This window comes from Lemur catta, chromosome 13, assembly GCF_020740605.2.
Source record: "Lemur catta isolate mLemCat1 chromosome 13, mLemCat1.pri, whole genome shotgun sequence".
Lineage (NCBI taxonomy): Eukaryota > Metazoa > Chordata > Mammalia > Primates > Lemuridae > Lemur > Lemur catta.
The window spans coordinates 61,934,170-62,077,919 of NC_059140.1; the positions used below are offsets into that span (position 1 = coordinate 61,934,170).

General features: G+C 40.4%; 3 protein-coding genes, 2 long non-coding RNA genes and 2 other non-coding genes across 16 annotated transcripts in view; 3 read left to right on the forward strand and 4 right to left on the reverse strand.

Moving 5' to 3' along the window:
- Positions 1-9,760: 9,760 nt before the first annotated feature.
- Positions 9,761-13,495, reverse strand: LOC123649267. Its single transcript, XR_006738951.1, has 2 exons — positions 11,863-13,495; positions 9,761-10,003 (listed from the first exon to the last, which is right to left on the reverse strand). It is a non-coding gene; the product is annotated as an uncharacterized LOC123649267 (long non-coding RNA).
- A 2,136-nt stretch (positions 13,496-15,631) lies between these two features.
- Positions 15,632-15,760, reverse strand: LOC123649568. The gene has a single exon (XR_006739068.1). It is a non-coding gene; the product is annotated as a small nucleolar RNA SNORA31 (small nucleolar RNA).
- A 755-nt stretch (positions 15,761-16,515) lies between these two features.
- On the reverse strand, positions 16,516-20,459 carry TPT1 (tumor protein, translationally-controlled 1). Its single transcript, XM_045567248.1, has 6 exons — positions 20,152-20,459; positions 19,840-19,913; positions 19,113-19,303; positions 18,628-18,733; positions 17,678-17,794; positions 16,516-16,734 (listed from the first exon to the last, which is right to left on the reverse strand). Exons 1-6 carry the CDS (start codon positions 20,177-20,179, stop codon positions 16,732-16,734), a joined length of 519 nt encoding a protein of 172 aa, XP_045423204.1. The 5' UTR covers positions 20,180-20,459; the 3' UTR covers positions 16,516-16,731.
- Positions 16,802-16,931, reverse strand: LOC123649567. The gene has a single exon (XR_006739067.1). It is a non-coding gene; the product is annotated as a small nucleolar RNA SNORA31 (small nucleolar RNA).
- A 3,125-nt stretch (positions 20,460-23,584) lies between the features above and the next one.
- Positions 23,585-45,046, forward strand: LOC123649269. Of its 3 annotated transcripts, none has more exons than XR_006738953.1 (5): positions 23,585-24,019; positions 31,236-31,492; positions 33,418-33,533; positions 33,943-34,041; positions 45,009-45,046. It is a non-coding gene; the product is annotated as an uncharacterized LOC123649269 (long non-coding RNA). The 3 variants fall into 3 exon arrangements; XR_006738952.1 differs by lacking the exon at positions 45,009-45,046 and adding an exon at positions 44,007-44,072; XR_006738954.1 differs by lacking the exon at positions 45,009-45,046 and adding an exon at positions 39,326-39,363.
- A 44-nt stretch (positions 45,047-45,090) lies between these two features.
- On the forward strand, positions 45,091-83,678 carry SLC25A30 (solute carrier family 25 member 30). Of its 8 annotated transcripts, none has more exons than XM_045567253.1 (11): positions 45,091-45,132; positions 71,910-72,074; positions 72,338-72,459; positions 73,718-73,865; positions 75,503-75,597; positions 76,532-76,617; positions 78,309-78,404; positions 79,152-79,276; positions 80,666-80,804; positions 81,711-81,791; positions 82,722-83,678. In XM_045567253.1, the coding sequence occupies exons 3-11, from the start codon at positions 72,396-72,398 to the stop codon at positions 82,761-82,763; spliced, it is 876 nt and encodes a 291-aa protein (XP_045423209.1). In that variant the 5' UTR covers positions 45,091-45,132; positions 71,910-72,074; positions 72,338-72,395; the 3' UTR covers positions 82,764-83,678. The 8 variants fall into 8 exon arrangements, with proteins under 8 accessions (XP_045423209.1, XP_045423212.1, XP_045423205.1 ...); XM_045567249.1 differs by lacking the exon at positions 45,091-45,132 and adding an exon at positions 64,769-65,298; XM_045567252.1 differs by lacking the exon at positions 45,091-45,132 and adding an exon at positions 64,769-65,250.
- A 10,658-nt stretch (positions 83,679-94,336) lies between these two features.
- The window catches only part of COG3 (component of oligomeric golgi complex 3), a 59,620-nt gene continuing 10,206 nt past the window's right edge, over positions 94,337-143,750 (forward strand). The window contains exons 1-19 of the mRNA XM_045567257.1: positions 94,337-94,647; positions 101,498-101,644; positions 103,705-103,766; positions 104,842-105,007; positions 105,672-105,746; positions 107,189-107,281; positions 107,975-108,100; positions 109,657-109,737; positions 113,990-114,033; positions 114,488-114,614; positions 115,223-115,314; positions 116,421-116,560; positions 118,275-118,435; positions 125,792-125,897; positions 130,144-130,268; positions 132,924-133,013; positions 135,738-135,858; positions 138,301-138,389; positions 138,499-138,633. Of these exons, the coding sequence (XP_045423213.1) occupies positions 94,474-94,647; positions 101,498-101,644; positions 103,705-103,766; positions 104,842-105,007; positions 105,672-105,746; positions 107,189-107,281; positions 107,975-108,100; positions 109,657-109,737; positions 113,990-114,033; positions 114,488-114,614; positions 115,223-115,314; positions 116,421-116,560; positions 118,275-118,435; positions 125,792-125,897; positions 130,144-130,268; positions 132,924-133,013; positions 135,738-135,858; positions 138,301-138,389; positions 138,499-138,633 (2,154 nt within the window). The 5' untranslated portion in view covers positions 94,337-94,473. The remainder of the gene's footprint in view (positions 94,648-101,497; positions 101,645-103,704; positions 103,767-104,841; positions 105,008-105,671; positions 105,747-107,188; positions 107,282-107,974; positions 108,101-109,656; positions 109,738-113,989; positions 114,034-114,487; positions 114,615-115,222; positions 115,315-116,420; positions 116,561-118,274; positions 118,436-125,791; positions 125,898-130,143; positions 130,269-132,923; positions 133,014-135,737; positions 135,859-138,300; positions 138,390-138,498; positions 138,634-143,750) is intronic.

Sequence of the window (143,750 nt, forward strand, 5' to 3'; positions counted from 1 at the left end):
CCAAGTTTGGGCACTTCCCCAGACTACACCTGTACCAATGTCTGCCTAATTCTCCCGGCTCTGAAGGAAACCTGGCTGCACCGAAAAGCTGCTCTTTATGGTTGTTTTCTCCTGGTTTTTGTTTGCTTGTTTGTTTTGTGTTTTTTCTCTTTTTCCTTTGCCTGAACCGCTCCCAGTATAGACATAGTGCCGCTTTAATACCTCGCAGAGCCACCGCCCCCTCCGGGCGACACCTCCCGCCCTGCGCGCGGGGACAGCGAGGGCCGGGCCCAGGGCTCGCGCTGCGGGACCGCAAATCGTCTTCAGCTCGTTTTCGTTTTCCCAGGCCCCAGCGAGCGGCCGTCCGGCTTCTGACAGCTGCGACTGCGGTGGCCCCCATTCCGTCACCAGGAAATGCTCCTTGTCAGAATGCCCGGAAAGCAGGGAGGGGGAGGAGGATATGGACAAAGCTGATGAGTTGCTTTTTTTTCTTTTTTTTTTTTTTTTTAATTTGGATGCATTCGAGTACATTCTGTTAGGAAGTTAGAAAATGCAGTGGAGGAAAGACTAGGAAAATGGAGGCGCCTTCCAGCCGCAAGTCTCGAACCCGGAGGCCGCGGTGCGGGCGAGCCGAGCCGGCAGCCCTGGCGGTGCGGGCGGCGGGCAGGCGAGGGAGCGGGCGGCGCAGGGCGGGTCCTGGCGGCGAGCGCGGACGCCCGCGGGGGAGACAAAGGCCGGGGTCTCTGGCCACAGCACTTGGAGGGGCACCCGGCCCTCAGACAGAAAACTGCAGATGTGCCTCTGAACAGTGATTCTTGGAGTTCTCTCCAGGGGATCCACACGCTGATCCAAGCCTCAAGTCACCCCCAAAAGCCTGTGTGTGTTCATTGTATGTTTCCCAGGAGATGTGACCCTACACCAACAACAAACAAACAAAACAAAACAAGCGATCCTCCTGAGTAGCTGGGATTACAGCACACCAACCCTGCCCAAATCCTGGGAGAATTGTCATAGTGGGTGTTGCGAGAATTTGTCAGTGATTCCTATGCCAGCATGGCTAGTACTAACTTAATCATACATGCAAATGACTGCGAACCATGTAAATAGATCCTACTAAACACAAACTGAATGCACCGCAACTCAGCTTCCCTTTAGTTGGATTCCAAAAATGCCTGTAGCAACTTCAGTGCCACTGGATCAGAGAGGAGAGTGACAGAGAGGAAATCAAAGTAGAAAGGCATAGCAAGTCTTGACTGATTACAGATACAGTATCTTACTTTTGCAAATTTTACAAAAACATTTGGGCTTTGGAAGGAGCCCATGCAAGAGAAGATTCCTAGCTTTTCTGGAAAAATCAGAAGACCTGGCAACGTTGGGCCCTCACCCGGCTCGGGACCGCAGTCCCCGGAGCTGGGTGGGGAGCATGTGCTCTCCTGGGCGCCAGTCTCTCCCCTGCCTGCCTCCCTGAGCTGCACGGCCTGTTGGCACCCGGGGCAACTGGAGTTTGCAGCCCTGCAGCCCGTCAAACCTGAGTGTGGGATGCTTAACTCTGGCCAAAGGCCAGGCTTTAGCGGTGGCTTTAAATGAAGGTTGTCCAGCCGTGACTGAGAGTAAAGTAGACGGAATAGAGTAACCCAAATAGTTAAGCTGCCAAAAACGTTCGTCTTAATTTGAGCTGGAGAAAACCCAGAATACGCCATTAAAATTTAACACAAGGTGCAGGGTATATAGAAAGAGCGGTTGAATCAAAGCTCTCAGGTGTGCACCAAGGGTGGGGTGAGTGCGGCCAGGTGGAGGATGGATGAGGGGCATTCCAGGAGGTGAAATGGCACCAGCAGAAGGGGACAGGTGGGCAAATTGAAGGGTGTGTTGGAGTCTGCCTGGGGCTCTCGGTGGGCAGGGGGGCGGTGGTGAAGCTGGAGGGGGTGGGCTGTGGAAGGCAGGCATTTCACTTAAGCCATTGGGAACCATCACAGACCAAAATGTTAACGGTTAATCATTTGTTAATATATTAACCTGCTGGGGGTGCTAACATTTTTAGAAAGGCCCTTTGGAGCCCAGAAGACTTGGCCCAGAGGCAGTCTTTTTTATTGTTTTTAATTTTTATTTTTCTAATTATGGAAAATTTCAGTAATATAATGAACCCCTGTGTCTCCATTCTCCTGCTGCAGTGATTATCGACTCAGAGCCAATCTAATTTCATCTGTCTCACCATTCACTTCTCCTTTCTATATTGTTTTAAAACAAATCTCAAGACATAATCGTCTCTAAAAGATTCAGACTCTAAAAAATTAATACCCATCAATGTCATAATTTCTTTTACATTCATTTTAATCAGGACCCAAATAAGGTCCATACGTTGTGATTGGTTGATCTTTTAAGTCTCTTAGTCTATCATTTGCTTCTATTTTAATTTGTTTGTTAAAAACAAAAAAAAAAGCAGCTTGTTTGTTTTTTAGAATTCCCTGGAGTCAGGACTTCGGCTATGGCATCACTGTCATGTAGTTGCTCTGTCCCTATTGTTACTGTAATTTGATATTTGGATGCCAATTAGTCTTAGCATTGATCTTTTTCACAAGGCCATTTCATAGGTAGTGGTGTGTTCTTCCAACAGGAAGTACGTAATGAATACCTAGTTGTCTCTCTTTTTGTGATATTGCCAATTGTTGATACTCAGTACCTAGATAGGAATGGATATGTAATGATGGAATTTTAGGCATGCAAACAGGTCAACGGGGGCGCTATTTTGGGGTACAGAGAACCGGGATATCTTGGCACCCTTTTAGTAACAGCTCACATCACATAAGACAAGTTCATAGTCTTTTTTCATATACACTTGGCCCAACAGAGCTATTGTAACCATCTTTAGCTTTCGTCTCTGCAAGTAAATACCCATTTCCTTTTCTCAAACATCCTATATGCTGACCCTTTCCAAACTTGAGAAATTAAGGTGGGTAAGAAGAACAGTGGGAAACAGAGTTGGAAAAGAGGGTTTGGAGTTATACATACACCTATCATACAGCACACCCATGCTACTCCTAGGTATTTACCCAAGAGAAATGAAATATATGTCCATTCAAAGATTTAATACACAAATGTTCATAGCAATTTTATTCACAAAAGCTAGAAACATCAACAGGATTCAACTGGAATACTACACTGCAATGTAAAGGAAAAAATTGTCTGGGTACTGTGGCTCACACCTGTAATCCCAACACTTTGGGAAACTGAGGCAGAAGGACCACTTGAGACCAGTTCGAGGCCAGCCTGAGCAACATAGTGAGACCCCATCTCTAATAAAAAAAAAAATTAGCCAGTCATGATGGTGCACTCCTATAGTCCTAGCTACTAGAAAGGCTAAGGCAGGAGGATCACTTGAGCCCAGGAGTTCAAGGTTACAGTGAGCTATGATCGTGCTGCTGCACTGCATCCCAGGCAACAGAGTGAGATCCTGTCTCTAAAAAATTTTTAAAAATTTAAAAATAAATAAATAGATGTAGTTTATTGCATATAAATTATACTCGATAATGTGGATTTTTGAAAAGTTTATTTGGGGCACATTGTGGAAGTTTTTGAAAGTCAAGCCAAAGTTTTGCAAATTTTTGAATAGGGGCAGGTGGCAAAATGATTGGATTGCAAGGTTCAGAATTCAAACTAGGTAAAGTTCAGGCCAGTACTGATTAAAGCATACTTAATTCTATACATGGCCCACTCTGGGGCAGAGATTCAGAATAAACATTTAGAAACTTTTAGGGCAAGTTGACAGAATAATTTTGTTTATTGAATCTAAAAATGAAATCTAATCTAATAATTAAAACAAAGTTTGGAACTGTATTTTGTATGTTTTTTTTCCTAACTTACATTTTTAGTATTAATAATTCATGTTTATTGCATTTTATCAAAGTTACCAGTTCAGAACAGACTGGAAATGTAAAGAAAACCAGTTCTTTACCACAGGTAGTTTAGAAAGCACTGTACTGGAGTCAGAATAATGCAAGGCAAGATTTTTCTCTTATAGTTTAGGTTAGATTATTGGGAAAGAGAGAGAGTGTGCATGCATGCTAATTAAAAGTTGGCTGTTAAGAAACTTGTAGTTTGCCCAAGGAGTGGAAATGTGGAAGGAGAGTCAGCAGCTAGGGTAAGTGCATTTAAAATGGCAATTTCATGACATCACTATTGATTTCGGACTCCCGCAGCGCCCCCAGAACCTGGTGCTATATTCAGATTAAAGTCTAGGTTGCTATTAAATAAATGAATAACAAAATAATGGGGGTAGAATTAAAGCTTTCTTTTTTTTTATGCTAACCTGCTGCTACAACCTGGTAGGATAGCACTTTCAGATTTTTTAAGGAGTTATTTATACACAAGGGAAATGTTTTAAAGAAATCTAAGTAAGAAAAGGAAAGTCTAATATTACAGGACACTGCAGAGAAATGTCACTGTGTAATAACTCCCATATGGGGTGGGTAACAGGATTCGGGCTTTGTGCCTAACAATGCATCATGTTGTTCTATAATAACACACAGCCTCCTTCTGTGCCTTGCTGCCTTGCACAACAATACATGAGGTGTATGTGCAGGGCAGAATGCACCGGTGCCTATGGTAACAGTGCAGAAAGCACCAAGGAATAGGAATGTAGACATATTCTCAAGGCAAAAATGCAATCAGTAAGAAAATTGTCTTTTTAATGTGGGGAACAGATTACCTTCTCCAGGACTGGTAATTTTATGATTCAAGTCTCCCAGTTTGCCTAGGTCCAGGCTCACGACTCTATGGATGCATGCAAAGAAGCTCTTTTGAGATTCTGACCCATGTTATGTGCTATAAATTATGTAAGAGTGTGTTTCAATCTACAAAACATGGTCTAAATATGAGGAAGGTATTCTGATTTTCCTTTCCAGAAGCTTCCATGTGTACTTTTTTTGCAACACTCCCCAGTATAACCTGCAGACCCTCACACATAGCCACACACTAACAAGGTGATGTCTTCCTGTTCAATTCATGAAATAGAAGCAGAGAGGTATTGACATGTGCTGCATCATCCGTTAGCCTTCTGATGCCTTGTACATAGACTGGCTTGATGGTGGCACTGATACCTGTATGATGCCACATAGACTGGCTTCCATGCTGGCACTGATACTTGTATGATGCCAGATATGCTGAATTTTACCCATGAGAAGTTGATCGGGGAGACCTGACATCTGACTAACACTAAATCCAGAAAGTGAGAACTGTAAAGATGGAAGGAAAATACCAGAAAAAAAATTTTTTTTCAAGAATATTTCCAAGAAACGAAAAACATGTTTCCAAACTGAAATGACTGACCAAGTTTCTATCACAGGAAATTTAAAAGACACATACCAAGGCACAACATTATGAAATTTTAGGACATCAGAAACAAAGAGAAGATCCTAAAAGCTTCCAGAGAGGGCAAAAAGCAAGTCATATGCAAAGAATTGACAATTAGAATAACATCAGACTTCTCAACAGCAACACTGGAAGCTGGAAGACAATGGAGCAAGGCGCTCAAAAATCTGACAGATGAGTGTTCCTAATCTAGAATTCCATATTTGGCCACTAATCAATAATTGTAAGGAGACAATAAGGATATGTTATACAAGAAAAATCTTAAAAAAAAAATGGTAACCTCTCAATAAGCCATTAGAGAGATGCTTCACTAAGATGGAAAGAGAGAATATGGGATTAAGGTGAGCGGTGAAGGGGCCTCCCAGGGCGAGGGGGAGAGAAGTCTCCGGATGAGCGCAGGGCAGCAGGTGTGGACGCCAGTGCAGACTGGAGCAGGATGGCAGAGGGCTCCATGATGGAGCCCCCAGAGAAAATAAAAAGCAGATCTAACAGATTCCTGAAGCACTTCAAGATTTGAGAGGAAATGGACATTTCTTGCCTCAGGCTCAGGGGATCATTCAGTGATGAGTACATAGAAAACCAGGAAGTAGAAAAAATGAGAGCTATTAACTCTAGCAAAAATTAAAAACTAGTTCAAAGTTAAAAATTGTACTACATGGCTCAAACGGAAAAGTTACACAGTAATATCATAATTATTAATTTAAATTCTGAGATAACTATATTGGGAGCTGGGGACGGAGAAGTGACAGGGGAGAGAAGAAATGGGGGTTGGAGCAGCAAGAAAGCTCAATCCTCATAGAGAAAGTCCAAAGACAATACTAAACGCTGAAGCTCTGTAATTGAAACGTCAAGAAATAATAGTTGAAACTTATTTAGAAACAAGGAGTAAAAGAAGAGGAAATAGTAAATGAGCAGAAAGTGGTAACTCCAGAGAGTAGAAAAAGCCTGGGAGGAATGGGGTGGGGCAAGGGACTGCTGTTTTTTGCTACAATCATGAAATCTGACTATTTAAGCTACGTTATGAATTTTTTTAAAAGAAGTATATGTAGCACCTTGTCTCTCATCATTCTTTTAATCCTATGACAAACATGTATTGAGTGAGCACTGTATTAGTAAAGGTTGAGCAGAGAAACAGAACCAATATATGAAGAGATTTAGTATGAAGAATTGGCTCACATAGTCATGGAAGACAAGAAGTGCCATGATCTGTTACCTGGAAGCTGGAGACCCAGAAAAGCTGGTGGTGGAATTCAGTCCGAGTCCAAAGGCCTGAGAACCCAGGGTCTGGGTGCAAATCCCAGACCAAGTGCAGAAGACCAATGTCTCGGCTCAAGCAGGCAGGCAGGAAGCAATAGGGGTGCTTTCCTCTTTCCTCTACCTTTTTGTTCTACTGATTCAAACGCCGACCTCATCTGGAAACACTCTCACAGACACATCCAGAAATAGCATTGAATCTGGGCACCCTATGGTGCAGTCAAGTTGACACATAAAATTAACCATCACAAACACCTACTACTAAGTGCCAGGAACTGTTCTAAACACTGAGGACATAGCAGTGAGCAAATCAAAACAGAGCCAACCCAGCTCTTTTTGAGTGTGCATGGGGTTGAGGTAGAGATAGATGATAAGTAAAATACATAGCATGTTAGATATAATAAGTGTCATAGAGAAAAATAAAGCAAATAAGAAGAGGGCACACCATGGTGCAAGTGTACATTTAGATGTGGTATCAATAGCCTCTTGCTATAGATAGATGATATCTGAGCAGAGACTTATAGGTGGTCAGAGAGTGAGCCACGTGGCTATCTAGGAAGAGCATTTGAGCAGAGGAACACCAATGCAAAGGCTGCGAAGTGGAAGCATGCCTGGTTAGGGTTGCCAGGTAAAATACAGGATGCCCAATTAACTTTAAATTTCTGATAAATGGCTGGGCGTGGTGGCTCATGCCTGTAATCCCAGCACTTTGGGAGGCTGAGGCAGGATTGCTTGAGCCCTTCTGCCTCAGCCTCCCAAGTATCTGGGACTACAGGCATGTGCCACCATGCCCGGCTAATTTTTTCTATATATATTTTTAGTTGTCAAGCTAATTTCTTTCTATTTTTAGTAGAGACAGGGTCTCGCTGTTGCTCAGGCTGGTCTCAAACTCCTGACCTCGAGTGATCCTCCTGCCTTGGCCTCCCAGAGTGCTAGGATTACAGGCGTGAGCCACCTCGCCTAGCCTTCAAACATATTCTTGATATATTTCTTCAGGGCTACACATATTAAAACAGGCGTCCTGTATTTTGCACTGATTCACAGTAGAGGCCAGTATTCTAAGAATTGCTCATAGTAAAGGCACTCTTATGACAGCCTCTACTTACTGAAACAACCACAAGGTAAATATTGGTATCTGTTTTCTAGATGAAGATATTGAGGCTTAGAGAGGTTAAGATGCAGCAGTTCTCACAGCTAGTAAATGGTGGGGCTTTTATTAGGACTCAGATTTCTAATATCACCACTGCACAGTACTCATTCCACATGCCTTCTCCCAGAAATTGAAATAATGACTTTTTTATTATAAGTCTGCCAGATTAATACAAAGGGTACCATCTTTCATTTGTTTTAGCAGATCTAAAATGGAATTTCAAAAAAACAAAAAGGAATTAGGAAGGAAAATATCTACAGCACAAATGAGATGCTGAAACATCTGGTATGCAAAGTGAGGAAAAGGTGTCACAGTGTAAGTTCCTGTGTGTGAGTCCAAAATCCAGCTGTACCAGTGTATGTGTGGGGCAGGCTCAGTTTCAGCAACAATCAGGAAGAAAGACAGGAACTTTATCTGGCAGAAATTCAATGAGTCACGTGGGTGATATTATTACTCCAAAAAAGCAAATGTAAGTGAGGGCTGCATTAAAATATCGTTGCATTAATATAGTACGTGGAAAATGAGGCCAAGCGACACCTGGAGAGCTGCAGGGCATTCAGGGCACCTTGGTCAAGAGGGATGAAGTCAAGGGTCCTGAGCATTGGGTAGGAGCTTTAGTTGACTTGTAAGACTCCTTTCCACTCTGCTGTATGTAATTTTGCTTTAGCAAGAGGACAGTAACTACAAGCCAGCCATGTTGGCTGTTTTCCATTCAGTTATCTAATGAGCTCATTTCCTTTCCAATGGTTCCAGTTTACAATAGCAGTTCCTTAACCCCCAGTAGGCAGCCAAAATCCCAGAGGGGCTTTTTTTCCTTTTTCTTTTTTGTTGACAGTGTCAAAAAACAGAAGGGCTTTTAAAATGTTGGATATTCTGATTCACTAGGTGTGGTGTGGGGCTTGGCACTTTTAAAAATGGAGTTAATTCAAAAATTGTAAAAGTTTCTTCTATAATATTTATCTTAAAAAAATTGTGGAAAGTACACAGTGAAAAGTCTCCCTTCTAGACTGTCTCTAGTTTCTTTTTTTTTTTAGAATGAGCCTGTGATGTTTCTAGTTTCCTTCTCTCTGTACCCTTCTAGAGACAGTCAATGCATAGGTTAGCAAATCAGTTCTTTTTTGTTTAAACATACTACTCTGCACCTTGCTTTTTCGCAGAAAAATATACCTTCATGAATATATTTTTCATCATTGCGTTGCAGTAAAGAGTTCTTCATTCTCATGATTCCACATTTCAACGTACAGATTATTTCAATCTATGTACTACTATAATTTATTCAAACAGCCCTCTGTTGATAAACACTTATCTCCAATCTTTTGCTATCACAAACAATACTTTAAAGGATAAATTTCTGCACACATCAATTCATTTGCAGGGTTGATATCTGTAGAACAGATTCCCAGAAATGGAAGAGCTGTGTCAACAGTTATATGCATTGGTGACAAGTTGTATCTGGTAGTACTTGTTTCTCTGCAGCCTCTGCAACAGAGGGGTAGCAAAATGTTTTCTCTGCCAATTTAATAGGTGAGAAATGGTATCAAAGTGCAATGTTAACTTGTATCTCTTGTACTATAAGTAAGGCTGAGTTATCTTTTCATATATTTAACAACCATTTTAGTTCCTTTTCTGTGAACTCTGGTTATACCCCTTGCCCATTTTTCTATAGGTTGCTGGTCTTTTTCTTATTGATTTGTAGTGTCAAGAGACAATTATCTATGAATCTCTCAAGTTCCTGCATGGCCAGGGCCTTCTGAGCAAAGGACATATTTGAATAACAAACAGCCTTGGAAGCTCGTGTATCCCTCCAAAGAGATTTGGAGATGTAAGAGAGGTCTCAAGGTAAAGAACCTAGAGTTATCTTCCTCCTTCCCACCAGAGACTTGTTTACATTCCAGAGTAATGCTCCTGCGTGGGCAGATGCGCTAGTAGTGTTACCAAACCCACAAGGGGGTGGGTGGCTTGAGTCCGATTGCTTGCTGCACAGAAAGCTAATTACTGAGACAAGGAGGATTGCCAGGGAAGGAAGGTAATTTATTACAGATGACATTACCAAGGAGACAGGAGAAATGCATTAAATCCGTCTCCCCAACCAATGGAGGGCAGGGATTTTTATAAGGAGTTCATGAAGGTGGCTATGTGTGTCGGGGCAGGTTGTGTTGAAAGCAACATGTGCAGGAGGTCTAATTCAGAAGTCACAGGTTGGTGATGGATGGTGAATCTTGGCATTGTTATCCTGCAAAGAGTCTGCTGTTTCTAGGAGACAACTCAAAAGGTAAAAGGGTTAGTTAAACAGAAAGATTGTAATGTTCTGGTCATTGACTGCTACAGGCCTGGGAACGCAAAGCATGAGAAAGCTACAGGGAAAGCATATATTGTGGGAGGGTGTCATTTTGTGTTTGTTCGCGGAGCAGATTACAGCAGCTGTACAACAGCTCAAAGTCTCCTGATTTGGGGTTTTCTCTCCTGTGATACTCCCACTGCATGTGCAGTAGCATCTAGTCCTCACGAGGTCACCCTTGGGGGACTGGGTGTGGGGAACCAATGCAAGATGTTGCTCTGACTGGTGTTTTTGCTGTAATCAACCATCTATATGTTAGACCTAGAGGTCTTGTGTCTTCCATTAGAACATGCATGTGAAATTGTGATAAGCTAACTTGTTAGCTTGCAAATAGGGTAAAATCTCAGACTCTTTAGTTTCTGATTTGACCTGTAGAAACTCCTCTATAATGCAGATTGCAAAAAATTCCACCTGTATTTTTAAAAATCATACCAGGTAACTCTGAAGTATGGTCGGAGAGGAGACAAGGATGCCACATCCTTCAAGATTCAGCAAAATGCTACATCTCCCACTGTGTAGTCTCACCTTTGACATACCTTTGGAGTTCAAGGTAGGATAAAAAAAATCTGCCATGCAGTAGCCAATGCAAAGAGCATTACAATTGACTTTAGACACTAAGGAGAGCTGACCATTTACAGACATTAAGTGCTTTGAAAAATAATCATTTTACAGTTAAGGAGGAAGAGAAGAAGCATTTTGCATTACTCCGAGATTTGGGACCTTAACCTTTAACTCCATTAGTGACTACCAGGACTAATGGCTTGTGTGGAGAGCACTTCAGATAGAAGATACTGCTGTTCTTCAGACCAAAACATTCCTGTCTACCTGATTATCCACTTTATCCAAATTTAGTGACTGTATTTGGAAAAAAACAGGAGCAATCCAGGGAGAAATGTGGCCCAAAGGATTTCAGGGACCAGTGAATACTCATTATTTCGTCAGCAAATACTTACTGAATGCCTGCTATGCTATATGTTGGCATAAGAAGGAAGACTGGCAAACCCTATGCTTCCTTTCAGGAATAATAATGACAAAAAGACAAGGAATTCAGTGATTTCAGTGAAGGAGAAGAGGGCTCTCCTCATTCCTGTGTGAGGGTGGGTAGGATGGCTGGAGGAATCTGTAAACTCTTCCAAGACAAGAGGAAGTGAAACAGTCTTGAAGGATGGTAGAAATGAACAAGAAGGGCTTTTCAGGAGAGCAAAGAGCTCGCAAAGGTTCAAGACCATGGCATCTGCGTTTCACCTGGCAGTGAGGGTGGATGAGAGGGAGGGGCAGGTAAGGCTGAACAAGAGGCAAGTGCCCAGTTATGAAGGGCTTTGTATAGAATTCTATTATGGCTGTGCACGGTGGGTGGCTCACGCCTGTGATCCTAGCACTCTGAGAGGCCGGGGCGGGTGGATCTCTTGAGCTCAGCAGTTTAAGACCAGCCTGAGCAAGAGTGAGAGCCAGTCTCTACTAAAAATAGAAAAAATTAGCTGGGTGTGGTATAGCACATCTGTAGTCCCAGCTACTCGGGAGGCTGAGGCAGGAGGATCACTTGAGCCCAGGAGTTTGAGGTTGCTGTGAGCTAGGCTGATGCCATGGCACTCTAGCCCGGGCAAGAGTGAGACTCTGCCTCAAAAAAAAAAAAAAAAAAAAAAAAAAAAAAAATCAAAAAAACCCCAAAATATTCAGCAAAATTATTAGACTATTGATAGGGGAAACTAACCAGTAGCTGGAAGTTTTGCACAACTCACACACACCATTTACATAGATAGGGGTTAGTAAATACCTTAGAAAAATAAGCCTCCGTGTTGTACTTGGGATGCTAACGATGGTGTTCAGGACATGCTACTCCAAAATATGGTACCTTGGCATTTGAGAAAACAGCAGAAGCAGGAATTTTATTTTTCCTCACTCTTCTCCCCTGAAGCAGGTCATAAGACTCTCATTGGAGGGGCACCTCCATGTACCCAGAGGAAAGAAATATCCTCATCTTTGAGGACACAGGGACACAGAGAAGAACATTAACACGTTAACAAACAGACCTTGCTAAGTTTATCTAGTTTACCATTAGATCATACCCCCTCTGTCCAATCAAACTTCTGCATGTCTGTTCTTCATCGAACATAAGCATAAAAATGCATCTCTTTGGGTCTTCATTTCCTTATGAAGGCCCCTGTGTCACATAAAACTTATATTAAACAAAGTTTTTTGTACGCTTTTCTTTTGTTGTCTTTTGTTATAGGGATCTAAAACAAAATGGGTAAGGAAAACAATCTTTCCTCCCCTACACTAAAACCTCTGCTGTTCTCACTCACACCCAGTCCTCCTCCCCTCTTGTCTATGGAGCAGAGCAAGACAGGTTGCACATTACTTAACCAAATTCTAGCTCAGTCACTTTTACTTTTAATAGATGGCAGCAGTTGGTATTATTGTCATGCTATGGCAGTCACCAAGGGTTCTGACACCCAGCCTGTGTTCCAGCTGACAAAATCTGTCCCTGTGGACACCCCTCAAGCTAATATGATGGCAGGATGGGGTGCCAGGAACATCATAGGAAGATTATAGTGCCTCCATGGGATTTGAGTTTACTTAACTTCCAATTCTATACTCGCCATCTGTTGATACACATTATTGCACCTCAGTAACGTAGTCAAAAGAAGTATTTGTTTTTTTTTTAAATTGCATGTGTGGTAATTTTCCCCTTTAACTCCCCAGTTTTTTCCCCCAGGTTGAATATTAGCTTGGGTATTTGATGTACGTGACAAATTGGTAGTTCTTAAGAAAAACTCCCAAATTAATGTACTCAAGGAAAAGGAAATTGCATGTATAGTTCTGTTTTGAATAGACACCCAGAAAATACCAACTTTCTCTGTGATTTGCCAAATTTCTACCAACTGCTCAGGGAATGATAGAATAATTTTATAGCCCTACGCTTTAGATGCCTCCATGTGCAAGCTGCATTTTTTTAAGAGATGGGGTCTTGCTCTGTTGTCCAGTCTGGAGTGCAGTGGCACATTCATAGCTCACTGCAACCTCCAATTTGTGGGCTCAAGGCAGATCCTCCTACTTCAGCCTCGCAAAGTGCAGGGGTTACAGGCTTGGGCCACCTCGCCCGGCCCCACAAGCTGCATTTGATAATAAACTAAGACTTATCTGCTGTCTTTACCTATAAGGAAAATCTCCAAGTACATGACTAGACTTCTAGTATCTACATGAATGTTAGAAACTCAGACTGAATGATGTCTAGTAACTCTACTGTGCTATTATTAAAAATAGTAGGCCAAGAACAGTGGCTCTCACTTGTAATCCCAGCACTACGGGAGGCTGCAGCTGGAGGGTCGCTTGTGTCCAGGAGTTCAGGACCAGTCTGGGCAAAAAAGCAAAACCTCATCTCTACAAAGAACAAAAATATTAGCCGGGACTATGCACCAGTAGTCTCAACTGTTTGGGAGGCTGAGGTGGGAGGATCACTTGAGCCCAGGAGTTTGAGGCCGCAGTGAGCTGTGATCACACCACTGTACTCCAGCCTGGGCAACAGAGCAGAACCCCATGTCTAAATAAACAAAACAAAAAACAACTGTACTTTAACTCTTGACTAATAATTGTGGTTTTGGCATATCCACTCCCAAGTGAGTCACCTGATGTCTCAATTTTCCTTTCTCTCTAACTTGTGACTCACACTCCCTGTTCTACTTCTAAGCTCAGAAAAGATCGAAATGCGTGTATAAACAAATGGAGAAGTAAAGGATATCATCAGAGGGAGAAAGTAATTGAGGGAAACATTATTGAACAAGTTAATTACTCTGGAAACAATCTTGCCCTAGGTTTGTATTTGACATTTTTCTCATTAAATTGCATTGACTCCTGCTAAAACCACATGCACTCCAGAGGTTCTCACAGCCCAGAGTATGGAGAGATCTAAATGCCAATTTCCAGGCTCAATTATATGAAATTATGTTTAACAGTAGAAATCCACAATCTACAGGCTCTCACAAAATAAACTGGAATGTTCTGGTAGTCAAAAACATGCCCTGGCTGGGTGCTGTGGCTTCAGAGTGTAACCCCAGCAATTTAGGAGGCTGAGGCAGGATTGCTTGAGGCTGGGAGTTCAAGACTAGCCTGGGCAACACAGCAAGATCCCATCTCTACAAAGCACAAAAAAATTAGCCAGGCATGGTTGCACATGCCTTTTTAGTGCCAGCTATTCTGGAAGCTGAGGCAGGAGGATTGCTTGAGCCCAGGAGTTCAAGGCTGCAGTGAGCTATGATGATGCCACTGCACCCCAGCCTGGGCAACAGAGTGTTACCCAGTCTTTATTTTTAAAAAAAAGTTCCCATAGTTTTGAACTGCTGACATGCACAGGGGTCTGATGTATCATTGCTGCATTGACTAAATGGATGGACTTTGGAGCAATTCGATGGGATAAAATAAACCAACAGTATTATTATAACCTTTAACTTCTCTGCAAACTCCATGATCATAGAATATAGCCTGGGCAGGGCGAGGTGGCTCACACTTGTAATCCTAGCACTCTGGGCAGCCGAGGTGGGAGGATCGTTTGAGCTCAGGAGTTTGGGACCAGCCTGAGCAGGAGCAAGACCCTGTATTTACTGAAAAAATAGAAAAAAATTACCCGAGCTACTACAAACAGAAAAAAAATTAGCCTGGCGTGGTGGCGCACGCCTATAGTCCCAGCTACTTGGGAGGCTGAGGCAGGATCGCTTGAGCCCAGGAGTTTGAGGTTGCTGTGAGCTAGGCTGACCCCACAGCACTCTAGCCAGGGTGACAGCAGGACTCTGCCTCAAAAAAAAAAAAAAGAAAGAAAGAAAAAGAACATTGCAGGGAAGTAGGGACTCTAGTGTAGATCTGAAAATTTTCAAAATTAGTTGGGGCAGGACAGGCCCGGTCCCACTAGCACCCCTCCCCCATCCCTCACACTGCTATTTTTATCTGCCCTTTCAGACCTTGGAGGCTAGCTAGCCCCCACCTGGATTTCAGCTTGGATGTTACCTCAAGACCCTCTCCCACTTATCAGGTTACCCTGGTTTCCACAGCACTGACCACTGCCTGAGAATTCACGTTAGCATGTTTCAGAGGGCAAGTGGCCTCCTAGATCAGAGACTGGCTCTTCTTCCGTTTTTTTTTTAAAGACTAGTCAAGTGCAGTACTTCCTACATTTTAAAGTCAGCAATCAAGGCTTACAACTGTCAAGTTTACAGTTTCCAACACCTATTTGAATTTGCTTTCTCCAATCACCAGGGGGCACTAATAACCCGATTAGTTATCTGCCTCAGGCTTTGTACATTATGGACTTTCAAGTCACCAGGGCAAAGTCCAGATTGCTAAATCACTGGACTCACATGTCCAACTGGACCCAAAAGTCACTGGCTTTTCATTAGTTTTAACCTTTAAGCTTTTACAAGGGTAACTAACCAGGTGGGGGTGGCAAGGGACATTTCCCAACACTTCCACAGAAACTCAAATTTTAGGTTTTTTGGGGGTAAACAGGTTTTTCAGTATTTACAAGCCTATTCCTGTAAAAACTCCCATTTTTTCCCTGTATTCCTCAATTCAATCTTGGCTGCCACAATCAGGCAGACAGAAAGCGCGAGGAAATTTTTCTTGCATCTTTAATGGAAACCTTAGCAGCAGACAGTACTGCTCCAGGTCTGTCAGAGATGCATTTTCATGTTCAGATACTCAGTCCTTTCAGATACATTAATGTTATTTTTCCCTCTGCCCACCAACTTTTATACATTCCATAAAGGTGAGGCAGGCGAAGTTCATGAAAGGGCAGCATGGCTATTTTAGGACTTGGAGGTCCTACTGCCTGTCACACTCAACTCTTGCTGCAGTGACAGCCATAGTCAGTCAATAAATGAATGAGCATGACAGCATTCCAATAAAACTGGACAAAGATTCAAATCTCACATCCCACAACGCATTCTCCCCCAGCCCCCAACCATTTAAAAATGCAACCACCACAGAGTTGTACAAAACAGGTGGCAGACAGGCCAGTTTGCCAATCCCCGTTCTAGTTACCAGGGAGTTTGACATTCATTCCAGGAGACTTGGTTCTACTTCATTAATGTTAAATAAGCTCACACAATACTTTGCTTCCAACTGAATTAGTCTCTTTTTATTCTCGTGGTAATCTCTTCCAGAGTTACTACTTCCATTGGAGGTGATGAGATGTGTTAAGGCTCCACTTCAAGTGTTGGCACTATGAGCATGGTCTTTCCCTTTACTGCAACTCAGAATTAAAACTTTTGATTCCTTTTTATATTCCAGTCCCAGAAGTAGTTTCCACTGTAGAGTTTATCTGATGACAGTCTTATGCTTTCTAGTAGTGGCCTACAACCAGGCTCTAGCTTCTCCAGGAACACTATAGGATGGATTTAGTTTAAACATGTATTAAACTAAAAGGCATTCTCTCAAATGAGTTTAAATGCATTTTATTTTTAGACAACCTACATGACATGGTTTTTTTTTTCCTTAAAAACAATGCCTCCACTCCAAATAAATCACGGTGAAAATAAATGAAGAGCTCAAGATGACATCAGTCCCATTTGTTTTAAGTCCTGGTGTTGTGTGGGTGACAAGCAGCAGCCAGTTATGATGACAGGTGATAGATCCAAAGTAATTGCCAAATTTGTTACTGTAAAAACAAAGAAGACTGTATTAACATTTTCCCCCATCAGAGCACTCAACATTTTTTAGGCTACAGATGTATTCCACAATTCAATCTGGGCCGCCACAAAGACAGACAGAAAGCGCAGGGATTTTTTTCTTTCGCATCCTAGTGCAAACCGAAAGAACAACAGCAAATTGTTCAAGGTCTATCAGTGGATGCAGAACATCTTACCAAATGAGAGGTTGCGTATCTTTCCAGGTAAGTCTCAGTTGAGACAAGTGCCACCAACACTATATTTCACCAACAAAAAAACCTCAGATATCGTCTGAATAACCCCCCCTTGGCAAGTTATCTCATACTCTTCTCATTTTTATTTATTGTTGCCTCTAGTCTTGTTCAGTATGGCCTTAAGTTTATCTAGTTCCTAATTTATACAGAAACCTATGAAAACTAAAACTAGGATAATGAATGCTTTCTTTTCTGTACAGCACCAGTGGCTCCTTGCATAATAGACAGTTATTAGTTATCTAATTCTACTGAAGCCATTTGCATATTGGTTTAGCTATTATTTTCTAAAAACTAGTAATGTCCTGAGGCTTTTAATGATCAGCTGCCAATTATCCTTAAACCAAAGTGTAAATCCTTTTGATACTCATGCAAGTGTGGCAAAACACAAATATGAAAAGTGAAAGTCAGGCTACATATATGGGGAAAATCAACAGTGCTGTCTCTGATCTCCAGTTCGGTCTTTAAATTGTGCCTTAAAATGCTATTATACTCAGTTTTCTATAAATAATCAAGATTCTAAGCCTTTTTGTACTATAAGAATCTTCTGCACATGGAAACAAAAATAAGATCTATGTTTAAAAGGAAAGCTGTAGAATACATTTTAACTATCCCAGTGGCACGAAAACAGTGAGAACTGCACCTAAAATATCTCCATTTCAACCCACTTCCTCATACTTACACATTTTTCCATTTCTAAACCATCCTTAAAGAAAATCATATATGGGGTCACACCATCCTCACGGTAGTCCAGTAGAGCAACCATGCCATCTGGATTCATGTTTTCACCAATAAAGAACTTGGGAAGCAAACAAATACCCAAAATTAGACTATTATATATAAATGTGTCATACCAAAACTACACAACAAAGAATGTTTCGGAACACTACAAAAATCAAGAGAATTTCCACAACTAAAAGCTCTAATGCCTAAGAGAAATGCTCACTCATCACAAACATCTCTTCACCTGATTAAGGTACCAACAATGACCAAAATGAACAGTACAGAGCAATCCAAGAACACTTTAGGCTTTCTGAAAACTTTTACTCCTTTTCTTTTAACCCCCCAGATATGACTCCAAACCCTAAAAGCCTGCTTATGTAGTCAAGCACAGGGAACAGAAGGCTGACAATATGACAGAAAGAACAGCATATACAGGGAAGTATCTTATGGCCAGGGGATGTGTGAAAGCTAGAAAATGAAAGAGCCAGGTTGTATTGTTTTTAAATCAAATCTCAGAAGTAGTCACTGAAGTTTTCCAAAAATAGGACTAGGAAGCTAAGATATATCAGAAAACAACACCAGGAGCAATGAGACACACTGGAATTGTAAACAGAAAATTGAAGAACACTTAGGAGATTAAGGAGCAATCCAAGAAAGGAAGAACTGAGAAATGTCATCTGGGAAGCAAGTAGAAATGAAATTTTTGAAATAGAAGACAGGTTCTGGAAACACTTGTGAACAGGGAAGGCTACTTTCTACATCTGGAATCTTAGTGTAGAAATGAAGCTAATAAGTACTTAAACAGCTCAAAGCCACAATTAAAAACCTAAAGATTAATGAAGCAACTAACCTTTTGCTCTTGCAATTAAAACTGTACAATCTTTATGTCCAAATACTTAAGGTATTTACCTGGTAGTTTTTGAAATTAGCAAGGATGTGTTTGATTTGTTCTGCAGCCCCTGTCATAAAAGGTTTTACTCTTTCTGGTCTCTGTTCTTCAAGTTTGCCTTTGATTCTAAAACACATTTTATTAATAAGTTAATATTGAGTTGAGCAAAATCGATTTTTTCAGTTAAGTAAAAAACCCAAACTAAAACGAAACAAAGAAACTCTACAACACTGAAAAGCACAACTAGCTGTTAAAAAATTACTAGTTCACAGAGGGGATCTTTAAAAGAATTATTTACAATTCCAAATTTCATGTTAACTATTTTCTAAGTACTATTCCATTCTTAAAAGTTAAAACCATACTGTATGCTCACAACCTTGTCTGTGGCTCAACAATAAAAAAGTTTCACAAGGATGTCTAACTGCCAAAACAAACTCAAAAGTTAGCCAATCCCTAAATCCTTAAGATCCTAGACATCAGCTGGGAGTTGTCAATGATTACTTACGACTTCATGTAATCTTTGATGTACTTCTTGTAGGCTTCTTTTGTGAAACTGGTTTCCTGCAAATGGTGGTTCATGACGATATCAACACCAGTTACTACTGTGCTTTCGGTACCTTCGCCCTCAGGGCCTTCAGCGGAAGCATTTCCACCAATGAGCGAGTCATCAATGTTACCCTCTGTCCTACTGACCATCTGCATTAAAAAAAAGCTGGTTACAAAAACAAAAAAACAAACCCAAAACACCTATACCAGCAGTTCATGCACCTATCACTCTCTCAACAAGCGTTGTAAGTTCTTATTGAAAACCGGAAAGGCACCATATGGGGAAAAGATTTGTGACTCACGGATTTCCTGAAAAGGCTTACCTCAACAAGAACTAATTGTTGATCCGTACCAAAATGGGGTCATTTACAAGCAAGTAAAAGTTTTTTTTCCAGTTGTGGGGTCCCCGATGGCACGGGTCGATAAGTGGCACGGCCAATGCTTAAGGGCTTGGTGCTCCCTAACACACGTCCTGGACAGCCCCGAGAGGGGGATGGGCGCCGAGGTGGCGGACCTATTTTCAGGCTCAGCTCCGCCTCCACTTTTCTAGAAAAACCCGAGCCCGGAAAGAGTCTCCTCCGCCAGGAGGTGGCGGAAAGGATTGCACAACCTCAGGCGGGGGAGCGGCGGAAACCCGAGCCTGCCCGGCCTCTCGCTTCCCCCACGCGCATGCCCGGCCGACTCACCTTCCCCTCCACCTCCAGGCACAGGCCGTCCGCGATCTCTCGGATCTTGTAAATGTCGGAGAACATCTCATCGTCTGTTCGGGAGACACAGACGCGACAATGAGAGCGCGCCCGAGGCCAGGAGCTGGGGCCGCCGTTTCCCGCGCTGGCTGGAGGCTCGCGGCCTCCGCCCCTCCCTGGGCGCTCGGGACCCGGCGCGTGCCCCGGGCACCGACCCTCCCCGAGCTCGCGGACAGGCCGCCAGCGTCCCCAGCCCCCGCCGCCCCTCAGTCCCCTGCGTGCGGCAACTGGGACAGTGCAGTCAGGACTCACGGCTGATGAGGTCCCGGTAGATGATCATGATGGTGGCTGGCGGGAGACGACGGCGGCGCTAGCTTAGCAGGAGCCCGGAGCTGGGAGCGAGCGCGGTGGAGCCGGAGCGGCGCTCGGGGGGAGGGGGGAGCGGGCGGAAAAGGCCGACTCAGCCGCTCCCCAACCTCATATAGAGGGCACGTCCCTCGACGTCATCGCCGGCTGCGCCTCCGGAAGCGCCGCAAGCGGTGACGTGTCACGCTGAGCCGCGCGGGGGCGGGACCGCGCGGGGGCGGGGCGAGGGGAGGAGAGCATCCGGGGATTCGGCGCGGAGGCCGCGTGCTGTGGCCGGCTGGACGCGCGGGGAAAGGGGAGGCGCGCGCCGGGGACTGGAGTGAGGGGCTCGCGGGGCGCTCCCCGCCCTAGGTTGACGAGAGTCGGCGAAGTGGAGTCTGTTGGGCCCTGCACCTCCCTACCCCGCGAGGCCGCCGGGAGCCGTGTGGGCCTGGCTGGTTCCGGGATGTACGCTCTTCAAGCGGCCGCCCCACCCCTCGTCCAGCTTAAGCTACAGCCCCTTTCTGGGAGTCGACATGACAGCAGATGCAGGGGGACTTTGCGGTCAGGGAGGGTTGGGCGCCTGAGAGCTGAGGGAGACCGGGGGGCTGTCCACGAGGATGAGGGCAGGGGACTGGGCTCTGTCTAGCTTCTCTGACCTCCGAGGGCATCGGGGAGCTTTTCAGCATTTGCCCCGGGGCTGCCCCAGCTAGAGTTTTCGAGCGCCTTTGCCGGGGCACAGCGGAGTCCGGCCGGTGGCACCCAAGTCGGCCTGCTCGGCCTCTGGGGAATAATCGTGGGGGGCGCAGCGGGACTTGGGAGGAGGGAAGGTGTCATGCGAGTTCGCACAGCTTTCCCATCTCTTTCAATTTAGTCCCGGATTTGGAAGCGTGTGGTATTTCTGTGTCCGACAGCTAGAGCTCTTTCCTTTTCTGTTTTGTATTTGGTCTTGCATTATGTCCTTTGTTTAAAAAAAGAGGTATGTTGTCGCTTTAAGATGAAGTTGAAATTTTATCCCTGGTGCTGAAAGGTTAAGCAAACAAACAAAAATTAGGGAGCGTCCCATCTGCCCCAAGTGTTATTTCAGGGACTTTAAACCCAATTACTAGGCATTTTAAAAAACAAGACAGAAACCTTCCCTTTTAGTCACATCTTAGTGTGAAATCTGAGAGCTTGTTCCATTCTACAAATATTTTGTGCTCCCTTAGAACTGGGATTTGCACAGAAGTTCCAATTGTGAACGAGTTAGATCCATTCCTATCCTAGGAGGCCCAGGAGGGAGGATTGCTTGAGGCCAGGAGTTTGAGACCAGCCTGGGCAACATAGCGACCTGTCTCAACACTAACAACAACAAAAATGAGCCTTGTGAGGCCGAGGTAACCTGTAATCCCAGCTACTGGGGAGGCTGAGGTAGGAGGATCACTTGAGCCCAGGAGTTAGTTTGAGCTATGATCATGCCCCGTGCACTCTAGCCCGGGCAACAGAGTGACACTCTGTCTCAAAAAAAAAAAAAAAATACTGTTCATTCTAGTAAATCAAGTCATCAGGCGATTATAATACATCAATAATCTTTCTTTCTTTTTTTTTTTTGAGACAGTCTCACTCTGTTGCCTGGGCTAGAGTGCGGTGGCGTCAGCCTAGCTCACAGCAACCTCAAACTCCAGCGTTCAAGCGATCCTCCTGCCTGAGCCTCCCAAGTAGCTGGGACTATAGGCATGTGCGACGAAGCCCTGCTAATTTTTCCTATTTTTAGTAGAAAAGAGGTCTCGATCTTGCTCAGGCTGGTCTCAAACTCCTGAGCTCAAGCAATCCTCCCACCTCGGCCTCCCAGAGAGCTAGGATTACAGGCGTGAGCCACCATGCCCGGCCCATTAACAGTCTTTCATAAATCCAATAACAAACTATTCAGAGTAAGAGAGCAACCCCTGTGAAACCGCAGGGCACAGAATAGTGATTGGCATGATAGAGAAATCAAAATGGAAGAGCCAAGAAATGGGTCCCTCTTGGGAAGATGGGCTTTTGGACTGTACTGAGCACTCCGGAAGACACTGGGTAACTGGATGAAGCTAAAAGTGAGTGAAGATCTGAAACCAAATGGACATCTAAAGATAATCAATGAAGGCTCTCTGAAGCCTCTTGAATGGCTGGGCATGGCAGCTCATGCCTGTAATCCTAGCACTCTGGGAGGCAGAGCCGGGAGGATCGCTTGAGCTCAGGAGTTGGAGGCCAGCCTGAGCAAGAGTGAGACTGGGTCTCTACTAAAAGTAGAAAAAAATTAGCTGGTGTGGCACGTGCCTGTAATCCCAGCTACTTGGGAGGCTGAGGCAGGAGAATTGCTTGAGCCCAGGAGTTTGAGGTTGCTGTGAACTAGGCTGACACCATGGCACTCTTGCCTGGGTAACAGTGAGATTCTGTCTCAAAAATAAAAGAAAAAGGAATCTTGGCTTTTTCTGTTAGTAGTCCTGTGACCTTGGGAAATTCAGCCTCCCTGAACCTAAGTAAAAAATGGAGTGTTTGTGAGTTAAATGAGATAACAAGAAAATGCCTAGCATTAGGTGATCAATAAATATTGGTTGAATTTAGACCCATAATTCTCTCCAAGTTTTATTACTTTTCAAAATATTCCTGAAACTGTTCTAACTCTCTCATCATGTTATTTGGAAGTATTTTGTGGAATGTAGTTGGTATATGTTGTATTAATATTAGAGGTGTTCTGTTTAATCACAACAGTAATCTAATAGTGGATCACTGCAAGACTTCAGCTTGTGTCCTATGAGATTTACATCTCAAATTAATACTTTTTCTTTTTCCTTTCTTTCTTTCTTTTTTTATTAGCTGTCTCTGACCAAGGAAGATCAGATTCATATTGATAGCTCATGACAATACAGTGACTGGATATCCTAAAATAGCATCTTAGGAAAAATCTGATTTTGAATTTTGGTATACTTTGTAAACTCCATACTATGGTCTAGAAAATCTGTGCTGTCTCTTGAAAATATCTTAGAACACTAGGAATGCAATTGGTTAAGGGAAAATTAGTCACTAATTGCAAGTCACTGACAAAATGTTAAGGGTTTGGCCTTTAAGCTGAGCAGATTTTATTTTGGGATTATTCAAACTTTTTTTTTTTTCTTTGAGACAGTCTCACTCTGTTGCCCAGGCTAGAGTGCTGTGGAGTCAGCCTAGCTCACAGCAACCTCAAACTCCTGGGCTTAAGCGATCCTACTGCCTCAACCTCCTGAGTAGTTGGGACTACAGGCATGTGCCACCATGCCCGGCTAATTTTTTCTATATATTTTTAGTTGTCCAGCTAATTTCTTTCTATTTTTAGTAGAGACGAGGTCTCGGTCTTGCTCAGGCTGGTCTCGAACTCCTGAGCTCAAACGATCCACCCACCTCGGCCTCCTGGAGTGATAGGATTACAGGCGTGAGCCACCGTGCCCGGCCTATTTAAACATTTTTTGATAACATTTTATTCCTTACAATGATTTAAGCAGTGATTTTTAACAAAATCTCTAAGGTTTTCCTAAATTTTATAACTAACATGATTTGATATCTCTTACAATTAAAGAGATCTCAAAGAGAATGTTTTCTACAAGACCTTGTATGAGAAGAGCACCTTAGGAGGGCTCATCATTTTATCAGTTGGGGACTGACTACAATGGCTTAAACACATGAGGGTTTATTGTCTCATATAAAGGAAATTCAGTTCTATGTAGTCCAGACTGATATGGCGGCTCCATGCACATCAGAGACCCAGGCTCTTCCTTTCTTCTCCACCATCCATATGGTAGACGACGATGCTGGAACTCCAGCCATCGCATCCATCTTGCAGGTGAGGAGAAGAGGGGAGGGAAAAAAGGGGTGCATTGTGTTGTGTATCTCCCTTTTAAGGAACTCTTCAGATAATGTGGAAGCATGTAGTTGCAATAGAGTTACAAGAAAGGCAGCAAACTAGTGTAAATAAAATCAGAATGTTATTATTAAGGAAATATGTAGGCAGCTGGTAGTCCCTGCTGTAACCACAGTGCAAAGGGTCTGGTTCTCAGCTTGGAGGTGATCACTTGCTCACTGGGTTCAGGTTCAGGGAAACATTTGTGTTTACCAAACTCATAAGAACTTGATTTGCAAACCAGAATACCATTTACCTTTGATGAGAAATTCTTAGCTGGTTAGCTACAGTGTAGAAAGTAGTCAAGTTACTGAAAATGTAGTTGGGTTAATAAGGAATTACGCAGAGAGGGTTGGAATGCAGTATATGATTGTGACAGAAGGTGGTTAGGAATGAACCAGCCAAGCTGTACTATTCTGGGTGTGTGGTACGAACCTTTTCATTTTGAGATATGTTAATGAATTCTTACTGTTCTTTCTTTCTAGACTCTTCGTGTACCCTTAACAAACCATTACTTAGGTTATAAGTTTCCTTCATGTAGAGCAGAACTGTCCAAAAGAACTTTCTGCGATGTTGAAAATGTTCCATAGCTGCTCTGTCCAGTATAGTAACCACTAGCCACATGTGGCTGTTACAGCACTTGATCTGTGGCTAGTGTGACTAAGGAATTGAATGTTTACTTTAATTTCTAATTAATTTACATTTAAATGCCCATGGCTAGTAGCTGTAGTAGACAGTGTGTCTCTATAGCATAAACTCTATGAGGTTGAAGACTTTGTTTTGCTAATTGCCATACTTCAGCAACTAGAATAACAACTGACTCAATTGTTCTTGAATGAATAAATAAAACTTTCTTTACTTAATTAGATTAAGTGCAATCCCACCTTGATTAATTAATTAGATTTAGCATGTGTCCAAGACCCAATATCACACTGCTTTTTAAACTGAGGGATAGAAAAATAAATAAATTAATAAATAAATTGAGGGCTGTCTATTGCAGGCTCTGAAAATAAAAGATCTAGGCTGCACGGTGGCTCACGCCTGTAATCCTAGCACTCTGGGAGGCCGAGCCGGGTGGATCATTTGAGCTCAGGAGTTTGAGACCAGCCTGAGCAAGAGTGAGACCTTGTCTCTACTAAATTAGAAAGAAATTATATGGACAACTAAAAATATATACAGAAAAAACCGGGCATGGTGGCACATGCCTGTAGTCCTAGCTACTCGGGAGACTGAGGCAGGAGGATCACTTGAGCCCAGGAGTTTGAGGTTGCTGTGAGCTAGACTGACGCCATGGTACTCTAGCCTGGGCAACAGAGTGAGATTCTGTCTCAAAAAAAAAAAAAAACTATATAAATGAACAAATAAATATTAGAGCTATTTATATACTTATTTATTCTCCCTTCCAGATTACTAACTTGTTGATGGGCTTGCTCCTCTTCTATGTGACCTCTCCATCCCTGGTACATTCTGCCCAACTGCCTACTTCTTTCCATAACAGTTATGAAATTTAGCTCATAGTAGGATTTCAGTGCAATTTTAGAATATCAAAGAAAATTTAGAATTCTGAAATAAAGATCCTGGAGATAATTACATTTTGTTATGAGGACAAAGCAAGGTACAGAGCAGTATAGGTTGTATCAGTATCCATTTTAGGAAAGAAGTGTATATTTGTATATGTATAAAAATGTTTCAGAAGTTTCAAAATTAGTAGTAGTAGTTACTATGAGAATTGTGATTGGTGTTAATGTGGAGAAATGGGTTAGAAAGATTTTTAATTTTATGACTAGTGATACTCTTTTGAATCTTAACATGTATATGTGTTACCTTTATAATTAAATAAAAATATTATAGTGGAGTGCTTTCCTGACTTTGGGATTTTATGCACCAATAATATTTCCTAGAAATTTGAGTCCTGATAGGAGTTTGCCAATTTTTCTTTTGCCAACAAAGCCCATTAAATCTATAACCACAACTGTGGTCTACTATTGACATTTCATGAATGAAAGGACATGCTTTATAAATAATGTATAATCCTTTAAATTGAATATTAAGAAATTTAGTTCTGTGAAAATTTCATTGCATTGTCATTATTTTTCTCACTTTTTGCTTTGAATTTTTTTTTTTTTTTTTAAGAATCTTGCTCTGTCACCCTGGGTAGAGTGCAATGGTGTCATCGTAGCTCAGTGGTCCCCAACCTTTTTGGCACCCGGGACCAGTTTCATGGAAGACAATTTTTCCACAGATGGGGGTGCCGGCAGGGGGGTATGCTTACGGGATGATTCAAATGCATTACAATTTTTGTGCTGTCAAACTTCTCTGCTAATGATAATCTGTATTTGCAGCCACTCCCCAGTGGTAGCATCCCCGCCTCAGGTAGTCAGGCATTAGATTCTCATAAGGAGCTTGCAACCTAGATCCCTCGCATGCGCAGTTTACAGTAGGGCTCGTGCTCCTATGAGAATCTAATGCTGCCACTGATCTGACGGGGGTGGAATATATGCGATGATGCGAGTAATGGGGAGCGGCTGTAAACATAGATGAAGCTTTGCCTGCTTGCCCAGATTCCTAACAGGCCCAGGGGGTTGGGGACCACAGTCGTAGCTCACTGCAACCTAAAACTCCTGGGCTCAAGCAATCCTCCTACCTCTGCCTCCTGAGTAGCTGGGACTACAGGTGAGCACCACCCTGACCTATTAGAAGGAAACTGTTCAAACAGTCAGGTCTTTGCAGGGTGAGCAACTGTCAGGGAGCTGAGGGGAGAAAGCAATTGCTGAAAATACCTCACGTAGCTCTTTTCTCTCCCGGTGACAAATAAGATACTGTCCATAGAAATAAAAGGCATACTTGGTTCAAGTTATCACCTTCTCCACAGGCCATCTGTGACAACCATGTTTAAAATTGCAATCCCTGGCCCCCTCTTGGAAATAAATCCCTGTTCTTCTTTTTTCCCCAATTTCCTTTATAGCACTTATCATTAACGAGCAGAGTATTTCTTTCTTTCTTTTTTTTTTTTTGAGACAGAGTGTCGCTTTGTTGCCCAGGCTAGAGTGAGTGCCGTGGCATCAGCCTAGCTCACAGCAACCTCAAACTCCTGGGCTTAAGCGATCCTCCTGCCTCAGCCTCCTGAGTAGCTGGGACTACAGGCATGCACCACCATGCCCGGCTAATTTTTTCTATATATATTTTAGTTGGCCAGATAATTTCTTTCTATTTTTAGTAGAGATGGGGTCTCGCTCTTGCTCAGGCTGGTCTCGAACTCCTGACCTCGAGCAATCCACCCGCCTCGGCCTCCCAGAGTGCTAGGGTTACAGGCGTGAGCCACCGTGCCTGGCCTTCTTTTACTTACTTTATTTTCTGTCTCCCCTCAAGACAACGTAAATGCCATGGAGGTGGAGATTGCCTTTTTTGCTCACAGATGTATCCATAGTGCCTGGAACCATGCCTAATGGACAGTCAGTAAATAATTGTTAAATGAATGAACTTCAGACCAAGGCTAGTAATAGTAACCGCTATTGGCCTAACAGCATGTTCCAGCGCAGCAGCCCTCTAAGGTTGTCATGCTTGTGTAATGAGATTTATGACCTGCGACTTAATTTTTTGCAGTGCCGTTGACTGAAAAATAAAGGTGAGAGAACAGCTGCTAGTGGCCAGAAGATGCCGTTTGGATAAATTAACCTAGACAAGGGCTCTTCTCTTGGAGCAAAAAAAGTGCTCTAAGACATATTGTCAAGTCAAAAAGCAAGTTGTAGAACAGCACAGCATGTACAGCGTCCCTCCATTTAACACACAGACACACATAATAAAAACCAACGTATTGCTACATATATATGTATATATTTTCAAAGGCAAGCAGGAGAGTCTATTACTAGAAGGCTACGCAGCAGGCTGGTAACAGTGGCTCCCCCTGGGAGCAGCGGGGCTGGGGTAGAGTGAGGGGTCAAGGGGAACTACAGCCCTAACTGTGGTGCTTGGATACTTACCACAATGATGTTTCACATTTAATTTCTCAAACATTATTCTTCTCATAGATACCAAACATAATAATGCAAATAAAGTATGGAGAAGTATTTATATTATATATAAACAGTTTATAAGGAAATGCACTAAAGAAATAAGAAGGATATATACCTGAGAAGAGCTAAGTGAGGTTCATGTCTAAATTGCATGGTGAGGCTTTCTGATCACTTAATAAGCTCATGGTGTGTGTGTGTGTGTGTGTGTGTGTGTGTGAACTAGCTCAATTTTGATCCAAAAAATTGACCCATAAATTATTTTGCTAAAAATGGCAGCAAGTACTTATTAGAGAGTAGTAAAGAGGAGATGGGAGAATGCTTGCCAACACTCTGAAGGAGGAAGATAATGTATCTTTTACTTTCCTCGTTTTCAAGTGAAGAGCACACTGGAGTGGGAATTAGAGATAACAGAATTTGGAAAGTGTATTCATTTCTTTTCATTATGCTTTGCCTTGCTTGAAAAATTGTTAGTAGCAGCCTTTAGAGTTCTGGGTAGCACAATCTCCTTCAAAAATTAAGGAGGCAATTGGTGCAAAATGAAAACAAGTAAGACCATAAGACGAAGCCAGGGGTAGGGATGATACAAAACTGGGTGTTATCAAGTGCTAACATTCGTTAGAGGGGGGCTCCAAATTTGGTTGGGAGCTTTAGCAACCCAAGCAAAGGGGGGAGGGGATATAAGTAGTTATAAGATTCACCATCATTTTTGGAAAAAAATTATTTTCAAAAAAACCTTTTTTTAGTGTCCAGTGGAACACACAAAGTGTTGCATTTCTCCCATGGGCCCTCATTATGTGATTTAGTCTCAACAAAACCACTAAAGTAAATTTAGTAATGAGCTTCATAGGGCTTGTTTCTTATAACTTCCTTTAATGTAGGCCTAACTTGCAAATTTAATTCAGTAAAAATAATTTTATTAGTAGGACAGACCAAAGGGGTCCTGCCTCACAGCTTTCTTAGGTCTGGACTGATCCAAAGTTACAATTATTTTGTTGGCTGGGCACAGTGGCTCATGCCTATAATCCTAGCACTTTGGGAGGGCCAAGTGAGAGGATCGCTTGAGCTCAGGAGTTCGAGACCAGTCTGAGCAAGAGCAAGACTCCGTCTCTACAAAAAGTAGAAAAATTGCACCTGTAGTCCCAGGTGAGGCAGGAGGATCACTTGAGCCCAGGAGTTGGAGGCTGCAGTGAGCTATGATCATACCACTGCACTCACACCAGGGTAACAGAGCAAGTATCTGTCTCCAAAAAAAAAAAAAATTTATGATCTGGAATGAACAGAATATTCTTTCAGCAATCTACTGCAAGTATCCTGTCCGTACCACCGATTGCTGGTGGGGCAGAGAAGGTTGGCACATACCCTCTGAGGAAATCCAAAACCCTCTCCAAGATCTCTACTAATGTTTATATTTTCATAGTCACTGATGACATGTGGGAAGGAAGAGAGTGGATTACATCACAGCAACTTCAGATTGAACTCTGGGTGCCCCTGTTCTGGGTGTCATCAGTCCCTCTGTGACTTCTTACAGTCTGCCAGCTCTGACCAGCTTACCGGCTGTTCTCTCTCTCTCCTTCTTTCTCAGCTCTACTCCCCATCTTCCCCATTAGTAGGGAAAAACAAAGACAAATTCCTCTTGTTTTCTCATACAGAGGCAGTATAACCAGCTCTTTTTTCTGCCTTCAAGGCTTCTTTTATTACAAAGTGATGTATTAAAATCTTTTCCTATAGGCAGTTTTTTCTCAAAAGGAAATTTTTTCTACTAGCACCAGAGCTTTAGATAAGAATTGAGTAGTATTAATTTTTTATTAATTCATTCAGGAATTACATATGCTGCACTCACTGTGTGTCAGGCTCATGTACAACACGAACAGGACAGAGTCCTTGCCCTGAAGGAAGAGTGGAAGAGATGTGAGATTGAACATGGAAATTACAGCATAGTGTGACAAGCCATATGCTAGGGGAAGATCAGAGTGCTGCTGACAGCACCTAACCCAGACAAAAGTCGGTCAAAACATCAGTTCATTTCTTTAAAGAATGTTAAGGCTGGGCGAGGTGGCTCATGCCTATAATCCCAGCACTTTGGGAGGCTGAGGCAGGAGGATCGCTTGAGGCCAGGAGCTGGAGACCATCCTGAGCAATATAGTGAGACCCTGTCACTACAAAATGTAAATAAATTAGCCAGGCATGGTTGGCACATGCTTGTAGTCCCAGCTACTCAGGAGGCTGAGGTGAGAGGACCACTTTAGCCCAGGAGTTGGAGGCTGTGGTGAGCTATGATCAGACCACTGTACTCCAACCTAGACAACAGTGAGACCCTGTCTCTAAGTTAAAAAAAAAAAAAAAACTAGTACTACAGGCATGCATCACCATGCCTGGCTAATTATTTTAAAATTTTTTGTAGAGGCAAGGTCTTGCTATGTTGTCCAGACTGGTCTTAAACTCCTGGCCTCAAGTGCTGGGATTACAAGTGGGAGCCACCATGCCTGGCCTGTGTTGTTTTATTGAACAATGTATATACAGAAAAGAGCTCATATCATTTGAAAGGTGCTTCTGAAAACTAATTTGCAGTGCAACAAACCCCGAGAAGCCTTAAGTTCTGTGCATTTTCATACCTTTCTCCCTTTAAGTTGCCAATACTATTTACTCTTTCAATAGGATGGTTTTCCAGAACATTGTGTCTACAGTTTATGGCAGAATAATACTTCATAATCCCAAAAAGCAGAAGACCAATTTGTCACAGCTAAGAGACATCCATCATTTTCTTACAAGGCATTTGTTTGACTACGAGAGAAGTTTCGAGAGGCTTAAAACACTTTCTGGCCAAGGAGCTCAAATGTCCATACCAATATTCTCAGGGAATAAAAATTACCACTTCCTTTCCCAGTAGCCTTCTTAGGCTTTAGGAATCAAGGATGGTAGATACAGCAAATCCCATTAGGTGAATCTAGAATCTCAGAGTTAATAGGATCAGGAAATTTAAAGGAACATTAGTTTTCATTCCCATTAGGTAAATGAAAAGTTGGGTGATTTATGCTTTGTAGGAATATTGGACACCATAGCTCAAAGATCATTATTATGATAGGCCTGACGTAGGTACAATTTTATTTACACTGCTGTCACTCTGCCCTCTCCTTCCTCTCCTCTAGTTCTTCTCAGACTGGGCCATCTTGGATCCATTCACTGGGATCAGACTCAGGAGCCCCCAGCGGTGACTGTCCCTGGGCCCTGTGTGGAGGACAGCCTGTGGGTGGTGCTGCTAAGTCCCTCCCAGACCAGGGGACTTGTGGAATAGTCACCACAGTCTCTCCTCCAGTCAAGGACAAGCAAGCCATGAGTAAGGTCTCATTTCATCTCGTGGGTAATTAAAGAGTGGAGAGGCCTGCAGTTCCAGTTCTACATGTTGGTATGCATTCTTTAATTCTGACAACCTAAATATTAACAAGTATTGGGCATTTCCCTAAAGTAGACTCTTAAGGGTAGAAGGGACTTTTAATTTTTTTTTAAGTTTTAAAAATTAAAGTACAATATACATACAGAAAAGTGCATGTATTTTAAGTATACAACCCAGTAATGTTTTACAAACTGAACTCACGCAGCACCCAGATCTCCGAACAGATTATCACAAGCATCCCAGAAACCCCCTCTTTGCTCCTGCATGGACTTTTGAGAAGTTATTTCATGTGTTCGTCTGCCTTTAAGTAAGCCCATAGCTAAATCCACCTACATAGTTGGGCAGCTACTCTCCATTTTTGTTTTATTTATTTATTTCTATAAACACAGACCCACACAATTAACTTCAAGCAAATGCATAAAGGTTATGTGCTTTTGTGTGGTAGCAAAGAATTTCATTTCTTCTTTTGTGTGGCTCTCCCCTTCCCCTCTTCTCGTGCCTCCATGTGTACTAATCTCACTGCCCGGCAAACACCCTCGTAATCACATCCCAGGACATGCAATAGCCGGGTTTTGAGCCACCCAGAAGCTGCCTCATGTGATTACCCTCAAGCATTTATGTTGCTTTTCTGTATGACCCTTACCTTGGGTAACCCAATAATACATGTGAGACAGTGTCTTTTAACAAAGGGTTCTAATTAATAAATTAAGACGAAAGAAATGATAGAATGAGAATATCACCATTTTGTAGCTCACAATGAATTAATTCTATCGTATCTGAACCCCTCCTTTTCTTTTAAGTAATCACTCCTCTCGTGCTTTCCAGTGAATACCCGTTGGTCATTTTGGAGCTTTCCTATTCTTTCTCAGGTCTTAGACACCCCATTGTCACCCTCTGTGTTTTCCTGCTCTGATGCTAATCCCATGTGGCCTGGTGCCTTTTAGGGGTTTGCTTTTATCTGCTTGTATTTTGGTTGTCATGGAAATATCTTATTTCCTAATTTTGTTGTAAGTATCTGTAGGTTTTTGGTATAGCTGTGCTGTCTATTTTTATTTGGGGATTCAGTAAGATTAAAAACCAACTCCATCCCTGCCTACTGCCATCGATTCCTAGAATCCTTCTTATGGACTTACACACACACGCACACACACCCCAGTTTGGCCACTCATTAAGGAGTATATCAAACAAACATTTTTTCTGCTCATTGGTTTATGGGACTCATCATTTTAATTTCTCAGAGATCTCATTTAGTTTTTTCTACCACTGATACCTATACCATACCCTATTATCAAAATGCCCTGACTTGGAGCTCCAAGCCCCTAACTCAAGTCGCCAGGGGCAATCTGCAGAGATTCTCTGCTTTGGTGTGTTGTTGAGTGTTTGGGTCCTTAGGGCTGGGTGAGCAGTGCTTAACCTGGGCGCTTTAAAAACATGGTACATGGCCTGAATTAGTGGCCAAGGGTGACCATTTCTTGGTCCAAGCACAGTCCTATGATAGCTCGGTTAGAAATGACTGACGTTCAATGCAGTGAGCCCAGTGAGACACAGCTGTGAAATATAGAGTCCCTTCATTGTTCTTGATTTTTTGGAATCCTATACCACTTTGAGAATCTGATAAAAGATATAGACCTTCTTCCCCAGAAAAATGCATATTTCCACAAAATTTTGCATACAATATTGTTTATAGACTATCTGATACTCATCCATGAATTCTAGGTTAAGAATTCCTGCACTAACACATTTGCCAAAAGCACATATCTTATGAGAATGATGGGTTGTTCACAATAGAGAGGAAGGAAGGTGACCATCTCCTGGGCTATCACAGGTCTACTGGAGTTTAAAGTCAGAGCTCCAAGTCATGTTGTAGCAGAGATTCGCGTGCCCCTCTGGGAGGCCACGCTAACAACTGTGGGTACACAGGCTTGATTTCATTCCAGGCTCTGGACCACGGCGGGAGCAGAACACTCTGTGTGTTACACTGTGAAGCAGCCACATATTTTTGACTGATGAACAGATGGACATATCCTACTTCTCCTCTTACTTCCCCTGCCTGGTACGTTTCAGATTCAGTTCTTAAAATGAACGAAGACAGACTTTAGATTTTATTAATACTTACAGTCTTAAGGTTCTTGGCCCTGCCAGGAATTGACAATTTTATACTCATTCACTGTAAGCCTGGGAATTCTTTTTTTGTTTTTAATGGTGAACAGATATATATTTAGAATTAGCCAGCTGGACTCAGTTTAGATGATCCGAATTTTATTGGCAACATCCAAAGCATTGTAATCAGGAGCCAGACAAACATAAGCCTTTTTTCCCCATCAAGCCTGATGAGGGTGTGGACCTTGGCCACATCAATGTCATGGAGCTTCTTCATAGCCTGTTTGATCTGGTGCGTGCTGACTTTGACATCCACAGTGGATACTACAGTGTGGTGTTGTCTTCTGTCTTCTTCATGGCAGATGCAGTGGTCAAGGGCAGCTTGATGGCACAGTGGCCAAGCTTGTTTCTGAGGAGATTTGGACTGCCCCTGGACCCGCAGTGTCTTGGGCCACTGGAAGGTGAGTGACGTGCCCATCTTCTTTTTGGGGGGCCATGGATGCCTTTCAGCACTGCCTTCTTGGCCTTCAAAGCCTTTGCTTTGGCTCTGGCTTTGGGAGGGGCAGAACTTCCTTCTTCACCTTTGGCACCATCTTGTGAAAAGTGTCCGGGCTGGGAGTTCTTGAAGCTAGGCATTTTATGTACATTCTTAAATATGACATTTCAGTCAAAGCCTTGGTCATATGACCAATATTTCCCATTATATCCTGCTTATTAAGAGAGAGCAGATTTTTATTGAACTTATGTAAATGAAAATAAGAATGCTCACAGTGTCTGAATTTTGGAGAAATCAAGTAGGGACAAAAAGCAAATGCTTCCCTCTTGGTTCACAAAAGTATACTTTACCAAATTGTTTTAAACTATACGTAGCTTATGAGAGAAAAATTCCTTAAATCTGGAAAATAAAACATTTAAGAGCCAACAATGTTTGAAATAAAAGTCCTAAAAACATTATCTTCATCAATTAGTTAATTTCATGTAATAGAATTAATTTTTGTTTTGCCTGATCTTGATTCATAGTTTTATGAAGCCATCAGTTTCTTTATCAGAGTTCTGGAAATTTTTATTTTGTTCATTGATTTTAAAGTTATCAGAAATCTGTATTCAAGAGTACTTCTTAGAGTCTTTTCCATGAAAAGGAATTTTGGACTATAGATGATTGCAAATGTTTTTAGAGAAGAATTCAAAGCAATAACTGTGGATGACAAAAACTTAGAATAACCATGGTTAAAATCTGATGAAAGTTCCCAACTGACGAAGAATCTAGTTATTTCTATTACCTGTAGCATTTAAGATACCCACCAGAATCACGGCTGACAGCATCACATCAGGACTATCAGACTTTTATAAATTTTATATAATCTTTAGAATACTCACAGTAATACTATATCCATACAAACACAACTTTAGAAAAGATTTAACATAATCAAAATTATGACTGATATATTACATTTTTATGAATTTGTTTAATTTTTGGAACATTTTTATCAATCATATACCCATAAATATAACTGAAAGAAGATCTAGTATTACTTATCATTTGACAATGCCTCCCATACAATTTACCCAATAAATCTAAACATTGAATGGCTCTACAAGATGAGAAATACATTCTTTGACCCAAGTGGAAAATCTAAAAGTTAATTTTAGGCCAAAAAGACTTAGTTTAAGATTTTGATCTGGGCAGACCTGCCAAATATTTCAAAAGGTCCAAAACATTTGATCAAATGCCTTTCTTATAATTTTATTCTCATCAAAAATACAATTTATGGGCCAGGCATGGTGACTCACACCTTTAATCCCAGCACTTTGGGAGGCTGAGGCGGGAGGATAGCTTGAGGCCAGGAGCTAGAGACCAGTCTGGGCAACATAGTGAGACCCTGTCTCTACAATAAATTTTTTAAATTAGTCAGGTGTGATGGCACACACCTGTAGTCCCAGCTACTTGGGAGGCTGAGGCAGGAGAATCACTTGAGCCCAGGAGTTTGAGGTTACAGTGAGCTATGATTGCTCCACTGCCCTCCAGCCTGGGTGACAGAGTGACACCCTGTCTCTAAAACAAACAAACAAACAAACAAAAAAACCCATATCTTACTTTTGGGGGGCACATTTTATATATAGAAATACATATATATTATTAGAATTTTTAATTTTCGGTAACCTTAAATTTAAGTGAAAACTTAGGAAGCAAGAAATCTTGGATTGTCTGCCACATATCAATATTTTATAGATACGAACCATTTTATAATTTTTAGAAACATGTTTCCCTATAATATAATTTTAAAAGTTTCTTTGGAAATGATCCAGACATTTAATGAGTATCTTCATTTAATTTAACATAACTTTCAGATTTCAAATTACATGAAAGTTCATTTATAGACTTTTACCCTATTTACATTTACCTAATTTATTTATTTTTAATAGTTCACCTAGATTACTTATGAAAACTGAGATTTTAGACAAAGCTAGTTATCATTTGAAGTTATTTTCTTATTAACTATTTTTATAGTTTGTGAATATCAGGTGTTCACCTAAATAAGGACCTTAAAGTTAAACATATGGATATTTTGCTGACAACTCAGAAGATACAGATGTTTTCATTAAATCAATAGTATTAAATTAGTCTTACTTGTCAAAAAGTTACCCGAACAGGCTGGGAACAGTGGTTCATAACTGTAATCTCAGCACTTTGGGGAGCTGGGAGGTGGGAGGATCGCTTGAAGGTAAGAGTTTGAGACCAGCCTAGGCAACATAGTGAGACCCTTGTCTCTACAAAAAATAGAAAAATTAGCTAAGTCCCAGCTACTCGGGAGGCTGAGGCAGGAGGATTGCTTGAGCCCATGAATTCGAGGTTATAGTGAGCTATGATTGGGCCACTGCACTCCAGACTGGGCGACAGAGCGAGATCCTGCCTCTAAAAAAATAAAAATAAATAAAAATAAGTAGATGAGTGAGATTAACATTTAAAAAAACAATATATAACAATACATGTACATGTGCATAAACACATCTAAACATCTAAACACATACCACACAAAGATCTTACAGCTTTCCTTTTAGAATTTTAGTCATGAGGTATTAATACAAACTCACCACTTTATAAAAGACAGTTGTGTCCAAATCATATTTCAGACAAAATTGGAACCTGTTCCCACGGCTAAACTTTATTTGCCCTGATAAGTAATCTAATTAAGGCTGTGGACCAAAATTTTGGGTAGTTTCTGTGGCAGTTTGATTTTAAAAAGCTTCTTTCACCTTTTTTTTTGCAGTTTCAAATTAATTTGGGGTTAAAATTTTTAATGTTTACATTTTGGCTAGGATTGGCTGGATTTTATAAGGCAAACAAAATCTCCAAGCAGTCTCGAATTAGTAAGAAATCTATCTTTTGTTTGCTGGTCTGGTTTGCTTGATTAGCAAATGTGGGTGGGGAAGAATTTTAGCAATCTCTCTCTCTTTTTTTTTTCCCCTCAGCTTTTTCCTTTTGGTCTCTGTGTGGCAGAAAAAGCAATATTTTTATGCTGGACAAAGATACCTTATATTATTGCTCTGAGGAATAATTTTTGATCTGCGAGCCTAATTCTTATAAATACTTACCTAGTTCTTTTCTTTAAGATTATTCATTTTTCAATTAAGTGTTTTATCATTGTATGCAATTGTTAGGAAAACCTAAATTTATATTTCTAAAAGTTATCTAGATTGATGGTTGCCATGGAACTATTTGGAACTATTATGATTTGTAAGGCCATTAATTTGAAAGTGCTTTAAGACTTCTTTTTTTTTTTTTTTTTTTTTTGCTATGGAGTCTCGCTGTCACCTGGGCTAGGGCGCCCCGGTGTCAGCCTAGCTCACAGCAGCCTCAACCTCCTGGCTGAAGTGATTCTCCTGCCTCAGCCTCCTGAGTAGAATAGCTGGGACTACAGGCGCATGCCACGACAGCCAGCTAATTTTTCTATTTTTAGTAGAAACGAGGTCTCACTCTTGCTCAGGCTGGTCTTGAACTCCTGACCTCAAGTCATCCTCCCGCCTCAGCCTCCCAGAGTGCTAGGATTACAGGCATGAGCCTCCTCACCCGGCCTTCTTTTTTTTTTTTTAATCTTGACTGGAATGCCATAAACTAAGTTTTATCTCAACATTAGTAGAAAAGTCAGCAGATTCAAAGTAGGCAGAAAAAAAGAGAGATAGAGAACTTGGAAGACTCTCCATGTTAACTCTATAGTTGCAGGTTTTTTGAATAATGACCATTCGAGCTCTGAATTTTCCTTGATGTGATTTTGCCCAGCAGTTTAAAATTGTGCACAAGAATGGGCCATAATGTGTAGCTGGCTGGAGTCCCAGAAAACCTGGCATGCCTTAATGCTTGAAAATCCCATTCCACTTCTTATTAATCTCTTGAGAGCAAAGAAAATCCTATAAAGCCTGTCAGGGAAAGTCAGGAATTTAGAAAGGTGTTTTAAGATGATGGCAGCTGTCCTAGTGGCTTTTAATTGGCCAAACTATGTCCACTATCTGGAACGTTTCTTTTTGCTCTCGGAAGATTCGCAGAAACAAGCAAGGGAAAAGAGTCAAACCAAATCAAAAGAAACAGAGATAAGACTGTTCACAAAAATTGTAACCTGGGCATACAGATCAAACAAAATATTAAGCTAGGCATGCAAAGCAGGTTTTCTCTTTTTTTCTTTTTTGACCAATGGGGGTGTTGTGTCCTTCCTGTTGTCAGGCGGAGTTGGGGGTTTCCAGCTTATACGGTTAGGCCCAGATGTGTTGTGGGGTCCAAAGCCCATGGGGGGCTGGGTGGGAACTGTAATGTACGATGTGTCCCGTGCTGCTTCTGTTAGGTTTCCTGTGATAGCTGTGGTTGCCCTTACCTCGTTACCGTCACAGCATGTTCTCTGCTCAGCATCCCATTAGTTTACCTTCTTGCTTTCGTATTTTCTCTGTTCATGTCTCACTTCTCTTACGCTAACACTTGGTGACACTTGTAGTTACCCTTATCTCGCAGTGTGTTTTCTTACTCAGCATCCTGTTTGTTTACACGGCCCTTTTCGTACTTCGTCTGCTCCTGTCTCCCTTTTCTACCTACCCTAACAACCTCACTTGAGTCAGGTTTCCATCCTTCCTGTCCCCACCCCAGTCAGCAAAGGCTAGTGCCTGGGGTAAGTGGAGGGCAAAGGTGCACCTGGCCACCAGCAGCAGGGGACTTTCTGCAGGTGGCATGCCCTCCCCACCCGCGCCAGTCGCCCAGGGCGGGATTCTCTCCCAGGGCACCGAGCCGCCAAGCTGAGCTCCAGCCCCCGGTCCCCACTGATGAGGCCCTTGTCTGAGCAGCCAGCTGCCCACGTCCAGGGCATTTCTACGTGGGCACTTCCTGGCTTCAAAAGGAGGAGCGGTTGAGCTTCAAGTCAGTGACAAGTTACCAGAAGGCAAAGTAGGCACTAACCCTTTTCAGGTTGATATTAGGAATAACTAAGAGCGGTGGCCTTGGTTTATGAGGATGTAGCACTTCCTCTGCCATGTTCTGGGGTCTGCTCATGCTGCCGGCACACAGGGATCCCTGGACCCCCTGAGCCCTCGGACCCCCCTTCTGTTTCCTCTCCCTAGCTCGGCCTGTGTAAAGACCTCTAATATGTTCACTTAGTGGGCTGCAGGGGCAGGGGGTGTGTTTGTCAGTGGTCTGCTCTTTCTCTCTGAAAACTTTTAGGGATTTCTCTTTGTCTTTGATTTTTTTTTTTTTTTTTTTTGATACAGAGTCTTGCTTTGTCACCCTGGCTGGAGTGCAGTGGCTGGGTCATAGCTCTCTGCAGCCTCGAACTCCTGAGCTCAAGTGATCCTCCTGCCTCAGCCTCCTAAGTCGATGGGACTACAGGCTCACATCAGCATGCCTGGCTAATTTTTCTATTTTTTTTGTAGAGACAGGATCTCATTATGTTTCCCAGGCTGCTCTAAAACTCCTGGCCCCAAGTGATCCTTCTCCCTCAGCCTCCCAAAGTGCTGGGATTACAGGCATGAGCTGCTCTGCCTGGTTATCTTTGATATTCTTGAATTCACAATAATGTGCACAGGTGTCAGTTTGGCCTCATCTCTGCCCTTTGGACTCTAGGAGTCCTCTCTAGGAATCTGAGGTTTTTCATCTCTCTTTAATTCTGGGAAATTAATCTCCACTCTGTCTTCAAATATCACCTTCTCTCCATGTTTTTCCCTTCATTCTGACTCCTATTACCTGGTCATCAACACTTCTATCTCAGTCCTCTGTGATTCTTACCTTTCTTTTACATTTTTAATGTTTTTATCTTTTCCTTCCTTTCTGTAAGAATTTCTCTAATTGATCTTTCACTTTCACTAATTCTTTTGTTGGTTGTATTAATTTATTCTGTTTATTCTCTTCTGTATGTCAATATTGCATTTTTCATCCTAATCTTTCCACATGATTCTTCTGTAAGGTGTCTTGCTTTTGTGGCGCGGCCGTGGTGGTGGTGGTTGGGGGTGGGAGACGGTTGAGCAGGTAAGGGAGGGTGGATACACCTAGGGTGGAAAGTCCCAGGCACCAAGACCTCTCACCCTAGACCCAAGCTCAGGGCTTTGCCTTTGAGGCAGAGCACTGAGAGCTTTCAGGGGCAGGGAGGAAGGGCATCCCTTGGATTATCATTCTCCAGAATTGAGCTTGGAGCTGAGGGAATGAACCCCTGAGTCTGGTCCAGCCCTCCTGTTTTCTCAGCTCCTCACTCACTTGGGGCTCTTGCCCTGCACTGATGCTCCTCTTGAACCTACAGTCTACTGTGTCTGACTCACCTCAGGTGAGAAGGCGAAGCATCAGTTATCTCCAGCAACAGCAGGACTGGACTCCTGTCTGAATTTCTCCTTCCCTGGCCACCCTCTCCCCACCCTGTACCCACTCACTCCAGACAGCCTCCGGCCTCCGCAGTGACTCCACATCCTCGGGGGATGTTGGAGAGGAGGCCAGGAGTCCTGAGCTGATACGTTGTGGACAGAGGAATGGCAAGCAGAATCTCCCATTCCAGGGGACAAATTCACAGTTGGCTTTTATAATCCTAGTTATTTTCTGTTTGTTTGCTAAATCTTTAATATTGTAAGTGTGGTTCGTTCACCAGTAATGGCAGCATCACCTTGTTAGACAGGCAGCATCTCCTGCCCCCGCACACCTCCCAAATCAGAAGCTGCACTTTAACAAGATCCCCGGGTGACTCATATGCTCATTAAAGTTGGAGAAGTCCAATTCTACAACAAAATTTACTTTTATAATTAGGAAAATGATAGTTTTTTAAAAAATGGTAGACCTTCCCCAGTGACTAAGCTACCTGTATTTCTGGCCTGTCAGGCTAGAAGCCGGGGACCTTTCTGCACAGAGTTGTGCCTCCCTGTTGCCGCACACTAGAGTGATGACTCACATTTCCTTTCTTACCATGGAGACCGCATCCCTTTACACATTGGTGGCAGCAATTCTCAAGCATCCACACGGGATGTGAAAGAAAAAAATTTAAACCAGCATATTAATTGATGATGACATTTTCATTATCATGGGATTATGGCAGAGAAATGATTGCTGAGATCCTAATGCATTCTGAGGGGAAGTAACAGGGTAGAAGAAGAAATGAGTAAAATCAGGGCAGTGGCAATGAGAGATTAAAAAAAGAAAACCACCACAGGAAATGACAATGAGAACATGACTAATAATGCCTGAGCCCCACCTGCCCATCCTCACAGTGCAATCCCTCTCTCAAAGGTTTGTGGGCATCTGCACCTGCGCTGACTCACCTGTCCACTCATCCGTGTGTCCCTAGAGTTAAAGGGAAAGTGCTGAGACATCCCTTTCTATTTCTGGGTGTGCCTAGCATAGAGTAGTAGACTTAGACAGGCATGTGGCCCCCCTGTACGCTAGCCTAGACTTCTGATACTGGAACTCTATGAGCCTGGGCCAATTCCTCCCACGTGTAAGAAAATAGGAATGAGATGTCTCTTTCTTTTTCAGGACACAATATGAGCACAGTCCTAGGCTGCTTTTGTCTTGTGATTCTTTCCTTCCTTATTGGCTCTCCTCAGGCACTAGCACTCTCTCCTTCTCTCTCTCTCTCTCTCTCCTTCTCTTCCTAGATCCAATCTCCAAATGTTGGAGTTCCTTGGAACTCCTTGGTCCTTGGAACTCTTCTCTGTTTACATGTTCTCCTAGACAGCATCACCCATGTCTATGACTTAAATAGCACCCATAATGCTAAAAGTAATGCATTTCCATTTCTAGCCTAGATGTCTCTGAATTTCACAATAACATGAATGAAGAGTTCACATTCATACTCCTTAAGTTTGAGATGGTGAGGATTTATCCAACATCTCCCTTGGTTTTTCACTTACATGTATCACTGGCATCTCACAGAACTGTGTACAAAGATGAATTCTCCTCCCTGTCCTAAACTTGCTCCTGCTGCATCTCAGAGGACGGCCCCGCCAGAACCCAGTCTCCTGTGCAAGTGCCATCTCTGACAGCCTCCTGTCCCACTCCTCCTCTGCTAACCTGTCACCAGTCCTGTCCTGTTTTCAGTCCTACTCTCTCCCATCTCGATTGCTACCACCCTCACCGCAGACACCATCACCTGTTGCCTGGACAGCTGCACCTGCCTTCCGTCCTGTCCTTCTACTCTTGCCCCCTAGAATCTGTTATCCATCTGGCACCATCTTGGTAAAACATAAGGAGCAGGCAGCGCCCCTGCTTAAAAGCTTACAAAGATCTCATTGTACTTAGAGTAAAACTCAAGCTCTTAGCAACGCCTAGAAGGCAGTAGTGAGAGGAGTGGACGGAGGGACAAAGGGACAAGTATGAGCCTGGCTGTTGACCTAGACTGCCTGGGTTTAAGTCCTAGTTTTGCTACCTGCTATCTACAGACCTTTGGGCAAGCACTTAATCTCGCTGTGTCTCAGTGTTCTCATTTATAAAATTCAAAGAATGAGACCATCATGGACTTCTCAAGACGGCGGTGGGAATATGGGCGCCTCCTTAGCCCCACCTCAGTCCACGCCTCCCCACTCAGGAGCCCCAGTGTGGGAGGACTCAGGAAGCCCCGGGGAACCCCTGCTCTGCACCGGTGCCTCAGGTTTAGATCTCAAGTCGGCTCCAGAGAGAGGCCATCCTTGACCACCCTGCCTAAATAGAGCTCTCAAACCCTGGGTCTTTCCCTTTAGAGCGCTGGCACCCGATTGTAAGCAGATATTTATCTGTTTAATAGCCGTCTCCACCGCTGGACTATAAACTTCAGGAGGGGAGAATTTTTTGTTTTGGTTCATTGCTAGAAGAGTGTTTGGTATTTACTAGGCATTCGATAAATACTTGTTGAAAACAAATGAATGCGTATATGAAGGAGTATAAACTCCTAGGGAAGCAACCCTCTACCTAGTGGTGCCCAAAGCCACTGAATAAACCACGTTTGTACCCACCTTTTAAAATTCCCAAAGCGTTTTGGTAGTATATACTGTTTTAATCAGAAGCAAATTCCTAATTCATTTGTTCATGCATTAGTAGAATTTGATCACCGTGCATTTTCTCGGTCTGTGGGTACTTAGTACTCGCCTCCACGTCCTGGTGGGGAGCTGCGTTCCGCTTACGGGGTTGGGGTGCGCGGCGGGACGCCCCTGCACTTCCCTGCGGAGGGAGCAGTTCGCAGCTGCAGTTTCACCGAATTTCCGGCAGAGGGCGCTGCCGAGACGCTGCTGCCGGCGGGGCCGGGCGGGGGGCCGGGCGGGGGGCCGGGGCCGGGGAGGGGAGTAGAATGACGCTGTCAATGACGGTAGTGCGGAGTGTTAGCACATTCCCGGGACGCTTTCCAACGCTAGGTGGCTTCATAGCCCGGTGAAATACAGTGGTTTCCAGGTTCCCGCTGAGTGTCATCGGAACCAGGAGAGCTTTCGAAAAAGACAGATTTCTGGCCGCATCCCCAAAGATTCTGGTTCCGTAGGAACTGGGCAGGCCCTGGACCCTCTTTTGAAGACATTCCCCGCTGATTTTGATCCAGAGGTTTGGGGGCCAATTGGTGGCAACTCCCCAAGGCCCGCACGGGGGAGCCGGGGAGCCGAGGGAGTGAGGAGGAGACAAACCTGTTTTCTGCTTCCAACCCTGTAATGTACCTTTTTACCTGCGTGGCCTTTCTGTGCACTTCCCACCCCCTTGTAAAATGGAGTTAATAAAGGTGGAGCTATAATGCCTACCTTGTAAAGTTACTTTGAGGATGAAAGGACATCTGGGTGTAAAGCTAATAGGTTCAAAGCTAGTCTCTGCTCTGAATCAAAGGCAGGGAAGGGGATCTGGGACCTCTGGGGGGTCTCCCGGTCCAATCCAGTCATTTGGGAACTGCAAACGATATTTAGTTCTGAAACTCGGGGCTATCTCTGCCTCTGCCTGTCTTGAGTTCATTTGTTTTTTCTGTAGGAGGCAGGCAAGAACAGGAGGAGATGCAGGAGGTTTCTAATTAGAAGAGCATCTAGTGAACCCACCATGTTTCTCAAATGGGGAAACAGTTCAGAGAGGTTGAGAGACTCACCCTAGGTCACACAGCTGGCTAGCACAAAGCTGTGGGCCAGTGATCTCACCAGCACACGCTGTTGCTTTGGAAAGGCTTGGTGGTGAATCTCTTTGGGCCTTGTTTTTGTCCTCTAGAGGAAGAGAAGGGTGGCCGTCTTGAAAAAATCAGTGATTCATGCACTCTCATTTTGGAGTCATTATTACTGCTATTGGGGCTCAGAAACTGATACCCCAAAATATGATGCTTTAACGTGCTGAGCTGAAGAAGAAGCCTCAAGATCTCTCTGACACCCTCCCCACCCCCACCCCGCCGCCACTCCTGTCTCTCAATCCTCTCTCCCAAGCACAGGATGAAGTTGTTCTCTGACATTCCCCTATCTGCCTAAAGTCCAGGCCCACCAATGAAGAAGAAAATTACCTCTGGTTTCTTCCCTGAGTTTTCATTAACTCAACTCACATAGCAGAAAGAAAGACTGAAGTCTATCGACACAACTAGACAGACTTTTATGACAAACTATTGTCTGAAGGCCCAACAGTCTTTATCCCAGGCCATTGTTTGTTCTTCAAGCGCGTTGAATTCCCCTAAAAATCATCTATTATCTCTTTAAAATCATCTACACTTTCCCACCTCCCTTTCTCCTAAGATGAAGTGGTATGTAACAATCTGTACCTCACTGCAGGTAATCACTCTGTGATTTCCCTCCATTCATGTTAATAAATTTGTATCCCTTTCTTTTGTTAATCTGTCTTTTGTGAGTTTATTTTTCAGTGAATCTTTAGAGGGTTAAGGGGAAGTTTTCCTTTGGCCCTTACACTGCCTTATTCAACAGATCAGACTTGTAATGAAAGAGAAATGATGGTAGCAGTAATAATTGATGCCATTCTTTTTTTTTTTCTTTTTTTACATAGGGTCTTGCTCTGTTGCTGGGCTAGAGTGCAGTAGTGACATCATATCATAGCTCACTACAACCTCAAACTCCTGGGTTCAAGCAATCCTTGTGCCTCAGCCTCCTGAGTAGCTGGGACTATTAAGGTTGGTGCAAAGTAATTGCGGTTTTGGACTGTGAGTTTTAAGTCATTATAACTAGGCTCAAACACATCTTTATTAATCAAAATAGGAACCATTACAATAAACACACTTTTGCCAATGAGAAATAAATTTGTTTATTCCTGTAGTGTAAAAATCCATGCTTCAGGATTCCACGAACTCTTGGAAAGCATTTTCTGCATCCTGTTGATTGTGGAAGCGTTTTCCTTGCAAAAAGTTGTTGAGATGCTTGAAGAAGTGGTAGTCAGTTGGCGAGAGGTCAGGTGAATATGGCGGATGAGGCAAAACTTCATAGCCCAATTCATTCAACTTTTGAAGCGTTGGTTGTGTGATGTGCAGTCAGGCGTTATCATGGAGAAGAATCGGGCTCTTTCTGTTGATAAATGCCAGCTGCAGGTGTTGCCATTTTTGGTGCAGCGCATCGATTTGCTGGCCCGCCAAATTCTGACTGGCAGATTCATAGGGTATTCCCTCCTCCCCAGGTGTGGAGCAGGACTAAGATGGGGGCAACGGAACCCACTTTTGTCCCTAGGAGACTGGAATCCCTCACTATCTACCTAATAAGTCTACCAGGGAAGTCCCCATATGACTGATTCTACCTTGATCTTTCTACTCAACTGTCAACCAGCACTTGGTGCACCAGCTGCAAAAGAACACAGAGGACTCTCTAGCCCACTGGACAAGCCACATGGGTACCATAAAGTCCAGAAAGTGACCTAGAACCCACATGCCCAGTAAGACTCAGGTCATGCAGCTCCCTAGATGTCCAATCAAAGTGGTTCTATGGTGATGTTTGAACCACAGAGAAGTCCCTATCCGGACACCATAAAACAAGACACAGACCATAAACAACCCCTCTTTTTGTGCCTTTCCTTTTGCTCTCCTTTTGCCGAGACAGTGGGTCCTGTCATCATCTGTGCCATATGTATCATGTTCTATAAACCTGTATCTTGCTCTTGCTCTATAATCCTATGTTTCTCTCCTCCATAAACCTCATTTTCATGCTTTCCTAACTTTGGTGCATCTGGTCATTCTTCGGCCACGAGCACACTAAGAACCAACATTTTAGACTGAAACCTGACAGACTCACTAAGAACTGGACCTTCAGAGCCACCCTTGGTAGGGGCTGCTGGAAGCATCTTCTGCAGATTAGTGTGCCCTGCAGTGACCTCAAACCACAAGACCCACTGACACTGCAAACATTCACTCTCTGCACTGCTGTTGGGGTTGTGGAGAAACGCAGCTGGGAGTTGTGTATGCTATTTCACATTTTAGTCCACACATTTTATGGAGGCTTAGCACGGGCAGGCCTGGTGTTGGGTGATGGAGATGCACATGTGAGCAAATGCGGCCCTGCCCAAAGGAGCCCACATTTCTGCACAGTGGGGCCGGGGTGACGCAGGTCCACACAACTGCAGTGCACAGAGATAGCAAAGCGGTGAGATACGGGATAATAGAGGGTCCCTCTGAAGCTTATCCCAACAATACAGTGACCAGTTACCATCCATAATCCCTACACATTTTCTGCTGTCAAGCCTGTGGAGTGTTACCGAAGAAATCTGGGCACACTAAAATAATTTTAAACCAAGAGGGCATAGGATGATATTAGGGTGTAAAATGCCACACGAGCCCCTGGCTGCCTGCCTCGTCCCCCATCACTCCAGTTCTAGCCACACTGGCCTCCTTGCAGCTCCCCAAACAACCCATGCACACTGGCCTCCGGACAATCCTGTTTCCTGGTGCCCACGCCTCGATTCTTACATGTATTGTTCCCTCTGTTCTTATCCCAGAGGTGTGCAAGCTTATGCTCTCATTTCATGCAGTTTCCTCTCAGACATGCCTTTCCCTGGCCAGCCCAGCCAACATGGTCCCACCCCTGTCATTCTCCTTTTCTTTACCCTGCTTTACTTTTCTTTATAACTTGTCTTACCTGATGTTATTTACTTGTATGTTTGTTCATTATCCTTCTTCTAAGTAGAGTGTAAAGTCCAAGAGGGAAAGGACTTTGATTTGTTTGTTGTTTGGATGTTTGGCCCCTCTAACTCTGCATTGTTAGAGGTGGGGCTTGGCGGGAGGTGTTTTGGTCATGGGGGCGGACCCCTCATGAATGGCTTGGTACCATTATCATGAAAGTGAGTGAGTTCTCACTCTATTAGTTCCCTCAAGAGCTGGTTGTTAAAAAGAGCCTGGCACCTCCCCTCCTTGCCTCTTCTCTTGCCATGTCATCTCTGCACATACGAGCTCCCCTTCACCTTCCACTATGAGTGGAAGCAGCCTGAGAATTTCACCAGATGCCCAATCGTCCAGCCAGTAGAATCGTGAGCCAAATAAACCCTTTTTCTTTGTAAACTATCCAGTCTTAGGTATTCCTTTCAAGCACCACAAATGGACTAAGACACTGGCATCACAATAAAATTAATGAATGCATATTGACCAAATGAAAGAACAAGCACATCATCTGTCTGGAAGAATATATATGTTTTTTACAACACAACCAAATCAATGCCTTACAACTAGGCTATTATTAACAATTTGTTCCTGTTCTACATATTTAAATTGGTTTAAATCAAGAATAAGATTTTATGAGAATAAAGCATTGAGGAAATGAGACCCAGACAATTGGGTAATCTGCTGGTATGCCTTCAGTTTCTTTCTAGGTGCCAAGTGAATTTCCTGTAAGTCACAAAATCAGGTCATAAAGGAGATTAAGTACGATATCAATTGAGTGTATGCAGCTCTGATTTCTATAATAATTAGAAGCCATAGAAAGTTATTGCTTCAGAGCCGTCTGGGGCCAGCCAGCACAAAGGGAAGGAGAAATTGGGTAAAATAAACAGCTTAGCCAGATAAAATCAGGGCATCTGACATCCAAATTGAGCAAATTCTCTAGGTAATTGCCAAGTCACTATTTCATGTTGGGATGACCAGGGACAATTGAACCCTCAAAAGCTTCATTTGTTTAAACAATGAGAAGATAGGATAGAATGTTTGTCCAATTAATATGAATTATGTTGTGAGCCTTTCATTTTTACATAAGGACCTGATACCGTGGTAGAAACTTATTGCTGAGAACTCTTTGAAAGGTGACTGGTTTGTCACACTTGGGGGTGAATGTATGGGTATGAAAGGTCTGTATGGGCTATGGGGGGCTGAATAATGGCCCGCAAAGATGTCCCTGTCCTAATTCCTGGAACCTGTGCATGTTAACTGGTGAAGTGAAAGACACTTTGCAGATGAGGTTAAGGATCTTTTTTTTTTTTTTTTTTGAGACAGCATCTCGCTCTGTTGCCCTGGCTAGAGTGCCGTGCGTGGCGTCAGCCTAGCTCACAGCAACCTCAAACTCCTGGGCTCAAGCGATCCTTCTGCCTTACCTCTAGAGTTGCTGGGACTACAGGCATGCGCCAGCATGCCCAGCTAATTTTTTCTATATATATTTTTAGCTGTCCAGCTAATTTCTTTCTATTTTTAGTAGACACGGGGTCTCGCTCTTGCTCAGGCTGGTCTCAAACTCCTGAGCTCAAACAATCTGCCCACCTCAGCCTCCCAGAGCGCTAGGATTACAAGTATGAGTCACCTCGCCCGGCCCAGACTCTCATTTTTCAAAGACCTTTCACTCGGATGTGGAGGTAGGTTAGGTAATCCAGGCAGGCCCAAGGCAATAGGCCAGTGGGTACAGGGCTTATAGCAGGGCAGGCCAGAGATGATGGGGCCTGATGGAGGGACGCATGGGAGGGGACACATGATGGAAGCAGAGCCATTGAGGAGAGGGATGCACCTGCAGAGATGGTGCTGGAGCTCTGACTTGGACATGAGGAACAGGATCAAAAGGAAGATGATGGGTTGAGGAAAGGGCTTTTGTGCTCAGCAGTAAAGGAAAAGAAGTAAAGAGGAAGGTATTCAAAGAAGTGCCAGAAGTCCATACTGGGCTGGGATGACCAAAAGATGCCATTCTTGTTCAGCTTAATTCCAGGCCTAATTCCAGAATTTTGTTATCCTGAATCACCCATGAAAAGGAATGGGAGTAATTAACACCATCGCCAGCCTTCAAAGTCTACTCTTCCGTGCTCTCGGTGCTGCCAGGCACCGTCCAGGTTCAGTGTGTGTTGAGTGGTTCTAATGGGCCTGCTGCCCCTTGAACGGACAGGTTGGGGCAGGGCTGGAGCAGGGGCCTGATGCCACCGCTTCTTGCTTTGTAAACTGGCCGATGTGATCTAGCTCCAGAAACTTCCTCAGATCAAACAATCTCATGAGAGTCTGATACATAAAAATTCAGAATATCATTTTATTTATGTTCAGGGAAAAATATGGAATAGATGGGAAATTTGTATTCACTGCTCAGAGCATTCTTTCCCAATAAACAAAGTTACACGGGATGTTGAATGATCATCAGGGCTCTTGATAAAGCCATCTCCTGAGCCTAAATTTCCATGTCTGCAAAATGGGGGTCATAATTTCCATCTCCCATGGGTTGTTATAAGGATTAAACAACATAAAGTATGTAAAACACTTAGCATACATTTTTATACATATATATGTATGTATATACACCATGGACCCAAGAATTGCTGAAATGCATTTTAAACTTAGTATTATAATTTTATAATTTTAATAATATGAATAAGTATATCAGTTAACTAATTCAGTTAACAATCAGACCTGATTAGTTCACAAGTCAGAAAAATTGGACCCTTACCAAAGTTAATTCTGATGTATGTAACAAAAGCAACACATAAGAAAAGACGTGTAAGTCCATCAAAGCTGTTCTATAAAATCCTCCTTGCGTTAACATTTTGCTTGGGATAGTGGTTGTATTCTTGGTATCGAGCCTTTAGAGTTGTATGATTTCACGTTGTTTTCTGCTAAGTCCCTGGAAAACTTTGAAAGAATAGCCTTTTCTGCTGAATTCCACAGTAGCTTTTGCGCTTTACTGCCTTTGTCAGCTCTAACTACTCATGTCGGGTCACCTCCCAATTAATAGTGCCCCATGATTCAGTTTACAGTACAAAGTAGTTATTTGGCCTCAGGACTTTTTCAATTTGGAAGCATTACTCTGTGGTTTCTTTGGTTATCCGGAATGTTTTCCCAGGGAAACTTAATTCCATTTAATTGCCCTCCCTGAGTCTTGCTGTTATCTCTTGATTGGTCTGGGTTTTTCTAGAGAGGAGAAGTTTTCCTAGAGGGCAGTGTTTAAGGTCAGAGGATAAACAGGCACAGAATCAGGATGAGTGTGGAGGAAGCTGAGGGAAAGGAAACCATTTGGCAAAATTCTAGATTCTCCATCAAACAAGTATTATTGTTATTATTATTATTATTATTATTATTGTGACAAAGTCTTACTCTGTTTTCCGGGCTAGAGTGAGTGCCATGGCTTCAGCCTTGCTCACAGCAACCTCAAACCCTGGGCTCAAGCTATCCTCCTGCCTCAGCCTCCCGAGTAGCTGGGACTACAGGCATGAGCCACCATGCCCGGCTAATTTTTTCTATATATATTTTTAGCTGTCCAAATCATTTCTTTCTATTTTTAGTAGAGACGGGGGTCTCGCTCTTGCTCAGGCTGGTCTCGAACTCCTGAGCTCAAACGATCCGCCCGCCTCGGCCTCCCGTAGTGCTGGGATTACAGGTGTGAGCCACTGCGCCCGGCCTAAACAAGTATTATTGATCAACTATTGTGTACAAAATACTGTGCTTACTGATGCTAAAGAGAAGCATCAAGATGTGATATAGACACCAGATTTGGGAGATGAGATATAAACATATATAAAGTTAAATGATACAAGAGAAGTACCAAGATAGGTTGATTGTTGATATTATTTGCTGAAGTAATAGCATTAACAAAACCTTTTGTGGAGTCAGCTTCACTCACTCCTAACAGACTTGGTCCTGGGCATCTAGGCCCCAGGTTTCTTGGTGAATAAACCATTTGGTGAGGCTTCCTAGAGGATGGGAAGTTTGACCGGGCCTTCAATTTCAATTTAAAGGAGGAAAGAGGGAAATGATGGTGTGAAAAATCCAAGATGGATTGAGGGGATTGTGAGTGAATCATTTGAATCTTCCAAACAGATCTGCTGGATCTGAGGCCTTTTCATAGCCAAAATGAAAGAAAACTGTTAAGAGGTTTAATTTTTAACAGAGCAGCTCTGAGCTCTCCAAAGTAAGGTCAATTGCTTTCACTGGTTTGAAAAGGTCTCTGTTGAGCTGGGATCTGGCACAACATGCAGGATAAAGCTCTGGGACTAGCTTGGGGCACAATAGGAAACGCTGAGAGCAGTGTGGGAATGAAGCCCCTCTGTCTGAAGCCAGCCCCTCCGCAGCTGTGTAGATCAACAACCGCGGGGCCTGTGCCAGCGATGGGTCACGCTCACAGACACCCTGGGTTCCCACTGGGGGTGTCAATGGCCCTGCTGAGCCGGGCTGGCTCTTCCTATTACAGCCAAGACTCCAGGAGCTGTGGGATCCGTTAGGGGTGGTAAGCCCCTGTGATAGACCTTGTCCCCTCTACCACTGTGGCTGGTGGGATTTGTTTCCCTGGGGCTCAGTACGATGCACATTGGCTTTGAGAAGGCTGGAGGAGAGAGGGCGGGGATAGCACTAGTGGGAAAGAAATCCCAAATCTGGAGGAAGAAGGAAACTTAGAGGTCACCTGGCTCCCCAGCACACAGAATCACCGGCTTGTGAAGTGCCAGAGCTGGGCCTCATCTCTACTGCGCTTCGTCATCTTTCAAGGAAACATGTTGTCATTCAGCTCCTATCCTACTGTGCACCATGAACTGTCCTAGGTAATCTCCTCTTCAATGTGTCTCTGATGCTGTAATTTGCCTTTTTCTTCTTCTCCAAATCGTCCCTTTATCTTCCTTTTGTCCTTCACTTATTTCTCAGAAGAAAAGGTAATGTTCTTCATTCCCAAGTTTATCTTACTTGTCCTGTCTTAGTCAGCAGTCAGGCTGCTCTAGCAAATTGCCACAGACTGAGTGGCTTAAACAACACTTATTTCTCACAGTTCTGGATGCTGCAAGTCCAAGATCAAGGCACAGGCAGATTCGTGTCTGGCGAAGGCTCACACTCTCCTTCCAAGTTGATGCCTTTTTGCTGTATCCTCACATGGTAGAAAAGATGGAAGGGCTAAAAGGACTAGGGTACTCCCTTCAACTTCTTTTATAAGAGTACTAATCCCATTTGTGAGGACTGAGCACTCATGGCTTAATCACGTCCCCAAAGGCCCTACCTGTTAGTAGCATTACATTGGATACTAGGTTTCTACATATGAATTTTGGAAGGATGCGTGCATTTAAACCATAGCACCTCCCCAAGGCCCACCTCCTAATGCCATCACATTGGGGATTAGGAATTCAACATGTGACTCTGGCAGGGGGGACACAAACATTCAATCTATAGCAGTCCTTTTGGCACGTCGTGTGTTGGCTTTGGAGGCACTGCCCTGTCCCTGCTGTCTGGCTCATGCCCTCCACGCTGGCACCTCCTGAGATGGGTCCTCACCCGGTGCTCATCTCGCTGCCCCTGGGAGCCCTTATCCAGAGCCACGGATTCAGCTACCACTTGCATAACTTCAATATTCCACGTTTGTTTCTGGCTTGTACTTATTTCCTGAGCTCTAGACCCATATAGGATATTGACTGCTAGACACATCCACTTAAATAGACACCTTAGACCAGGATATCTCAAATAGAACCATCAACTTTGCTTCTAAATTTCCCCTTTTCCCACAGTCTCTGCTCTGTGAGTGGCACCACCAGACATCTTTTGCCACAGGCCAGGAACCCAGGTGCAATGACTTCTCCTCCACCTCCATGGCAGATAGGCAAGTTCTGTGGATTAGACATCGTCTCTCTTGCATCTGCCCTCCCCATTCCCACTGTCACTGTCCTAATTTAGGTCTTCCACGGAGGGACCTACTTTCATTCTTCAAGACTCAGTCAGCTCAAGTATCATCTCTCCCAGGAAGCCTTCCAGGAACCTGTTCAGGTCATTATGTAATTTCTGAGTTTTTGTTTTTTTTTTCTCTTCTGTTAGGCTGTAAATCTCTAAAGGCAAAGGCATTTTTTTTCCTCTTTGTCCCCAGCATGGCACTTAATCGGTGGTTGTTAAATGCATGAATGCACAAGAAAATAAATGGAAAAAGTGAGAAAATAATATTTTTTTCCCCACAGCTGCATGTAAGATTCAAGGTCAGATGTGAAATGTTTCCATTTTTACCTACTGCTCTCCACAGGTTTAATCAGTTTTTTTCTGGGCATATTTTCTATTTCATTCTCTACTAAACCCAAGGGGAGGTAAGACTCAAGATTCAGGGTACACACTGGGAGCTAGAAATTCAGTTCTAGTTTCCTAGGCCAGAGAATTGGGTGAATATGGATATTTAAAGGAAGTTGAATTTATAAACTACAGTAGTCAGACAAAATTAGCGATCAGAAATACCATTGTCCTAGACAATAGAATCTCTTTACGTCCTTCCCGGGGGTGGCTGTGGAAACACCACAGTTAGACAATTTACCTTCCTTCCTGTTCTCACTGGTTAGTTTGCTGTGATGATTCATTTTAAGGTGAAGTGTTAGTGGGTGAGAGCAGGTAATAAGATGTAAAGTTGGAGATATTCATCTCAGGCAAGTCCTGATGGTGTTCCCATAATGTTCTCACAGAAAACAAGGACAGAAAACCGGCCGGGCGCGGTGGCTCACGCCTATAATCCTAGCACTCTGGGAGGCCGAGGCAGGTGAATGGTTTGAGCTCAGGAGTTCGAGACCAGCCTGAGCAAGAGCGAGACCCCGTCTCTAATAAAAATAGAAAGAAATTAGCTGGACAACTAAAAATATATAGAGAAATATTAGCGGGGCATGGTGGCGCATGCCTGTAGTCCCAGCTACTCGGGAGGCTGAGGCAGAAGGATCGCTTGAGCCCAGGAGTTTGAGGTTGCTGTGAGCTAGGCTGACGCCACGGCACTCTAGCCTGGGCAAAAGAGTGAGACTCTGTCTCAAAAAAAAAAAAAGGACAGAAAACAATTCTCAGCTGAATTTTGTAAATTTCCAGATTGGCTTTACTGCTTATAATTTACCTAACATTTGTTAAGCACTCACTCACGTCACGCTGCATATGATAGAGTCAGGACGGGAAAGGCAATCTGCCCATCCTGTCAAGGTTTTCTTTTTACCATAAATGAAAAGAGGACAAGGAACACCACACACAAACGACTCTGTCAAATCATCTTGAGTGTTTAATTTTTTAGTGATCTCTGATTAAAGGAAATGTATTTAGGGAAAGGGTCATCCTGTTTATTTACATAGGACATTTCATTAAATTTGGGATATAGACACAGTGTCGCAGTGCAGAGAGCACTCTCTTGACTAGATCAATAAGCCCCAGCCAAGGTCCAGTGATCCCTTTTTAGGTAAGTAGGTGAAAGAGTGATGGTGGTGCTGTGGGTACCTGTGGCTGTAGAATTTTTCCCAGGCTCTTGGAAAATCAAATTAAGGACAAGAATTCCTGGTTATATAAAGACCTCTATCAATTCAAAAACCCTCCTGTGGTGTCCATAGAGCAAGTTTGGCATTTGTGCACTGTAAGAGGAATGCATGTCCATGTGACTCGGACCATCAAGTGAGAACCGGCCTTGACCTGTGGGGAAGGACGTGGTGAGGACAGAAACCCAGCAGGACACTGTTATCAGCTCTGACATAGGCATGGGGTTGACGTGTGCCTGCTGCCTGAGCTGCCCTTCTGCAGAGGAATTTGACAGTTAACCGGCATTAGTTGAGTGTTCTATTCAGAGCTCCCGTTATATGGGCTAGCTAAGTATGAGTTCTTTAGGTCATAAATATATTGGGCATTTTTGGAAGATGTTTACTATATGTGTGGCTATGCATTTCTCTAAGAACCATCCCCTAGTAATTTTTCCCCCATTTGGGAATGACTCTAATATTTAATAATTTTTTTACATGATGTCCGTATTAGATTATGCACAGGGTCTTTTTCTTTTTCTTTTTTAAATACCTATAGTGCTTTAAATTTTTTTACAGTTTTATTGAGATATAATTGATACACAAAAAACTGGACATATTTAATGTATACAGTTTGATGAGTTTGGACATAATGTACATACCTGTGATATCATCGCCACAGTCAAGGTAGCAAACTATCCATCACCTCCAAAAGTTTCCTTGGGCCCCTTTGCTTGTCTTTTTTTCTTTTGTGGTAAGAACACTTAGCATGAGATCTACCCTCTTAACCATGTTTTAGGTACACAGCACCATATTGTTAACTACAGGCACTATGCTGTACATCAGATATTTATAATTTAATCATCTTGTATAATTGTGACTTTTTACCCATTGAACAATAACTGCCTCATTTCACATTTCCCTTATTCCCCGGCAACCGCAATTCTACTTTCTGCTTCTGTAAGTTTATTTTAGACGCCTCACATAAGTGACATCGTGCAGTATTTGTCCTTCTGTGATTGACTTATTTCACTTAGCATAATGAAATAAGAATGGACGTAGGTCCATCCATATTGTCACAAATCATCCCCTACCAATATTATATAGGGCTGCACTGATTCTATTATATAATAGCTCCCTTTCCCATGAGCGATGACGAAGTGTGCTCAACTGTGTGTGTGACTAGGGTCTTCGTAGTCTTACTGCATGAAATTATGTACAATAGCCCACATATATAAGAGGAGACACATTCAAATAGAGAGCGTTTCCTTTTGGGCATGCCTGCAGAGCTTGAGCACTGGGTCCCCTGCGTGCCTCTCCTTAACAAAACCTAAAGTGATTTTTGAAATGTGAGGTTGTATGAGAAATAGTTGGAGTGACTAAATCCTACCATGGAATGAATAACGTGCAATTTGCTAAAAAGTTTACTTAAGGAAATTATAAATCTATGATGCATATTTTGTTATTAGTTTTCCATATAGGGTGTTATCAGTTAGGGAAAATCTACCTAAAAACACACCGTTAAGTGGTATTTTTCTCAGGGAACAAGATCCCTGGAGGCAGGAAGTTTGTAGAGGAGGCAGTGAAACAATGGCTGGTCCTAGTCCCTGGCTCCAGGACATCTGCTGAGCCCTATTAAACTGGCCATTTTTTTTTTTGTATAACAGCTGTTTCATTATTTACAAAAAGTTATGCATTTTTTTTCTTTTTTTGAGGCAGAGTCTCACTCTGTTCCCCGGGCTAGAGTGCTGTGGCATCAGCCTAGCTCACAGCAACCTTAAACTCCTGGGCTCAGGTGATCCTTCTGCCTCAGCCTCCTGAGTAGCTGGGACTACAGGCATGCACCACCATGCCCGGCTAATTTTTTGTATATATTTTAGTTGTTTGGCTAATTTCTTTCTATTTTTAGTAGAGACGGGGGTCTTGCTCTTGCTCAGGCTGCTCTCGAACTCCTGAGCTCAAACGATCCGCCCGCCTTGGCCTCCCAGAGTGCTAGGATTACATGCGTGAGCCACCATGCCCGGCCAGTTATTCATCTTTCTATCTTCATTTGCTCAATGTTAAAGCCCTAAAAGCTTTCTGCTTTGACTATCTAGAATGCCAGAAAACCATAACAAATAAATTTAAAAAACAAAAAAGCTCACATATTTTCATTGCTCCCATGGTATGTGTTCCTATATGTTTTTTTCATTTAAAAAAAAATCAAGATGAAATTTGCATGAGATAAAATTTAACCATTGTAAGGTGTACGAGTTGGTGGCAGGTAGTGCACTTACAATGTTGTGCAACCATCGCCTCTATCCAGTTCCAAACAATATGTTCTTGAACAAGTGTGTATGAATGTCAGCGATAACCTTGTCCTTTGTACTGAAAAGACTCTGTCAAGCTGCCTGCCACGCTGACCCCAGGAGCAACAGGTTTATGACTCCTTTATAGACTCTGTGTAAGGAAAAGGTCTCTTCCTGAGCAAATGTTATCAGGCAATTCTCCCAGTTCTCAGAAACCTCTTGCTCTGCCATGCTCAAACGTCCCTCCGCTGCAGAGGATGCAGTGAAAAGATGTTTGTTTGATAAGCATTTATTGTTAACCATTTTATGGCAGTTTAGTGGACAGTTACATTCACACAAAAGCAAACAAATGGTGACCAAACGGAATCAGTGTCAAGGTCACGGGTGGTGGCTGCACCTGACATAAAATTAGAAGCTCTCCTCTGATTCACCCATTGGGAGAGGAATTTTCCAGGTTATGGCCTGAAGATGAGTTATCTGAGGGCCAGCTGCCATTCAGCTGGAACGACAAGGCCCTCTTCCTGTCCTTGGCACTGTCCCAGAATGGCTCACTGGATCTTCATTCCAATCCGGCGAGGGAGGCAGGGCAGGTGTTGCCAGCATACAAGACGAGGAAACGGGGCTCCGAGAGCGTTGCCTGCAGTCTAACAGTGGCAGCTTCCCCCTTCGCACACCTTCTCTAATCCACAGACATAAAAAGTAGGGCTCTTTTATTACAGAACAGCTCAGAAAGAGGATGGTTTGACTGCACTTTTACAACCAGTATTTTCGAAACTGTGGATTTTTAATTCAGTGGGTTATGAACAAAAAATGAAATAGAGGCCTGGCGAGGTGGCTCACGCCTGTAATCCTAGCACTCTGGAAGGCCAAGGTGGGTGGATCCTTTGAGCTCAGGAGTTCGAGACCAGCCTGAGCAAGAGCGAGACCTCATCTCTACTAAAAAAAAGAAAGAAAGTAGCTGGACAACTAAAAATATAAAGAAAAAATTAGCTGGGCATGGTGGTGCATGCCTGTAGTCCCAGCTACTCGGGAGGCTGAGGCAGAAGGATTGCTTGAGCCCAGGAGCTACAGGTTGCTGTGAGCTAGGCTGACGCCACGGCACTCTAGCCCGGGCAACAGAGTGAGACTCTGTCTCAAAAAAAAAAAAAAAAGAAATAGAATAGAATAATAAGTAGCAGGGTGCATTATGGACACAGAAAATATTCCTTCCTGAAATGTTTGCTTCAATTGTGTGTGTGTGTGTGTGTGTGTGTGTGTGTGTGTGTGTGTGTGTGTGTGTACTGGGTCCTGATGTAAAATGTGTTTCTTAATTTGGGTTACAGTTTAACGAGTTTAAAACCATGGACATAAATGCCTGTGGCCGGGTCAGAACCACTCAGACTTTTCTTCATTGCCAGCTTCACGCCTCAGCCAGCTTCCCTGACCCTTCAAATATGACCAGGACGGTCATGTCATGGGCGTGCTCAGAGTCCTCCTGCTGGGGTCATGTCCACTCTTTGTCAGAGGCAAAAGTTGAGCATGACAATCCGTTCCTAGGGCAAGTTCCAAGAACTGAGAACACAGCCCTCATGGGGTTGTACACCTTTTCAACTTTCCAGCTGTTAAAACAGTGTCAGTTCTGGCTTTGCTGTCTCCAGTTATTCCCTGAATGCCCTAAAGCATTCCAGGGCATTTCTGCAGCCACAGGCCTGGGCACTGACCTCCCTTACTCTCCTAAGAGCTGTGCTGCCAAACACTCTGGCTAAAATTACCCCATGGCGGCCACCTGTTTAGTTCCTTTTATACTTGTGCCTCTTAGCAGCAGACACCCCAGATCATTTGCAGTTCCCCAAATTCTTTTTTGTGGAAAAAACCATTGATTCCATTTGTTGGAGGTTGCAATTTGCCTTTTAAATTTTTGCTTCTGATACACTTAAGTCTGATAGTTTGCTTTGGGACTATCTACATGAAGGCAACCCGGAACATTAGAGAGTAAAATATTTAGCTAAATTATAGGCTAAAAAAATAATGCAGACAATTCCAATGAAGGCTCAGATTGATTTTTTTTAACACATTGGATAGATTCATTTTCTTAGTGTACATAGATATAACTAGCTATTAATAATCAGTAAGCAGCCATTTTGGTTTCTATTAATATTGTATTTTTGTGGGGTTTTTCTTGTTGTTGTTGTTGTTGTTTTGAGATAGGGTCTTACTCTGTTGCCTAGGCTGGAGTGCAGTGATGTGATCATAGGTCACTACAGTCTCAAACTCTTGGCCTCAGGTGATCCTCCTGCCTCAGCTATCTGGGACTACAGGTGCACACTGCCACGTCTGGCTAATTTTTGAAATTTTTTGTAGAGATAGGGTCTTGCCATGTTGCCAAGGCTGGTCTTGAACTCCTGGCTTCAAGCAATCCCTCCCTCAGTCTCACAACATGCTGGGATACAGGCATGAGCTACCCTGCCTGGCCTGGCTATAATTTTGAAATTGTATTGCTTAACAAGAATTAATTAAAAGTACTGAGTATAAACCTCAGGACAAAACTATTGAGAAATAGTAAAGGCTTTAATGTTAGACTCTAAACTATTTAGCACTATTGGTTTTGCCTAAATGTACTGTATATAACATGAAAGAGACACTTAGAATGTTAATAAGCCTGATAATGATAACAGTAACAATAGTAATGTTTATTATGGGCAAGGGCCCTGTGTTATTTCATTTATTTCCTTTAATTTGCACAAAAAAAACCTTCTTAAGAAAATGTGACCATTTATTTTATTGTTAAGGAAACTGAGAATTATAAAGAAGATAAGTATGTTTAAGTTCTCACTATGAAGACACTAAATCCTCAGGCTGAATCTTTGTGGAGGCAGAGGATTCAGCCGAGCATGAGAAGACGTTCTCAGGCCTTCTCATGGAGGGCTCACATGTTTTTGTTCCCTCTCCTGCCTGTTTGGCCTATCAACTCACCAGGGCAAATAGCTTGGGGATGGGGGACCCAACACATTCCTGAGTGTTTACCAGGATCCCGGGTGCAGTGAAGTCCTGGTTCCCAGGTCTCTCCCCGGAAGGCCCAGGTGTGGGCCTGCCTTGAATCTGTGCCTTCGAGCGGGGAAGAACAGAGGGATGGGAACCCAATTCACATGGCAGGGAGATGAGGAGTCATGAGTCAGGAGGGCGGATTAGTTTCCTATGGCTGCTATAACAAATTACCACAAATCCAGTGGATTAAAACAACGCAGATTTATTGTCTTACAGTTGTAGAAGTCAGAAGTCTAAAATGGACACACCGGGCTAAACTCGAGGTGTCAGCAGGGCTGTTTTTTCCTGCTGGCTCTAGGGGAGAATCTTTTCCCACTGCTGGAGGCTGCCCACATTCTCTAGTTCATGGCCCCTTCCTTCTTCAAAGCCAGCAATGGTGATTTAGTTCTTCTCACTTCAAATCACTCTAAAGTGACTCCATAGTCACATCTCCTTTCTGACACTTCTGCCTCCCTCTTCCACTTATAAGGACCCTTATAATTACATTGGGCCCACTGGGTAATCCAGAATAATCACTCCACTTTAAGGTCAGCTGATTGGCAACCAATATTCCATCTGCAACCTTCATTGGCCTTTACCATGGAACCTACGTAGTCACAGAGTCTGGGGATTTGGACATAGACATCTTGGGGCGCCAGTATTCTGCCTACCACAGTGGGCCTCTTGGAGGAAACAACATTTGACCTGAGACTAAAAGGATGAGTAAATATCAGGCTGCCAAAAGAGGGAGCAGGACAGGTAGTATTCCAAGCAGAGGGAACAACCTGTGCAGGACTTGTGAAATGAAGAAGAGGTTGGCATATCTGAGGAACTGAAAGTAAACCTATAGCGAGAGTTCAGAGTGTGAAGAACTTGGTAAAAGAAGCCAGACAATGCATGTCTCCTAGGTTACCTGTATTGTCTGGCTTCTCTTACCAAGTTTTTCTTCACACTCTGCTTGGAATACTACTACCTCACATCAGGTGATGTATCAGTTTCATTTTTTTCTTGGCAATACATTTCCAGGATGTCTTTGTACTCTGGCTCCAATCTGGACTGGTTGCTGTTGTCCTGAGATTTCTTTTTGCTGCTATCTTGAGAATTCCTTCATCCCTGTGTGCTGGTCTCCTATGTCTCAGACCCCATTGCTTAGTTTATTCCTTAGTTTGGAGGAAGTATATCTTCCACTAGCTCTCTTGAGGGGTCATGCATGAGAGGTCAATTCTTTAAGAACTTGCACATCGGTAACTTTTTTATTCTCTCACTGCTAGTTTGGTTAGGTAGGTATTATAGTTTGGCAATAATTTTCCCTCAACGTTAAGGCATTGCTGCATTGTTTTCTAGTTTCCAGCATTGCTGTTGAGAAGTTTGAAGTTATTAATCCTTTAATTGTGATCTGTTTGTCTCTCTCTCTCTCCACCGAAATCAGGCTATAAAAGTTAAAAGAACACAAATAAATTGGGTATAACTGGGGGAAAGATGCCCAGGGGCCCAGGGATGAAGGTAGAGGAACTCAATTTCAACTGAAAGGCTTAGACTCAAGGTCCCTGCTGATGTATCGGACACAACCCTTTTATAAAAAGGGGACACATAACAGTTGTAGAGGACAAGGGAAAACTTCCCCTTTGCCCTCTGAAGGTTCCCTGAAAATAAACTGACAAAAATCAGATTAATACGAGAAAATGGCACACAAATTTATTAATGTGCACAGGGAGAAAAATCACAGAGTGATTGCCCCACCATGCAATGCAGCACAGATATATATACTTCTTAGTGGAAAGGGAGATGGGGATGGGTGGATGTGTTTAGTGGGGATAGTAAATGATTTTTAGGGAAATTCAATGGGCTGGAAGAACATACAATGGCCTGGGATACAGTACATTGGGCCCATAGAGCAGACAATGGTTTGTGACAAAAGTTTGTTCAAGTGTGTTGACAGATTTCAGTCTTTCTTCTTGCAATATGAGATCAGTTAATGAAAACTCAGGGAAGGAACCAGAAGCAATTAGTTCCTTCTTTGGTGGGACCAGACTTTAGGCAGATAAGGGAACTTCTGAGAACAACTGCATCCTGTGCTTTGGGAGAGACAGAACATTGAGAAACGGGAGTGGGGGTGGGTCAGAGAGGCCTTGAGCGTTCTTGTTCCATTCAGCCTGTCAAAGCACCTTATTTGGGGGTATTGGTTTTTGAGCCCCAACATAGTGTAGCTCCCAGGTTCTGGGTCCCGGTGTCACCTCTCTTTAAGATAAACAACCTATCTTATCATTGTCCTGATTTTTTTTCATCATCCAATTACTCAGCTGATCTGAGCTGGTAAATCTGTTGTTAGTTAAATGATTACATAACTCTGAAAAGGTTTGGAATTATACAGAAATGACAAGCTAAATTATACAGAAATGATAAGCTAAATCAGACCCATAGTACTAATGTTTTTTAGTATTAACCATTAAGTATTAATATAAGACAATTTGCATATGTTTGCTATTTATGTGAAATGTAATAGTAAAGACAGAAATTACCCTCTTTAGAGAATCTCACGGATTACCTTGTGACTTCAATTTAAAATGTAACATTGATTTTATACATGTGATTTTAAAATTGAAAGTAACAAATACAAGAGAATCTTGTAAAGTGTATGAACTGCACTGGTTGTGTTAGGAGAACTGTGTTGCAAGCCTGTCCTGTCAGGCTGCCAGGTCTTCATGAGGGCATCCCTGGGCTACACCAAAATAGATAACCAGATAGATTTGATTCATGGATCATAGTTTGCTGACCCCTGGTCATAAAAATTAAAAGAATATTAAATAAATGCAGACAGTAACATAAATAAACTAGATTTCCAAGGACAGCTCACGAGACTTCATGCGGGTTTCCCTAGAAATGTGTTTTCCAACCCATGCACCAAGACCCTTGGGGGGGGACCCAAGGTTATTGCAGGGGGTCCTCAAATTCAATATGCATTTTATAATGGACACTAAAAATATTACCATCTATTTTACAGGGACTCAAAGTTTTTAAAATTCACTTTTAATTCAAAGGGATCTTCATAGAGGAAAGGTTGGAAATTTCTGTGTATTTCTTAGTATTCTGTGTGTATTAGCACAGGCTGTTGGTACTTAGGGTAACGGCAGAGTTTGGGTGTCCAAGGGCTGTATAGGAAAGGGAGGAGTCTGGTACCTTTGTATGCATGCGCCACACAGTCGTGAGGGTGGAGGACTTGGTAAGGTGAGAGAGGGGTAGAAAAAGTTATGCACTTATTTCCCTGCCCTAGACAGGGAAGCATTCCAATGACCTTCCCCCACAGGCTGGGGATTATATTTGTTTTTATGGCCAGGATTCAGGTGACACTTTAACCAGTCCAAACTGTATTGATTTCAAAACAAAGTATGGACAAAAATCCAAGGACTTACCTAGAGTTCAAGTTGGAGAACAGAAAAGGGATTGTTTAAACCCAATCTGGGGCCTGAGCTGGAGAAACAGGAGAAGGGAATGAGAGAGAGATGGCCCTGGGCCCTGGTTCTGGCATAGACCAGTGACCTCATGAAAACTCTGTTCCCTTATCTGTAAAATGGAAATAACACTTCTTTGGCTTGAATGAACGAATGAATGTAAAGCTTCCTAGAGCAGCACTTTGTTCAATAGGTGCAAGTGTTATTCATATACATTTACTCTCTGACCCAGCAATCCCACTTCTAGGAATTTACCCTAAAGCTACACCCACTCCAATAAAAGCAATAGATAGAAACATTTGCTCATTATACTATTATCTGTCATAGAAAAAGAATGCAAACAACCTATAGGCCATATATATATTAATATTAATTTTTGATTGCTGCGTAATAGCAAATACATCACCACAAATTTAGCAGCTTAAAATCATAGGCACTTATTAGCTCACAGTTCTGTAGATCAGAAGTCTGGCACGGCATGGCTGGGCTCTGTACTCAGGGTACCACAAGGCTGGAAATCAAGCTGTTGGTCGGGCTTAGTTCTCATCTAGAGAACTGAGGAGAATGAATGGTTCCAAGCGCCTCCTTACTGTTGGCAGGATGGTAGGACTGAGGTTGCCGTTTCCTTGCTGGTCGCCAACTAGTGGCTACTCTCAGCTCCTAGAGGCCACCTGCATTTCTTGTCATGGGACTCCTCCATTTTCAAGCCAGTAATGGCACATCAAATCCTTCTTGCGATTTGAATCTCTGACTTCCACTTCTGTGATCAGCAAGGGAAAATGTTTTGTTTTAAAAGGCTCATGTGATTATGTAAGGTCCACTGGATAATTTCCCTATCATAGGGTCAACTGATTTGGGACCTTAATTTCATATTTAAAATCTTTTCGCAGCATTAGCTTCATTAGTGTTTGATTGAATACTTGGGAGAAAGTGTGTGTATACCAGAGGCCAAGAATCTTGGAGGCTGTCTTAGAATTCTGCCTGTTATACTACAGGAAGCTGACCAAATAGTCCAGGGTCCGTCCAAACCATGGAGAACTATACCACAATAATAGAGGATGAAGAAGGCCTCTGGGAACTCTGGAGTGATTTGCAAAATACTCATCACATAATCTTAAGTGAAAAAGGCATGGTGGAATAAAGTGTGCTCCCTTTTGCGTAAGAAAAAAATATATATGTATTGTGGTAGACAGCCTCAAGCTGCTATGTTGTGAGTAGTTTTATGGAGAGGCCCACATTGCAAGAAACTGATGTCTTCAGCTATTGTGGGTTGCACTGTGTCCCCCCACCAAAAAATAAAAGATGTGTTGAAGTCCTAACTGTGAATGTGACCTTATTTGGAAATAGGATCTTTGCAGAAGTGACCAAATTAGATGAAATTATACTGGATTAAGGTGGGTCCTAATCCAATGACTGATGTCCTCATAGGAAGGAAGTTTGGGCACAGAGACACAGAGGCAAGAGACATGTGAAGGCAGAGGCAGAGACTGGAATGATGCAGCTGCAAGCTAAGGAATGCCAAGGACGGCCAGCAACCACCAAAAGCTAGGAGAGAGGCAAGGAAGGATTTTCTCCTAGAGTCATCAAAGAGAACATGGCCTGCTGACATCGTGATTTCAGATTTTTAGCCTTCGGAACTGTGAGAAAATAAATTCCTGTTTTTTTAAGCCATCCTGTTTGTGGTAATTTGTTATGGCAGCCTCAGGAAATGACAACGTCAGCCAGTGGCCAGGGAGGACCTGAAGCCTGCCAACAGCCACGTGAGTGAGATTGAAAGAGAATCTTCTGCCGCCTGCTGACAGCTGGGCTGACTGAGCTCGGAAGTGGATCCTCTCCTGTCCCAGTCAAGCCTTGAGATGACTGTAGCCCTAGACGACAACTTGATTGCAGCCTGTGAGAAACCTGGAGTCAGAGGTACCTACCAAAGCCACTCCTGGATTTCTGACCCCCAGAAACTGTGAGGTAATAGAAGTTTGTTGTTTTAAGCTGATACATTTTGTAATAATTTGTTATACAGCAAAAGATAACTAATGCATACACACACACACACACACACACACACACACACACACGTGCAAACTCAATCTAGAGGGGCAATGGAAGAATAATCTAGAAACTAATGATGGTTAGTTACTAATAGGAGGTAGTTACTGGTTACTGATGGTTACTGATGGGGTGATTGGGAATGAGTGCAGGGAATAGAAATGGGAGTGAGAATTCTCTGAGTATAACTTTTATTAATGTAAGATTTGATTTTGGGCCAGGTGCGGTGGCTCACGCCTGTAATCCTAGCACTCTGGGAGGCCGAGGCAAGTAGATCGTTTGAGCTCAGGAGTTCGAGACCAGCCTGAGCAAGAGCGAGACCCTGTCTCTACTAAAAATAGAAAGAAATTAGCTGGACAACTAAAAATATATAGAGAAAAATTAGCTGGGCATGGTGGTGCATGCTTGTAGTCCCAGCTACTCGGGAGGCTGAGGCAGAAGGATTGCTTGAGCCCAGGAGTTTGAGGTTGCTGTGAGCTAGGCTGATGCCATGGCACTCTAGCCTGAGCAACAGAGTGAGACTCTGTCTCAAAAAAAGAAAAAAAAAGATTTGATTTTGAACCATATAAATTTCTCCCACATCTAAAAAATGAAATTACATAAAAGAGATGAAAAAATAAAATTCTAAAATTGATGCAAATAAAAATGATAAATCTAATACTATGTCAAATTGATAACATAATGACACTGAAAAGCAAAGTAATGCAAGCAACTTTGGAACACAGTACTCTTATTGCACTGCACACCCTTTAAAAGGATACATTCTAAAGACAAAAAAAGCAGAAAGAAATCTTGAGCTTAGAAGGTTCGTTGCTGGTGATCTCAACTATTTTGTGTAAATTGTACGATAGAATAAACGAGCAAATATCGATGCTGTTGGGAACAGAGTTTTCGTTGTGGGAGAAGGGAGACAAATATGGAAAGGGGAAGGCTAGAATGAACTCTATGATGTTGGATTTTGAATTGGAGGTATCAGTATGAATTCATGATTTAAAAATGTATCTGGGTAAAGGTTATGCTGTTCATGGTACGGTTATCTCAATTTTTTGGTCGGTTTGTACGTTTTCAACCTAAAAAGCTAGGGTATAAAAATAAGTGCAAGTTTACTTCCTTCCGACCGTGGAGGTTCACGTGGACACAGAGAACCAGCCCCCTGAGAAGGCGCCTTTTCCGTGGCTCTCGGCGCGTTTGGCAAGTTTCTCTTTCACCGCCGAGAAGAGACCAGAGGCAGCGGGAGTCGTCACCGAAGCCCCAGCAGCTCCCGCGGAAGATCCCGGAAGGGAAGCGGCCGGGCCCCTAGCCCTCCGCGGGGAGGCCAGGGGTGTGGCCGGGGGTGTGTGTCCAGGGCGTGGCTGGTGCCCGCAGCGACCAATGGGAGCTGAGTAGGCGGGCGGGCCCGGAACGGGGCTGCGCGCATGCGTCTGGGCCGGCCCGGCACTTGGCTGCCTTATTTCCACCTCCCGCGCGGCCTCCAGCTCTGGCCGACCCGGATCCGGGTTGGAGGAGTTGGGGCGCCCCGCCGCAGCCGTCGCCGGGTAAGTGCCTGGCCGGCGCCTCCTCTCGTCCGTCCGCTCCGCTTCCCCCCCTGGCGCCCGGAACCCGGGGCTGGCGATGCCGCTGGGGCCGCGGTCTCTGGAGAACCTGGACGCGGCCGGGCGTGCTCGGGGCTGCCTTGCTCTCCGGTTCGCGTGCGGGGCCGGGCGTGCTCGGTGGGGCGCGAGGTTCCGGGGACCCGCTTGGGGACTCGACTGGGGACTGGGTCCCGCTCCTCGGGCTCCTGCCGCTTTGGGTCGAGTGGGTCCTGCAGGGCCCTGATCACTGTTGTTGGTGTTGGGTGGTCCCTGTTCCAACATCACTAAATCCCGCCTGAAGCCCATTCTGCCGTTTGGGCGTTTGCACCCTTGCACGGCGGTTTGCATCGTTGCACCGCGGTTTGCACCCTTGCACCGCGGTTTGCTTCTCCTGCCTGTGCATCCCTCCCACTCGTAGCTTCATTCAGATGGTGCAGCCTGAGGCCCGGCAGCCTCGTACTCTGGGAAAGGGAACGCTAGACTGGAACATTTGCAGGGACGGGGTGAATGAATTTGTTCGCAAAGTTTACGTAGCTCTGGGGTTTAAGGTCTTTCTAGGTGTAATTTCATGTAAAGCAGTTGCGATGATCAGCAGTTATTGTTCCTGCGCAAGAATGGCAAAACAATGTCGGAACTGCTGCGCGGATCCTACGTTCGTCCTGCTTGTGTAGTGAGAAAGTTAAAAGGCAGGCATTTCTGTTTTGGCTTTGCCACTTCCTTGGGCTCAGTTAATTCATGTGAAATGAGAAAATGATTTCTAAGGTTCCTTTAAAACCCCACATTCTGTAAGTCTGCGATGAGCTTATTTTCGTTCTGCATCTTTAAAAAGAATAGGAAATAGGAAAAGTTCACGAAAGGGCAGTCCAGCAAGAAACAAAAATTTATGAGAACACAGACGTTTAGGGACTGTGATTACAGTTTAAGATAGCAGCCTGGAAAGGGAACGGCAAGTAAAATTGAAAGGAGTTACCAAGAATTAATTATATAAGAGAAACTTGGAAAGCTTTCAGAGGTACTGGCAGCAAGTATTATGCTATATTTGATTACCTCTCTTTACAGCGGCACAAATGAGGTCAGGAGAAAATAAATACTAAGTAACCATGTAAGAAAATGTAGTGGAGAGGATGTGTAACTTAGCATGCATGCATCTTAAGTGTGGGGAGAATCTTTTGGAATTCTTCATTTGTATAATTATTTCCATTTGTATTTCCCCTGCAAAAAAACCCTGCATTTTTTTTTCTGAATGTGTAGAATTCCCTACCCTTCCATCCGCCAGTATTTTTTAACAGCTGTTGGAAAATAGCCTTTGTCTACAAAGAAGTACGTAGAGAAAAGATCATGCGGTCCTTCAGAAATAACTTTTTCTTTTTTTTTTTTTGAGACAGAGTCTCTCTCACTCTGTTGCCCCAGCTAGAGTGCTGTGGCGTCAGCCTAGCTCACAGCAACCTCAAACTCCTGGGCTCAAGCGATTCTCCTGCCTCAGCCTTCCGAGTAGCTGGGACTACAGGCATGTGCCACCATGCCCGGCTAATTTTTTTCTGTATATATTTTTAGTTGTCCAGCTAATTTCCTTTCTATTTTTAGCAGAGACGGGGTCTCGCTCTTGCTCAGGCTGGTCTCGAACTCCTGAGCTCAAAGGATCCATCTGCCTCGACCTCCCAGAGTGCTAGGATTACAGGTGTGAGCCACCACGCCTGGCCTTCAGAGATAACTTAATTTGAACACTCGGTGGCTGTGACTAGGGAAAGTCACTTTTTCTTCACTGAAGCGGTGTTTGCTCAGTTGTGGAATGTAGACAATGATGCCTATTTCATAGGGTTTCAAGGATCAAATAAAATCATTTGTGTGGAAAATGTATAGCAATGCCTGATATCAGTTATTCAATAACGACAACTAATGTTGTTAGTATTGTGTTTATAATGCTGCAAAGAGAAGTGATCCCTGGGTTTCAATGTGGCTTAGAGAGTGTGGCTGAAAGAGAAGTGCAAAGTGGGAAGTGATCTACAACCACTGCCTGACACTGGAATTTCGGTGAAGTTGTAATCCTTTCCCTGAGATGCTGCTGAGATGCTATTAACTGCTAATAAGGACACATTAATCTTTGACTGTCTTGGCATGTCAGTCTTGGCACTTCAGTAGATAGGTTTGGAATTTTTCAAAAAAACTATACTTGTAAGTTAAGGAATGTGTGTGAGGAGACACCCTCCAAAGAGGACACAAAAACAAAGTAATAGGTTAGTTTATGGAACAGAGATTTCAGCCTAAGATATCTGAAGCCCTGTCACAGCTTGCTGTGACCAATACAGCTTGGACATACACTCACCTATTCCAGTCTGAACTAGAGCCTTTTTGAATGTTTGGCCAACTACTGAGGTTGTCTGGTTCTTATTTAAGCCAAATTATTTATTCTTTTACTCAGTGAAAATTAATTTGGGAAGGCCCAGTAGTCTTAACTGCTTAGGGATCTACTCCTAGCCTTTGGAAAGGAAAAGAGAATCCCTCTAATTAGCTGACTTTCAAAAATTGTAATTGAGATGAGCATGCATGTGCACAGAGGGAAGTAAAATTCAGTGGAAATCAGGGGGTGGGGGAAGGAGGGGTGTGCAAAAACCTACCTAATGGGTACAATGAACACTATCTGGGTGATAGGCACACTTATGGCCTTGACTCAAGCATTGCAAAAGTGATCCATGTAAGCAAAAACGTACCCCCGTAATATTTTGAAATAAAAAAAATTGTAATTGAATAGAAAGTCCTTTCTTATTAAAGTTTAACCATGGATGCTGATGGAGTAGACACTCATTTGTGGAAGGTAAGTTTTATTTTGGCAGAAACCTCTTGGGAACTTATGGGTATGTGGTTCCTCCCACATGATTCAAAACTATGAAGAGGCAATTCCACAATAAGCCTCTAGGTTTTAACTTAACTAACTAAAAACTTAATATCAAAACTGATAGAGGAAAAAGTAGCCAAATCTCATTAAAACTAAACCAGCAAACAAATATAAGTAGTGGCAGAAAATTAGAAAGTTAATTAGTGAGACAGCATGAGGTCATACAGCAGTATAGTTAAAACTTGTTAAATTAAAGATTAATTATAATCCTATTTTTCTTACATTTTTGCTGACATTTTGGAAGATGTCTTGTGTTTAGTGTATCTAATGTATCAAATACATACATACATGTGTATTCATTGTAGATAAAAATTACTGCTAAAGAAGATGAATAAAAAAAATCAGGTTGGGTGCCATGGCTTATGCCTATAATCCCAGCACTTTTTGAGGCTGAGGCAGGAGGATCACTTGAGGCCAAGAATTCAAGACCAGCCTGGGCAACATAGTGAGACGCTGTCTCTACAAAACATTAAATAAAAAAAGAATCAACTGTAACGAGACTGGGTTTTATAGTCTGTTTGTGGGAATAGTAATATTTGTCCTCCTATTCCAAACTTGTTGAGGGGATCCACTGAAATCATTTATATAGGATATTTTGTTAGTTACAGTACTTCTACATGTGCCCCTGTTAGATAGTTATTGTTTTGCCTTTTTTTTTTTTTTTTTTTGAGTCAAGATCTTGATAAACGTATGTTGCCCAGGCTGGTCTCAAACTCCTGAGTTCAAGCAATCCTCTTGCCCCAGCCTCCCGAATAGCTGGGACTACAGGTGTGTTCAACCAGCAAAGTCCAAGAATGGGTTGAGGAAGTTAGTACTGGATAGTAAACGAATTATTGGATTTATTATGAATGTGTTCTTACAATCTGTAACTTATAGTGTTTATTATATAAGTTTTGAATTTACTAAGGCAAAGAATTAGTTCAGTACCGGAATTATTAAATGTTTTCAAGGATAATAGGGAGATGAGAGGAGTTTTGGGGGCAGAGTTTGCTCTTTGGTACTGAAATACATAAAAACATGATGGTTTTCAAGTTCTATTATTTTTATTTATTTATTTTATTTTTCTCAGACAGAGTCTCGCTCTGTTGCCCGGCTACAGTGCCCTGACATCAGCCTAGTTCACAGCAACCTCAAACAACCCTCCCACCTCAGCCTCCCAGAGTGCTGGGATTACAGATGTGAGCCACTGTGCCCGGCCTCAAGTTCTATTTTTAAGGAATCTTCTACCTTACTCATTTGTTACTATTCTGAATTTGATTAATATCCATAAATGAGAAATAACTATTATTAGATTTATTTGAGGTCCTCTTTGGGGGTCCTTGTGTTTTCTCTTAGCCTAAGCAAGCTCCTCGGCCTATGTTGAGAACTGACATTCTGGGCAATTGTCACTTATAGTAGGCCTCTCCTGGGAAAAGTGGACTTGGGAAATTCCTAAACGTAAGCAAAGTAAAAACATTGGACATACCTACTTGCCAATAATGATTCCAATAAATTAGCACTTTTCTCTTCAACCAACAATGGTTATAGTTGATACTATACACAAGTGTATCAGTTTGCATGTGTTTTCTGTTAATGGGCACAGGGCCAGGTTTACCAACTCGAATCTCATACAACAGCAGAATATAAGATGAAAGACCTGGGTGGGCTGTGGCATGCAAGTGAGTAGATGTCACAGTGAGCAAGGGCCTGTTAAGGGAAAGGAGGATGAGAGGCAACATTTGTGAGTGTCTTTAAAATATATACTATTTAATCCCCACAATAGGCCTACCGCTAGGCATTTTATTTAGCTTTGTGAATAAAAGGCTCTACCCCTAATTGGTTCCATTGGCTGCCGTGGTGGTGATGGTGTTGATAGAGAAAAAATCCTAGATTGGAGATTAATAAAAATTTTCCTAGGAAGGATGTGGTGTGGGTCTGACCCCAGAGTCTGCCTAATCCCTTCACGCCAAGCTGCCTTCCAGGTAGTAACATGATATGGCTAAGAGAGGTGAGCTGACATTTACTGAGTGTAGACTAGAAGTAGCCTGTGTCATTTTCAGTAATTGTCATTTTACCATATGAACCAGGTTAGCAACATTCTTCTGCTCCAGTACACCTGAGGAATGTGAGCGACTCACTAAGACAGCGGCAACGAATAGCAAATACTGCATGAAGAACAGATTTAAGATAAAATAGACTACCCAGAAAACAGCCTCCGCCGCACTGCACTGAGTATATGCAAACACATCAAGGTATCAGCATAGCCGATCACTTCTTGAAGCCTGAGTAAAAATGAAGGCCCCTGATAAAGTGAGATTAGAAATTGCTGAGTTGGCGTTTAGGAAACAAGAGTGCTTTGCTTTATTAAGGCGAGGCTCCTCTTGGGAACCGTTGCAGGGGGGTTTCAGTGCTAGCACCTGGTGGCGCCCCCCCCAATAAATCCCAGGGAGAGTTTAGAACAGAAACTGCCTGGGTGAGAAGTTCCAACTTTGAAACGTCTTACTCTTGTGTCCAGGAAAAAGCCTGCTGGAGGTGATGCTTCTGTAAAGCGAAGGAGAAGAGACGGCGTGAGAATGTCAGCCCTCAACTGGCAGCCGTTTGTGTACGGGGGTCTGGCCTCCATCACGGCCGAGTGTGGTAAGGAGCCGGGCGCTGGAGTTGCTTTGCCCGCTGCGCGTGGTGTGTTCGAAACTTACAGTTGTGATTTGGTGTTTGGTGTGAATGTAGTTCAAGGGCAGGATGTGAGATTGTGAAACATTAATCGCAGAATCCAAAAATGGCTTCTTTTGGTAATGTTTTTACGACAAAATCGTCATTTTGGCTACTTATTAGCAGTTTAGGGTTCAAAGTTTAGTGGGGAGAAAGTTGAGCCTGTTGACCAAACAAGTTTTATGAATCATGTTTGGATTGCAGCTGTGCCTATTTTTTTGTCCTCTCTCCTGTTTTGCCACTGTTAACCCATTTGGCTATAAAGAGGTTTGAGAAGCGCAAGGGTCTTTCCTGATCCAGATTAGATGGACTGTAATTATTCAGTCACTTCCCAGTTGCACACATTATCCAGATCTCATTTGTGTCTTCCCCATCAGTTGGGTTCTGCATCAGATCCTGTTTGTTTTGTGTTGTTTGTTCTCTGGAATCATTCATTAAGCAAATATTGGTTGAGCAGCTGCTGAGCACCCTGCACTGGGCTGGACATTTCATCGTGTCTAGGGCTCAGTTGCTGCTGTCCAGGACAGACACGGCCCCTGAGGAGCCAGGGACATCTGGGCCAAGGGGTGAGACACAGCCACCACCCACCTGCGGGCTCAGGTTCTCTTTGCGGGTGGGCCTTCCCATTGACACAGTGAGTCAAGGTTACTGACTAAGGATGGGTTTTATGTATTTGAGTGGACAATTAGGTACTATATTAAACATATTTACCTGCTTTATTAGATTTAATTTTAGGCTATACAACTCTCTTTCCTAAGTGTTCCTACTTAGGGGAACTCCTTTGGAAATGAACTTTTTTACCTCTCTTTGTTCACAGCAAATCCAATTTTAGCCTTCACACTATGTACACAACAGTTAACTTATGTTTTCAAATGGCCTTCCTGTTTGTGTAAATCATTCTACGTATCTACTCTGTCCAGCAATGCAGCCTACTCAAATCCTATGTAGAATAAGATGAGGTATAAATAAGTGTAAAGAAAAGAAAATATATTTATGCATTTTTAGAGGGGTTGTTAATCTTTTAGTTACTCAATTGTTTTAAATAGAAAAAAAATTGCAAAATGTCTGCCACTTCTTAATCTGTTTCTTAATTTACCTTATATTTACATAGTATAATACTGTGTATCCTTTATTTAGTGGAATTTCTTTTTATTAAGTGAAATATTTCTTTCTTTAAAATTTTAAGGTACCTTTCCGATTGATTTAACCAAGACCCGGCTCCAGATTCAAGGCCAGACGAACGATGCCAACTTTAAAGAAATTAGGTATCGAGGAATGTTGCATGCACTCGTGAGGATAGGCAGAGAGGAAGGGCTGAAAGCGCTGTATTCGGGGTGAGTGGCCCATTGTGCATTTCTGTGTCACTGTTGAACCTTTTAAATGGATACACATCAGGCTAAGACTTCATAGAGCAAAAATAAAAGTTTGAGATATATTTGAAAAGAGTAGTTACCATGGTAGATTTTCCACTTTAAATTTTAGCTTTAGTTTCTGGATGTATATTTTCTGCAGCAAATGTTTTGATGAAACTATGTTTTTATTATATCCAAGCGCAGACCACAATACAAAAGTTACATTTGTTTAAAAATATCCTGTTGTTCCCTTTTTCACTCTCTGAAAATAGCCCTTTCCCTTAGCTATTCTAAATTACCACGGTTTTTGCTGTAATGACAATGCTCTAGTGTGGGTAAGAGCTGTAGTGAACTACTTTTCACTCATTCAGCATTTAACGGACAGTGTTCTGTGGGTGCTGGATGGGAAAGTGAGTAAGTGCCTGTGTCCGCTGGAGTCCCTGCAGGAAACAGAATTGACTCGGTGGTTTAAGTGAAGAGACACCAGCAAAGGGACTGCTTAAGGGTTAAGGGAGCACCTGAAGGGTAGATACTGAGAAACATGGAAACTCAAAGCTTCCCGACCCTAGGACCAAAGGGGCCAGGGCAGGGCCAGTGTTCCCAGAGCCCACTGCTAGGGCCGGGGCCTTGAAGGAGAGGACAGTGGTTGTTGAGGGATGCTTTGATAGTGCCAGGTAGGGGAAGAAATCCTCTATTCTTTTTCCTCCCTCCCTCCCCTCTCCTACGGCTGAACCCACCTAGAAGCCAGCTGGCAAGGGAGCCCAGGCAATGGAAGCCATAGGTGGCAGCATCTTGGGACACAGAGAAGGGCAAGAATGGTCTAGACAAATGGGATCAGTAGTGGCACACTGTCCTGAAGGAGCTGTTTTTTTTTTCTTCTCTTTTTTTTTTTTGATAACTGGTACCAATTGAAGGAGCTGTTGTTGGGGGCGCTGCAGACACGTAAGCAGGATCACAGTGGAGTCTGATAAGTCTAGAGTGTGGTAGAGGGAGGGCATCAGTCTTAGACTGGGGGAGCCACTGGATCAGATCTTGAAGGAGCAAGGGGGGTTAGCCAGGTGAAGCTGGGGGAGAACTGTATTCATCCAGAGCCAATGGTATGTGCAGGAGAGCACGGCACATTCTAGGAACTGTAAGTAATTCAGCATGATGTAGTGTGGGAGGAAAGTTGGCTTGTTTTTCCTGAGACTGTGTTGAACTCGTTTCAGTATTATGGTGGGCAAACTTTTAGGGAGAGGAAAGAACTGGCCCCCGAGGAGGTAGGAGATGAGCTCTAGCAGTGGAAGGATTGCAGATGTGTACGGTATGCTTAGCTGAGGCCAGATTTCACCAGGCGCTTTGTACTGAGAAAGGAAAGGCCTTGCATTTTAACACAAATGGAACTCCATGTTCACGTACATTTTCACTGAAGGCAAATATGAGGGGCTGAGCTTTCACTTAGTGAGCTGATAATTTGCACAAATTCAGCTGAACCCACCTGTATTTTTGTTGGATTTTGAATTTTAAGAAATCATTTTAGAGTGTGTGGTTTGATTATGGAAGGCACTCTTTGTGGGTCTTTTAGAGAATGTTAAGTGATTTTTAGATTGCTTTTGTCCTTTTGTGCATTGGATTGACAGGATTGCCCCCGCGATGTTACGCCAGGCATCCTATGGCACCATCAAGATAGGCACTTACCAGAGCCTGAAGCGATTATTTGTTGAACGCCCAGAAGGTGAGTGGGGAATCTGTTTTCCACTGTGGACAGGGGTGGGTTATTTGTTTTTCTGTTCAAATGGTTTTAGAGCAGATTTTCTTCAGCGTATTTGTAACTTTACTTACTGCTAAGGAGAACTCTGGATGGATGCAAAGTCTAAATGAATTGTGCTTAAAGCTAATCAGTTATCAGCTGAACTGAAGGGAGTAACGAAAAGGAACCATCTCTACAAACACTGTAATTAGTGGTTTCCAAAATGCCTAGACTAGAGGATGTGTTGTTACCATTCTATCCAACTTAAAATTTTCTAAAATCATGTGAGTTATCACCTATTTTTCAGGAAAGCAATGAATACGTTTCTTAGTATTAAGAACTTGGAGTTCTTACAGTAAAAATATGGTATGATAAAAGAAGACAAAAAAGATAAATCAAAGAAGAACTTGGAGTTCTGATACTTTGGTTGGTCCTGTGACTTTGTTTTTCCGTGGAACTATCTCGTTTTTACAATGGATGGGCACCTATCGCTGTTTTGTGAGAACAAGAGCTAAGATGTTTTGGAAATACTTCAGTACATTTCAGACTAAACTCAGAGGATGTTTAAAAATTTTTCTATGCCAAATCAGTCTCCGTGTTATCTCATAGGAATGTATCTTTTGTATTCCCCTAAGGGACACATCTCATCTTAACTATGCTGGTCAGCATTTACACATGAAAGTGAATTGGTAGGTCACTTGGCAGGATGATTCACGTTCCTTTTTGGATAAGAAATTTTGCTAAGCAAAATCTCTTAGCCAGTAAAATTCCCAATCCTTCTAGAATTACTTGATGCATGAAGCATAAATTTATCTTAAGGTGAGCAAGTATTGCGTAAATGAGTTACACCTATATTTGAGTTACTCACGGGAAGAATATTGTATATATGAAAAGTCAAATAATATGTCATTGTTTACAGATGAAACCTTACCCATAAATGTCATATGTGGAATTCTCTCTGGAGTCATATCCTCAACCATTGCTAATCCAACTGATGTTTTGAAAGTAAGTTGTGCTATTTATATCTTATAGGCACATTCCACATTTTCTTATTGAGAATAACATTCAGGTAATGAAAATCTGTGAATATACCATATGCTCCATATTACATGAATCTGTTTATAATGTAAGTGCCGTGAATAATTTAACTTTTAAATAGCCACTAGGTGGATTTCCCACTGATATAGATGAGCTCAAGTGTAGAGCTTATTTTGGAGACAAGGATTTTGGCATTTGAGCAGAAAAAAAAAATTAGGCATGGATGCATTTGAATTTCTTTTTTCATTGAAAATCTTCCTTGTTTCTTTGGTTCATTAAATATAGATAAGCTGTAAATTTTACACAAATCTAGGTTGCTCATTAATGACTATTTCTGAGTGTGTCTTCTTATCCATTAATTTTATTTCAGGAAATACAAATGAAAATATTTGCTTACCACAGTTAGATGTAACACATTAGATGACCTATTGAGAATACTAAGGATACAGCCTCCCTAAATCCTTTTTGAAATAAGACAAAGGAATAGCTAATTAAATAAAATAAAAATTAGGCATGTGTTATTTTCGAACCCTCTCAGAGCATTCATCTCCTACCTTCTCTCTCCTTTTTTCTCCCCCATTATTTAACTACTATTTCATGCTTCTATCCTGTACCAATTGGTGTACCATGTGCTTAGAATCAAAAAATGAGTAAGACAAAGGACCCTTCACTCAGAGAGCCTTCTGTCTAATAGGGGATTCTGACAAGCATAAAAATTATATGCAGTGTGTTTGGTATACTACAGATATGCATGCACTATGGTGAAGGTTCAGCATGTGTGATGAAGAAATACAAGGTACTTTTGCCATAAGTTTACCCTTTGTTGGGGTAAGAGAGCTAGATAAAAATATCCATACCCCTGTTAATTTTTTAAACATATTTCAGGGCTTATGGGAAGGCAGTTCCTATATCTTGGTTTATTTTCCTATGTTATTGTAGCAGTAACAGTTTCCTTTAGAAGTTAGTAGTAATATATTTGCTACCTAAGCAAAAATAAGGTACTAATTATTTAGTGAGCAATCCTTTTTCCTTCTTAAAAATGCAAAGAGCTACATCAAACGTTTTATTTGTGTTAGAATCACGGTCATGCGGATTTCACTAGTAAGTTCAAGTGTAATAGAGTGTAACAGGTGTCATGTGGCCAGGTGTCATGTGGCAGCTCGTAGCCAGCTGGTCTGCATACCTTTAGGTTCAGCTGATTGGAAATAGCGGCTTGGAGCAACTAATTTAAGAATTATGCCTGCCCATGCTTACTGCCGCCAAGTACGCTGGATAACTCTTATTCATTATATTAAATCTTTGAAATTACCATCATTTTCTCTCTTTCCTACATATTAACCGATAGGGAAATATGCTATTTTCTGTCCTTCTGGAAAGACTTTTTTAAAAAAGTTAACTTCTTTTTTGACACTAACTGCTATATGTAGGACTCTTGGGGACTCTGCTAGATGCTTTTTTGGATATTTCAGAGTTCCTAAGAATCGATCCTTGTACATTTTTAGTGTACAGAGGACATTTTAAAGTAGCATCATGGTATTATTTATATTATATATTTTTTCTGTTAGTGGTTACTAAGCAACAGACTGAATGATTTTCAGCAGGTGTACATTGGTGGGGGATGGACTAGTTTCCTTCTCACGTTGTTCTTTAATCTCTAGATTCGGATGCAAGCACAAAGCAACACCATTCAAGGAGGCATGATAGGCAACTTCATTAACATTTACCAGCAGGAGGGAACAAGAGGACTGTGGAAGGTAAGCTTGAAGAATGAATCCAACTGGCTCATTTGGTTCTTCTTTCCTTTTTGAATTTATTTTTCCTATTTCCATCACTTTATTTTAATCCAAGTGACATAATGGAGTAAGGGAAGAAGAGTAGCATCTTCTGCCTGTGAAAATATCCTCTTCCTTAATTTCCCTATCTGTAAAATGGGAATATAAGGGATACATCAGGATTTTAAAGTACTTTTTGAGTAATTTATATATAAAGAGTTCTGTGAAGTTTAAGTTTGACCATTTATTTTTTTTGTTTGATTCCTTTTCCCCCCACCCCCCTAATTCTTACGGAGAACAAATCTGTTGGGTGTTTTGATCTATATGGTTTCCCGGCTCTTAAGTGAAGTCTATGTTACTAGGCAAGCGCTGGTGTGGAGTGCTAGTTCCTAGTATTCTGATGACTCGTCAGTTCATAAAATCGACCCTAAAGATCATGCAGTATGATCCTTCAGCACGTACAAGAAACCCGAAGCTCTGAGAGGTGACTTGTCCTGGCCACGATCTGGCCCGAGGTTGTATAGTTCGTGCCAGCATTAGAATTAGATTTCGGAGCTTTTGAGTTCTTGCCCTTTGGCCTTTCCCTCTCTGTTACTCTACATTTCTAGCTACCAGCAGGAAAACATAAAAATTGGTCATAGTTTGTGGAGTGAACCTTTGCAGATTTGCAAGGCTGTTCTGCAGAGGCATATCAGAATCATTTTGATTATTATTAATATTTTTATCCAGGGTGTATCCCTTACTGCTCAGAGGGCTGCTATTGTTGTTGGCGTGGAGCTGCCCGTCTATGACTTCACCAAGAAGCATCTGATTCTCTCGGGCCTGATGGGAGACACTGTATATACCCACTTCCTGTACGTTTACGGATTTTTAAAAATTAATATTTTAGGTATGCATGAGTTCAGGGTGAAAATTTGGTACCAATTTATAGAATTTTAAAGAGAGTTTATTATAAAAGTATTATTCTTATATTTGAAAACTTACAGTACAGATACAGAAGTGAAGCAGAACAGAGTGAAAGTCCTTATTGCTCCACATGGGTAGCTGTTAACAGTTTGATATGTACCTTCCAGGCATTTTCTAGGTGTATACAAATATGTACTTTATTACATAAATACGCTCGTGCTTTGCTTTCTCATATTTGCTTTTTAAAATTTAACAATATATTCCAAATATCTTTCCATGTCAGTACTTACAGACTTCATTTATTTTTAATAGCTGCAGATTATCACAGTATATGGATATAGCAGTTTATTTAATCCATTGTTGGGCGATGTATGGAGACTGTTCTGATCGTCACAACCAGGGGGAGTACCGCTGACACATAGTGGGTTGGGTAGAGGCTAGGGATGCAGCTAAACCATGCTGGAGTGCACGGGGCGGACACACCACCTCCACAACAGAGAATGAGCCGGTTGAAAAATGTTAATAGTGCTGAGGTTGAGAAAACTTGATCTGAGTTAACTGATCTCAGCTGAGCTCTGTGGTAGTCTTGTGAGACTGAAAGTATAGTAGAACCTAGGACCCCTAGTGGGCATTATAGAAAGGAGATCTTTTTCTTTCTTCTTTTTTCTTTTCTTTTTTTTTTTTTTTTTGTTTGAGACAGAGTCTCACTCTTGCCCTGGGGGGAGTGCAGTGGCATCATTGTAGCTCACTGTAACCTCCAGCTCCTGGGCTCAAGTGATCCTCCTGCCTCAGCCTCCCGAGTAGATGGAATTATAGATGCGCCACAACACCCAACTAATTTCTTTCTATTTTTAATAGAAATGGGGTCTCACTCTTGCTCAGGTTGGTCTTGGACTCCTGAGCTCAAGCAGTCTTTCCACCTCAGCCTCCTAGAGTGCTAGGATTGCAGGCATGAGGCACCGCACCCAGCCAGATCTTTTTCTGTGATCTCAAGGAACCATATGACTGTGATCTGGCTAGAGTTACTCTGATGCTTACTTTTAGTTAAATAGATAGAATAGATCCTCTTTGGAGGATGTTCCTTTATGTTATATGATTCTCTGACATTCCAGAACCCCAGAGGTATTTTTAGTTGTGGCTGGTATTTGTAAGGCAGTATAATCAGTGCTGGTGTTTGCCAGCTCTGTAGATATGGACCTTATTCTTGATACATTTCGTGCTGTTACATGCTACTTTAACAGTGCTGGGAGGAGGCCGTTTTCTGCCTTTGATAGTGGTTGTTATAGCTCAGTGGTGATTAACTTTTTGTTTTTTTTACAATGATACCTTCTTCATAGTTCAAGCTTCACCTGTGGTCTGGCGGGGGCCCTGGCCTCAAACCCTGTTGATGTTGTGAGAACACGTATGATGAATCAGAGAGTCCTTCGAGATGGCAGGTGCTCTGGCTACACAGGTACCCTGGATTGCTTGTTACAGGTAAGAAGGAATATCTGTGCAGGGTTGTGAATTACATATATTTTTTTTACCTAAGTCTATAGTAACTAAATTATGAGAGCTGTTAAAACTAAGATGAGTGATGCTCTAAACCCCTAAGATGTACATACGGTACAGGTTAATTTTTATAAATACAATATCTAGATGAATATTGAGAAATGAAAGTTCATTTTCTTTATATCTCCACTCTGCTATGAAGGGTGAGAAAATAGTACTATTTCCTGTGATCATAACAGAACTGTGTCTCCTTCAAAACTATACCTTCTTCCTATTGCGTCAAACTGGAATGAATATCCCTCATTCAGACATCTCTTTCAAAGGAACACACCAGTCTTACTATAATTCTCAGCTTAGATAATTAGACCTACTGTTTATGAGTGAATGAAAGTTTTCAACTATGTCCCCTACTAGATTGCCAGGAGCCCAAGATTAGGGACCACTTTTTGTGGTCATTTTACACTGCCAGTGTTGTCTTAATGAAGCAAATATACTTATCATATTTATCCACCCAACAACTTAGGAAGTAGTGGTGCTCTGAATGATATTTTTACCGCGTTGCTTCATTTTTGAACTATGTAGGAGCCCAAACAGCATGGAAACAAAAGATCCTAACTGGAATTAAATCTGATTTTGTATTCATTCAACCATTGTTCATCTGCCTTGTGTGGGTTTATTCAGCCCTTTGTGTGGGGTTCTTTGGCATGGAGCCTTAGTCTTCCCCCTATGCAGAAGCCTTAAAGAACAAAGGCAGAAGGCAAAGATTTAACAGTCATTCCAAACAGGATTTTCTTTTTAAGAAAAATAGATCAGTCTGGCCACTAATTATTAATGTATTTGACATAATTAGAAAGCTGGAAGTTGACTCTTTTTTTTCCTTCCTTTTAACAGACGTGGAAGAATGAAGGGTTTTTTGCTCTATATAAAGGGTTTTGGCCAAATTGGTTGAGACTTGGTCCTTGGAATATCATTGTATCCTTTTCTGTTGTGGTAGATGTGAAAAAAGATGTAGCTAAAGAATACTGTTTGTATAAACTATCATGTTACTAATTATAATTTCGAAGTAGGTTCTTATTCTTAGTTCCTCTAATTCTAGGAAATAACTACTCAGTTTCTTTTTTAGGAGACCTAGAGTCTGTGTGCTAGACACTATAGGTCCTAGTTTTTTTTTTTTTTTTTTAGCTAATATGGATCTTAGTTTAACGATGGTGTTATTGAAAGGTAATAATACCAATGCAAATTTTGTCAGGCTATGTTCTAGAAGCTGAGGGTATTTATGATATTAAAGAGAGAAAAGCACTAACTTTATAGCCCCAGCCACCCTGGGAAGGATGCTTATTTTAGGGAGTACTGGAAGATAAACAGGGATTAGCTCCAGAATCACTGGGCTGATCAGAACCGTCCCTGCATGCCAGAGTGGAAGGCAGGGAAGGAGCAGCAGTTCATTGACGTGAATGGGCAGAATTACAAAGTCAGAATGTTGGTTTTCGCCATCCTCTTATTACTGTTTATCTGCTCCTCCCTCCCAAGGAAGGCTGCCTGGTGGAAACCCTGGAGGGGTGCTGTCAGGGCTCGCTGTCTTTCTCACGCAGAAGTTTACTATTCTGGAAAGTCTGCCCATCACAGCAAAGTCACAAAAGCTAATCACTGTGGGTGTCGTCTCCAAAGAGTTTGGTGCTAAAGCATTTATATGTCTCAGCTGTGATCCTTCTGTTCCAAGCTGACCTTGGGAATGTTTACAGGGAGGTATTTTGAGGTGGTTAAGAATGGAGCCACTCTTATTTAAAATCATGTCCATGGCATGGGTCTGTCTGGGCATATTTGTTAGTAGGTGTGCTATTTCTAAGTCTGTTTTATGCGTTGGAGTTGTCAAGATGGCACTTTCTTAACCCATAACTACAGTTCTTTGTGACATATGAACAGTTGAAGAAACTGGATTTGTGACAAGACAAGGCTGCATGAGACATCCCTCTGAAAATGCTAACTTCTGAAACAGTAAAGCTTCCTGTGTTTCCCTCTGCTTCTCACTGCTCGGCTCATCACAGATTCCAGGGTGTGAGCAACACATGAAGATTGGGTTAGTTCAGATTGCTGTGTGTTGGCATTGGATGCTCTTCATCAAACGTTTAATGGCACAAACTGTAACATCCAAACTCTTGTCTTTACCATTGAAGCGCCCTTTGACATCAAAGATAATATAGGATAATATATGAAATGCATGTTTCTTGCTAAAGAAAACGTGCAAGAAAATCTGGAGCTATGTGCTGTTTTCTCCAGGGAGAGTAGCCCTGATATATCCCTGCTTGTAGCTGAGAATATCAGACTACTCTAAAGAAGCTCATCGGAATCGTGGAATGGAGTCTCCAAGAGGGTATTGTTCCTGAACTTCTGGGATCTTTCGCTTCTTGTCAGTGGAAGAAATATCATGAGTAGAAACCTGGACTTTTCAACCCCAGGTATAAACAGTGCAGGAAGTAGATCCTTGGAATATTGCACTGCTTTGTAATTTCCTATTTCGGCAGGATCTTTCACTTATAATAAGTGATTGTAAGTCTTTGAAGACTTGACCTTTGTGAGGAATTGTTACACTGTATCAATATCTAAATTCATGGTGATGTTATACGTTGGCTTTGAAGGTTGTAAGGTCTGTACTGGTGGGAAGTATTTTTAAGCAGTTTGGATTCTGACTTAGGTAATGTTAGTGATTATTTCTATGCTTTTTGTTCTTTGGGTTTTTTTTTTTTTTTGACAAGGGTTTTGTTCTGTTGACCAGGCTAGGGTGTAATGGTGTCATCATAGCTCAGTGCAACCTCAAATTCCTGGGCTTAAGCCATCCTCCTGCCTCAGCCTCCTGAGTAGCTGGAACTACAGGCACATGCCACAACACCTGGCCGGTTTTTTTATGGAGATGGGGTCTCACTATGTTGCTCAGACTAGTCTCAAACTCCTGGACTCAAGCGATCCTCCCACCTTGGCCTCCCAAAGTGCTAGATTACAGGCATGAGCCATTGTGCCTGGCCTAGCTCTTTTTAGCAAAGTTTATTTCCTAATCTGTAAAATGGAGATAATAACATCTATTGATGTAAAGGGTCAAGTGAAGAAAAGATAGTAGCTGTTGCCACGTGACTTGAAAGGTAAGTGTGTTTACATCGTGCTGTCATACAGCTATAATTTCTCAATAAACAGTCTGTGTGTGTAGGAGAGAGTTGTATTGTGGGTTTCTCGTGGTAATCGTGCGTGAAGCCCTTTGTTAAAGGCCGTGTTAAAGAAAGAACACTGTTTAAGCATTTAATACATTTTCCCTAGGAAAATGTCACTAGTGAATTAAAGAGGAAGAGTTGGTTTTCCCAGATTTCCAGTTTTTACTTTAGTTCATGTCGTATTTGTTAAAATATTTCCTGTCTTGGACTTCCTAGTTAGTTTGGATGAAAAATACCTGCTTAAAATTTTAAAAATGATTTCTGTAGTGTATCGGTTTATCTATTCTGATAAGAGGTATATGCTATTTTTCTTTTTCCTTCTAAAGACATGATAAATCATTCTCCCTCTTCTTTATTGTCATCGTCTGTTCTTTTCAAAGCAAAAGGTGACTGTGAGAGCCCCGAGAACTTTAAGCTTCTGGAAGGCAGCCGCAGGAAAGGGAATCTATTTACTCTGATTCCTTCAGTTTTACCCTTTGAGAAGGACATTAAATACTTGCTAACTGGGGCTCCAGGCCAGACCACTTCTGCAGTATTCCCAGTTTGCCCAGCCCCTGGGGCTTCTTCCCTTGTTGAGATAGAATAGAAGGAATGCAGGTTTTTCCTGGGGTTGCGGCAGTTTTTCCTCCGGGCCATTTTCACTTTGCCTTCTTCCTTAACGTTTCCTCTGTGCAGCAGATTTAATTTCCAAAAGTGAGAGCTAAGACAAAGTCATGTTAGAGAGGAAGAAAGAAGGGTTAGGTGTTAACGGCTTGGAGACGCAGGTGAATCAAGTCCACCTCTCCCCGGGTGGCGCTAGATGGCAGTAGAGGACCCCTGAACTCATTCAGGCATCGTTCCTGGCACTGAACCACCCGTTAGAGATTTTTTCTTCTTACAAAAACATTCCACTGATGTGATAAGGACTTTGTATAGAGAGGCTTTCACTTTTTGGTTCTTTGAGTTTAAAGGATTGCTTTTTATGAACCACTGTTTTTTTTTAAATGTAGAAAACATTTAGTTTTTTCAAGAGTGCATGTGATTTCTAAACAGTAGACGCAAGTTCATTTTGAAGACTGTATAAAGAGTGAATGTAGACAATGTTCATTATTACCAATGTATTCAAATTATATGTACATGTTCATACCAAGATGAAAAGAAATTCAAACCTCATTGTAAAACTTAAGCATGTTTTAAGACAAAAAATATTTCTTCAATGTAGATTTATTAAGTGCCTTATAGAACAGGATCTTAACTTGGTTTTTTTTTCTTAACCTGCTTTTTATGTGTCTTGAAAGAGGTAATGCCATTGTCAAAGCTTCTAACTTTGAAGAAGCAAAAGAAACAAAAGAATTGGGAGACTTGGTCCCTTTGTTTTCAGAAGTGTAGTTAGTTACAAGTCCCTCCCTGCCTTTGGATAGTGCTTCAGTATGGCAACAGGGTATCTAGCTTTTATAACCAAGGTGAAGAAAACGGCTTTTTCTGTTTGTTTGTTTATGATTTGTGTAATAATCATTGATGCGAAATGTTGCTGATCCACACAATACAAAATGGCTCCTGTTCGCCATATTTATTCCTATGTTAGAAACAGTATACATTGTACAAAGAGTAGAAATTTGTCACAAAGCTTTTATATTTCGAGCTCTTTATTTAAACTTGTTGGAATATGTGCATAAACCTTGTTTCCTTTATGTAATAAACTAGAGTAATATACGAAAATAATTTGTGGTTGTTCCAGATAAATAGAAACATTTAAACAAAGGCAAACTCCAGAGAGTCCAGAAGGCTGGAGTAGAAATAGTGTTTGTGAAAGTGGCTACAGACGTGTCTCCCCATCTTGCTTATTACGTGGTACCTGTGTGACCCTCTTCCCCTCACCCGCATTATATGGAATACGCTGCAGCTCCAGCAAGACCAGTGAAGCTGATTCGCGGGCTGGCTTTGCAAGGCAGCCTGGACATTCAGACACCAGCAGGATGATATCAGTGTTGTGAACTAAGTTCCTTCACTCCTTCTTCCAGTGTTAGGTGTTGCTAGAGGCAGGAGCAGGGATTCTTGGTCAACTGTGGACCAGGCAGGGACACCTGGTTGACAGAAAACAACCAGTGAACTAAATGTCAGCTTGGTTCATTAATTTTTTTACTTGAAAGTATTCTCTAGGTATCTCTGTTCTTAACATTTGAATTAACATAGTGGTTTATTAAAGAGCTAGAATTGAGGAAAAGGAGGAGCCTTTTATTTAATAGACTTTATTGTTTAGAGCAGTTTTGGTTCACAGCAAAATTGAGTGGAAGGTACAAAAATTCCCAGATACCCACCTGCCTCCCTTATTATCAACATCTCCCACCCGAGTGATGCATTTGTTAGAATTGATGAACCTACTTTGATACATCATTGTCACCCAAAGTCCATAAGTTTACATTAAGGTTCACTCTTGGCCTGGTGCGGTGGCTCACGCCTGTAATCCTAGCACTCTGGAAGGCCGAGGCGGGAGGATCGCTCAAGGTCAGGAGTTCAAGACCAGCCTGAGCAAGAGCGAGACCCCGTCTCTACTAAAAAATAGAAATAAATTATCTGGACAACTAAAAATATATAGAAAAAAAAATTAGCCGGGCATGGTGGCACATGCCTATAGTCCCAGCGACTCACGAGGCTGAGGCAGGAGGATTGCTTGAGCCCAGGAGTTTGAGGTTGCTGTGAGCTAGGCTGACGCACGGCACTCTAGCCAGGGCAAAAGAGCGAGACTCGGTTTCCAAAAAAAAAAAAGGTTCACTCTTGATTGTTCATTCTTTGGGTTTGGGCATATGTACGATGAAATGTATCCATCACTGTAGTATCATACACAATAGTTTCGCTGCCCTAGAAGAGGGGGAGACTTTTGGCGTCAATTCTCCTAAGAGATCGAATGACGTATGCTTCCATGGTTGACTGCAGAAGAAGGGCAGTGAGAACAGCTGGCTGCTGGTGTGTCTCAAATGCCTGTGAGCAGTGGAACTCTCAATTGGGTGGTAGCACCTGTTAGACACATTTGGTTTTAAATCCAGGATATTTATTTTTAAACCAGCAGCTGGGACAATGTGAAGGGGTAAATTTTTGGTAGATTATAAGTAGATCCATTCTGTAGCAAAACGGGAATTCAAGACAAACACAGTGTGTAAATCTGTTTCTCAAAAGCTTCATGTAAATAATAAACCCAAGAGAAACAAAAGCAAGACAGTGGAAACAACCTATATGTCTATGAGTATCCCCTGCTTCATGAAACTGTGATCCATCCATGCAATGGCTGACTCTGTGCTTCTTGAGAAGGATGAGTTAGTTCTCACCCTGCTGATATTTCTTTGGTCAAAGAAATCAAAACCTCTCTCAGCTAATGTTGAGTTCAGGCCAAGATGAATTTTTTAAAAATTGTAAAATATACATAATATAAAATTTACCATCTTGACCATTTTTAAGTGTATAGTTCTGTGGCATTAGGCACATTCACACTGTTGTGCAACTGTCACTACTGTCCATCTCCAGAACTTTTTTGAGATGAATGGTTTTGAGTGGATCTTGTTCCTTAGTTTGTTTAGCATTGTGCGTCCTTGTGGCCCCAGTACACGCCCAAGCTGGAAGGTTGGAGCTCCAACTTCCATCTGAATGCTTCGGATTGTTCATATTGTGAAGGGTTCCCGCAATTCCCTGAACTGATTAGAAAGAGAAACTACCATGTGTGAAACAAATATTTTTCATTCAACCGGCCTATTCCCTTATCCTTTCAGATAAGGAACAAAGCCAAATACCAACAGTGAATGACTGCTCTTTTGATCTTTCCAAAGTGCTATTTCTAAGCATTCCTGTATCTATGCACACGGCAGGGCTCCACTGAGCACGACACAGAGTGGTCTAATACTCAGTTGCTTTTGAGTCCTGTGGTACTGGCGACTGTGGCCAAGTAACTCGGGAAAAGTCTGCCTGCCGTGCCTCAGCTGTGCTTATATGCTGAGGGGTGCGGCAGCGGGAGGCGAGGGCAGATCTCACCAACAGGGCAGGAAAGCGGTGTCCTGGAGCGGGTTCAGCTGTGTGCAAGAACAGATTGCCACGTTGTCCGGAGTTGTGTGAGTTGCATGTTATAGACATTACTAAAAATTAAATTATATAAATTTATAGTTAAATATACTATATTCAAGACAAAGGTAATATATACATAAAGTTCACCACTTCCTAATTATTTTATTAGTACCTGTGCTCCTGAGGTTATTTCCATCTATTGTATCTGTATGGTAGAAATACTATACAATAATGCACTATTGTGTGTCTTCTTCCCAACCTCGTATTTTTTTTTTTTTTTTTTAAGGCACAGTCTCGTTCTGTTGCCTGGGCTAGAGTGCCTTGGTGTCAGCCTAGCTCACAGCAACCTCAAACTCCTGGGCTCAAGTGATCCTCCTGCCTCAGCCTCCTGAGTAGATGGGACTACAGGCATGCGCCACCACTCCTGGCTAATTTTTCCTCTTTTTGATAGAGGCTAATTTTTTCTGTTTTTGGTAGAGATGGGGTCTCACTCTTGTTTAGGGTGGTCTCAAACTCCTGGCCTCAAGCAACCCTCCTGCCTTGGCCTCCCAGAGTGCTAGGATTACAGGCGTGAGCCTCTGTGCCAGGCCAAAGCAAGTCCTTTTATTATGTTATTTAGTCCACATTTTCACATCAGGATACTGAAGCAGAGAGGTTTAAGATGCCCACATTCACATGTGGAAGAGACCCACAGCAGCTCAGGTGGTGGGCTCTGGAGCCCTGGTCTTAACACATTAACTACCTTGTGAGTGGTAGTTAACTCATGCTAGTTTTGAGCCCAGGGCCTCGTGAAGCATATGTAACTCATGTGTCTTCACCTTACCTTGGGAGCTGCGTAAAGTACTTTTCAAGCTGCCTATAACTCATGCACAGAAAACAATAAAGAATAACAAATTTTTCATTAAATTAGAAAGGATCGTTTTGTTTTTGAAGTTTTTATTCTATTTTCGTACTAAAACACCGTGGCCTCAAGGAAAAAATTTTTTTCCAGTGTGGCAGTCAGTGTGTTAAACAATAGGCTGCTTAGTGAGCACAGCCCCAAGGACAAGCAAAGGCTACTGAACACCCCGAACCCCCGACTGTGGCTCCTGGCAGGTACAAATTGCACGGCTCAACCAGTACTTGTGGAATAAATTAACGAAAGAGGCCAGAGGCCGGGATGCTGACGGCCCTTCTGGAGCAGGGACAGGGACATATGTCCCAAGTAGTCGGCAGCACCGAGCTCCTCACATGCACGGAGGTGGACCGGGTTGCACTGGGCTTGATGGACACAAATCAGCAGCCGCTGCCACAGTGTGCCCCCAGCTGCCACCCTCCCTGGCAGAGTAACACCCCCTAAGTGCCCACCAGTGATGCCTGGCAGAGGGCAAAAGACTGGAAGCCCATGCCCAGGGCCACAGAAACCACAGCTACCTGGCCAGAGGCCCCACTCCGGATTTCTTTAACTAGCTCAGAGCACAAATTAGGTGACATAAAGAGAGGTCCCAGCACAGTGGAAAACACATTGCCTAACACACGTGACTCAGGATGGAGCAGCAGAAAGCTCACCTGCTGCAGGTGACTGCTTGTGTCCATTGGCCCAGAGCAGACTGTGCGGCCAGCTGCCCTGGACCCCACCCAGGTAGGGGACTCGGAGCACAAGAGTGTGAGTTTGAGCAGGTGTTAACAGGGTATGAAGTGTTGCTATGAACTTATACATTTTGTCTTAGGAAATTAACTTACAGACTCAGAGCGAGTTAGCAGAGCTGGCACTAGAATTCACTTTTGTATGATCTCCAATCCACTATTAATTTTTTTAAACAATTCTTTTTCAATAAACAGTCTTAAAGCAATGAAGACCTTGTCCTGCCCTCTTCTACCTGCTCTGCCAATCCTGCTCCGAGGGTACAACTGCTAATAACAATGTGCTATGTATCTTTTCAGATCATTTCTTGCTCTCGCTCTCTCTCCTCTCCCTGTGATTTTTGAACCAAAAGTGGGATTACATTTATATTTTTCAGCAACTTGCTTTCTTATTTCAACAACATATGGCAAACATACTTCCATATTGATACTTATGGATCTACTTAATTCTCCCCTTTCAATTCTATGGAGGTATAATTGAAGTGCGTTGTATGTGTAGATGTATACTACACATATTTCAAATGTACAGTTTGATCAGTTTGTCATATGTGTACACTTGTGAGACCATCACCACATCAGGATGACATTTCCCTCACTTCCAAAAGTTTCCTCATGTAGAAGCAGAATCCATAAACCACTTTGTTCCTTTTAATGGTTGCAAAGTATCAGGTCTGTGGTAGATTAAAAATGCTGCAAATTGGCCGGGCACGGTGGCTCACGCCTGTAATCCTAGCACTCTGGGAGGCTGAGGGGGAGGACTGCTTGAGCTCAGGAGTTCGAGACCAGCCTGAGCAGGAGTGAGATCCTGTTCTACTAAAAATAGTAAAAATTAGCAGGGCATGGTGGTGGACGCCTGTAATCCCAACTATTTGGGAGGCTGAGACAAGAGGATCATTTGAGCCCAGGAGTTTGAGGTTGCTGTGAGCTAGGCTAACAGCACTGCATTCTAGTCTGGGTGACAGAGTGAGACTCTGCCTCAAAAAAAAAAAGTGCTGCAAGTTTTTTGTTGCTCCTCTCATTGATGGGTGGAGTCAATTTTCCTCCTCTCCTCACCTTTTTTTGGAGATGAGGTCTTACTCTCTTGCCTAGGCTGGAATGTGGTGACCTGATCTTAGCTCACTGCAGCCTCGAACTCCTGGGCTCAAATGATCCTCCTACCTCAGTCTCCTGAGTAGCTGAGACTATAGGGACAACCATGCCTGGCTAATTTTGCTTCACTTGAAGCCTACAGTGACCCTCTTGACAAAGAGAGCAGCACAAGCAACCTACTATGAAGGTCAAAGGATGACCCTGGGAACAATCTCTTCAATCCCTGAGCCATGTCAGAAGTCCAAATATCCTGAGGTCTTTATGCTTGAGAGACCAGGTGGGGAGAGCAGATGGAGAGCCTCTGAGACCCTGGGAAGATATAGAAGTGCACAGCCAGTCCCCAGCTGTCCAGCCTTTAGCCATCTGAGTCATTCCAGTCATGGCTGCAGACACTGTGAGCAGAGACAGGTCTTTCCTGATGTGTCCTTTGGATATTCCTAACTCACAAAATCATGAACAAAATAATAAAATGATTGTTTTAGGACATGATTTTTGGGTTAGTTTTTTATGCTGCAATAATTAACAGGAGGGCTGGGCACAGTGGCTCACATATGCAATCCTAGCACTCTGGGAAGCTGAGTGGGAGGATCGCTTGAGGTCAGGAGCTCGAGACCAGTCTGAGCAAGAGTGAGACCCTGTCTCTACTAAAAATGGAAAATCAGCCAGGCACGGTGGTGCACGCCTGTAGTCCCAGCTACTTAGGAGGCTGAGGCAGGAGGATCGCTTGAGCCCAGGAGTTTGAAGTTGCTGTGAGCAAAGCTGATGCCATGTCACTCTACCTTGAATAAGAGAGCAAGACCCTATCTCAACAAACAAACAAACAAACAAAAAGAAAACGGGGGAACAAAAATATTCCCCTATTGATAAATATTTAGGTTGTGTCTGATTTTCTCCATTATGCACTATCCTGTACATGTATTTTCTTTTTTTGCACATGTAAGAATTTCTCTAGGACAAATTTCCAGAGGTAGAATTGCTGGATCCAAGGACTATCTTCTCTCTCTCTCCATTTCTCCAGCCTCTGGTTTGATAGGTGTTCGCCAATTTTCCCCTAGAAAGACTATATACCTTTTTCTTTGCCCTCCCAAAAGTCTTCAACAACTCACTTCATCTCCCTGTTTCACTTGCTTGTCTCGTATGGAAAATAATAACCCCTGCCCTGCTTATTCACAGAGTTGTCATCAAGAGGTCAAAAGTGAACTCTGAATAAGATCATACAAACAAGATGCCATCTCCTATGATCTGGGGACCTTAATCATTTGAGGATGAGACTTCTCTGACATTATCTTTGTCCTTTCCCCAAGATAGATATCCCATGCAATCTGTCTTCTCATTCATTCATTCATTCATTCTCTCTCTCACCCTCCCTCCATCCCTCTCTCTCTCTAGCAGACACACACTGTGAATACATGTGTACCTTGTATGGATAGATATATGCAATATGAGTGTTTATTGTATCAATTTGAATGATTTTTATGAGAACAATTACCAATACTTGAGTCAAATAAATACATCGTAAGAATTGTAGTAGAAAATTAAAATGGCAATTGTATTTGTCATGTCTAGTGCTTCTGGGAATGTACTAATCACCACCTAGTAACAGGAAGAAATTTGACTTGTATACAGCGTGTAAAAGTGAATTCATTATAGGAAATTTGTACTTTTTTGAGGGAGGGACTAGACAATATTTCTCCATATAGAAAAGAGCACTAGAGTCTGAAGCAGAAGGTTCAGTATGTTGGACACCACACTTTGCACTAGATTTTGAGCAACACTGCATTGTTTAAATGTATATACTTCCATGCTAGGGTTCTAGAAAATTAGAACATCCCAGAGGAACTGCTTTTACCCTGTTTCATTGGTTCTCTTCCTGCCTACTGCAGGGTCAGCTGGTGACTGCTGGATTCTCCAGGCACAGCTGTCTTCCCTTGGCTCTCTCAATTCCTCAGGTCAAGAATAGATCGGGCATCACTGTGTTGCACATTTATCTTCCTCTCCCCTCATTTGACCTCAAAGCAGCTGATTAAACCTCCAGCCTTTGCCAATGGGTATCATGACCTGCACTGCATCTCTTCAGCCTCATGAATCACCAGTTGGTAAAAATATTTTAAGAACTTAAAAATAATGTTTAGAAGTAAGTAGAGTGATCATGGATTTAGGAAAATCTGTAATAGAAACGCATTTGGGAGAGAAGATGCTTACATTTGGCCCTTGAAGGATGATGTTTGGTAAAGAATTATCACAAAATTCAATGAGATTAGTTTTAGAGGTGTGTGGAACTAGAGATCAGTCTGACCTGAAGACAAGAAAGTGTGTTTTAAGCACTTAAACAAATAGAGCCACATGTCTGTACATCTGGAAGATGACTTTCTTTAGAAAATAGTGGTGGATTGGTGTGATGTCAAGAGTTTCACGATGATGATGGTGACTTCGATCACTTGGTTAAGGTGGTGCCTGTCAGGTTCCTCCACTGTAAAGTTACTATTTCCTCTTGTTACCAATAGATATCTTGGGGCAGTTCTTTGGAAATATGCAAACTTGTTTCTCCTTGAACTTTTGCCCACTCATATTAGCATCTAGCCTTAGATCTTGCCTGCTACAATTATTACTGGGGCGTCCTAGTGATGATTTTCTCCTTCTCGTATGTATGTATGTATATATATCAGGGTCTCAATCTGTTGCCAGGCTAGAGTGTAGTGGTGTCATGATAGCTCACAGCAACCTCAAACTCCTGGGCTCAGGTGATCCTCCTGCCTCAGCCTCCCAAGTAGCTGGGACTATAGGCATGTGCCACCACACCTGGCTAAATATATACGTGTGTGTATATATATACAAAGACATATTTACATTTCTTTTTTTTTGTAGAGATGGGATCTTGCTATGTTGCTCAGGCTGGAATTCTTCTATAAGGTAGAGGGTTGTCCTTTCTCCACCATTTATTTATTCAATAAATTATATCAGTATGGATTCATAGGTATTTATTTTATTCTGTAGGTTATGATCCATACTATCGCTATTTATTTTGTTGCTCAAATTTACATGATTTAAATGGCAGAACAGTATTATCACTACACGTCTGTACCACGAATTATTGATCCAATTTTTTGATGTTCGACATTTAGGTTGTTTCCAGTTATTTGATACTATTAATGTCTGAGACACACATATCTTTGAATTTTAATGTATTTCCATAAATTCGTTTTCTAAAGGGGAATTACTGGATGTTGGAATAGTAAAGCTCTTGGTTTTGATGTATGCAGCGGAAACTGTCAACATGTTAACACGGAACTCACACACTCTCCACCCAGACAACGCGTCTGTGAGCAGAGGCGACAGATCCGGGAGCTCACGAAGCCCCCTATCGGCAGGTGGCTTAGCGCAGTTGTCAATAACATGAACAACTCGTAACAATAAAGTTACTGATGTTGAGGAAGAGACTTCCGGTAGGGGCGTTTCTATTTCCGTCAGGTCCAGTCTCCACCCTCTTCCACATCCCAACCGGAAATAGTTGGAGCTTGTTTAAAGCCACGTCTGTTCTGGCCTCGGTCCTGCCCCCAAACTGAGGAAGCATTTCCGGGGTCAGGGCATTCCGGCCCGCCCCGCCCCTCCGCCAGTGCAGTGCTGGTAGCCCGGGTTCTCCCGGAAGTGACCGGGGCCTCTCTGTCGGGGTCCCCTTCACCCCGCTGTTGCTGAGGGCCGCGGGGGCGGCGGCAATGGCGGAGGCGGCGCTGCTGCTGCTGTCTGAGGCGGCGGCGGAGCGGGACGCTCGGGAGAAGCTGGCCCTCTGGGATCGGAGACCGGACACGACGGCGCCGCTGACCGACAGGCAGACGGACTCGGTGCTGGAGCTGAAGGAGGCGGCAGAGAACCTACCGATGCCGGCCGAGGTGAGGTGATGGGCGGGAACAGGGCGCGGGCGACGGGGATGGCATGCTCGAGCGTCCTGGCAGGACCCCGGCCTCGCCATCCTCTGCCAGAGGTCTCTGTCCACTCCTCCTGGCCATGGTGGCGGATCCGGTGGGAGGGTCTCCTCACCTCCCTGGGCTGTCAGGCCTCCTCTCATGGCAGGCGACCCCGACTCTCTGCTCCAGGCCGGGGACGACTGCGGGGGCGTCCAGTGGCTGGTGCCCGCCGGCACTCAGTCCTCCCTCCAGCAATGTGGGACGGTTGACCTGGAGCTTTGCCCCGGCGTCTGGCCTCAGAGGTCCCTCGTGTCTGCTGGGCTGTAATCCTGCTGCCCACCACCTCCCAGGAGAGGCACCGAACCCGAGGTGCTTTGCTGCAGGACAGTCTCCAGTTGGTGCTCATTTACCATCTTAATGAATAACCTACCTTTCTTTTTCCATGGGGGACTTGGGGAGACCAAAACTTGACCCTGAGTGACAGTTTCATTCATTGCACATTGAACTATGAGCTCTCGATCAAGTGCAGGCTATGGGAGATCAGATTTATTTGACCTATAGCAAAGTAATAAAAATGAATTGTCTTTGATAGCTGGTTCAGTACATTATTAAATAATGCTCGTTTTCTGTTAGTGTCAACGCTTTTAATTCAGTTACCATTGAGATGTTATGCATATTACTGCTTGTTTCAGTTCAGTTGGTTATAATAGCAAGAAGTATGTTTTATGAATTATCATATGTTTGGCAAACTTTTTCTAGTTTTGAGGGCCAGGTTTAGGAAGATTATTTTATAAACAGTTATAGTTACTTTTGATGTTGGAAGCATTCCTTTTACATGATTTGGAATTGTGTCCAAATGCAGACAGAGCTTAGAGTCTTCAACTTTTTTTGTCCTCAAACTTTGAAGGTTTGATTTGAAAGTTCTTGTTTACCTTTGCATGCTCTGCCACCAAAGAGGTGTTCTTTCTTGGGTTTCTCTGTCTTTCTGTAGGATGTTGTGGCAGAAGTAGGTCCGAAATGAATGAGAAGATAGGTAGAAATTTCTTTGGCTCAGCTATCAAACTCTTTTATACTCTGGATAATAGAAGTTGTTTGCTCTATAAATTTTCCAGTCTGTTTATAATTGAGTTGGCTTATTACTGAAGCAGGATGCTTGGACTTGGTGGCACTGGGGGGGGCAGGTGAGGGAGAAATACATATATTCTACAAGAAAACTTCTTTTTATTGTCATAAGGCATAACCTGTTATTTCTTGTTTGCTTTTTGGTTTTTTTGTTTGTTTTTTTTTCTGCCCAATGTGATCTGCAGGAAATAACCTATTATTCCTTATTCTCAGTAAGGTTGAAGGAGAAGGTTTGGAGTAAAGTAAATGGAATCTTTTCATTTTCACCCCATTCTTCCATACTTATGCAGTATAATGATACCTACCATTAGCTGCGTGCAGTCTTTAACATTTATTATATGCCTACTCTGAGCTAGGAATTGGGTATAGAAAATAGGAAAGGCGAGACCCTTACCTGAACATATAAAAAAGAACAAAGAAGGTAAGTTCAGACAGTGATCCATGATAGCAGGAAAATAAAATAGGGTGGTGTGACAGAAGGGGATGGGGCATGTCCTTTAGGTAAGGAAGGAAGGCCTTTCTGAGGAAGTGACAGTCTGAGGTCAGAACTAATGATGGAAAACATGAAGCCAGCCTTGCAAAGACTAACGAAATAACATTCCAGCTGGAGGAAAAAACAGTCATGGGTAGGGGATGAGCTTAACAAATTCAAGAATTCAGTGAGGGTCTTTTGGTACATTCAGTCTTGGTTTTGGTTTCCTGTGAGAATGAAATAGCCAGTTATATATCCATCCTGGAATCTTTGAGGGGGACGTTCTCATGGCTCTTCATCTCTCTACAGCTCTTCATTTCCCTTTACTAGAGTGTTTATATGTCTGGTGGGAAGACTTTGGAATTAATTTTTTATTCCTGTTACCACTGTTTTAACATTGGTCCTGAAAAAGAATGCCTTGATTTTCATTTTGTCCAACCAGTATAGCTAAAGGATTTGCTGTAGTGTTTCACAAATCACGTTAGATAAATTACTTCCTGAACAACTGGAACTGGGCAGGTTAGTAGAATAGGGAAAGAGAGAGGCTAGTTAACACTGAGTAAATGTCATAAAGCTGTTGACTTCTTTAGAAAATAACTTTCTCTTTTATGAAGGAGAACTAGTCTTATCTTGAACAGAAATTATCTTTTTTTTTTTTTTGGCATTAGAGAAAAGAGTTGGAATAGAATTTTAGGTAGACTGGTTTTCTTGTAGCTAGGGCAAACTTTTTAGTAGGGAGGGCCTTTTTCTTTCTTTTGAACTTAGTAATTCTTGATAAAATGCTGCAGTAATTTACCCTGACATTTGTCTGTAATTTACTGTTATAGCTATTGTTTTTTTATAGCTCTGTGACTTTAGTTGTGGTGTTTAACTTCTCTGAACTTTACTTTTCTTCTTCGTAAAATGAGGACTTTTCTCATGGTGAATACTTACCTCATGGGAAGTTGTAAGAATCAAATGGAATCAGATATGTAAAGTGCACAGTTCTTCAGGCTGTATAAGAAACATCTGCTTCTGATAAGGGCTTCAGGCTGCTTCCATTCATGCTAGAAGGCGAAGAGATCACATGGGAAGACAAGAAGTAAAAGAGAGGGGAGAGAGATGCCAGGCTCTTTTTATTTAACAACCAGCTACTGCAGGAACTAATACAACAAAAACTCACTCGACCCTGACCCCAGAAGTGATTAAACTATTGGTGAGGGATCAGCCATCTTAACCCAAATACTTCCCATTAGGCCCCACCTCCAACATTGGAAATCAGATTCCAACATAAGATTTGGAGGAGTGAGACAAACCATATCCAAACCATAATACATCTTAAAAGAGCAGATTAGAATTCTGTGATCCCGAGCTGGTATAGGTGTCACTCAGATCAAAGGTAATAAAAGAAGGGGTTAGGTGCCTTGAGGAAGGTTCTGAGACTCCCTGTATACCTCTTCAATGCTTTGCTCCAAACAGAGAAAGCGTCAGGTTTCATTTAGGGAATGAATTGATCAGATGATTATAAAAGTGATCTTTTTCCAACCCAGAACTTTGTGAGAAGTAGAACTTGGGAGATGATATGGTTTGGATATGGTTTGCCAAGGCCCTGCCTGTTGAAATTTGATCCCCAGTGTTGTTGTTGGTGTCTGGTGGGAGGTGTTTGGGTCATGGGGGTGGATCCCTCATGAATGGCTTGGTGCCATTCTAGCCTGAGTTCTCATTCTCAGTTTCCACAAGAACTAGTTCTTGAAGAGAGCCTGGCACCTCCGTTGTCTCTCTTGCTTGTGTTCATGCCACGTGTTCTAGCACATACCAGCTCCCCTTCCCCTTCTGCCATGAGTGGAAGCAGTCTGAGGCATCTGCCCAGATGCAGAAGCGGTTGCCATGTGTCTTGTAAAGCATGCAGAACTGTGAGTCAAATAAACCTTTTTTCTTTATAAATTACCCAGCCTCAGGTATTCCTTTATAGCAACACAAATGGATTAAGACAGGAGAGAAAGTATGTTTACTTGTTTTTTCATGGACCTGCTCAGCTGGTCAGGCAATGCTTGATAGTTTATTGTAGTTATTATTTAGTATGTTAGTGTCCCCATTTACATAAATTATACGGGAGCTTTCCAGCACTTCCCACCTGGATCCTAGATCGGTGGTATCTGCTCCATCTGGAAGCCAGGCCAGTGCTAGTGAGTGGGAAGCGTTTAGTCACCTCCTCCTGTGCAGTGACTGAAAGGTCAGAACAGGAAAGTGTATGATACCTCCACAACCATACCCCTTTTTGAAGGCTGTGTACCTAGTGGGGGCATTTTCTCATTTTCTATTAAAAAGCAACTTTACTGTTACTTTAAAAAATTATTTCTTTGAAGTGGACGCATTGTGACTTCTCTCTTGCTTGGTCTGAGAGAAAATAATTTTATGGTAGTGAGAAAAAGGGAACAGGGAGCCTCCTACTGCTTCTGGTATTTAAAGTTCTTATGATTGAAAAGTAGTATTTGTGCTCGAAGTAATCAAATGGAATATTCTTTCATAAATTTAAATTATCATATTTACCCACACCTAGATTATAGAATATGCCTGGAATATCCATAGTAGCTTCTCAGGTATCCAGAGTTTCCATATGATTTTATTTTCTAAAGTAAATTAGAAGATAAACATTTTTTGTTTCAAGATAACAGACTGAGCACACATGTATAATACTCGTGGATCCCTTTGAAATGACAGTAATAAATGTGTGGCACACCAAAACCAAAGGTGGTATCAGTGAACCTGCAATTTTGGCAAATTTATAGAAGGCAGGAAACATGTATTAATAGTATCATTTTAAAAATCAGTCTAAAGACTTAATTACAGAGCAAAGTGTAAATATTATGAAATTTGACAATCTAAAAAGATGATATAGATAACAGAATTTGAGAGTAAATAGAGAAGAAAATATAGAGGTACTAATTTCTTCATCTTACATGATGAAGTAAGAGTCAATAGATCGGAACTAAAATTGATGAATTCAAACACAAAGTTGTAAATTTGTTTTTTAGAGTTATGGAGTAACTATCAAAAATACTGAAAATGATTAAAAGTCAGGTTGGAGGAGAATGTTACTTTTCATTTTAACTCTTTTGATGATTTGGATTTAAAAATTATATTCATGTGTTTTGAATAATTTTTATAAAAGAAAGATTGATACAAATTAGAAATTATTTCTTTGGTTCCTTCTACTTTTAAAATTTTTCCTTCTACCTGTAAATTCCTTAGAAAATACTTCTTAAATTATAAATCTTGGTCTCGCCTCAGAGAAGAATTGGATGGGCAGGGAAGAGGCGAAGAAGGGAGATTGATTTTTACTTGAATATCATTCTTTACTCTTGGATTTTTGAGATAATAAGCTCACTATAGGTTAGTGACAGAGTAAGAGTAAATTCTATCTTTCTCTTATACTCTGTGGAAGAGACAATTTAAAATGCTGCATATTAAATGAAAAAGGTGAGGTGTTATAATAAACTGCTATTTGGGTTAAAAGAACGTACACTTCTTTTGTATGTGTATGGACTGTCTTGGGAAAGATACATAAGAAACCAGTAACAATGATAACCTGTCTCTGAGGAAGGAACTGGATGGCTGGAGAGTGGGTCCAGAGGAAGGTGACTGTTCACTGAATGTTCTTTGAATTTTGTGCTGTGAGAATTTATTACTTAGTCAAATAAGTTCATTTAAAAGGACAGCTTTGTATATTACAAATGATTCTAGAACAAGAGGAATTTTACTTTTTTCTGGAATTTGTTATATATTATGAAGAAGTACCAGAATTATGTGCTATAAGGCCTTGTGAACTCTGATAGGAGAATATGGTTATTACATTAATTTTTAAAAAATGGAAATAATTGAGATTTCTATGCTGTTGTAAGAAATAATGCAAAGATATCTCTTGTACACTATATTCAGTTTCTCTCAATGGTAACATTTTGCACAACTACAGTATTTGGGATCACAACCAGGATTTTAATATTGATTTACATTCCTTAAAATAGATTTATAATTTTTTTTCTCAAAAGAAATTGAATTAAAGATGAACATGGGTTTAGGTTATATTCAAGGACTGAAATTTGCTAGGTTCTCTGTGTGTTCGCCTTAGGATTTATAACATACAGACATCCTCTGTAATTTGTCCAATGTTGTGCAGCTTGTAAGTGAGCAGGAGGAGGATTCTAACCACGCTGCATTGTAATGTACTTTCCCATGTCGTAAGTATAGCCCCATTTGAACACATTCACAAAAGGCCCTATATTTAAAGGATTGTTTCTAAATTAGTGGTGGTACATTTTGCATCTAGTTTATTTTAGCTTTGAAGATAAAATGCTATCCTCAGATGAAACTTCTATATTTAGAAAAATAGACAGGGAAGTAATTTCCTGAGGCCTTGGATCATGTCTTATATTGGTGGACGTTAAACGTCTTGAACTAAGGGCTGAAGGCTGGACTTGAACCTAAACAATTAGGCCCTTTTACTTTCCCCAGCATCTACCTTGCCTTTTTTTTTAGGTCTAAAAACAGCTTGTCTGTAGCCTGTAGGTAAATTAACACCTGGGCTATCTTTAGTAGTGGAGAATAGAAAGTACTATAGTTCTAATGGTGTCAAAGTGAGGCCTTGTCCATGGGATTCTTCTGAAACTGATTAGAAACTCTGAAATTCTTCCAATTCAGTTGTAATTTCGAAATTTCTCAGTAAGAAGGTGTGGATGAAGTATCCCAGTGAGTGGAAATGGTAGGAGGAGGTAATGTTTATTGGTTGTTAATTTTTGGGTGTGATTTGTTAACCCTGGTGGTCGGTCAGGCTTTTGTGTTAGATACTGGGGTGGGCAAGCTACTTTCAACAACACACAAGTTTTCCCTTTGTTTGGTGGTAGTTCACAAGAGGTTCAAGTGAGAAAATGTGTGTAGATTAGCATAGATTCACCACCCCTATTAGAAAGCTAACTCAAAAATCATACCTTATGAAGCGTGGGAGATCCGCCCACCTCAGCCTCCCGAGTAGCTGGGATTATAGGCGCACGCCACGCCACCTAGCCATATTTACAATATGAGACTAGCATTTAACGTGGAGAAAGTCTAGTTAAGTGTTAGTATTATATGGTATTTATTAACTTCATATGATTTAATGGAAACATTTCTTTCTCTTTGAAAACAACTGAGATGGAAACCCAGTCTTGAATTAAGTTTAGAGAATTTTCAGGTTATTTAAGTATCTTTGTGGCTCTTTTTTTCAAGCTCCCAGTTGAAGACTCATGCAGTTTACCTCCCCAGTTGCTGCCTGCTGAACTGAATTCAATAGTGCCTGAATCTACAGAAGACATTCTCTTGAAGGGTTTTACTTCCTTAGGAATGGAAGAAGAAAGAATCGAAACTGCACAGCAGGTGAATTGCAGTATCTTTTCTAAGGATGTTTGATTATTTTAGATGTCTCAAGACAAGGCTAATAAAAACAGTTCTAATTAAAAGTTCTGAGGATTTGACATATAGTTAACATCAAGTCTTTCTAGAACATTCTTTTTTTTTTTTTGAGACAGAGTCTCACTTTGTTGCCCGGGCTAGAATGAGTGCCGTGGCATCAGCCTAGCTCACAGCAACCTCAAACTCCTGGGCTTAAGCGATCCTACTGCCTCAGCCTCCCGAGTAGCTGGGACTACAGGCATGTGCCACCATGCCCGGCTAATTTTTGCTATATATACTTTTAGTTGGCCAGATAATTTATTCCTATTTTTAGTAGAGGTGGGGTCTCACTCAGGCTGGTCTCGAACTTCTGACCTCGAGCGATCCACCCGCCTCGGCCTCCCAGAGGGCTAGGATTACAGGCGTGAGCCACCGCGCCTGGCCTAGAACATTCTTAATTTTGTGTTAGTTGTGGCTATTAAGTGTTTTCAATGAATCTCTTGCCTAATTATATTTTCAATATAGATAAATATATGATTTTCCAAGTTTGGATGTTGATAGATTATTATATTTATTAAGGTTTTAATATTTTATGCACTTTTGACTTTCCCTAATGTATGTCTGTGTTAAGCTATCCCCCCAATACTCCCCTTGCTTGTTGCTGGGTAATCCCTTTTTTAAAAACCTAAATATTCTATTTAGATGAACCCTTATAGTTATTTTTCAGTAATTTAACATGTGTAATTTTCTCTTGGTTTTTGCTTATTCCTGCTTACAAACCTAAATGTATAGCAATTTCTTCTGCCACTGCCCTTGTCTCCTCTTTTTCATCCTGTTAAGAGTCAAAGCTGAGGCACTTACAAGTAAAACACGAAGCAAATGCAGTGAATTGTATATATAGTAAGTCTAGAGAGGGAGTGCTACAAAACCATTAAGAGCTCCAGCTCCTGAGTTAGGCTGACCTGCATCTGAAATTCAGCTCCATCCCTTACCATCTTTGTGAGCTTAGGCAGTACTTACCTTGTTAGATCTTTAGTTTCCTACTCTGTAAAACAAGGAGAATTATATACCTATCTCATAGAATTTTTGTGAGTATTAAATAAAATAATACATGTAAATACAGTGTGTGGCAAGCACATAATTAATACATGCTCAGTGATTGGTAGCCAAGGTACATGGCACGCCTGCATACCCTGGTCATTGAATCTCACTTGAGAATTGTAGAAGGTAATCTTGCACCATGTCTGTGAACTTGTTTGGACTGTTTGGAAAAAAAAAAAAAATCTTCTAGATTAAATTTGCACCTGAATATCTCTCTTTAAAATTAAAAAAAAAATCTAACATTGGGTTATAATTTATATACAATACATATAATTTGTATACAGTTACCATACAATAAAATGACACTCATTTTAAGTGTCAGCTTGCTGAGTTTTGATAAGTGTATGTACTTGTTGTATAACTGCCACTACGATCAAGATATAAAGTATTTATATCACCCTAAAAAGTTCCTTCATGCTCATTTAAGTTCAACCCCCCTATTTCTTTTTAATAATAGATATTTTTCCATGACATTGGTGGTAAGGCCAGAATTCAAACCCAGATTTAGCTGATGCCAAAGTCCATGTTCTTAAACCACTATGTACTATTATTTCTGAGTTTGTATTCTCATAGTTCTTGCTAGGTAACATTAATATTGATATTTACCCAGAGCCCCGTATTACCTACTCAAATTTTGCAAGCTAGCAAGTAGGCATTAGCCTCTTAGGAAGAAATATTTTTTATTTCTTGTATCTTTAATACTCTTCCTTACTTGCCTCTGAAAATGGCCAATGTTTTTAATATCCTTTGATTTTCCTAGCGTATAGATATTGTGCACGTAATTAAATTATCTTCTTGTGGCTTAAAACTAATTGTTAATGTCTGAGCCTTAAACAGTAAGAATTAGATAGTGTCTACCCTTTTGACTTGCTGTTTGTCATGTAGCCATTTTCATTTTGTCTATTTTAGTTTTGTTAACAATGTAATACTCTTTATCTTTCCAGTTTTTCTTATGGTTTGCAAAGCTGCAAACTCAGATGGATCAGGATGAAGGAACTAAATATAGGTATGTGTGGCTTTTGCATTTCTTGGATATCCTAATTTTTAGATCACAGTCATCAGAAGCATTTCATAATCTGTGTCTTTAAACAAAATTAAGGTATGAAGAAAACTCCACCAGCCACATATTCTTTAAGAACAGCCAGACAGAAGATTTGGATCATTACAACTGTTACTAGAAGTTGTGTGATTAAAAACAAAAGGAGAATTACATTATAATTAATAGGTTAGGAGGGACAGACATTGGTTTTTAGATAACTTAGAAAGGATTAGGTTCAAACAGGAGTTTTACAGGAATTCTAAGAGGTGTTTGTTGCCTTTCCTTAGAAGGAGAAACATCCTCAGGAGACTTTAAGGATGGCTACCTAGATTGGGTATAACTTTGTAGTTCTGTTTGTGTATTTAATAGCATGGGGGAAATAACAGTGTACTCTTTCTAACTGATTTGGGGGCTGTGGGTTGAATGTTCACATTCCGTTTATTGATTTATTGATGGCCATTATTGCTAGGCAATAATATGTTAGGTTTTTTGAGGTATGATCCCATTTAATCTTCATAGCAGCCATGTGAGGAAGTGTTACTATTCTCATTTTATAAATGAGCAAACTGAGGCCTGGAAATATTAAGTAACTTGTTCAACATCATGCAGACTGGGGCAGGGCTGGGATTTGGACCCAGCCCTTTTAATTCCAAATCCAGAATTCTTTCCATGATGTCATACCATCTTTCAAAGGTGCAAGTGATCTGAAGGATTGACGTTAGATGATGCCTTCGGGATGGTTTTGGTGTCCCAGTCTTTGGAAGCTGAGCTGGTGATTCATTGATTTATATATGAAAAGCCAAGTTATGGCCTCAAGGCTAATTCAGTTCCCTTTGTTGCTTATAGTACCAGTGATTTGCCTTAAGTATTGAAACAGTTTATGACAGCTTTGGTACATTTCTGAATATTATCAAGTTTTGTGAGTAGGTCAGACTTTCCTCCTGAAATTCAAGCATTTTGGGAAAAATGACACTGTTATTTATTGACTGTGCTTATTAGGGGAAAATATTATTGCCAATTCCGTTTTGGTTCTGTTTTCTAGACAGATGAGGGATTACTTGTCTGGGTTTCAGGAGCAGTGTGATGCTATATTGAATGATGTAAACAATGCTCTTCAGCATCTGGAGTCATTGCAGAAACAGTATCTTTTTGTGTCCAATAAGACAGGAACCCTACATGAAGCCTGTGAACAGCTCCTAAAAGAACAGGTAATTTGGAGTAGGAGAGAGGGTCAGTAGTTACATTTAATATTTTGTTTTAAAGTGGATAAATATGATTTAATTTTAATTTTCTTAATTTCTTGAAGTAGATATTGAACACTGCTCTTTATGAGGCCCTGTGCTAAGTATGCAGATTGTTAAATTGACAACCTACTTTTATTCTAAATAAGATCATGTAAACAACGGCAAAGGCAATATTTTGATCTGTTAGGTCTCAGCAGAGTTTCAGAGTGTAGTGGATATAAGTTTGCTCTGTCCACTCTTGATTATTGACACTTTTCAAACAAGCATAGTGATTGTACTAATGGTGGAGTTTATGAAAAGATCAACTCATTGAGTTTACACTTAAATTTATGACTTACAGCTAGAACATTTAGGTTACCATATTTATCTCCAGATTTTCTCTATATATACTTCTGTGTTTTTAAAATGTGACCATTTATTATTTTATGAAAAGATTGTATGAAATTTACTGTAATAATTCTTGCCTATTTTAGTTCAGGATTACAGAAATATTTGAGCTTTATTCTGAAATCTGATATCTGATATAAACATTTATGTCTAATATAAATCTATTCAGTGTAATTTTGAGACTGGAGTGTTAATTTTCTTATTCTTATAATAATTGGTTTTTCTCTTTTAAAAATGCAAGTCGGAACTTGTTGATTTGGCTGAAAACATTCAACAAAAGCTTTCGTATTTTAATGAATTGGAGACTATTAACACAGTAAGCGTTTTTTACTTTTTGTAAAGTTAGTGATTTTTACGTTATATTTCTCTTTCTTGGTATAATCTTTAAATTTATAAATTGACTTGAGTGATATTTTAACTTAATAGTTTGCTTGCTGGTATGTATTCCTATTGGTAGCCAATGGAGTTACCATTACCAGTTCAGATTTTTCAAATGTCCTTTAAGTAGTATTATATCTTAAATAGTATTATTGTTATTAAAAACTTTTTGTTGGTTACCTCTTATAGTATCTCATTCATAAGGTGTGAAGAAGATAAGAAGAAATATTCAATTCTAAATCTTGCTATGGTTGTGCAACTATAGTAATAGTCAAAACATTTTTAAACTAATTCTCATGTTTAATTTGAAGAAAAGTATAGTCCTTATAATATATACTTGTATCCCAAAGCAATAGTCCCAATAAAGGCTACTATGTAAATTATATTTTTATGTTTCTGACTCATAAGTTAATAATAATTATGTATAAATTGTGTTATTAAAATTTTTGGATTAATCATTGTTATTATAGTTTACTAAAGACATAGACGTAAAACTAGTAGCCAGTTAACAATGGAATGCAATGGGAAGTAGTTCATTTCAAGCCATTTGTATATCAAGATAAGAAGTAATTGGTTGGTACTATTTTACTTTCATAGTATGACTGCTAAACATAGTGTAACTGCTAGTTAATCCTTTAACCTTGAGAAAATCACCAGAGTACAAAAATTTTATTTATTTATTTATTTATTTATTTTATTTTTTTTGAGAGAGAGTCTCACTCTGTAGCCCAGGCTAGAGTGCTGTGGCATCAGCCTAGCTCACAGCAACCTCAAACTCCTGGGCTCAAGCGATTATCCTGCCTCAGCTTTCCCAAGTAGCTAGGACTACAGGAGCGAGCCACCATGCCTGGCTAAGTTTTTGTTTCTATTTTTAGTTGCCCAGCTAATTTTTTTCTATTTTTAGTAGAGACGGGGGCTCGTTCTTGTTCAGGCTGGTCTCGAACTCCTGAGCTCAAGCAGTCCACCCGCCTTGGCCTCCCAGAATGCTAGGATTACAGCTGTGAGCCACTGTGCCTGGCCCAAAGTAGAAAAATTATGTATGTTGCAAAGTACTAAAAAATGGGAAAGCTGGGTACTTTATATGTAATTTCAATATAACATTGTAGAATAATATAAAATATTTTCCTTATTCATGAAGACCCTCATTAAAGCTTATTAGGAGTAAACTGAATTTAACCAATATTCTTTTACATTTGTCCCTTCTTTATTATATGTGGGCTACATTTAGGATAGTTTGGTGACCTTTAAAATGTATTATAAAGACATTAGTACAACTGTGTTATATCCTAAAGAGAAATATACTAATTCTAATTCATAGTTTTCAACTTTTACCTAAATTGTTTTTTGTGAATTAAGATTGATTTTTTTTTTTTCTTAAAGAAATTGAATTCCCCTACGTTGTCTGTGAATAGTGATGGATTTATCCCTATGCTGGCCAAGTTAGATGATTGTATAACATATATCTCATCTCATGTAAGTCATGGTATTTTTGTATGTTTTTGAGAAATCTTAGCATTCTTGTTATATCACTTCTTGTGCTATAATTGTTTTTTCTGAAGGGGAAAAAATATATAGGTAAATATGTATTGAAGAACTATAGTGAATTCTTAGTTGTTATCAGTAGTGGACTAAACAGCTTTTAGCTCCTGAGGTGACCCCCCTGGAGTGGAAAGGGTCCTGGCTGACTCAGTTATCCCACCTAAAAGGGTGAGCCATTTTTAAGTTGTTGAAGTCCTGATATGCTATATATTTCTTTGGAAACAAAGTGTTACTGGGGGGAGGGGAGCGGAATAAAGAGACAAGTCCTTTGATTTAATCACCTCCTATTTCTATCCCCCAGGGCTTTATTGCTGTATGTATTTCCCCTAAATCCTACTGTTATCCTAGGTGGGCCTTACATGTTAGCCTTGAAGTCTGTGGAGTGCTGAAAATATATTTTGCTAACAACTGCAAGTATTCATTGAGCCCCTACTTTGTGCCAGGCACAGGGGACTTGGCTGTGACCAAGACAGTTACAGACTCATCTTCATGGATTTTATGATCTACATACAACTTTTTTTTGAGCTTTGTATATTGCTTTACATAAGGGACTCATTGGTTTTCATTAAAAGCTTGCTTTTTGTTAATTTTGTTTCCTTTTTGTAAGTCTTTCTCTTTTCCTTACAGCCTAATTTTAAAGATTATCCTGTATATTTGCTGAAGTTTAAACAATGTCTTTCTAAAGCTTTGCACCTCTTGAAGACATATATTGTGAATACACTACAGACTCTTACAAATCAGTTACTAAAAAGGGTGAGTTAACTGGTCTCAATTAACAGGTTGTTTTTCTTTTTTGATTTATTTTCCATAATCTTTGTCTGAGATTAGTACTATGTAATTCTAAGAAAATTATACCTTTTGTTAAGTAAGAATATGTACTGCAGTTTTATTTATAATAGAGAAAAATGGCTATATTAGGAATGTCCATTGCAGTCTTATTTTCAAATAATATTCAACAGTGTGAGAAGTATCCAGTACTATATGATGAATAGTAAAATAAGATACAAAATATTTGTTACTTAAAACATTTCCTTTCTGGCTTTTTCATGAGACTATTAGAAGGAAATATACCAAAATAATAAAAGTGATTTTGAGTGATGGGATGTGATGTCTAATTTTAAATTTTCTTCTTTACATTTTTTGTGTTTGTTTTTGTTTTTTTGAGACAGAGTCTCGTTCCATCTCCCCAGGTAGAGTGCAGTGGCATCATCTTAGCTCACTGCAACCTCAAACTCCTGGGCTCAAGCCATCCTTCTGCCTTAGCCTCCTGAGTAGCTGGGGCTACAGGTGTGCACCATGACACCCAGATAAATTTTCCATTTTTTGTTTTTTTTTAGTAGAGACAGATTCTTGCTCTTGCTTGCGCTCATCTCGAACTCCTAACTTCAAGTGATCTTCCTTGTCTTGGCCTCCCAGAGTGCTAGGATCACAGCACTTTCTATATTTTTCTATGTTCTATATTTAGCACACATTTTTATTGAATACCTCCTAATGCTTGGTATTGTATTAGGAACTGTACAATAGCAAACAGGAGCCAGCAAGATCCCTGCCATCATGGAGCTTATATTCAGGAGAAATAATCAGTAAAGAAGGAAACAGATTAGTTAATTACAGTTTACAGTAGATTCTAGGCGGAAAATTAATAGGATGTTGGGTTAGAAAAGTAGAGTTAGAGTAGAGCTAGCTAGGATGGTCATGGTGCATATTTCTTTCCTAAGAAAATAAAATCTTAAAGGTTATATTTTATTTTTTAAGCTTACTTTCTAAACAACATGGAGTACCTTCTTGAACTTTCAATTCAAAGCCAGTGATTTTGGGGTTGCCTTTTTACTGTTTACATTGTTCTTAGCTAACATAACAGTTGAACTATATATTTTTCTATTTTGCAAAATTTCTAGTAAGTTTAGGAAACTAATAAGTACTAGCTGCACAAAACCTCTATGAGTGTATATGTGTGGTAATTTAATGGATGCACTGAATCTCAGGTTAAGTAATTTGGCCAATGTCCTACACTCAATAAATGACAGAGTATAAATTCTGTCTGACTGAATTCAGGTCTGTTTACCTGAAATTCAGATAACATAGGGTAAATTTTGAATATAAGGGAGAGAGAGAGAGATGACAGTTCCAAGTATTACTCATTTATAGCAATAATAATATTAAATCTCTCTTTGAGATTTTTCTGTTTAAGCTTTTGGTTGGTATGGAGGCTAAACATTAGCCCCGTGAAATGGTTTGTGTCAGGTTTTTTGAATAATTATTTGTTTGCTAATTTCCTTCCTTCCCTGTCCTCTTCTATGTTTCCTTAGGATCCTTCATCTGTACCTAATGCAGATAATGCCTTCACACTATTTTATGTGAAATTTCGAGCTGCTGCCCCCAAAGTCAGAGTAAGTCTAGTGACCTACATAGGATATTGCTATAAAATTTATTCAGCCAGCCCTTTTGAAGTATTGTTGTATGTTAGGCCCTTTCCTTATACCAGGGAAATAAACATGAATGAAGGATAGGCATTGTTCTTCTGTATTACAGCAATATATCTTAGAAGTGTGTCTTAGGTGCTTGAAGTCCACAGAGCAGGAAACACATAGCTCTTCCAGTGATGCTCAGGGTAGGTTTCTAGATGAAAGTGATAGTTGAGCTTAAAAAGTTCAAATAGTGGACTTGTGGGGATTGATAAGAGTATTTTATATACAGAGGATAACATGTATAGGGAAGGTTGTAGAGACATAAAAGACATGCGTTTTGGAAGAGTTCCAGGTAATTTGTTATGATGGGAACATGGGACGTTAGTGGGGTATGTGAAGACAGATGACAAAGACCGTCTTACAGGGGATGTTACATGTCATGTTAATTCAGGAAAAGTAGAGAACCAATAAAGTAGTATCTTAAACAGAGGAGTGATTTGATCAGATTTGCCGAACAGACACATAGACCAATGGAACAGAATAGACAACCCAAAAATAAATCCACATGCTTACAGCCAGCTGATTTTTGCCAAGAACATTCGGTGGGGAAAAGACAGCCTTTTATTAATAAATGGTGCTGGAAAAACTCAATATCCATTTTTAACTGACAGTGGTTGAAAAAAAACTTAAAAAATGAAGAATAAAAAAGAAAAAATAAAATAAAAACACAGATAAAACTCCTGAATATCCATATGCAGAAAAATGAAACTATACCTCTGTGTCTCACCATATACAAAATCAAATCAAAATGGATTAAAGACTCAAATGTAAGACCTGGAATTATAAAACTTCTATACAAAAACATGGGAGAAATGGTTCAGGACTTTGGTCTAGGCAAAGATTTTATAACATAGGCAACAAAAAACAAAACAGACAAATGAAATTATGTTAAACTAAAAAGCTTCTGCAGGGCAAAGGAAACAATCACCAGAGTAGAGATAACTTGTAGAATGGGAGAAAGTATTTTCAAATTGTTCATCTGACAAGGGAATAATATCCAGAATATACAAGGAACTCAAACAACACAATAGTGAAAAATCAAATAATCCTATTAAAAAGTGAGCAAAGGACATGAATAGCCATTTCTCAAAAGAAGACATATAAATGGCCAACAGGTACATGAAAAATATACTTAACATTAATCATCAGAGAAATGCAAATAAAAACCACAATGAGATATTATCTCACCCACATGTACCCTAGAAATATGTATAATTATTATTAATTAAGGAACATTAAAGATGCAATATAAAGAATGGATTATGGTGAAGAGAGATTTGAGACAGGGAGGCCTAATTAACAATGAAGATTTTGTAGTAATCTAGGTGAGAAATAAGGGTTGAATTAATGCATTGATAATATATTCCATGAGGTTAGGTATGTGCCTTATTTATCCTCCTTAGCAGTGTCTGGTACATAAAGGAATGCAACTGTATTTATCTTGATTAAATGATTGGAATGGAGGGAGCAAAGATCAATATGTGTGTTTTTAAAAGATATGTATTTTTTAATAATATATCTGAGATACATTTAACACATTGCCACACTAGAAAAAAATTTTTTTCCTTGGGGTCATGATGTTTTATTACAAAAATAGAATAAAAGCTTCGAAAACAAAACAATGCTTTCTAATTTAATGAAAAATGTGTTATTTTATATTGTTTTCTATGCATGAGTTATATGCAACTTGAAAAATATTTCACACGGCTCTCAAGGTGAAGAGATGTGTGAGTTAACATATGCTTCATGAGGCCGCGGGCTCAAAACTAGCTTGAGTTAAATACAACTCACGTGGCAGTTAATGTATCAATTGGAGCTGGTACACGTATATTCTTTCTACTTGTGAAGTTACTAGAAAGAATAATCTACTTTTGCCGACTCTGGCTTCACTGCCTTCCTTGTTTTCCTTTTGAAAGTCAGCCAGTTGAAATGAGATTTTTTTTTGCAATGGGAGAAACTTATTTTTGTTTATAAAGGATATAAGGGAAGAGTGGTTAATTGATGTCTTGAAATTTAGATTGTACCTGATTGTTTGCTTTTGCTTATTAGCCAAATACTAATGATAAAAATTTGATTAGAAAAGAAATAGTATAGGTAAGAAGGTTCAGTATGGTGGGTGATTATAAAATAATTATATAATTATAAGTGGCTTTTCTACGTTCCATTAGTAACCGATTAGTATATGTGATGAAGTCCCATTTGTATTAGTGACAAAGAGCATAAAGTACTTAACCTAGCAATAACCTTAACGGAAATATAAGGATGAGGAAAATGACAAAACCAGACAAAAAGTCATAAATGATTGAATAAATGGTAAGCCCATCTTGTTCCTGATTGAGAAGACAATTTTCAAAATGTTAGTTCCTCCCAGTGTAGTGTATTGGTTAGAATGTATTCTTAGCAAAAATTCCAATGAAATTTCTTTTTGTATGACTCTAACCTTTATTTGATAAATAGGTAAGACTAAACAAAAAAATTTTGAAAAATATAGTGTCATTGATTCAAGAATTCACTGGGCGATCATTGGAACAAAAAATTCTAGAACTTAGTATATAAAGAAACATCCCAAATCAAAAAGAAAGCTGGAGTTTTCTTCCTGATATTGGGAAAATTTGCTAAATATTTGGGAAATAAAAGTAAGCTTTTCACTTTATAACATTACCAAATGAATACATTCCAAGTCAACTAAAAAATTTTAAATACAAAAATGGAAAGATCAAGACAGACAAAAAACTAGAAAAAATTATTGGGAAAAAATTACAGAGAAAAAGATTAATGGTATAAAAATTAAATTTTCTGAATTTTAAACAGCAAAAGCAAAGACAAACTGAAGAGAATGTTTGCAACAGATAAGTTAAGAAGGTTAATATTTTTAATATATTATGAGTACTTATAAATCAGTATAAGAAAGTTGAGTATCTAATATAAAATGACCAGATTACTCACAGAAAATTTGGAAGATACATGCAAGTTAAGGTTAGGTGGCATTTTTCTTTTTCTTTCTTTTATTTTTTTTTTTTTGAGACAGAGTCTCTCTCTGTTGCCTGGGCTAGAGTGCCGTGGCGTCAGCCTAGCTCACAGCAACCTCAAACTCTTGAGCTCAAGCAATCCTACTGCCTTAGCCTTCTAGTAGACTACAGGCATGTGCCACCATGCCCGGCTAAATTTTTCTGTATATTTTTAGTTGTCGGGCTAATGTCTTTCTATTTTTTTAGTAGGGACGGGGTCTCACTCTTGCTCAGGCTAGTCTCGAACTTCTGAGCTCAAATGATCCGCCTGCCTCGGCCTCCCAAGTGCTAGGATTACAGGCATAAGCCACTGTGCCCGGCCTAGGTGCCATTTTTTATCTTTCAGAAATCGGCAGTTTAAAGTCAGTGCTTTTGAGGATTTGATGAGATAGGCAATACTGCTGATGGGGATATAAATGGATTCCTTTCTTAAAAACATTTTAGGAGAATAGATCAAAAGCTCATAAAAATACATGTCTCTTTGACCCAGTGTGTTAGAATCCCTAACTGAGATGTAGGTACTATTATTTTACCAGTTTTATCTAGTAGAAAGTAGGATCTCAGAGAAGTGAGTCAGCTTTCCTGGGCTTAAACAGCTACTAAGGAGCAGGTACTTTAATCCTGTAGCTTCACTCCAAGCTCTTAACCAATGGGCTTTTATTTTTTGGAAACAACCTGGTTCTCTAACAGTAGAAGAATGGTTGACTTACGGTACCTCTGCCCAATGGGATATTATGTAGCCATTTAATGTAATATTTTAAATGATATGTATAATGATGCTTCACTAAATATTTACTAGATACTAGCTACCGTGTTAGGGCTTTCTATACATTTTCATCTAACATTGAAAATTATTTAATGATAGGAAAATGTTTATGAAATAAGGTTAATTTTTAGAAAGCAGATTATAAAGCTGAATATGTAGTATAATTCCAGTTTTGTTTAAAAAGAAGAATATAGTAACTATGGATACAAAAACTGAAAGAAAATATACTGAAATGTAAACTGTGATTATTTTTTGGTATTATAGGTGGTTTTTATGATTTTTCACTTTTTTAATATTTACAGTTTTTCTAAGTGAGCATGTGATACTATTATAATCAGACAGTAATGAATAGTATAATTGAAATAGATAGATTTTTAATGTAATTTTCTTTATTCTGCAGACTCTTATTGAACAAATAGAACAACGATCTGAAAAAATGCCTGAGTGAGTCCCTATAAGTTCTTTGATTTCCAAATAACCTTTCTCTTGTAGTGCTATTTTTCCAAATCTGGCTATCTCCCTGATATTTTCTGAACAGTTGCCTCCAAACTTGTTTTTGTAATAAGCAACTTTTTGGGGAGCAAGGTCACAGACGTGACCTAGCAAGTTCACACAGTGGCAGGTTTTTCTATGGCAGGATTTCCTTCTCATTTGGGCAGCTGTGAGGTCCCTCTTCTTGGAGGAGAAATCCTTCTCTAAAAGAAAAGCTTATGGCACCACAGTTCATCATGGTTTGTTTTTGTTTTATATCTGTATTTCTAGTATTTAATGTGGGCAAATGAGACGTGACCATTTTAGCTTTAGAGGTTTGGCAGCCTACTCTAGGATTTAAGATGAGATTTAATTTACATATCTGAAATCAAAAGTTTTTACTGTGGTCTCATTTGCTTGCCATCAGATACCAACAACTGCTAAATGATATCCACCAGTGTTACCTTGATCAGCGGGAGCTCCTTTTGGGGCCTAGTATTGCTTGTACTGTCACAGAGTTAACCAGCCAGAATAACAGAGATCATTGTGCCTTGGTAAGTTTCTACTTGTTTTGTTTTCATGTTAAACCTTCCTCTGAGCTATGTTGATACCTTAGAAGCTATAAACAAGTTTTGGTTCCTGTATGAACAAACAAAAAAATTTTTTTTTTAGTTATGGCATATCTGCTTTGGTAATTAACTTTATTCAACTTTGCCAAATATTCTCATTTTTATTTACTTTTTGAGGTATGAATATTCACAAATAAGTATTGTTCCTTGAAAGATGAGGTTTCAAAGTTTGTAGGTTTATTTTGACAATTTAATTTTAGTTTAGCTTTTGTTGAAGAAGTGCCTTTTTGTTTAGTGTAATTTAATCCATACTATCAAAAAATACACAAGAATTCTTTTTTAAATACTCCTTTTTGAACTAGAAAAGTAATTTATATTCATTATCAAAAGTTTAGAAAATAAAACATTAAGAAAGTAAAAATCACTTATAATCCCATTATGTAGTAATCTATTGAAAACCAACTGTTTTCTTCAATAAGTTGTTTTATGCATATAGGTGCATAATTTCTTTGCAAGTAAAGTGCAGGCTTTATTTCATCAACACTGGAAATGTATGGTTTTAACTGTAGGTGGTATGTGTTTGTTTACTGCAGGTTCGCAGTGGCTGTGCCTTTATGGTCCATGTATGCCAGGATGAGCACCAACTTTACAATGAATTTTTCACAAAACCGACGTCAAAATTAGAGTAGGTGGTACATAGAATGTAACTCTTGTTGATAAGGTTTAATTTGCTAAATGACCACAGTGTGGATCAGTGTATTATAGGAATATTCTGTAATTAACTGCAGAGTGTTTTAACTTTTTTACGTGTATGAACATAATATCATTGGATTGGACAGTGGTCATTTTCTTAAAAAAAACGTACAGCTTAAAGGCCAACATGCCTTCATATTGTTTGTAATATAATGATAGGGACATTATGGTATGATAGTAACAATTCTATACAGGGAACTAAGTCTTGGGATCTAGATCCCTTTGTCCCCACTAAGTATAATAATTCCTTCTAGTTAAGAAATTTATGATTCTAATTAATGAGAGATAATTAAAAATACAGGTGCTGTTTAATAACTTTTTCTTTATTTTTATCAAAGTGTTTTTCAGATCTACTGTTGGTCACTTTCATTTTTTTCATGTTGGCTCTTTGACTCTTATAGAAATTCCAAGATTATCACTCTTGTAATGGGGAAGAGAAAAATATATTTTATGGTTTTGGTTGGACTGATCACTTTTGATGAAATACTGTATATAGAAGAATACTATTGACAATATGAAGAATATGGACAACTTAATCTTTTCTTTTCAAATGTTCAAAATTTCTCAAAATACTTAATGTATGTCCAAAGTACTTTGAGTTTTGTTTATCTAAATTTATAAGTATTCAAGAATTTTGAATCTGTCTTTCCTGGGGGAAAAAATTTCATTTGATTCATAGTGAAGTAGAATATAAAAGTTAATTAAGTCTACTGAAATATTTTTTATTGTGTTTGAAAGGATGTGTACAAAATTGTTGCTGAAATATATACAATTTATAATAGGTCAACTTTTGGTTGAGGGCACCTAATTTGAATTGACTGCTGTGGGTTGCTTATTGATTACAAGCTTTTAAAGCAAGAACAGTTTATAGAATTACTTTCAGCCTTTCTCTTCTCATTTTATAATGTTCCTAGATACTATTTTCCAGTATATATTTGTTATTTTTATTCACTGGGAGAAATCAATGAGGCTTTTAAAACTATTGGAAAATTCTGAAAAAACTACTACTAATAGCCATGTTTTATTCTTTCGTTTTAGTGAGCTTTTGGAGAAACTGTGTGTGTCATTGTATGATGTCTTCAGGCCATTGATCATTCATGTTATTCACTTAGAGACTCTTTCAGAACTTTGTGGGATTCTTAAAAATGAGGTGCTTGAAGATCATGTACAGAACAATGGTAAATAAGTAGAAATGATAATTTTGAGGGTCTTTTTAATTATATCAGTGGCTCAGTGAAATTTGAAAAAATTAAGTCCTGCTTCCTCCATCTACCAAATACAGTAATTTAATATTTTTGAAGCTTAGATTGATGTTTGCCCGTTTGGAATAAAGGTACACTTTATTCTGTGACTAAAGGTACAGATTACATAGGGAAGGAATTTTTTAAATCTGGGAGAAATTAGTAATAAAATAATTATAGTCACTTTTCTTTTGGGCATCTGGAATCCAGAGAGAATGACCATTGCTTTTGGGTTAGGCATTTCTAGTACACTCTGACCAGAATACCAAAAATAATGGACTATGTTGCATACTTTTGATTAAAAAACAGGAATTATTTTAGCATCATGATGATTCATCTTTTTTTAAATTACAAATGAAAGCAATTCTCTGGAATAGCTCTACTTTATCTGTCTGGTACAATTTTTAATATTTGACTTGTAGAGAATATGATTTCTCTAATGATACTTAAGGTACCTTTAAAAAATACCCTTCACAGATGGGTGCAGTGGCTCATGCCTGTAATCCCAGCACTTTGGGAGGCCAGGGTGGGAGGATCAATTGAGGCCAGGAGTTCAAGACCAGTCTGGGCAACATAGGGAGACTCCTATCTCTACCAAAAAAAAAAAAAAAATTAGCTGGGCATGGTGATGTGCCTGTAATCCCAGTACTTTGAGAGGCCAGGGTGGGAGGATCAAGGATCGATTGAGGCCAGGAGTTCAAGACCAGCCTGGGCAACATAGCGAGACTCCCATCTCTACCAAAAAAAAAAAATTAGCTGTTCATGGTGGTGTACTTGTAGTCCCAGCTGATCAGGAGGCTGAGGCAGCAGAATCACTTGAGTCCAAGAGTTTGAGGTTGCAGTGAGTTATGATCATGCCATTACACTATGGCCTGGGTGCCAGCAAGATTATATGTCTTAAAAAATGCCCTTGAAGTAATTATTTTACTGGAAGAATTTATTATCCTCACTTAGGCTTTCATTAGGAGACAGTGGATTTATTACTCTTCCAAGGTTATTCCACTGCCTTTAATTTATTCTAAGGTGAACATTTTCTCACATTTTAATACTTCCAAATTTAAGATGATTTTTAAATTAATGTGAATTTTTTTATGTGATTATGTAATATCTCCTAGCCCTTGTAAAGCTGTTACTGAATTACCAGTGTGTCTTAAATTGCTGGCATCCCTGAAATGAAGAAGCACTATATAAACTCTTATCTTATTTTGTTTTTTACTTTGTGAAAATGTTAACAAATCATTTAGTATCTGTGGGACTCAATTTATTTGTAAAACAGGAATGGTAATAACCCAATTAATAAGCTGTCTTTGCTATTTCTTAGGATTGGTCTGAACCTATATGAAATAAAGAGCAAAAGCACTCCTAAAATTCAGATTTTCTTATTCATATTAATAATAGAATCAGTTTAATGGAGTCCCAGGAAGGAGGTATAAGGGCAAATTTATTTCTCAGCTTTAAAATTGAGGAGATTGAAAGATATTTATTAAACTTTTCTAAGGTCATTGAGTCATACTGAAATAGAATACAACCGTAGTCTCTGAAGCAAAAGTGGTTCATACTGATTCTGAACAGTTTAGTAATATCTTTGTTTAAAAGAAAATATTTTTCTAAATCTAAAGGAATTGATGACTGTACTTTTTTTTTTTATCAGCTGAACAACTGGGGGCATTTGCAGCTGGAGTCAAGCAGATGTTGGAAGATGTACAAGAGCGGCTGGTCTACCGAACGCATATCTACATTCAGACGGACATCACGGGCTACAAACCGGCTCCTGGAGATCTGGCGTATCCGGATAAGTTAGTCATGATGGAGGTAGGGTCTCCTTACTTTTACCTCCCCTTGCTCCAATGAGCTAGTAGATGTTTTATACTAGTTAAAATAGGATTTTTATTTTTTTCTAAAGACAGAGTCTCAATATGTTACCAAGGCGAGTCTTGAACTCCTGGCCTCAGGTGATCCTCCTGTCTTGGCCTCCCAAAGTGCTGAGATTACAGGAATGAGCCATGACACCTGGCCTCTTTGATATCTTTAAATCAAATCCAGACTCCTTCCCTTTTCCTCCCACTTTTGTTTTTATGATACTTTTTTTTTTTTAGTGACCAGGTCAGTTTTATTATAGAATGTAGCATATTATGGATTTGTCTGATTGTTTTCTCTTGCCTAGATTCAGTTTAAAATTTTAAATTATTTTTTGGCAGGAATACTGCAATAGTTGATGTTTACTTCTTACTTCCATCAAAGCCATGTAATGTCAGATGGTTCCACTATTGATTAAGGTGATGATTGGCTAGCTCTCTTCATTATAAAAGTGTATTTCCCCCTTTGTAATTAATAAGTAATTATGGGATGATACTTTGAGTTTATGTGAGTTCCCCAACATCTTTTCAGCCAGTGGTTTTACATCCATTAATGATTCTTGCCCGAACCAGTTATTGCATTGGGGGTAGCAAAATGGCGATTTTCACATCTGCCATTCTACCTTTGTTAGTTGGCATTCTGCTGTAAAGGATTAATTTCCCTTTCTCCCTCCCTATCTTTTCACCATGCCTGCTTCATATAGCACTGTAGACTAAATCTTTTTTTTTAAAGTTAGTATATTTTAATCTATTTCCATCTTCATTTCCTTTGATGCTCAAAATTGTCCCAAATTTGACCAATGGAAGCCCCATTAGGCTGGCTACTCTGTCCTGGCTCCTCTGTCTTCCCTGTAGTCTCTGAGTAATTTATTTAAAAACAGCTTTATGGAGATATAGTTTATACACCATACAATTCACCCATTTAAAGTTTACAATTCAGTGGTTTTTAATATATTCACAGATATGTGCAACCATCACCAGCATTAATTTTAGAGCATTTTTATCATCTTAAAAAGAAACCCTGTACCCATTACCTATCCCCCCCACAGCCCTAGGCAAACCCTAGTATACTTTCTGTCTCTGTAGATTTTCTGTTCTGGACATTTCATATGAATGGAATCATATAAAATGTGACCTTTTGTGACTAGTCTGGTCTTTTTCACGTAGCATAATGTTTTCAGGGTTTATCCATCTTTGTGTCAGAACGTCCATGTGTTCATTCCTTTCATTGCTGGATAATATTCTGTTGTATGGGTATATCACATTTTGTTTATCCATTTATCCATTCATGGACATTGCAGTTGCTTCCACCTGTTGGCTGTTACAGATATTGCTGCTATAAACATTCATATACATGTTTTTAAAAATTTTTTAAATTTTATTGATGAAAAATTTATATAATTGAGAATAATTTCTGATGAGCATGAGTCAACCAGAGTTAATATATTGAGTTGATATAATTTTTTCTAAAGCTTAGAAACCTAACATCTTAGTTAGCTGTTGAATCCTTGTGTGAGTAAAGATTTGCTATTTTGTTTTATTTTATTTTTAATTGACACATAATTGTACATATTTCTGGTGTACTGTGTGCTTTTTTGATACATGTATATACTGTGTAATGGTCAAATCAGGGTAATTAGCATATCCATCATTTCAAACATTTATCATTTCTTTGTGTCAGAACATTCAAAATCCTCTCTTCTAGCTATTTTGAAATATACATTATTGTTAACCATATCACCCCACTGTACAATAGCACACCAGAACTTATTTCTCTCATGTACACATTTTTGTGTAGACATGTGTTTTTATTTCCTTTGAGTATATTTTTAGGAATAAAATTGCTGGGTCATGGTAACTCTTTGCTTAATTCTTTGAAGAATTGCCAGACTGTTTTCCAAAGGGGCTATACCACTTTACATTCCCACTAGAAGTATATTAGGGTCTGATTTCTCCACATATTTGCCAACCCTTGCTAGAGTGCCGTGGCGTCAGCCTAGCTCACAGCAACCTCAAACTCCTGGGCTCTAGCAATCCTCCTGTCTCAGCCTCCTAAGTAGCTGGGACTACAGGCATGTGCCACCATGCCCGGCTAATTTTTTCTATGTATATATATATTTTTAGCTGTCCATATAATTTCTTTCTATTTTTAGTAGAGATGGGATCTCACTCTTGCTCAGGCTGGTCTCAAACTCCTGAGCTCAAACAATCTGCCCACCTCGGCCTCCCAGAGTGCTAGGATTACAGGCATGAGCCACTGTGCCTGGCCTTTTATGACTTTTTAATTCTAGCCATCTTTGAGGGTATGAAGTGGTATCTCATTGTGGTTTTGATTTGCATTTCCCTGATGACCAATGAGGTCAAGCATCTTTTCATGTGCTTATTGGCTATTTGTGTATCTTCCTTAGAGAAATATCTAATCAGATCCATTGCCAATTTTAAAAATTAGATTATTTGTCTTTTTATTATGGACTTGTAAGAGTTCTTCATATATTCTGGATAGAAGTCTTTTGTCTGTATGTGATTTGCAAATATTTTCTCCCATTCTGTGGGATGTTTTCTTACTTTCTTGATTATGTCTTTTGAAGTACAAAAGCTTTAAATTTTGATAATGTCCAATTTATCTATTTTTTCTTCTGTTGCTCATGCTTTTAGTGTCATATCTAAGAATCCTTTGCCAAATCCAAAATAATGAAAGTTACCACTATGTTTTCTTCTAAGAGTTTTATAGTTTCAGCTTTTACATTTAGGTCTTTGATCCATTTTGAGTTAATCTTTATGTATGGTGTGAGGTAGGGGTCCAATTTTATTCTTTTGTATGTGGCTATCCAGTTGTCTGAGCATCATTTGTTGAGAAGGCTATTCTTTTTCCATTGAATGGTGTTGGCACTCTTGTTGAAAATCAGTTGACCATAGCTTTCTGGTTTTTTTTGGACTCTCAAGTCTATTCCATTGATCTTTATGTTTTATCCTTGTGCTATTACCAGACTGTCTTTATTACTATTGTTTTATAATAAATTTTGAAATTGAGAAGTGAGAGTTCTCCTATTTTGTTCTTTTTCAAGATTGTTTTGGCTATTCTGGGCCCCTTGCGATTCCGTATGATTCTAGTAATTTGAGTCTTATTTCTGTTTTCTTGGTCAATCTAGACTGACTTGTTTTCTTGCACAAGATGATCCAGACACTTTTTGTATTCTACAGGTTCTTCATCTTTCTGTTAATATTATACATTCCATATTTATATGTCCCTTCTCACAGATGAAACCCTGGCTCACAACACCTCCCATATATTTACTCATATACTTCAAGTTTCAATATACAAAAAATATTTCAGAATTACAGCACTAATACCATAACCAACAGCATACTTATGAAGTTCAAGATTTTTATATTTCTTTTGTCCTTAGAATATGTCCTACTAAGATACACAATTGGATTACTGTACAACTTAGACATTTGGTTCTAAATTAGATCTGCAGATTTTAAACTAAGTACTAGATCTCTTTGGGCTAGAGATCTAGCCTGTGTAAGGTTGAGTTTTGCATGGCATGGGAGAAATGGAGAGTCAGACAGACCTGGGTTCAAATCATAACTCTTGTCAGTTAGCAGCTGTTACTTACCTGTTAGGAGTATGTTTCATTATTCATAAAATGCGCATAACAATACTGACCCTGGGTTGTGAGAGTAAAGATAATGACTAGAAAGAACTTAAGCTAGTATTCGTATGGTAGACAGTGGCTTATTATTATTATTTTGAGAGATGGAGTCTCACTCTGTGACCCAGGCTGGAGTGCAGTGGCACAGTCATAGCTCACTGCAGCCTCCATAGTATGAGCTCAAGTGATCCTCTTGCCTCAGCCTCTGTCTAGCTGGGACTACAGGTGCTCACCATGATGTGTGCCTGTAGAAATTTTTTTTTCATTTTTTTTTTTTAGAGACAGGGTCTCGCTATGTTGCCCAGGCTGGTCTTGAACTCCTGAGCTCAAGTGATCCTCCTGCCTCAGCCTCCCAAGTTGTTGGGATTATAAGTGTGAGCCACCACACCAGCACTTGTTATTATTTAACTCTTGAATGTATAAAAGCATAACATTTGATTGTTTTTAGAAATAGCCTTTAATTAATTCATTCTTGAAGTAATGAGTGAAATATCCAACTCATTGTTTTTTTTAATGAGACATTTGGTCTGTTAGTATACGTGAGTTTTGATATCTACTTTTCTGTATTAAAATTTAATATAGTGTCCTATCAGATTCCCTTACATATAGGAATGTGACTATTTCTTCGTTGATTAAAACAAGTAATCTAGTTTGTTTGGAAAACATTTAAAATAAAATGCACTTTTAGAAGCAGTAGGGTAAAGATTATTAGTACCCTGGTTATTTTATTTGGAAAGCTCCAAAGGAAATTTTGGTGCTAGTGAATTTAAAAATGTCCTCTGAAATAATTTCACTAAGTCATCACATTTCTAACATATTTTTAAAAATGTAATTTAATTTTTGCCAGATTTATAAACTATTCTTGCTTAATTAGTTTGTATCAGGAGGGCTGATAGACCTAAATCTGTTTGTCTATGAAAAATAGATTAAAGGCCATTTTTTTCCAAAGTGTATCCTGTACTCATCAGGATATCTTTTGTCACCTAGTGGCAGTCTCTGTTGTTGTCAAATGTGGCTGAGATATTATCCTGTTTCTATTTAGAGTGCTTCTCCTGGATGTCATATATCCTGATTTCCTTTATTTTTTTAAAATTGATTTTATATTTTAGAATAGTTTGGTACATTTGCCACGATTAATGAACCAGTAATGATACATTGGTATTTACTAAAGGCCATAGTTTAGTGAGATTTCCTTAGTTTTTATCTAATGTCTTTTTCTGTTTGAGGATCCCATTTATAATACCACATTACATTTAGTTTTCATGCCTCTTTAGACTCCTCTGGGGTGTGACACTTTCTAAGACTTTCCTTGTTTTTGATGACTTTAACAGTTTTGAGGAGAACTGGTTAAGTTTTGTGTAAGATGTCCCTCTGTTGGAATTTATCTGATGTTATCCTTATGATTAGATTAGTGTTGTGGGTTTTTGGGAGGAAAACCACAAAAGTAAAGTGTCACTGTCATCACATCCTGTGAAGGGTAGATCCTATCAACATGAGCTATTGCTGTTGATACCGACCTTGATCACCTGGCTGAGGTAGCGTTGTCAGTTTCCTCCACCGTACAATTATTATTCTTCTCCCCTTTCCACACTGTACTCTTTGGAAGGACGTCCTGTGCTCAATCCCTGCTTGAGGAGTAGGGATTTATGCTCTACCTCCTTGAGGGCAAAGTGTCAATATAAATATTTAGAACTTTTCTGCAAGGGGAATTTGTCTCTTTTTTTCTTATTTGTATGTTTATTCAATCTCTTATTGATATCAGTATGGACTTATGGATATTTATTTTATACTTTGGGTTATAGTTCACTGGTACATTCTTTATTTTGCTACCATAATAGTTTTAGCTTTGTCTATTGGGAGTCCTTTCAGTTGGCTCATACGTCCTTTTGACATACTCCATCGATATAGGTTTTTGATTTTGAGCACTTCCTTACTTCTTGGCACTTCAAGGAGTGCTGGTTCCTTTTATTGCAGGATCGTATTAGAAAACAAGATCTGGGCGCTAGCCATGCTCATTTCTACTGGGGTTGCTGCTTCTAAGCCCTCTCAGTTGACAGATCAAAGAAATACATGTGTGTATACTCACCTATTCCTGTTGCTCTGTGTCCTCACCAGCATTTTGACTTAACCTAACTGATTTCAGTGCCCAGACTGATAAATGTGTAGTAATAAGTATGTTTGTTTTAAAGCTAACAAGCTGAAAATATGCCAGCCTATTTAGTTAAATGCCCTTACCTGTTGTTTTAAGAATGTTCTCCTTTATGTATATCAATGCAGTTGTGAAAAGAAGAGACAAAAAATGTTCTCCTAAACTCTCATCCCTTCCTCTGTCTTCTGTTTAAATCTATTACATTTTGGCTAGTTATAATAATTATGTGTATATTACTATTTTTTTATAATCTGCAAAATCAACCTTGTAGGGATCAGGTGGTAAGCAGAGCAGGTAATGTTGGGGCTGTTTGTGTTTGATCCAGCTTTTATTATTCTTTAGGCTCATAGCAGGAATTGTCTTTCTGTGTCTGGGTATTACTAATAGCAACAGGGAACAGATGGATCGTCCATTTGCAAGAGTTACCTTGATCTGAAGTCCACAAAGTAGATACAGTGAGGATTATGTTGAGTTACGGTGTTTCTCAGGCAGATCTAGGGAGTTGTGCTCTCTCCCTTCCCTCCCCTACCCTCTTGTCTTCATTATGAATGTCAGTTTTTCTATTATTTATAATATGCCTGTTTTAGTAGTTTTGTCTGATAGGGTGTTAGGGGATTAAGTTTACTATGTGTTCCCCTCCCAGGGTAGTTTAGTGATGTACTTAGTATATTCCTTCAGTCATTACATGGCCATATCCTGAATGCTTCCTTGTATAGTAGACCTTTTGGTTTAAAGGTAGCCATTTGCAGTAAATATGCATGTTTCTCTTTTGCTGAGGGGCTAGGGTATGTGAGTGGTCTGGCTGTGACATCTGCGTGCCATTTAGGGATAGCTGTACTTCCCAATTTCCATATGCACTATGAGGAGACTGGCCTGGGTAAGAGAGAGTCTGTCTTCTAAACAGTTCTTTAGCCATTCTTTTTGGCAGTAGCTAGGTGTCTGTTAGGTCCTCATTTCTGTATATTTCCACCTTTGTAACCAATGTAAATTATGGGATTTTTGTTACTAATTTAGTAGTTGTCCTGTGTATACTAGATGATATTCTTTAGACAGTGAGTCCATGCTAGTTAAAAAAAACTGTTTCAAAAATAGCATACTGTAGCTATTGTCACATAAAGAAAAAGCCTGTTATTTGGAGTGGCCAGTACTTTGAGCAAGGGCATTTCTGACAGAATATATCCAGTATGAAATTTGAATACTTTGTTTCTAAACTTTGAGTTCAAAAGTATGATTCTTATCATACTTAGCCTTGTATACTTTACCCTTCAGCACGTAACCTTTTATTGGTTCTGAAATGAGGTGAAAAGGCTATGTTTGTGTTTATAAGAATAGAAATATCCCATACTAATTTAACGTTTTCATTTCCATGTATTGTTTTTGGCATAGTTCTCTTAATTAGTCCACTTAATTTACTAATTAGCATTTTTTTTTACTTTGTAGAAAAAACATGTTTATATTGCCAAACACTGCTGAAAACTATAATATTCCTTCTGATTTCTCTATGCAGCAAATTGCACAGAGTTTAAAAGATGAACAGAAGAAGGTACCTTCAGAAGCTTCCTTTTCAGATGTTCAGTTAGAAGAAGGAGAATCTAACAGTCTGACAAAATCTGGTATGTTATGATGTCTTAACTGCAAGCATTTATTCGTTCAGTTAGTAAATTTTATTGAGGACTTGTCATGTCCCAGCCATGAAAAACAGCTTGTGTCACACTTAATGGGGGAAGATCAAGCCAGAGGCACAATTCAGTGGTGAATGAGATGGTGTGATTGAGCACAGGTTTATGTGAAGAAGGAGGAGGTAAGATAGGCCAGATTGTGATAGGTATCGTGTGATAGTCTCATGGCCTTTGGACTTCTAGCTAGTATAGTGTATCAGGGTGATTACACCATCACATTTGCATTTTGTAAACATATTGAGTGGCTGGGACTGGGGTAAAATATTATTGCGAGAGATGGTATGGGACGGTTTGGACTAGGGTGTATGTTAGGCAGGGAGCAGAATTGTCCAGGAATTACCCTGGATACTGGGACCTAGACAACAAGCTAGATGGGAAGTGAGGCATCCGCCTCCCTACACAGCTGTAAGGGTGGCACTGAAGCTCAGCTTCCCATGGGCTGATTGGGAATGAGGGTACTGTAACTCCATGGGGTTAAAACTAACCCAGCTGCTTCAAGATCCCCAGGTTTAGGGAATCCTCAAGTATTTTGAGTCAACTCTCTAAATAGTTGGTACATCAAATCCAGACTGCCAAGCAGCCTGGGTATTCCCCATCCGACAAAGCACTTTATCATGCTTGCCCTGTGGGAGGGAAGACCCACAGGGGTTGAAATTTCCTCCTCTGCAGTAGAACCCATGCTGGGTCCTAGTGTACCTCTTCAAGGGTTATCGGAGAGACTAGAGTACACCTCTGTCTTGCCACCCCTGGCTTCGTGAGTTTTCCCTTTCCCCTGTGTGTTAGTCTGTCTTGCATTGCTATAAAGGAATACCTGAGACTGGGTAATTTATAAAGAAAAGAAATTTATTTGGCTCACGGTTCTGCAGATTGTACAAGCAGTGTGGCACCAGCATTTGCTTCTGGTGAGGGCAGCTTCCAATCATGGCAAAAGGTGAAGAGGGAGCAGGATTGTCACATGGTGAGAGAGGGAGCAAGAGAGGGAGGAGGAGGTGCCAGTGAGAACTCCTTGGGGAGGGTACCAAGCCATTCATGAGGGACCTGCCCCCATGACCTAGATACCTCCCACCAGGCCCCTCCTCCACCACTTGGGATTGAATTTCAACATGAGATTTGGAGGGGGCAAGGATCCAAACTATGCCACACAGTAAAGACTATTCCTTTACTTGCATCTGGCATTACATTGAGGACTTGGCAGAACTGTAGAGACTGTTTAGGAAGCTGTTGTGTTTTTCCATTTGAAAGATAAATGTGGTTTGAACCATGGTGGTGGTGTGGGGATGGAGAGAAGTATGGAGATGAGGGATGTGGTTAGAAGTTTGAGTCAATAGAATTTGATGACACCAGATATGGGGCTTAAGGAAGACTTGAGTAAGGTGCTTGTGGAACAACTGAGAGGATCAGTGTCACATGGATCTGGAGCTGTGCTGTCCAATGTGGTAGCCACTCACCAGTGAGCAGGTAAAAGGTGGCTAATCCAAGTGTGTCAGTAAGTGTGTAAAATCTGCCATAAGCATGTAAAATTCACACCAGATTTCAAAGACTTAACATAGAATAGAAATAAAAAATGGAAAATATCTTAGTTATTTTTATGTTGATTACCTGTTAAAATGATGATATTTTGGATATATTAGATTAAATAAAATATACCATTGTTTCCTTTTACTTTTTTGAATGTAGCATTTTAATGTGTATTTATGGCTCTCATTATATTTGTATTTTACATCACTGTTCTAGAGCTCTAAAGAGAAAGACTGGTTTAGAGATAAAAAGTGAGGAGTAGTTGATGCTTTGGGCTTGTATCAGATCACCCCAGGACAGAGAGTAGAGTGATTTCAGCAGAAGTCTGGGGAGAGGAACTGAGCGAATGCCGATGTTACAGAACAATTAGAGGTAGAGAAGTGAACTGACCTGGCCCAGAAAGCACAGCCAGCGAGGTCGGAAGCAGGCGAGTGAGAGGGTATGACTGAAGCCAGAGGAGAAGGGGTTGGCCATGTAGTTTGTAGAAGGATGAAATCAAGAGAATGTTGTCATAGAGAGTGGGATGCCGAGTTTTAATACATACATGGTAGAATAGTTCAGAGTAAGAAGGAAGTCTGTAGAAAGTAACAAGAATGCAATTCTGAAAGAAGGTAATGAGCAAATCTGCCTCTGGGACAGGGATATGAAGATGGAAATGAAAGTCTTTGGAGCCGAGAAGGTCAAGAATGACCATCTGGTCGTCCATATGGTTACTGGTGTTATCAGAATGGTTATAGATCTTAGGGTGGAAAGCAAGACTCAGCATCAGGTAGGAAGGGGAGCAAAAACTAAAAGAGTATGATCACTTTCCCTGGTTCTCAGGTGTGTGTTAAGAGAGAGAATGGGAAGCCTCTGAAAGGAAGGCTTTAAAACAAACACAAGGGGTAGGATGAGGTGTCAGGGCAAATTGGTGGAGGGGCCATTCTGTGAAGAGACTAATTATCAGTACCTTCCAGAAGCACAGGCTTTATTCTCTATGTAGAGCAAGTGACGGGGAGGGGGAGGCCGCAGAGGATGATGAGGCAGCTGTGCAGGGGGGCTGTGAGGGAAGCCCTGGTTCTGGGGTTCACTCTGCTCTTCAGAAGGGGCAGCCAGGAGGCACCTGCCTCTTGATGGCGTGCTGCGGAAGTCAGCTTCCCCGTCAACGCCCAGTTAAGCAGGAAAGGGAAAAATGAACACACAAGCTGACTTCTGCTTTAAAGTGCTTAAACACATTTGTTTCAGTAAACTTTTATTTAGGGATACTCTTCTGGCTTTCTATTTTGAAGGAGGGGGTCCTGAGATACCATAATCCTTAGGAAAACTATAAGTACTTAATCTCCTAAGTATTCTTTTATATAATTTGTTTATTCTTTTTCAAGAAACGTCATATATAAAGTAGATCTTAGTTTAACTAAGGCTTTATGAAAGAGATTTAAAAATTATACAAGTATTACTTGCTTTAAAAAAAAAAAGTTTACAAAACTGTGAAGTGAAAGAACTAATTCAACCTTTCCCTCATTCCACCTCTTTCCCCTCAAATTTATGCTGCACAATGTCCAGGCCTTTTTTTAAGCATATGCAGATCTAGCTCTTTTTTAAAAAAGGAATTATGTTTGTTCTGTAACTTATTACCAGTATATCATGATATACTTTTATTTGTTATTACTAAAAAAGTCCAGATATATAGAAAAGTAGAAAGAAAGATACAATAAATAATAAACACCCACACCACCACCTGGACTCGACTTAATATTTTATCACATTATATATACATACATATATATATATATATTTTTTTGCTAATTACTTTAAAGCACATTATTGACATCATTGACACTTCACCTTTGAGTATTTCAGCATCTCCAAAGGTAAGGATATCTCTTACATAACCATAAGTCTTTATCACACTAAAAATTTAGTAAACTTACCAATTTTGTCTAATGCCCAGTCCGTATCTCAATATCACCTCTTCTCCCAAAGTGTTGGACCAGCTCCACTTTTGTGACTCATTTGAAATCTGGTCCCTTGACCCTGAAGTGATTGTGCTTCCCTTACAAAAGTGACTCTCTGCCCAACCACATTCCCCACCTGCTGCTCCTCGTACTCATCAGAGGTTGCCTTTTCTGACCTGGTGGAAGGAAGCCAGGTCTGGTCACTTGGGAACTGGACATAACAACTAGGCCTGTAAGTGATATAATTCAGAGCATAGAAGACAGGCTGACAGGCAAACCAGCTTTCATTAATCTTTCTATTGAAAATTGCTTTGTTTTCTTGTCACTCCCCACCTCCATTAGCTCTTGCATTTTCCCCATAATTTCATATAGATCTGATTCCTTTTTAATGGCCGTGCTCTATAATATGAATATGCTTCTTATTTATTCCATAAAGATTATTGATAAGATTATTCCTTGGGAAAAGCAATTTGGGTTGAGCCTGTGTATGAGGCTGTAATGTATGTATATGTGTATTCATGTGTGTTCTCATTTATTGGGTTGAATCTCACCTGTGACTGATTTAGATTTCTTAGGGTAGTCTTGATGAAAGGTGAGGCTGGAAAAAATTGATGCCCCGACCTATTGATAGCTAGTGAGAATAAACAGTTTATAGTTGCCATGTAAATTATTTTAAGACAAACATCCACGTTGTATGAAATGTGTCTTCTTTTCCGTTTGGCTTTTAGGTTCAACAGAATCCCTCAATCCTAGACCACATACCACAATTTCTCCAGCAGATCTTCATGGAATGTGGTATCCTACAGTTCGAAGAACTCTTGTCTGTCTCTCCAAATTATACAGATGCATAGATGTAAGTGTTTAAATTCTTGTATCTTTACTGTGAATTGCTTGCTCTTTCAGTTGGAATTTTTTTAAATCTAAATTTTATTTTAAGATCTTGGTGTAGTATTTTGTTTGATATTCTCAGAATCATGGTTTTTAGATGTGGAGGTAACTTGAAGATGAAGCTAATTTAGGGTTCCTAACCTGAGCTTTCTATAGACCCTTAGAATTCATTAATGGGCTTTAGGGAGTCTTCGAACACCTTGAAATTGTGGGTAAATTTTGTATGTATGTTTGTATTTGTGCCTTTCTGAGGAGTAGGGCTTTAGCATTTACTAATTCTCAAAGGAGTTCATGACCACAAATAAGTTTAAAACTGCTAATTAATTTGGCTTAGTTTATAGATGAAGATAGATGCAGAAAGGTTAAATGATATATCCGGTGTCATATAGGTATAATATACATTTAGTATTAAATGCAATGACTTTAAGTTAGTTTTATATTCAGTTTGAATCAGCATCCTTAACAAGTAATATTAAGAGGCTGAGGCAGGAGGATTCCTTGAGTCCAGGAGTTTGAGGTTGCTGTGAGCTAGGCCGACACCATGGCACTCTAGCCCAGGCAACAGACTTGAGACTCTGTCTCAAAAAAAAAAAAAAAAAAAAAAGATTACATACGTTTTTAACTCTGGACTAAGTTTAGTTATTTGCTGAAGTTAGCAGCATCTTTTTTAAGTACCAACTTTGTGCATGGATTTCAGGGGACAGAGTTATTTTAAGCATTCCAGTTTAATGATATCATCATCATTCCCTGTAGTAGATTTGCTGACATTTATTTGCTATTAGTGATTTGTTGCTGAACCAAAATGTTTTATAAAATTTGATGTTTTTAATTTATTAATTGATTGCTACAACCCTAACTGCATATAAAGAGAGAAATGATTAAATATAGCAGTCATGTAATGAACTGTCCAGATGTCACTATTTCTTAAGAATATGGTTCAAAAGGAGTATGCATATACTCTCACACTGCAGAGATATTCCATACCACAGAGTCGTAGAACTGAACGAGGTTGCACAGTTGTTTCATTGGGACAATAGAGTCCACACTACTCTGTATTTAATTTAAACTGCATAATTGCTGAGGTTTGTGCTTGGATATTTTAGAATGCAACCAGAGTGCCTTTTGCCCAGTTCTGAGACTTTTAGGGATGAGGCCATATCACATCTACAGACTTAGATTGGATGTCTCAGCCTTTTTTGCCTAGCTGATGAGATCTCTTCCAGAGAGAGGTGCGGACATTTGTCATCTCTTCTTCTCCAGGCTCCCCCCCATTAGGTGTATTGAGTGTAGATACTAGTCTGGGATTCAGAAACTTCCTACAGTGGAGCCAAGATCCCAAAGAAAATATGCAGGAGACATATTCCACATGGAATCTGTTGTCATCACAGTCCCTAGCAAATGAAGCCTTTTAGGGTACTTAACAGAGATTTTAGCCAAACAGTAGGTAGGCCTAAGGAGGTCACTGCTGGGTTTTTGTTTTATGCTGAAGACTTACCTATTCATTTTTTTACCTAGCTCATATTCAGATCTTAACCATTCAGTCTTACTGATCAAATATAAGGAAAGACAAGCCGATGAAAAACATAGTAAGGCTGAGCAGGGGGAGGAGAGAGTCTTGATCTATGCAGCTTGTCTTTAGTCTTCCTAGGCAGGGTCAGTGATCCAGGAGGAGGCAGACCTAATCTCTCCTTCCTACAGCAGCCTCATGGGAAATGACAGAGGGAGAAGCAATACAAGAAGAGAATAATAACATCAAGTAGGAGACCAGGGCCTGAGACTGTGGCCTAGTAATAAATATCTTTCTCCTATTCATTTGTCTCAGTTCCGTCTCAGGTAGAGTGGAGGCAGGGAGGGAAGCAAGGGGCCTGCTGGGGGTCCTGGCCCTGCCAACACGGCCCTGCCAACACGCCACACCTCTGGGAGGATATAGAAATGGCAGAATTAAATCAAGAATCATACTTCCCATGTCATTTGTAACTTGTTTTTTTTCCTACTGTATTATATTTTTTAAGAGTTTTACCACCTCCTTCAGCATTCTTTGATTTCATGCATGCACAGTATTCTATAATTTAGATTTACTAGTATTTTGTCAATCCCCCATCATTGAACAGGTTATTTCCAGTTCCTTGCTGTTTCAAGTTATACTGTAATGAAGAGCCATGTGTATGAATCTTAAAATACAATACTGGTTATTAATAATTACGTGGGATAAATTTTTAGAAGTGGATTTCCTGAGGTTGGTTTTAGAGATTTAAAAAACAGCCCCCCAACCTGAGATTGTGTTGGAGTGAGGGCTCCATGGGGTGAGACCACACCTGCCTGTTGGCACTGCACTTCCCAGCATCTAGCGCAGTGCTCAGCATGCAGTAGGTGCTAGTATAATAAATATTTATTGAAGGGTCACATGAGTGTTTCCAGAGATGCCTGTACATCACAAAACTATGCGTTGGTCTACAGAGGTTGCACGGGAGTAGAAAACTCTGGCGGAATAGTACCAGTAATAAATGTATCCAACGTTGAGGGCAGGCAAGGATTGTTTGCTGCACTCACAGTCTAAGATTTTCCTTTTTTTTATGTTTCGTGAATGCCACAGGGTGATGTTTCTTTTTTATTCCACCAGAGGGCAGTGTTCCAAGGATTATCACAGGAAGCATTGTCTGCCTGCATTCAGTCCTTACTTGGAGCATCAGAGTCTATCAGCAAAAGAAAGGTTTGATTAAGTGTTAGGTGAAATCTTATTACCTGTTATAATGTTGTGGAATATACCATTTACTTATAGGTGCAGAAATTTAAAACCATTTTGGCAGTAGGATTTGTTGGTTTAGTGTGATTGGATTTTGAGGCCCTTTGAGAGAAGCTAGTACTTCATTATAGTGCTAAATAAAGACTACGCTATATAAGAGAATCCACTTTGCTAAAATACTAAAGATGGTACTTAGGGTAAAGGTCTCTTGTAGCCTTAGCAACTGGGGAAGTACTGCTGTTTCCCTGGAATACCAAGAAAGCATTTTCAAGGAAATGTAGCAATTTATAATCTTCCTCACAATGATGTTTTGAACAGTTGAACAGCCTAGCCTCACTTGGAGGAAATGAGCAGTCAATTTTGAGGACAATTGTGGCCCTTGGTTGTGTGACTATGTCATAGTCAGTTGCTATGACTACGTGGCTTACAGTTTTTCATCCAGAAAGGGATATGGGGCTGAAGACTGCTGGTGTGCGCTTCTCCCATAGCCCCTGGGATTTTTGTTTTCAGGTCGTGTAGAGCATGGTCAAAGGTGTTGCTCTGCTTAACTGTCCTCTTAAAATGCCTGTCGCCTACAAGGAGCGAGCCATGAGGGCTGTTTCTAGCCAGAGTTTTATTGCTATTTGAAGTGTTCAAGCCCTCTGAACCATTTTTGAATTCTTGTTTACAAACTTGATTTCTAACTTCAAGACTTTAGATAAATTAAAAAAAAAATCTCCCCACAAAAGAACTTGAAATCTTGTTGCTGAAAAAGCTGTATCTTTGTGACAACTATATTTTCCCATTCATGGAATGGAGAGTTGAAATGAAATTTTCATATGAGGACTAGAAATAAAGTTATAGATAGGCAGATTTAAGCTTTCAAAGTATTACCAAGTTTGAACTTTTACGTTTTTGGTAATGGGTGAAATTAGGAAACGTGTCTAACATTAGAGAAGTGATTAAATAAATTGTAGCATATTCCATAGAGTAGAATATTACATGGCCATTACATTTTTAAAAATGAAACAATAAAATTTAACTTAAACATGTTAAGGCAATAAAAAAGCAGAATATAAATCAGATATAGAATATAACTTTACATAATAAAAATGCATTGAAGAAAATATATAATCATGAAAGCTTTGGGGTGACTATGGATGATTTTTTTCCCCCACTCCCTACATATTTCTTTATTTCTCAGATTTTCTACAGTGAGCATGTATTTCTTAGATCATCAGGAGGAAAAAAGTGACCTAATTAAAAAAAGTTCATGTGCTTATGTCGTCTTCTACCACTGACCTCTCTTTTGAGGGAGGAGTGAAAAAGCCTTTTACTTATTCAGTCTTTTGCCCTCATTATCTGTAGGCCATCCTCTTTTATCTAGTTCTGTTTCCTCATATTATAAGGCGTTGGAGTACATTTGAGGAAGCCCTCAATTTGGTAAACATTAGCTTATTTGTTTTCATGGCTGAGTTTGTGTACTTTTGTCTTTCAACTTTTTGAAAGTGATCACTGTTAAAGAGTTTCTCCAGTTTTTTAAGGCAAGAAATTGTTCTTAAATTAAGCACCTAGTTTGTCAGCCAATCAGTATGATACTAAACATGATAAACATGGTCCTAAAGCTGGATTACAACAGCTTGAGTAAAGTAAGTCAAACCTATATGATACTGTTTTTGGCCTCAGAGTTATTAGTTCCTTTAAAAATAAAGCAAGAATTCAGACTATATAGTATTTCCTATTTATCTCATAGTCTGTGTTCCAGAATGCAAAGTGAGTTTCCATCACATAAGTCATACTTACATTGATTATGTTTATTAGAAGAGAAGAGAGAGAGAGAGAAACTAGGGAGGACTCATTTTGTTTAATAACCCATTTAAAATTTATATTACTTACTGAAACATAACTTTATCTTTTCCTAATGCAGTGTAAAAAATTTCATTAGAAATATTTTCAGAATAAGACTGTCTTGAGTAGCAGCAAGAAGCAGCAAATACAGCCTTGCTCTTAGTAATGTAAAGACTCTTTGCTGAAATGAGAGCTATGAATATTCACTATTTTGGGATTGGGTCAGAGCTTTGAGAACTTAGCTGGAATCATAAGACTCTTGTGGATAGGTCCTGAGAGGGCAAAAGGACACACAGGAACCTGAGGGGTGTAGATAGTGTTCTGTTGGTTGCAGGATAATCCAAAATGCTAACTCAAATCAGTTACATATGGGGGCTCCTTTTGTACTTCTGTAGAAATAAGAGTATGTTTGGTGTTTTGCATATTGAAACTGCTTTAACCAAATACTGAAAGCCTTGTTCCTGAAGAAGAACTAGAAAGCCAAGAGAGGTTAAAGTCATGCTCATTCTTTGAGCCTTTCTTTTCCTCTCCTTGGTGCTGTTAGGCTGTATCATCTCTTCTACTTCTGCCCCAGGTTGAAATAGTTTTGACCTCTATTTCTAAATGTGTTGCTTTACAGCCTTTTGTCTGACTTACTTCCTTGGATTTCCTAAGTAGAGCAGGTGACAGTGCTAATAACAATTTGAAGCAAGATTTTTCCAGATAATTCTAACATGGGGAGAATTCATTGCACAACAAAGGAGTATTGGCGCACCATAAGACCATAAACCTAGGTAGATTAATGTTGATTAATAACATGTGTTTTATTTGTTTCTATTTTGACTTAATCTGTGATCATATCCATTTTTCTTTCTTACAATTTAGACTCAGATTGATGGACAACTTTTCTTAATTAAGCACCTTTTGATTCTTCGAGAACAAATTGCTCCATTTCACACTGAATTCACCATTAAGGAAATTTCCCTGGACCTCAAGAAAACTAGAGGTACTTCATTGCCCTGGCTGGCACAGCTGGATGTGTTTTACCTGTCCAGATGCATCAGCACAGGTTTTAGGTTTATTTTATGTTCATCTGCAATTTTTTTTTTGCATGCCTTGCTTGCTAAATGTATTACTTGTTTATACTAAGCTGAGCTGTCAACATCCTAATTACTGCTAACTTGCTATATTTTCTTTATGAAGTGAGCTATATTTGTAATATAGCATTACCTCTCTTAGACTCTGCCACATATTACTATAACCAGTTGAAAATTGAAAAATCAGTATAATAACTGCTTTCTAAGTAAGTAGTAAATGTTAGCTAATTTGGATGATTTTAAATATTGAGTTGAGTGTGTCAATTTATGAAAATTTAGGAAGCTAGTTGGGTAAAATGGGAAGAGTACTTACCTAAGAAGCTTATCTAAGAGTTGGGTTTTGTTCCTGTTTTGTCATTTCTTGGCTCTTGTGTGATCTTAGCTGGCTGTTTTAGCTTCCCTACCCAACCTTCTTCCTAGGTAAAAATGAGCATAATCAGCTTGTCATGATACCTTCACCAGGTTATCAAGATCATTAAAAATGAAAATGAAAATGAACGAAAATGTGTGTTAAAGTGCTGTATAAGTTTCACGTGCTTAAATAAACAAGTGGTATAATTGTTAAAGCAGCTGGTTGTTAAGTAATCATGTAGGTAAGGTTCTTGGGTTGGTAGTAGATACTGAATCAAGATGATTCATTCATCCTAATGATTTGTCTCTGAATTAACAAGAGATGATTTCTAAAAGATCAAAGTAACTTTCTAAAATGTTGATCTTAAGCAGTTAAGGATAAACCATAAAATTCCCTCATTTCTCTTAATTACTTTCAAACTCATGTAAATTTTCTTAATCATTTCCAAGAGATTTCAGGTCTGATACCTTAAGTCACTGGTTTATATAATCAGTTAACTCTCTGTAATGTATTTGGGCAATTGAGAAAATAGTCACTCAAATTATTTTATGTGTTCTGTGGTCCAGAGGAACCCCAATGCAGGATTTTCAAGGGTAGTAGGATTTTAATTTTCTAATTACTGTGCTTAGTCAATAGTGGACTTGATTTAATTCACCTGAGAGCCAACAGGACTTCATCATGAAACATGAAAACATTTTGCTCTTTTTCTTTTCTTAATGCTCTCTCCTGTTCATCACAATGCGTTTTGCTGCTATAAAGCTTGTGTGTCATTCATATACTTTGTGATTTTTTTTAACAGGAGCCAGATTTCCTGATTTTTGCCTTTACAGAATACATACTTTTTTAAAAGCTTATTCTCACCAGAGGTTTCCATCTCCCAACTATTCTGGTTGATTTCCTTCTTTCCCTTTAGTGTGAAATGTGAGAATGATGCTCTTACCTTGAAGAATTCCCAGCTGCTGAAAGTCCTCACTTTATTTAAGTGATACGATAGAGCAGGAGTGATTTACTTTCTTTTATTTTTTTTCTAATTCATAATTTCTTGCTCCTTAATTCTAGTGTAGATCAACTAAGGTGTGAGAAAATGTCCTAAAATTGTGGCAAAATTTGGTTCAAAGTATGTTTCCCCCCCAAATATTATGAAGCTAATATAACCCTACTATATGGTAACTTGATTCTGTTTATTGCAGGCAGAATCTTTCAGGTATCTTGCAGAAAAGACAGCAGGCACAAAGAGCCATTTACTAATAGCTAAAAACTAAATACTAAACTGATAAAGAGAGATTTTTTTCATTAAGACCAGGGTCAAGGCAGTAAGTATTATGGTGATGTGTGCTTGCAAAACCAGGGTTGGAAGCATTTTATGCTTTGCTTTCTCCAGTCCGGCAAACCAAAGCAAATAAATGGTCTTTTCTTACTATCACTTAATAATACTTGCTATCTTTACTTTTAAACCTCTAACCTCTCACAACTAACGTTATGTCTTATTGCATTTGAACATCAATGAGACCTCAACTAGTACTTTGCATAGATTCTAGTTAGTCTGGAGGTTAAGGGGTAATATGTCCTTTTGGTGTTTTCTTCCTGCCTGACACATTAGTTTATTCACTCTGCTTCAAGTGAATAAATTTCTGTGCCAGGCAGGATCTTAACAAATAAGCTGGGTAAGTATGTGAATATTTTTTAAAAATTTATTTAACATCCTAAAAGTAAAGCAGCAAAATTTTAAAATGTCAGTTACCATTTATCATTTTTCTTTTTTTCTGTAAGTGAATAATTGAGATTAATAGTCATTTTGCAGTTCCAACTACTAGCAAATAACTCTGTGTGGGCACTGTAGCCATCACTGGCCCTCATCTCACTCTCATCCTTTCAGGGGGGTGAGTTGGTGATGATGAAATGGCTTTTTGCTTGTGGTGGTAGAGAACTAGTGTGTGTTACACATGGCTTCTCTGTTGAAACTGTACATATTCACTGGATGAGTAATTTTGTTTCACAGATGCAGCATTTAAAATCCTGAACCCTATGACTGTTCCAAGATTTTTTAGGCTGAATAGCAACAATGCCTTGATAGAGTTCTTGTTGGAGGTGAGAAGGAGTCTGTTTCATTGGTGGTGGGAGATAAAGGACATTCTTTACACGTGTGGTAATTTCCAGTCACATAAAAACAGGAAGAAATTGTCATCTTCTTTTTAAGGGTACTCCTGAGATAAGAGAACATTATCTTGACTCTAAAAAAGACGTAGACCGTCATCTGAAGTCGGCCTGTGAGCAGTTTATTCAGCAGCAGACCAAGCTGTTTGTAGAACAGCTGGAGGAGTTCATGACAAAGGTATATATACCTTGGTGCCTATTTGGTAAAGTTATTTTGCTTTCTTTAGATTTCCTTTTGAATTACCCTCTTGTGAAAACTGGAAGAAGGAGATAGTAAGCCCACATCTTAATGATTCTGTCTAGAAAATCACCATGTTTCCTATAATGGAAGCTTTTGGTTTATGGACTTTCAGATATGCTTGCAGAGTTTTTGTTTTTAAGAGGAAGAATGCAAATATTGCAAAGCTAGTTACAGCTGACCGTGGGTTAGCTATGTTGTGTTTATGCACATTGTAGGTTATCTGCATGTGGACTGGGACCCTCACTTTCTCCTGGACCTACATGGCAACAATGATAGTCGTGGGTGTCAGAGTTTCCTGTTACTTACAATGGGTGATTTATTTTCCTCCTTGTTTTACACACTATTTCTCTCTTTCATTTTGCATGGATAATTGACAATTGATGATTTTATATCACAGCATTGTCAACCACCAGATATATGGATTTAATGTATAGTATCATCAGTCCTTACTTAACATTGGCAATAGGTGTTGACTGTGACTTTATGTGAAGCTCCATATAACAAAACCAAGATTTTCCTCATCGGTGTTACAATGAAATGACGTTATCTGAAGACATGATACATGTCGTTTCACTTAAAGTCACGGCTTCCAAGAACCTATCACTTTAAGCGAGGACTGATTATATAAGCAGATATTACTGTCTGTCTATCTCTCTGTCTCCTAAGCTAAAATCTATCAGCTGGTGAGTACCGGCAAAGAAAAAAGCACATCATGGCTATTTTGACATTCTTGTTTCAACCTAATCAGTTTTTTACAATTTAAATGTTATTTATTAAGGACTTAAAGATGTTTAAAAAGTCTTGAATTTAACTTTCATTCATTAGTCCTCTACTATATGCCCCAGACTTGTATTAGAGAACATCATTAAAAAGAATAAAAATATGATGGCCCTTTTTCTCAAATTTGACTAGTCTTAACTGGGCAGACAGGATGTATCTATGAAACAACCAGGAGACAGCTTATAAGCAAATTGTTCATTAGTATCTTGCTACTGGGTCCAGCAACCCTGATGCCTGAAGCCTGTGATAAAGACGGAAGATACTAGTTTTAAAAAATAATAAAGAAGACCCAAAATACAAATATAGAAATGTTAAATAAAACAAACTACTCTTTTGTTTATCATTAGTGTATATTACTTGCTTAGTGGTTTTAGTCTTTTTACTCCAAGTATTTGGAATGTGTGTGTATATGTGTGGTTTTTTTCCCCCCCACCACAAAAATTTAAAAGGAGGATGGTAGAAATGTTTTCTCCCAGGTTTTGATTTTTAAAAAATGGTATAAATATTGATACTTTGTAATTTGTAATTACAGTTTTCACTGAAATTATCCTTGTTAGAAAACCATCTGGTAGATTGTAATATGTATTTCTGGGAGAGGATCCACATTAATACTGGTGGGAAGTATTATAGATGAATATTGTACAACAACAGGACAGCAGAATGAATCTTCTGAAATAAACAAGTTGATATAATAAAATCTAGGATTAAAGCATTCTAGAACAGTATAGTTTTTTTAGAAATCAAGAGAATCAAAACTCACTGATACAGTTGTCCAAGTTGGCCTTAGTATAAAGGTAAATCTGGTGTAACTCTGCAATTGTACATTTTGGAAGACACCAGATACTATAAACATTTAAAAAGGAAATAGCCAGGAATGGTGGCACACACCTGTAGTCCCAGCTACTTGGGAGGCTGAGGCCAGAGCCTCAGGAGTTTTGAGGGAGCAGTGAGCTGTGATTGTGCTACTGCACTGCAGTGTGGGCCACAGAGTAAGACCTTATCTCTAAATAAATAGATAGACAGGTAGATAGACAGGTAGATAGATAGGTAGATAGTGGTTTAGATGGAAAACCTTCCTCCAAGTCTGAATAATAAAATGGTTCTCTGTGGACATGCTACACATGTATAACGGGGATCCCTGAACAGCTCATGGACCTCTTTTTATACTCCTTTACTATGGGGTTGGGAAGGGAAAGGCCTTGCCTCTCATCATCATGGAGAGGCCAGTCTCATCCCACCCCATCAGTCTGTGCCGCCCTTGTTGAGAGCACTCGCAGTTGCTTCACTTTTCCTCTTTCAACCCAGGTTCCTCACTGCTGCTCAGTGAGTTTCTAAGGACTGAGCATCCCTTTTCTTGTTGTCTTATTCCAAATTCAGGTCTCTTCTTGTCCTGTTGACAGAGAGTCAGAGACAAAGATTCATGTGTATACACACACACACACACAGGCACATGCACACACACACGCACACACACACCCCTAGGGTTCACACAGATAAATGTGTGTTCAGTTAAGACATTGCATCTTAGAACTTGTGGACCATTTTTCACTTTTTACCTGGTGATTGTTACTAGCATTCTGAATAGCAGGGAAAGGGTAAAAGATTTTTAAACTTTAAAATGATTTTTTTCATTTCCTCAGCATTAATCACCTGCAAGTGCAGAATCTCATGCCTCTTTTATTTATTTAGCTTTTTATAAGGCAACTAGTACTTGTGCCATTATAAATGATTGCAGGAAAAACAACAGCCATAGGTACAGAAAAGGAAACATTTCATCTTTCATTTGGACGTATGTTTGTAGGTCTCAGTGTTTACCATTAGGATGTAAGTGTCATCAACAAAATGTCCCCAGCTTGTTTGTAAGTTCAGACTGATTTTTTAAAATGTATATGGATTGGCATAATAAACCGTGTTCAGTGCATAGAGAACAGTTTTAGGTTGTCAGACTTGTTTTTAAGACTAAAGACTTGGGGTATAATTCTGATCCCCTTCATCTACTTCAGATTGGCTTTTTTGTTTATGTAGCTTCTTTCTTGGCTCTTCTGGGTGAGATGCTTCCTTTTCATTAATTCTTACTACACCTCTGGTACCTGGAGTAAGGGAAGAATCTTCATTTCACAGGTTGAGAAATTAAAGTTTTGCAGAGTGTCCATGAGCTTTCTACAACATCTTCACCCGTCTGGTTTCTTCCTGATTTTTGGTATAACTAATGGTCTTTCCTGAGAAAAATAAAATAAGTACTATTGATAGAAGACCATATATGCTCTATTGCCTCATTTCCTGCTCCTGAAAAAATCTTTTCTCTCCAAGTATTAATATTTGAATGGCCTGAGGGAATATAATAATATTCCAAGTGTTGAGGGTAGACGTTCATAGGAAAACAGTTGGCTAAGATTATTTTCTGTCAAAATTCAAAAATTGTTGATACTTTTTTATTGTTCTAGAATTCCATTGTGCAGAATATTGCTTGAAACAAACTCTTAAGTAGCAGGTGCAGTAGAAAGAGCCCTGGTTCCCCCTCTTCACCTCCTGACTGAAATTGTTGGCTAATCAGTTTCTCCAGGCCTTGGGTTTCCAGTCTCTGTGGTGGGGAGAGATCTAGCATCCATCCTCCCTGTGTGTAGTTACTGCAAGGACAAAGAAGGGGATATGTGTAAAAGAGTGTTGTAACTGTAAAATGCTGCAGAAATGTTATAGCAAAATATGACAAATTTGAACTGAAGATTTTGCTTTAGTGAAAAATATAAATTAAGGCATTTTAAAGGAAGTATAACTTTAGGTTTCTAGCTAAGCTAAAAGCATTTTCTTCTGGTAGGACTAGTTTATGCTAAAAACTCAGACTTATATGTAGAAAATACTTATTTTCCTTCAAGCAGTTTGATAAAGTATTACAAATTTATTCTTAATATTCCCTCTGAAGTGTTATCAATTTCCTCGGTAACACTATACGTTTAAATTTTTTTCTTCACGTAGTGCATGTAATAGAGTTTGACCTCTGAATTTAATTCCTGCTTTCAAGTAGGTATTACCTAAAGGAAAAGCAAGATAGACAAATATGTAAATATTAAACTCTATGTACCAGTGTCATTGTGAGACAGTGGGTCTTTGCTCATTGTGTAGGGTTTTAAAAAAAAGATAGGGCTAATTAGGGAAAACTTTTGAAGTTTTTCTTGAGGTTTGACTTAAAGATAAGTAAATTATTAGGGTAGCAATTAGAGATGAATATACAAGTTTGTATTTGTTTTTAATATGAGAATAATTATAAACAGCCTAAATATATGTCTTTGTGAAATTGGTTAAATTCTGGAGCAATCAGTAGAACAGGAGGCAGCCATTAGTTTAAAGCTGTTGGACATGGAAAAATGATCAGAGTATAGATTTAAGTGGGGAAAAAAGTTCACAGAACATTATATTCCCATTTTTGTAAATGTGTACACATTAATATTTATATTTTTATGTTGGAAAACATTTAGGACAATATACACTAAAGTGTGAATGTGTTTTCCTCTCATCAGTGTTAATAATCTCTAGTTATATATATGATTTGTTTTTAAAAGCTGCATCTCACAATAAAAAAAAGGCATAGAGAAGAATGGAGTGAGAGGAAGAAAGGGGTGACTTTATACACGTGGGCAGCAAGAGCAAAGGCCTGGAGTGGTCCAAGAAGAGAAATAGAAACTAGAAATAAAGTAGAAATGGAGAGAAGGCTGTAGAGATTTGAGGTAGCATTAAGTCAAATCTGTCTCTGCCCATCCTCTGCATAAATATTTGTATGGCCTTTTGTGTGAGAAATCTGCAGAGTTGGTGCTCAAGTTTTTCTAATGAGACTTTCCAGTGAGACCGAGGCCAAGGCCGTGGCCTAGATCTTTGGCTCATGCCTATCCATTTAATAAAAATGTTTTATGCAATTTCTGTCTCTCACCCTCGCCAGCTACCCCTTATCTTCACCATAGTTTACTATCTTAGGAACAGTCTTGCCCAAGCAGCTAAATGTATTTTTTTGGATTTACTTCCCTGTATTGGTGCTGAGGCATGAAAAGAGACGAATAGAACATGGACATTCAAGTCTCTATCTTTAGCACTGGTTGGTCAAATGTGCCTCTTGATAGTATGTGAAAATCTTATTTGTTTGTTTTAATGACATTCTCTCTGCCTATGATATGATAAGAAAAAGAATCCTCTGGTATGTAAAAGAGATTTTTGTCCTGCTGTAGTGACACTTTTCTAATAACATACGATAACTTAATATTAATATAACAGTCCACTTAAAACAG

Coding starts and splice junctions, on each gene's coding strand:
- TPT1 (XM_045567248.1), bottom strand. CDS start 20,179: ATGATCATCTACCGGGACCTCATCAGCC. Junction 19,304..19,839: donor GCCTGGAGGTGGAGGGGAAG/GTGAGTCGGCCG, acceptor TTTTTAATGCAG/ATGGTCAGTAGGACAGAGGG. Junction 17,795..18,627: donor CTAATTTCAAAAACTACCAG/GTAAATACCTTA, acceptor TTGCTTCCCAAG/TTCTTTATTGGTGAAAACAT.
- SLC25A30 (XM_045567253.1), top strand. CDS start 72,396: ATGTCAGCCCTCAACTGGCAGCCGTTTGTGTACGGGGGTCTGGCCTCC. Junction 73,866..75,502: donor CTGAAAGCGCTGTATTCGGG/GTGAGTGGCCCA, acceptor TTGGATTGACAG/GATTGCCCCCGCGATGTTAC. Junction 80,805..81,710: donor CCCTGGATTGCTTGTTACAG/GTAAGAAGGAAT, acceptor TCCTTTTAACAG/ACGTGGAAGAATGAAGGGTT.